Source organism: Leucopleurus acutus, assembly GCF_964270905.1.
Source record: "Leucopleurus acutus genome assembly, chromosome: 1".
In the NCBI taxonomy this organism is placed as follows: Eukaryota; Metazoa; Chordata; class Mammalia; order Artiodactyla; family Delphinidae; genus Leucopleurus; species Leucopleurus acutus.
In genome coordinates this window covers 24675685-24805103 of record NC_139142.1, presented here as the reverse complement: position 1 = coordinate 24805103, position 129419 = coordinate 24675685, and the positions used below count along the sequence as shown (strand labels likewise).

At 48.4% G+C, this 129419-nt stretch overlaps 1 protein-coding gene across 1 annotated transcript; it reads left to right on the top strand.

Moving 5' to 3' along the window:
* Positions 1-18787: 18787 nt before the first annotated feature.
* ADCK1 (aarF domain containing kinase 1) lies at positions 18788-129042 on the top strand (the record flags this gene model as incomplete). The annotated part of the gene is made up of 11 exons (XM_082837747.1): positions 18788-18870; positions 28739-28884; positions 30882-30965; positions 60770-60973; positions 90591-90749; positions 101287-101445; positions 108270-108386; positions 121737-121886; positions 123108-123305; positions 127198-127391; positions 128871-129042. Exons 2-11 carry the CDS (start codon positions 28750-28752, stop codon positions 129040-129042), a joined length of 1572 nt encoding a protein of 523 aa, XP_082693873.1. The 5' UTR covers positions 18788-18870; positions 28739-28749.
* Between the last annotated feature and the right edge of the window lie 377 nt (positions 129043-129419).

Genomic DNA, 129419 nt, shown 5'->3' with positions numbered 1-129419 from the left:
ATTGAGGTAATGGTGAATATGTTTTACTCAAATCTAAAGTACTGTGTAAATATATTAGTTATTTCTGTTAATATTTTGGCTGACAGTGATCTGCTTTAACCTCTGCTCCAGGAATGTATTATTTCTAAAAAGAGAATAAAAAAGGGGCAAATTAGAGAAAGTTCCCAAAGCCAAGATCAAGAAGCTTAGATTTAATTCAGCAGGTGACTTGGAGCTGAAGGAGGACATAAACAAAGGGCCTGGGTCAAAGAAACTGGCAAGGAAGACAATTCTTAAGGCAGAATGGGTTTCTATGGTGATGAGAGACCAAGGAGCCCACAGAGGAAAAGGTTAAAATAATTAACATGGGAGATCAGTAAGATATAGACCAAGATCTGGGATGTAGGATTGAAAGAAAGGGGTGGAGAAGAGCTTTTACAGTCCAGTCTCATTTTTCACAGAGGCATATCCATGTGAAGCATTTCTACCATTTGTGGTCCCTTGCTGTCCACGGGGTGTATAGAGAATAGCAACTGACTTTAATAGCAATGTTAGCAAAACATAATTATGAAGGCAAATCTACTGAAAAAATAACACGATATTATACCTCAAGGCCAAGTACTTTATTCAGTTTTGTGGGGAGGGGCTTGTGTTCAGCTGTGCTGGATCATCCTTGTAGCATTCTTCCCTTATTATCACAGGTAAGTAGCAGCTGCCTGTTCATAATAGACTGCCCAGTGTAGGCTAGAATTGGTGATGCTCCAGATTACGAGGAACAATCAGCTGACTCCACTCTGGGTATTCCAGATAGAGGGAGGAATTCATTCTCAGAGGGCCTAATTTGATTCCTAACTAGCTGTGGCCCCATAGCCACAGTGACATAACTTGTGAGGTAGAAGCGTGGAGCTCTTAAACACACAGATTCTAGAGTCAGCTTTCCTGGGTTCCTGTCCCAGCTCCCTAATTTACTAGGGAATTAGGGCAAGTCACTTAACTTCTGCCTAAATTTCTTGCTGGCCAAAAAAATGGGGAAAGTAATTATAATCTATTCTCATAAAGCTGTTGGGATAAATAAATGAACTCATTAATTAATTTAATCACATAAAGTGCTGGAATAATGTCCAGGATAGAGTAAGTACTCAAAAAATTATTAGTATTTTCTGGACTTAATTTAATTGGCCTTAACAACATTTATTAACCTTCTTGAGCTTCAGGTTTTGCATTTGTAAAGTGAGGCAGTTAAACTCAATTTTATTTCTAGGGTACCTTTGAACTAACATTCTATTCTCCTGTATGATGCATGTTTTTATTTATTGCAATTCCAGTATTTTATGCTCTGATGCCATTATGCTTTAGTTATTGCTGCTTTCTTTATTTATATTCATTCCCTGGTGAAAAGTAGCACTGTCCTACCTTTTTAGAAGTCTTTCATATGCCTTCACAATCTTAAAAAAAATTTTTTTAAATCAAAGTACTGATTTGTACTGAAGCACAGTTTAAAAGGCTAGACTCACAGATTACTTATTAACTGCAAAAGAAAAAATGTACCTTTATAGTGGAGAAATCTGGATCAAGGGACAATTTGATATTAGGTGCTTCTGACAGGATGTTCCTAAATTACCTGATCAAGCTAGACCTAACTTTGACCTCACAAGAAATTCAGGAGATAGAGGAATTGGTTAAATAGCATGAGGAAACAATCAGAAAAATCCAGAATATGAGACATTTTACAGGACAACTGGCCTGGAATCTTCAAAATGTCAATGTCATAAAGTGGCACACATTTCATTCCCAAACCCTTCAGCATGCATCTCCTAATAATAAGGGCATTCTCTTTGTAACCACATTGTCATTAATACTCCTAAGAAAATTAGTAAAAATTCTATCATGTAGTCTACTATCAGCCGATAAACCTGAACAACAAAAGAAAACAATAGACAAATTGGGCTTCATGAAAATTAAAAACTTTTATGCTTCAAAGGACACCATCATGAAAGTAAAAAGACAACCTACAGAATGGGAGAAAATATTTGCAAATCATATATCTGATAAGGAACTTGTAGTCAGAGGAACTCTTACAAGTCAACAACAAAAAGACAAATAACCCAATTAAAAGAATGGGCAAAGGATTTAAGTAGACATTTCTTCAAAGAAAATATGTGAATGGCCAATAATCACATTCTATTTATGAATAGAATCAATTTTTTGACTGTAGATGCCAAAGTTAAGGTCAACTTGTATGTGGTGAGATGGGCTCCTATGTCTTCTTCCTGGGCATGAGCAGTTCTTTGGGTTGAGATGGAGGAAAGCAGCTTTGCTGGCAGCTACTTCCCTCCTCCAGCTCTGAGACTTCCTGATTGAAAGCACTGCGAGACCTGCTGACCCCATTTCTTTCCAGATTTAATTATTCTTTTTGAAAGTTGGCTCTAACCTCAAGGGGATTTGAAACACAAGGCTCCAGTGGGGATGAAGCTTTAGACCCAAGATAACTATTCCTTTTGCTATTGAACAGCCTGGCAGGGGAACAATTTGCCCCTTGCCCTGAGCACTGTCATTTATTTTGATCGTTTTCATTCCTATCAAGTGTGCTTCTGGCTCAGAAGGCAGCCATCTGATACCTGAAGTGACTCCTTACATTACTTCCTTGTCTTTTCTCTTGTCTTGTAACAAGATATCCCACTAAAATGTGCCTGTTTGTGTACTAAGGAGCTGATGTGGGCGTGGACGGCTATGATTTAGTAACCCTAAGGGGGAAAATACAGGGGCAATAAGAATAGTTATTGTGTGTTGATGAGCTCCTCTGTGTCTATTTATTTCATTTAACTCTTACAACAACCCTATGAGTAGTTAACTCTTATTTATCCCCATTTTACAGATTGGGAAATGGAGGCTTAGAGATGTTATGTAAGTTGCCCAAGACAACAAATGTAAAGTGACAAGTCTGCAAAGTGACTTAAACCCCCCAAATATGGTCTTAACCACTGTTCCATACTGGCACCCAAGTGGAAGAGGGTACCTTTCTAAAAATTTGGAGTCAGACAGACCTGAGTTCGAGTCCTGCCTCCCTTGCTTCCTAGTTCTATAACCTTTAGCAAGTCTACCTACCTCATAAAGCTTTGAGGATGCTATGAGATAATACAGTGCGTAAGTGCTTGGTCCAGTGAGCACTAAATGAATATCAGGTGTTTTCCTTCAAAAACCTATCAAGTGCTTTCTCTGTACCAGACCCTGTGCTAATCTGGGGGGACTTGGAGTTAAATACTGCACAGTCTGAGTCCTAAAGACCAGGGGGTTAGTAGATCTGGGGCTTGTGGACTGAATCTGGCCTTCAGAAGTGTTCTGTTGGTCCACACATGCTTCAAAACTTTTGAATTAGTTGCAGACATTTAAAAATTGGGAGATTTTAATAAACATCTGTATTTCCAGCTTTGGAAACCTAGTAGAGATGGCAATACTGGGCCTATATTCTCACATGGCAGCAATCATCTAGGAGGCAGTTTGCCAATGTGGGAATGTGGGCCACAGTCCCCGCCACTCCCTATTGTATCTGAGGGGGTCAGTGGCCATTCACGGTTGCAGTTGTGCACTGTTTTCTTTTCTTTTTTTTTGGCCACGCCGTGTGCATGCAGGATCTTAGTTCGTGTGGCAGGTAGAATTTATATCCCCTTACAAAATAACCACCCTAAATGCTGTTCCTGACAAAAGCAAGTTAAATTCCTCCCAGGGCAGTAAAGAGAAGCCTCCAGAGGTGAGGTGAGAGTATTTCTGGGAGAATCCAGAAAAGTGGAGAGAGGAGGAATCTAGCTCCTTTCAACATGAGAATGGAAACCTGTCTGAATGGTCAGGGACAGGGTCAGGCTCAGCCTCAGCCCATAGGAAAAATACTGTTATTCATAGCGGGTAGACTGAGATTTTTTTTTTTTTTTTTTTGAGGGCATTGGGAGCCCATTCTTAGGAGGGGTCTGAGAGACTTGGCAAAGGCTGGGTGAAAGCTGAGGATGGAAGAGAATATTCAAGGTGAAGTTCAACCTATAGTCAAGAAATTTGCTCCAGGGAGTTCCCTGGTGGCCTAGTGGTTAGGATTGGGGGCTTTCACCACCGTGGCCTGGGTTCAGTCCCTGGTCAGGGAACTGAGAACTGAGACCCTGTAAGCCATGCAGTGTGGTCAAAAAAAAAAGATAAATTTGCTCCAAACCACGATAAGATACCACTCCACACCCACGAGGATGGCTATAATCAAAAAAGGCAGACAACAAGTACCAGAGAGGATGTAGAGAAATTGAAACTCTCATACATTGTTGGTGGGAATGTAAAATGATGCAGTCGCTTTGGAATACAGTCCGGCAGTTCCTCAAAATGCTAAACACAGAGTTACCATATGACCCAGAAATTTCACTCCTAGGTGTATACCCAAGAGAAATGAAAATATATGTTCACATTGAAACTTGTACACAGTGTTCATAGCAACATTATTCATAATAGCCAAAATGTGGAAACAACCCAAATGTCCATCAACTGATGAGTGGGTAAACAAAATGTGTTACATATATTCATACAATAGAATATTCTTCGGCAATAAGAAGGAATGAAGTACCCATAGGTGATACATCATACATGACTCTTGAAAACATTATGCTAAATGAAAGAAGCCAGCCACAAAAGACTGGATATTATATGATTCTACGTATATGAAATGTCCAGAATAGGCCTATCCGTATAGAATGTAGATTAGCGGTTGCCGGGGGCTTAGGGCCAGGGTGGGAGGGGGAGACTGGGAAGGAGAAGTGACTGCTACTGGTACAGGTTTCTTTTTGGAGTCTTAAAAAAGTCCTAACATTAGATAGTGGTGATGGTTGTGCAACTCTGTTAATATAATAAAGACCACTGAATTGTACACTTCTTTTTAAATAGCTATATTAGTCTTACTTTATTTTGCTGGCAGATTTTTTTATTTTTATTTTTTGGCTGCGTCAGGTCTTAGTTGTGGCATGCGGGATGTTTTTTTTATTGTTGCGGCATGTGGGTTCTTTGTTGTGGCGAGGGCTTCTCTGTAGTTTTGGCACGTGGGGTCCAGAGCACCTGGGCTCTGTAGTTTGTGGCAGGTGGGCTCAGTTGCCCCACGCCATGTGGGATCTTAGTTGCCTGACCAAGGATCGAACCTGCGTCCCCTGCATTGGAAGGCAGATTCTTTACCACTGGACCACCAGGGAAGTCACTGAATTGTACACTTTGAGAAGGTGAATTTTATGGCATGTGGAATTATATCTCAGTAAAGCTGATACTAAAACAAATCTCTGCTCCAGGTTTCTTCACACTCCCTCTGAGATAAATAGAAGCCACAAGGGACTTTTGTGTCTCTCCCCTTATCTTGGAAAAAGATTCCTTAGCCTCTCTTTACGCATTAACTCCTTATCTGCTGGCTTTTCTTAAGGTTCTGCTTTAGACCCTTTTCTAGTTATGCTCCATGAAGCAGACTCCCAACTTTACCACTAACGGTTGTGTGATCTTGAGCAAATTAGTTAACTTCTTGACCTCAATTTCGTCACTTGAAAAATGAGGATAATAATTGCATTGTTACTGAATCAGGTCCAGCTGCTCGCCGCTGGAAAAAATCAATACTCGAGAGAGAGAGACAAATGTTGGTAGAAAGGAAAGGTGCTTTTAATCAGAATGCCAGCAATCTGCGGAAATGGTGGACTCAGTGTCCCACGTTAAAACCACCTCCGAAGATTCTGCTCGGCCATGAAAGTTTTTAAAGGGAAAAGGGGAAGTAATCTCAGTTAATCACTGAGATAGGGGACTGGACTCATAGCCATCTCCCACTGTGTGCAGGCTTGTGTGCAGCTTGTCGACTCCTGGTAATCTTTCTTTAGATGCTATCTTGTTCACACAGTGTATTCATTAGATTACTGAAGGGGAAGCTGGGGAAGAGATCTGGTCATCTGTTAATTACTTATTCTTTATTTCTACTTCCTTGATCTACGGAAAGAACCGACAATTTAGGCAAGGTATTGTGTGATTAGAAGATTTGAAAGGTGTGCTAGCGCCAGAGATGAGTAGAGCATGGGGGCGCCTGACTTAAGGTTAGTGACAAGACAAAAGGGTGCCTCCTGCAGAGATCTCTTTCCTGCAGAGAGCTTTTTCCTGCCAATAGCCGCTTACAGGGACTCCTTCATAGGTTAAGTGTGAAGATAAAATAACTAAATATATGAAACCTATTTAGAACAGTACCTGGCACATAGTAAATTCTGTATTAGTATTTTGAATGATTATTTATATATTAAAACCCTAGAACAATATTTAGCACATGGTAAGTGCCCAATGAGATTAGCTGTTATTCAACCATACCTCATAAAAAGATTAGCTATTATTAATTAATTAATTTTTATTAGAGAGGGTAATGGCAAACTTGTCCAAGACTTTGCTCTCCTGTTGATGAACATTTGAGCTGTTTCCAATTTGGTGTAATTAATGAATAGTGCAACTTCGGGTATTTGCCCATCAGTTTCTTTGGGTACACACTTAGGAGTAGATTGCTGAGTCACAGGGTATGTGGATCTTCCTATTTCCAGATAATGCCAAACTCTTTTCCAAAGTTGCTGATTCAGTTTACATTCCCACCTCCAGCACTTGATATACTCATCATGTAAAATTTTACATCTGGTATGTAACGATGGCATTGATTTTAATTTGCATTTCCATGCTTACTGATGAGGGGAGTGTCTTTGATTTACTCTTTTATGAAGAGCCTGCTCAAGTTTCTTGTCCATTTCTAGCTGGTTGATAAGTTTTTTTCTCATCGATTTGTGAGAATTCTTCACGTGGTTTGGAAACTAGTGCTTTGTCTATTGCAAGTATTTTTTAAAAATTTATTTTATTGAAGTATAGTTGATTTACAATGTTGTGTTAATTTTTGCTGTACAGCAAAATGATTCAGTTATACATATATTTACATTCTTTTACATATTCTTTTCCATTATGGTATATAACAGGATACTGAATCTAGTTCCCAGTGCTATACAGTAGGACCTTGCTGTTTGTCCATTCTCTATATAATAGTTTGCATCTGCTGACCCCAAACTCTCAATCCCCTCACCCCTGCCACCTCCTTGGCAACAATAAGTCTGTGCTCTATGTCTGTGATTCTGTTTTGTAGTATTGCAAGTATTTTCTATTACTCTGCTTGTCTTTTTGCTCTAACAATGGTATCTTTTGATGAACAGAAAATTTTAATTCTTAAGTAAGCAAATATATGAATCTTTTCTATAATGGTAGTGCTTTTCGTGTCTTGTTTAAGAAATTCTTCCCTGTCTCAAGGTCTGGTTGTTTTTTTTTTTTGTTTTGTTTTGTTTTTTGCAATACGCGGGCCTCTCACTGTTGTGGCCTCTCCGTTGCAGAGCACAGGCTCTGGACGCGCAGGCTCAGCGGCCGTGGCTCACGGGGCCTAGCCGCTACGCGGCATGTGGGATCCTCCCAGACCGGGGCACGAACCCATGTCCCCTGCATCGGTAGGCGGACTCTCAACCACTGCGCCACCAGGGAAGCCCTCAAGGTCTTTAATATGCTTTCCTGTACTATCTTGTAAAAGCTTTATAGTTTTCCCTTTTACACTTAGGTCAGTTCCACCTGGAATTGCCTATTGTGTATGAGGTGAGATACAAGTGCAATTTCAATATTTTTCTACATGGATACTCAATTTTAACAGCACCATTTATTAAAAAATCTCTTCTTTTCTCACTGCTCTGCAGGCCGCCTCTGTCACGTAGCAAGTAACCATATGTGTAGGTCTGCTTGGGGGCTCCTTATTCTGTTCCTGTTTCAGCAAGTCCTCTCAGCTTGTTCTCCTTATTCAATAGTGCGTTACATCTTGGCCCTCTACCTTGAGAATCTGCTTATCAAGTTACACACACACACACACACACACACACACACACACACAAACTGAAAACTAAATAAAACAAAAACAGTTTTCTCAATCAGTATACATCTCAAGATCTAACTGGAGGGTAGGGGGCAGGGTTTTTTTCTTTTTCCAGCTGGAAGGGAACAAAGAAGCATGTAGATAAAGTTGTGTCTCTTTTATTTGACAGCTGCCTTGTTCTAGCGACATCAGTATGGGGTTGAAAACAACAGTCAGAGATGGGCAGAACCAAGGGAATCATTGAGGACAGTCAGACCACATCTTCTGAATCCTTCGTACCTCTGGGTGCTGCAGCTCTATTGGCTTAACTTGGGCTTTTTTTTTGGATGCAACCAAAGGCATCCTAACTCATCCATAAGCTACCTTAAATACAGACTTGAATGCAGGAACAAGTAAAAAGGCCTCTTCATGAAAAGGAAAACAGCTGTTACAAAAATATGAATTTTATTCTATAGGAAGGTAGTATGTAATAACAATAATAATGATAATGATGATAGTTATAGCTAACATCTGCCAAGCCAGGCATGGTGGCTAGGAATTTACAGATAATATACCATTACATTTATGACCTTATTTAATGGGTATGACCTCCCAGTGCTGTTCTTTTCCCAGGACCACAGATGTTAAGTAACTCTCCCCATGTCACACAGTTAATAGGATTCAAAGGTCTGGCTCCAATACACTTACCAATTGCTCTTTTGACTTAGAATTTTTTATTAAATAGGGAAAATTAAATTCTTCCAGAAGAGTAAGATTTGGGGCAAAGGGGAATTCTACCTCACTATTTGTAGGACATTAAGTGGATAACCTTCCTAGAGAGTAGTTTGGTAGTATGTATTAAATACCTGAAAATGTTTATTGTCTTTTAAACACAAATTCTACTTTTTAAAAATAAGTGCTGCCCCCAAAGAAAGATTTTCAAGGATGTTTATAGCAGAGTAATTTTTAGCAGTAAAAATAGAGCTTTCATTAAATAAATGTTAGGAACTAAAACACTATTGCAGCTATTAAGAATAAGGTTTTAGAGTTTTTAATGGCAAGAAAAAATGCTATCTTAAGTGAAAGAAGCAGATCACAAAACAATATTCACAGCAGGATTTCTATTTTATATATTATTTAAAAGTCAAGAAGAATATACTGTAAAATGATAGTAGTGATTATCTCTGCAGGGGGAGATTATGGATAATATAAGTTTTCTTCTTTTACTTTTCTGAAAGTTTCAAGTTTCAGCTGTGAACTTCCAGAATATATTATTGATGAAAATTTCAAAGATATTAAAAAATAGCACAGAAAAATGAAACTGATGAATACACCACCGACTTTAACAATTTTCAACACAGGGCCAATCTTGCCTATCATACCCTTTCCTATTCCCTCTCCCGGATTATTTGGATGCAAATCTCAAACATTATATTTCATTTGTAAAACTTTCATTATGTTTCTCTAAAAGATAGACCCCTGTTTAAAAACCACAACCACAGTACCATTGTCATGCCTAAATTAAAAAAAATAATTCCTTGATATCATCAAATATCCAGTGTTTGAATTTCCCTGATTGTCTTAAAATTAGGCTTTACATGTTTTTTTTAATGTGTTCTTGGTTTTGCTTTACACACACACACACACACACACACACACACACACACACACACACACAGTTTTGCTTACCTGAATTGAGATCCAAGTAAGTTTTATCCCTTGTGATTGGTTGATATATCTCATGGAACTGAGCAGAATCCTGCAGGGCCGCTCCAAGTACAAAGGCCCCTCCATGTCCCCTGCCTCTTCTTTGTAGAAAAACTGAAGTCTCCCAGGCCTCCCTGTGCCACAAAAGAGCAGGCTCAAGCAGTTAATGATCAGGACAATAGAGTCACAGAATCTTTCAGCATCTGAGTTGTTTTTCAGATACTATAACTGCCACCAGAGGGATGACCAGACTGCAGCCGTGACTTAAGCGGCTCCACCTTGAGCAGTACTGAATCTATGGCTATAGCACAATTCCAAGAACTGGCCTTAAAAGAATGGGATTAACACTGTTGCTCATAATAATCTGTATCTTTGTGGGCATCAAAATCATTGTAGCTTGTTCTGCCCATATATGTAAGTAAGCAGGCAACTAAAATTGTCAGCCAAGAGAGGCTACAGACCACATGTCAACATCTTCCACTCTGAGAATATGGCGCCCTATGTTAGCATGAAGAAGAAAAAGAAGACAGACCTTCACCCATAATCCCATAGAAATGGAATGATGTTCTGACAAGTGGGGATTTACAAGCAGCTTTCGGCAGGAAAGAGCTCTCTGCAGGAGGCCCCTATTGTTTTGTCACTTTAGCAAAGCTATATTGTAACCTTAAACCAGGCACCATCATTCTCTACTCATCTCCAGCCCAAGCACACCTTTCCAATCTTTTGATCACAAAATACCTTCCCTAACCTAACAACTAGGTCTCCATGGCCTCTCACAGACTGGAATTGCAGGTGTCCTAGATTTTCCTAGACTGACCTGGTTTTCTGCCAAAGAAACGGTTTGTCGCACCCCATCATTCAAGAAACAGGATATCTTCTTGAAAACATGATGTAGGAATGTGTGAGGATGTAACCTTCCAGACATTTCATGGTGAGGCAGCTCCCTTCAGCCCATCAATTTTCTGGAGATTGAGGCAGCTGTGAGCTGTTAGCAGCCAACATTCACAGCAGCTGAGTGATGGGCACACTGGCCTGCTCAAGGGGACCTGGGCAGAACACTAACTGTGTGTACCACATCACCTAAAATTATCTACCACCAGGGGCACTTGTACCATAGTTTAGAAAGTCTGGGTATACAGAATGGCACTGTGAATGCAGTGTCTTAGGTGGTGTTTCGTGGAAAGTCTTTGATGGGGAGGAGTCTGGAGGAAGGGGTACTGGACGGAAGTCTGTGGAAGTCTAGTCATGGAATGTGCGGGGAGCTTGACAATGTTTGTGGTGATAGGAATGGGGAGGAAGAGAAAGATGGGAAGGGTTATAGAAGGAAGTGTCAAGAGGCTGAGTTCGTGAAGAGGGGTTGAGAAGAATGAAGGAAAAAGGATGACTTGGGTTAGAACCTGGGGGCTTGGGAGAATAGCAGTGCCTGGGAAGGCATAGAGATTCAGGCTGAGGAAGCCAGCTTGGTCCTTCTGTCAAGACCAAGAGATCAATTCTCTAGCACGAATGTTTGTGGAATATCCTCTCCTTTGCTTTTGTCTGGAATATCCATTGTTAAAAAAGTAAGGATTTGGACTTCCCTGGTAGCGCTGTGGTTAAGAATCCGCCTGCCAATGCTGGGGACATGGGTTTGAGCCCTGGTTTGGAAAGATCCCACATGCTGCGGAGCAACTAAGCCTGTGAACCACAACTACTGAGACTGTGTGCCACAGCTACTGAAGCCCACATGCCTAGAGCCCGTGCTCTGCAGCAAGAGAAGCCACTGCAATGAGAAGCCCCCGCACCGCAACGAAGAGTAGCCCCTGCTCGCTGCAACTAGAGAAAGCCCGTGCGAAGCAACGAAAACCCAACGTAACCAAAAATAAATTAATTAAATAAATAAATAAAAAAGAAGAATTGCGCACCCCGGGACTTCCCTGGTAGTCCAGTGGTTAAGACTCCAAGTCCCCAATGCAGGGGGCCCAGGTTCGATCCCTGGTCAGGGAACTAGATACTGCATGTCACAACTAAGACCTGGCATGGCCAAATAAATAAATATTTTAAAAAAATAGTAAGGACTTGCTGCCCCCCAGATTTTAGCAAAAGGAGCAGGCTAGGTGGATGTCAAAACCCATCTGTCTCCTCTTCCTACAGAAATTCCAACCCACCCACCTGCCCCATGAGCAGGGTAGGGCCAGGGTGTCAGGAACTCCCAGGCAAAGCTGTAAGATCATCTCCTCTTTCAGGATTGAATTAGTCCTAGACATGAGTCATATTTCCAATTGCCTTTCTTTCTGATGAGAGGGTCCTCGCTGGCTCTGCTGTCCTCCTTTCTTGGCAACAGAAGGGTGGTGTGAGATTAAATTTCTCAAGAAAACTAAAAAAACCACAAAGACCCCCCGTCTCCATGTCATGTGAGCCAATATATTCTTTGGGTGAAGAGGGTCAGTGCAGACAAAGGCACTCTGATCACTTGCAATGCTTTCTCTCTCTAATTATAGAAAGTATTTAGCTATTGTTCCCTAATTGCTTGCTGCAGTTGGTTTTTTTTGACAAAAGCCTGGTTTCTGATGAGTTGTTCCTTTTTTTTTTTCTCCTTCCCCTGCCTTGGTCCATTGCCATATCAGGCCCTGGCTATCCCACTGGAGAACTGAAGGAGTTGGTATGGTATTTCTCAAGAAGCCACTTTAACCCATCTAATTGTTTTCATGGCTTCTCGTCTCTTCCTCCTAGTTACCTCATAGAGAAAGGGAGTTAACATTTACTGAGCATCTATTTAGAATGTGCCAGGCATTGTACAAAACCTTTGCATAGATTATCATATTCAATCCTTGCAGCAAGGCTGAGAGGCAAATGTTATTTTCCTCAATTTACAGATGAGGATTCTAAGGCACAGGAAGTTCTCACAGCCTGTAAGTAGCTGAGCCAGGGTTCAAACCCAGTGAGTCTGAGCCCGGATTCCAACGCAGGTCTGTCTGACTCCATGTCACCTCTCTCAAAAGAGCCCAAGAGTTTTTTATAGACTTTGGCGAATAGAACATTGGTACTGATGCTCCCACCACCATAGGAGAATTGGGGAATCCTGACCCCTCACCCTGAAAGTGCCTATTTCTAGGCCCTCTGACTTGGTGAGGATGCCTGTAGGACTCTGAAAGGAGGTCTGGGATTCCTGTGTTGATTTATGACACATGGAGAGATGGTGGCAATGACAGGGAAGAAAGCCACCCCACTCCCAGGGGCTGCAGCAGTCAGGGTTCTACGGGAAAGAGATGGCACATTCAAGGGTTTAAATCCAGAGCACTGAACGGATGGACTGCTTAGAGGAGGTGTGGGACGTTAAGGGGAAGCAGCTGGGCACCAGCAGAGCAGGAAGTTATTGTCATCCCTAAGTCTAAAGGGGTGTGGTGTGGGAGTGGTGCTCCTATAGCCCAGTGGGAGCTGGGGCTAGGGCAGAGGTGCTCCAACAGGAGCTGTGGCAGGAAAGGAACCCAGCCACTGCCAGAACACAGACAGGAAGGCTGGGAGCACATGCGGAAGGGGGCTCTGTGTGTGTGCAGACATCGGGGTCTCTCTCTTCTTTGGCCTTCCTGCCTCCTACTCACGCTTACCACTGGCCAAGCTCAACTAGAAGACAGAGGGCAGGGGAGTCTCAGGGATGCAGCCTGTACTGGTCAGCCTCCTGGGCATGGAGCAGGGCCGAGAAGGGTGGAGAGTTGACCTTGGGGAGGATACACAGGATATTCAGCAACAGGGCTTACTCAAGCCTGCCCTCCGTGTCAGTCTCTAGGGGTAGGACAGTGCTTACAGACCCAAAGAATCGTGGAATGTGAACGATGGAAGAGTCCTTAGAGTTCTGCCCATAGAATTCCTTTACTTTACAAAAGGGGATCCTGAATCCCAGGGATGTAAAATGACAGGTCCAAGGTCAGCTGCTAATTAGTAGCATAGGCAGAACTGGAACCCAGCTCCCTAGCTCCCAGTCCATCATGCCTCTCAATTTGAGAACTGTGGTCAATTAATCGTTGGTAATAAAGGATTACTGCTGAGCCAGCTTGCCTATTTCCTGTTAAAACTGCTCAAAGACCTCAGGGTGTATTTTACTTTGGCCCCAGACGTTTGCCTCAAATGATTCCCTCTCTAAATACATCTGTGATCATAGTGGGCTGCCCATTCCAGAGTGTGGGCTCTGGAGTTAGACTCATGGGTTGGAAGCCCAGCTCTGCCCTTCGGCATGACCTTGGACAAGTTGCTTAACTCTCTGTTCCTCAGTTTGTTCAACTATAAAATGGGGATAATAGTGATATGTATCTCATATAGCATGAGGATTATATGAGAAAACGTACATACTTCAAGCACTTAGACTAGCATCTGGCAATGAGTGCTTGATAAGTGATAGCATATATATGTATATATAATATTTATTCAGATATATAAATATATATGGGAAATATATATGTATATATATTCCAATAAATAGATTTGCAATTCTGGTTAAGAATTTTTATGGTTTTTTTACTGAGATATATCAGCTATTTTTCACAAGGAATTTTTCTTTTCCCTTATGACAGATAAGAAAATTGAAGGGTATGTCAATTAGATTTCAATAAATTTGGAAAACAAAAAAAGCCTGAAGGGCCTGGGTGATGTGCCTTTTGTGGGATTTCTCAGTCAGTCAGAGGCAGATAAGAAATCCTTGTTCTCAATACCACTCCAGCCCCCAGGTTGGAAATTAATTCCAGATTACTCATCTTGATTTACTTCCTCCCAGATACTAAAAAAAATCCCTTTAGGCTTCCATCAAGTCCAGGCCCGTCTGACCACCTCATGGGGCAGGCCAAGCAGGTTTCTGCCCTTCCACTCTACTACACAGATGTACATGGATTGGCACATGGATTGGGCCGCCAATCCTCTGGCAAACGCTAAACTGCCCTCTGGGGTAGCTGGATCCTGACCTTCTGGCCCTGGGTCTGAGTTGACTTCCTTTGTCCTACTGGAACATTCTGTCCTGGGCAGGTGCTAACACCAGCTTCGGGCCTCTAGCCCATGCTTCCTTCTGCTGCTGCTTCTGTGGATGGACACCTGTGGGGCATTGCTCCCCTTTGGGATGCTGCTGGGAGCCAATGCAGCTTTCCTGCTTCCTTTACCACAGGCCCTAAGCCTTCTCCCCCTGCCTAGAACACAGTTCCCTTATTACTTCCTCTGCCGTGCTTTTTTCTTGTTGCCTTAAGGAAGAATTTTGTACTTTGGTTTCTCTTGCTTTTCCTCTGGTTGGCTGTGTGATGCTTTCTCTCAGATGGCCCACCTCTGGGGTAAGCCACACAGCACCCTGAATGAAAACCTCTCTTGGACAGCATTCTAAATACTCAATGTACCAAACCCAGGCCTTGCTGTCCCAGAAATGTAACCGGGACCCTGGCAGGTTCTGGAATGAGTTAGTTGCTTTCCTTAATGGCTTTGGTTGCTCAGTGCATTTTCTGTTTAGCTTCACTGGTCATGTCCCCTCTCAATTTAAAACCCTTCAGTGGCTTCCTAGTGCACTTGGACTAAAATCCAAACTGATGAGCTCTCCAAAGGCCCCTGCCTGCTTCTCCGACTTCCTCCTACACTATCCTCTCTGCTCAGTCACACTGGGTTCCTTCCTGTTCCTCAAACCTACCGAGCTCTTTCCTACCCCTGGGCTTGCTGTTCCCCCTGCTTGGAACATGCTTCCTCATCTTCCCCGTGGCTGACGTCCTCATCCATTCGGGTGCACCTTCCTCAAACAGGCCTTGTGTGACTACTCTCTCCAAAGACGCAATCAATGGCCTCTGTCCAGTTACTCTTTACCATACCCCCCTGCTTCCTTCCTTCACAGAGTTTATTACATCGTGCAACTATCCTGTTATTTCTTTGCATGTCTATTGTCTGTCTCCTTTTTCTCCACCTCAGGCAAATGACACTCTGTGAGGGCAAGGACCTTGCCCGTTTTATTCACCATTATATCCTTAGCACCTACTGTGTGGCAGGCACTGTTCTAGGCACCATGGATCTAAATCCATGCTCTCGTGGAGCTTATATTCTAGTGGGGGAGACAGATAAAAGCCATCTTAGACAAATGAATGATATAATTTTTAGTATTGATGAGTACTTTAATAAATAAAGCAGTGTAAGGGGATAGAATGTGTCTCAGGGAATGTGGAGGGGGGGTGGTGGTTAGATGAGGGTGATCAGGGATGGCCTCTCTGGAGGGGTGATGATGAAAGAGAACAGATTGCTGTGACAGAGCAGACCTTTGGGGGAACAGCAGGTGTAAGGGCCTCAAGGGAGCAGGCAGATTGGCAGGTTGAGGAACAAAAAGGAAGCTGGTGTGACTAGAGTGGTGTGAGCTGGGGGAGATGGGTGGGAAACAAAGGCTGGAGACAGAGGGAGTGGTAACAGCCATGGGCAGAAGGGAGGGTTGGGTAAAGAGTTTGTATTTTCTTCTAAGTGTGATGGGACACATCTGTACAGCACTATTCAGTTTCCAAAGCACAAACACCATCTCACTTGATCCTCACAAGAACCTCTGAGGTAAGTAGGACAGATGATAGTTCATATCTTTTATCAAGAAGGAAACCACCATTTTATTAAGATGAAAATGAAAGCTCTGCTAAGTGAGAAAACTTGCTTTAAGTCACACAGTTCAAACAAGATTCTGTGAATCAGTGGTGTTTAACCTTGGCTGTGCATGGAAATCCTCTGGGGAGCTCTGCAAAATCCTTCTATCTGGGTTCAGTCCCTGGAAAATGGATTCAAGAGCTCCAGGGTGTGTCCCAGGAGGATTGTTAAAGCTTTCCAGGTGATTCTGCGGGGGCTAGAACTCTGCTCTCAATCTACCCACTTTTCACTATATGAACTGCCTTCTTGACAGAGCCTTTCCACTAAACTGCCCATTAAAATCACCAAGGCAACTTTCTAAGAATTACAGAGGCCCAGACTCCAAAATCAGAATTTCTGGGGCTGGGGCTCAGGCACTAGCTTGTTTAAAAGCGCCTCACTCGCCTATCTGCTTTGGAGTTTCCCACATATATTTTAAAATTTTTTCTATCTGCTGTTGTCTCCTTTCTTTTCCTTTTGGGGTTTATGCCTTTTTTATTCCTTTCCTGTCATTTTCATGGGATTTTAGGCAGGCATGGATTTAAATGGGTATACTAAACATAGCATGTTGAACTGGAAACCTGCTAAATTAAAAATTAAAAAAAATTTAAACAATTAAATTTTAATTATAAAAGTTATACATACATTCACTGTAAAAAATTCAAATATTACAAAAGGGTACAGTATAAACTGAAAGTACTCCAGACCCACCTCCCCCATTCCCATTCTTCAGGGTTAGCTGCTAGCCTGCTGGTAACAATTTCATAGTTAAAGTTAATGTCCAATTAGAGTAACCGTATTAAGTTTTTAATATATTTTCTCTCTCTGTGGTTTAAAATTTTCCATTTTAATTTAAATGTCTTATGTCTTTTACTGTATTCTTCATCTTTATGCTTTTTTATATGAACTTTCCTATGCCTGGTCTGCTCCCCAACACCCTTCTCCCAGGGAGCCCCTGTTCAACCTTTGATTCTCAGCCTATAAGTCATGTCTGAGTTTACAAAGCATTTCAAAATCTCCTGGGCAAAATTAATGCTCCCTTCTTTATGTTCCTATACCACTTTGTTCATACCTCTATTCTAACACTATTCACACCATTTGGAAATTATTCCTTTTTAAAAAAATATTAATTTAATTAATTAATTTATTTTTGGCTGCATTGGGTCTTCATTGCTGTGCACAGGCTTTCTCTAGTTGTGGCGAGCGGGGGCTACTCTTCCCTGCGGTGCTCGGGCTTCTCATTGCAGTGGCTTCTCTTGTTGTGGAGCATGGGCTCTAGGTGCATGGGCTTCAGTAGTTGTGGCACGTGGTCTCAGTAGTTGTGGTGCATGGGCTTTTAGTTGCTCCATGGCACGTGGGATCTTCCTGGAGCAGGGCTCAAACCTGTGTCCCCTGCATTGGCAGCTGGATTCTTAACCGCTGCACCACCAGGGAAGCCCAGAAATTATTCCTTTGTTTTTATCTTAACACTTATACATTGCAAACTCGAGGTGGTGGCAGCTGTATTATGCAACTCTATAATACTGCTAGCTCTGTACTGTAGCCCTGTACTGCAAGTGTCTTCTTCCAGTTAGTGGCTTGTATTTTTCTTCATGCCTTTTGATGAGGAAGTTCTTAACTTTAACGTAATCCAAATTTATCAAAGTTTTCCATACCGTTTTTCTGATGTCATTTAATAAACCCTTCCCGGAGATAGTAGGAAATATTCCTTCAAAAGTTCTGATTTTACTTTTTCCTTTAAAATTCTTTAATCTATTTGGAATTAATTTTTTGTGTTAGGGGCCCAACAGAGAACCAGTTGGTTCAGCTCATATGCCAGCTCTGTCATATATCAAGATTCCACATGTGCCTGGACTGTTTTTGGGCTCTCTAGGCTGTTTTATTTTCCCTCTCTGCCTATCCCTATACTAATATCCCATAGTCTTAATTTTTATAGCTTCATAATAAATGTTGATATATGTAAGGGTAAGTCCTTGAAACATGTTACTCTTCTTCAAGAGTGTTTAGGCTATGCTTTGTCCTTTGTTTTTCCATGTAAATTTTAGCTTAGCTTGTAAACGTCCAGAGAAAATCCTGTTGGAAAATTTATTAGAATTGCATTGAATTGATAGATCAATCTTCCACCCCATCTCTGTTCCCCCACGAAGTAGCTCAAGAGATGTTTGTAGAAGGAATGAAGGTCTGATGATTGTCTCCAAAGTACATCTTATAAACAAACATTCAGTAAATAGAGGTCAATGAATGAATGGGGGATAAAATGACTAAGATCGATCAGCACTTTCTTACTATTCAGCAACTGTCAGTAAAATACTTCTTTGCCTGTTGTAATGCACAAACCCACGACTCCATCCTCCTACTGAACATAAATCTATGACCAATTTGGATAGCTTCTTGAAAATAAGTTTTCAGGAAGGATCCTGGCCGCAGCGCAGGCAAAGAAACAGGCTATCTGACAGGTCAAGTGTCTGTGACCCCTCTGCCTCCCTAGGTGGAGCGGTCCAGGGCGACCGCGGCTGTTCTTTGGCCCTTGTCCCCGCGGCTTAGGGAACCAAGAACTACAACTCCCGGCAGGCCGCGCGGCGCCCCGGCTTCACTAAGAGCAATCCGGAGGTGGCGGCAAGCAAAGTTCCCCGCGAATTCCCGCCACCAGGCTGCCGCTGGAAGCCGGGCGCCGCGTCTCTGTTTCCCACGGGGTGAGTAGGGGCAGCTCCTCGGAGGCCCGCGCAAAGCCCGGGCTGCCAGGGCCGCGGGGCGCGGGTAAGCCAGTATGGACGCGCCCGGCGCCCGCCTCTGCTGGGGCCTCCAGCCGGGAGGGACCCCTGGGCCGGTGACCTTATCATCCGGGACCCGGCGCGCGCGGCCACGTGACTCGGGTGACTGGCAGTGCCCCATCTCCTCTGCCGCGACTCTCCAGCCTGGCTCACCATTGGGCGGAAGCCTGGCGCAGTCCTGCGTGTAGGTAGAGCTGGAGCTGGAGGGAGGCAGCAGGTGGCTCACCCAGACCTCCTCAGCCTTGGTGGTCTGTGGGCTCCTAGGCGCAGGTGTCCGGGGCTGGAAAGCAGGCTGGATCAGAGCAGGAGCGCGCAGGTATCCTTGCCCTCCGCAGGGGCCTGCGCGACCCCGGAGCGCGCCGTATCTATAGCGCTTGGTGGGGCCCTGAGCTTCCGGATCGCACAGTAAACGTGTGCTGATGACAGCGCTGTATGGAGAGCAGCCTATAGAAGACGCCTAGTACAGCTCTCTCCCCAGGTTAAGTGGCATTTCCTTTCTACTAACTATGAAGTCATTCGATTCAACAAGTACTTATTGATCACCTCCATGATCCTTAGCACTTAGTGGCTGCTCAGGAAATATTTGCGGAGTTGAAAGTGAATTAGACTTTATCTGTGCCTTCACACGTTTTCTTTAAGCAGTAGTTCTCAAACTTTAGCGTGCATCAGAATCACCTGGAGGGCTTGTTGCAACACAGAAACCTGGACCCCATCCCCCAAGTTTCTGATTCAGTAGGTCTGGGGTGGGGAGCGAGCATTTGCATTTCTAACATGCTCCTAGGATATACGGATGCTGCTGGTCTGGGAACATACTTTGGAGTATCACTGTTTTGTAGGAAAAATTCCTGTGAACTTAAAGCACCAACTCGTCACTCCTGGTCCTGGGCCTTTCTGTTCTGTCTTGCCAGTTTAACTTCGGTAGCGTTAGTAAGCATGTACATATTACTTTGTTCACTGTTTCTTCCCCCACATTATATGCAGATTTTCATGTAGTCTACACTTGTGTCAATTTTCCTGGGTTACATCATATTGTGTCTTTGGCCATTTCTCAGCAGCCCTCAGGATGTGAACTTTGACCTCTGCTGGGAGAGTTTACATTTTTTCCCTTTCTGATATACACTTATTTTCTTGTCACACAAGGGACCTATAAGACAAGAATAGTGCTTGGTTCATGCATCCCCCCCCCCCCCCCCCCCCCCGCCCAACTCACTGAATAAGCCATCTCAGTTTAGCTATCTACATCAGAGGCACTTCAGGGACCCACCTCAGGGCCCAGCAAGCCCTGTTCTCGTCCGCCTTGCGCTCTCTTGGCTGGAGCAGACACACCTGCATTCAAGTTCTGGTTGCATCACTTAGCTTCCCAGCCAAGTTTTTTATGTTTTCTAAAACTCAGCTTCCTGATCTGTAGAATGAAGCTGTAATAGGATGCACCCCAGGATGTAGTTGTGAGAGTTACATGAGATGTTTAAGCACTTGGCACCGTACATTTCTGCTTACAATCTCACTCACTCTTCTCCTCTTACCTGCTACTCACGCTTTGTGCTTGGTTTTCCACTGTTCTCCCTGAGTCCCCCTATCTCTGGATGAAGTAAGTGGAGAATTTTATTCCTTGCCTGGATGAGATTTATTTTTCCTGTCTACTCTGGGACTTCGGCATCAGTTGGGGATTCCTTTAATCAATATTGATTGAATCACCTTCTGGGCATCAAACACTAGGAAAGAGAGTGATTACATTTGGATTACATTCCTAACTACAGGGCAGGGCAGAGCAGGCTATAAACCTGCTCAGGTCAACGAGATGATCCCTCAGCATTGATATGAAACATGATGGTATCATCCAACTTGGTTGCTTTTTATCTACATCAGTAACCAATTTTCCCTGAAAACCAGATCACTGTCTCCAAATGTATTATTGGGTCTTTTCCAGTCTTGGGAGCAGACCAAAAGAAATACTGCTCGTTTGTCTAACGGTCTCTCTAGGAAATGGGAGGAGGAGCTGTGGTCACTTTACGGGATTAATGGGATTGGAGCCCTAAATTCTTTCCTCTGTGGCCATTCTCACCTGTGCAACAAACAGGGAGCGGTGATTCTAGGCTTACTGTCCTGTAATGTGGCATGGGGAGGAGGCAGCAGGTGGATAGTAGCTGAAAAGGCCTAGCCCTGTGAACAGTAAGTGCTTGGTTCCCTATTTAGTTCTGCACAGAGGGTGGAATTTCATTTGACCATCAACTTTTAATCTGTAGAACTTCCCAGACTCTCCTCTTGCCTTGTCTCAATGCTTGCTAGTATGTTTCCTGTGGTCCAGCGAGATGGATTCCATGCTCATCCTTGATTTGACAATAACACAGCTCTGCTAAATGTTTCATAGCCTGGAATTGGTGGTTTCTAGTGAGGTGCTTTGGTTGATGTGTGACATGCTGTTGACTTCCAGGGTGCCAAGCAGTGTCTTCCCTGTGCCTGGCACTGTTTGGGGGTGGTAGAGGGTCAGAAATCATAGTGACTGATGCAGTTACTTGAGAATGGGGTTAAGAATGTTGGGGATTGGAGGTCTGCGAGTCCCTGTCAGGAAGGTCACGTGCCATAAAGAGAAAGGGCTGAAGGTCTACTCTGCCATTTACCAGCTGAGCCACCTGGGGCAAATCACTCACCCTCTCTGCTCCTTGGTTTCCTCATTTATACCTGGGGATGGTAGTAATATCCGTCTCACCTCACTGGGTTGTGTGGAATAACTAATGAGATAATGAGTGCAAAGGGCTGTGTAAAGATCAGTTATTGCTAATATTATTATCTAATGGTTAGGTTTTAGGGTCCAGTGGCCCCAGGCACCTCCCCCTCCCACCCCCAACCAAAAAAAAAGGATGTGCTGTTATGAGAAACAACTCAGGTGAAAGTCAAAAAACGCAAGTAAACAGAACAGGGCAGGTGATTCATTAGCAAAAGATTTAATAATGAAAGGTGTTTTTCATTGACAGACATATTTCACGGCTGACAGGGTCTTTTAAAATTGCTACCCCGAGGAAAGCAACTCATTTACATGTTAAAGACTCACTGACACCTTATGGGAAACGCCAGCACCAGTCTATTTAGACACAGTTTGACTCCTATATCATCTACTTTATGTTTTTCAATTTCCACCTCTTTTATTACTGAGGACGTTTGCATGAAAACTGGGTCTTGGGAGTTGTGTCTGCTTTGCTGCTGCTTCCCCACTCAGAGGTGGGCTTAAGGCTGGGGTGGCCTCATTACCTAGAGGGACAGGCCTGGAGGATGGTGCAACCTGAGGAGGATGGGGTTCGGGGAGGGAAGTCTGGGAGGGATGTTGGGGGTGACTGGAGGAGGATGGCTGTCGAATTGGCAGCTCCAGTTTGTGATTCTCACCTGGGAATCTGTGTTGTTACTGACTCTGTACAGGTCTCATAGGGTATAGTTTACCCATTCATTAATTCATTCATTCAGTAAATACTTTTGGAGCACCTATTCCATGTGCTAAGCAAGGTTATGGCCAACCATAGCCTGCAGGCCAAATCTGACCACACCCATTACTTTACATAGTGTCTATGGCTGTCTTTTGCTTTGCACTACAATGCTAGAGTTGAGTAGTTCTAACAGAGATGTTATAGCCTGCAAAGCCAAAAATATTTCTATATGGTCCTTTACAGAAAAAGTTCGCTGACCCCTATTCTAGGCAGAGAGAATTGCAAGTGCAAAAGCACTGAGGCTGGAATGTGCCTGGCGTGTTGGAGGAATAGCAGGGAGGCTGGTGCCTTTGGGGTGAAGTGAGCAAGGGGGGACAGTGGAATGGCCTGAAACCCTGGAGGGAACTGGGGAGTCAGATCAAGAAGGCCCTCTCAGGTCACGCCAAGGCCTTGGCTCTTTTGAAACCACATACCTCAGATTGGGACTCGAACCCAATTGCACCTCAGATGGGATTCGAATCCAGCCAAAACTCCTATTGGGACTCGAACCCACTGTCTTTTAATTAAAGTCACTCACCTGGTGTCAGGACTTAACTGAAGCTCAGGTTCTTTATGTCTCAGTGCAGAAGGAATTCAGTGAGAGGCAAAGTGATAGGCAAGAAGTAGATTCATTAATATAGGACACTTGTGAGGAATATAAGCAGGCAGGCAAGGGGGCTCTGGCCTGAGAACTAAGTGGGAAAGCAGGTTTATTTAGTGAGATACACACTCCACAGACAGGTTGTGGGCCGTCTCAGAAGGCGAGAGACCCTGAAATATGGGGTGGTTAGTTTTTATGGGCTGAGTAATTTCATAGGCCAGTAAGTGGGAGGATTATTCCAGTCATTTCGGGGAAGGGGTGGGGATTTCCAGGAATTAGATCATCACCCACTTTTTGGCCGTTTATGATCAGCTTCTGAACTGTCATGGCGCCCTTGGGTGTATCATTTAGCTAATGTATCACAATGAGCATATGATGAGGCTCAAGGTCCACTGGAAGTCGAATCTTCTGCCATCTTGGGCCTAATTGGTTCTAACTAGTTTATGTCATATCCTCAATGGCTGTGTCACTCTTTTTTTTTTTTTTTTTTTTTTTTGCAATACGCGGGCCTGCCTCTGTTGTGGCCTCTCCCGTTGCGGAGCACAGGCTCCGGACGCGCAGCCTCAGCGGCCATGGCTCACGGGCCCAGCCGCTCTGCGGCATGTGGGATCTTCCCAGACCGGGGCACGAACCCGTGTCCCCTGCATCGGCAGGCGGACTCTCAACCACTGTGCCACCAGGGAAGCCCTGTGTCATTCTTTTAAAGGTTGTGCCCTGTCCCCTTCCCTCCTGTCTCACTTTGAGTGAGGTGGGAGCCAGTGGAGAGTTTAGAGCAGAGGAATGCAGAGTTTGACTTGTTTCCATGTTGAGAATAGACTGGGGAAAGTTTCACTCTCTCATTCATTCATTCAGTCTCTCTCTTTTTTTTTTTAGCAGACTTATTTACTCACTTATTATTTATTAGTGAATTCTGCCCTTTGCATTTCGTGGAAGAGGCAGATATAGGGCCAGATTATTAGAGGTAAAATCAGTGTACAATGAGACCAGAGAGGAAGGAGCAAGGAACTCTGAGTGATTGGCTGACAAAACTTCATAGAGGGATAATGCGGGATTGAGTGTGGGGGGATATTTTGGGAGATGAAGCTGGAAAGGTAGGTTGGGATGAGAATGGGGTGGGCCTTGAATGCCTTGCTAGAGAATTTGGACTTTTTGATAGAGAGTGGGTAGGTAAGAGTGTTAAGAATGCACTTGTGGGTTAGGATGATGATGACTTGTGTGGCAGAGTGAAGGTTGGCTGGGATGTGGGGAAGTGTTTGGAATGGGGAATGGTTGAATGGTTCAGGCAAGATGTGATGGGTTTCTCCCACCTCCTTTATTAATTGTACAAGGTTGCGCTGAATTCTGGTCCCTGAGTGCTAGGAGTTCTTCTATATAAGCTCTTCAGCTTTTCAGAGAAGAAGAAATGAAGTTTAAAATAACAATAAGGAGAAGAAGTCTCATTTACTGAGCATGGTAGGCATTCTGTTAAAGCAGCATCTCATTTAATTCCCACAATGACCCTATGAGGTAGGTACTATCAAGAGCCTCTTTTGTAAATGGAGGCTCTAAGAGGTTGTGGTTTGCTCACGGTCACACAGCTGGTGAGCAGTAGAGCCGAGGCTCTTCCCGGCTCCAGAGGCTGAGTTCCTGACCACCGGTTGCTCTGTACTGCCTTCTTAGTGTGGGCTTTTCTGCAGGCCCCACAAGGAAGGTCCCTGGATCACCCCTCATGGACCTTTTCGAACTGATGATCTTGAAGGAGGAAGGTGTGTGAGGAGTTGAGGGCACTCAGCCTAATTTAAGGCCTGCGTCCGGGTCCAACTGGCAACCTGTGTCTTGGCAGAAACAAGGTGGAGGGGACATTGAGCGTGCTGCCCCTTTCGATAGAAAATACTACAGGCTGAGGGTGTAGAGAGCAAGATGAAAAGGTAGGGCTAGGTGGGGGACTGCCAAGATGCTAGAAGTGGGGCGTGCAGAAGTTGATAGGGGAGTAATAAGATCCTTTACTAAGCCTGGCATTGGGTGAAGACAGAATAACAACAACCACAATGGCGGTGGTGGTAATACTGTTACTGGAGGGGGACCCCTTCTAGGGTCCGGGCGTGGGCTCTTGTCTAACTCGGAAATAAATTGTCCAAGGAGACTGACAAAACAAAGGGCTTTATTGAGAAGGGACACTCCAACGGAGAGCAGCAGGGAAAGGGAACCCAGGAGGACTGCTCTGCCACGTGGCTCGCGGTCTCAGGTTTTATGGCGCGGGGTGGGGGGGGGTGGGGGGGTGGGGGTGGGGGGGTGGGGGTGGGTTTTAGCCTTACGGATAGTCTCTGGCCAATCATCTTCTTTGTGCTCATATTTGGTCTGACTCAGAGTCCTTCCTGGTGGCACGTGCATCTCTCAGCCAAGATGGTTTCCCGCGTGAGGGTTTCTGGGAGGTTGGCAGGACATATTATGGGCGGGGGTCTCCTCCCTTCTCTTGGCCCCTCCCCAATTCTTCTTTGGTGGCAGCTTGTCAGTATGCTGCTCCTTATTGGGACCTCCTGTTGTGAGACAACTCATGCAAGTGGTTATTACCGTGCCTGGCCAGGGTGGGCGGTTTTGGTCCAAGGCTCCCTAACAATAGTAATTGCTACTGTGTTCTTAACTGTGTAGGTGACACCTTGCTAAACATTTTGCATGATTTCCTCATTCCTCACCAACTCATCAAGTAGGCACTGCTATGATCATCCCCATGTTACAGACAAGGTCATGGGATTGAGAGAGAGTTAGCAGTCTGCCCCTGCTTACCCAATGTGTAAGTGATGGTGTCGGGACTCAAACTCAGGCCCACTGGATTCTGGAGTGCTCATTCTCAACCACTGTGCTCTCTCTCATCTGAAAGGAATGAGGGATGGGGTAAGGAAGTTTTCATAAAACAAAGAAGATGTAAAGAAAGGGGACACTGCAAAGCAAGGTTTAATTTATTCTTTTTGTTTATAAACCCCTTTCTTGCAGAGTTAGGAACTGCTCCCAGGAGTTGGGCCAGAGCATTTGCTTTTAGTGAAAGAAATGAGTTTCTTAAATTATCCCCTTAAAAATAATTGCTTGCTGGGCTTCCCTGATGGCGCAGTGGTTGAGAATCCACCTGCCGATGCAGAGGACATGGGTTCGTGCCCCGGTCCGGGAAGATCCCACATGCCGCGGAGCGGCTGGGCCCGTGAGCCATGGCCGCTGAGCCTGTGCGTCCAGAGCCTGTGCTCCGCAACAGGAGAGGCCACAACAGTGAGAGGCCCGCGTACCATAAAAAAAAAAAAAAAAAAAAAAAAAAATTGCTTGCATGGGACTTTCTTGGTGGCGCAGTGGTTAAGAATCCATCTGCTGATGCAGGGGACACGGGTTCAAGCCCTGGTCCAGGAAGATCTCACATGTTGCAGAGCAGCTAAACCCATGCACCACAACTACTGAGCCTGAGATCTAGAGCCCGCGAGCCACAACTGCTGAGCCCACATGCCACAACTACTGAAACCCATGTGCCTGGAGCCCATGCTCTGCAACAAGAGAATCCACCACCACAATGAGAAGCCCCTGCTCACTGCAACTAGAGAAAGCCCGCGTGCAGCAACGAAGATCCAATGCAACCAAAAAACAAACAAACAAAAAATTGCTTGCAGTCATCCTTGTGGGGTGAATGCAGTCATCTGGGGTTGCGAGTGGGTAGGATAAACTTGGAAGGGGGCATGGTTTCACTGATGAATTTGAACATATGAAGCCTCTCTTTATTAAAAATGAAATATTTAGAAGAGTGGTTCTCAAACTTTGCATAAAAATAACCCATTATATTTCCTATTAAAATGAAGATTCCTGAGTCCTACCCCCAGCTTTGATGATTCAGTGGGCCAAGGGGTGGACTTCAGAAATCTGCATTTTTTTTTTTTTTTACTTTGCTACATCATTATCATTATTATTATTTTTTTGGAGTATAGTTGATTTACAGTGTTTCAGGTATATAGCAAAGTGATTCAGTTATACATATATATTGTTTTTCAGACTCTTTTCCATTATAGGTTATTATAAGATATTGAATATAGTTCCCTATGCTTTACAGTAGGTCCTTGTTGTTTATCTATTTTATATATAGTAGCGTGTATCTGTTAATCTCACATTCCCAATTTATCCCTTCCCCCACTTTCCCCTTTGGTAATCATAAGCTTGCTTTCTATGTCCGTGAGTCTAGCAGAAATCTACATTTTTGAAATGGCACCCAGATAGATATTTATTTTTTTTAAGAGTTCCTCTGACCACACTTTAGAAATGCTGGCTAGGAAAAGCACACTGCAAAGGGAAAAACAATGGGATTATAAAAAGAACTGGGTCCAGAAAAGTGAAGAAAGGAGAGAAAAAGAAACAGAACGGGTAGGAATATAGAAAGCACAGAAGATGGTAAAATTAAATCCAAATACATAAGTGATTCTGTTAAATGCAAACAAAATCAACAACATGCTATTTAGAGAAACAGTATAAAGTGTTAGTTGAAAGTAAAAGAATGGAAAAATATGTCCCTGTGGATACTTAAAAAAAATCTGTGACTATATTATGAGGCATGAGTCAAGATAGACTTTAAAGAAAATGCAGACAAGGCTGTTTGGAGCAATTGTTTCCATACAAAGGGGAAACAGAGGCACAGAGCAGGGAAGGGATGGTCACAGACTGAGTCCAGGGCAGAAGCAAACAGGGTGATGACCTAAATTTTCCTGCTGCATTTGTGCTGGGTTTGCAGCTGCAGGTGGCTTGATGGTGGCCCTTCTGGGTGGGACTTCTCCACTGGCAGCTGCAGCTGTGGTCAAGGACTTTATTCTGATATAGAATTCCTAGGAATTGAAGGGGAATCTGCCCACTGGCTACAGTGGCCCCAAAGACTGTCTGTGCAGCCACCTGGCACGCTGAGCAGTACAAGTAGGGTGGGGAAAGGGAGCCGGGAGCCCACTTGGTCCCACTGAATGGGAGTGTGAGTTTGGTGAAACGGAGCAAATCAGCAGGTGGACCTTGAGCCCCTAACCAGAAAGCAGCCTGGAGGGCTGTGAGTGGACAAGTAGTAACAGCCATGGTGTTTGCCCTCAAGGAGCTTACAGTCTAGAAAAGGGGCTGTCTATTCTAATTAAAATAAATATTTTGAAAATCAGTCAGATGTGGAGGGCTTACCTGGCTGCTCTGACCAGCTGCCATCTTGGCTGTTGTTACTTCTGACCTGGGCATAGGGGGCTAATGACGCCTTTGTGTGCTTAGTGGTCCAGTCATAGTTTCCGTAAGAGTCGTTAACACGCACTCGCTTCTCTTATCTGAAACAGCATCCTTCATCACATATTCGTCATCCTTCCTCTTACCCACTTTGATTTTCTTCTCAGCACTGAATACCTGCTGCTATTCTAATACATGTCTGTTTGCTTGTGATCTGTCATCCCCTCTAGACTGTAAGAACGTTGTCTGTTTTCTTGGCTCTCTCCCTAGTGCCTAGAACAGTGCCTGGTACTGTTGAAGGAAGAATGACTTTGACAGCTGACTTATGCTGGGTACTGTGCTAAGCATTTCACATACACCATCTCATCTTATCCCAACAGCTTTTGAGGTAGGTATCCTCCTGTTTTACAAATGAGGAAACACAGGTGCAGTGAGATTGAGGAAATGACTGAAGATCATGCAGTCTAAGTGGCAGAGCCTGGATTTGAATTTGACCACCTGGGAAACTCTTAACTGCTCCTCTTCCTCTGCTTTTCTTCTTCAGGGTCTGGGGACATGGCCCGGAGGGCTCTCAAGCTTGCTTCGTGGACCAGCATGGCTCTTGCCGCCTCTGGCGTCTACCTCTACAGCAACAAGTACTTGGACCTCAACGACTTTGGCGCTGTCAGGGTGGGCAGAGCAGTTGCCACGGTAGGTTCTTCACCTTTTGGGAGGGGCAGAGGAACTGCAGTATTACTTGCAGGTGTTCATACATGTAGCAGATGTACCTGCCAGTCACACATATGTGGAGATTCACATGTACCCTTACACGTGTGAAGCTCCCACTACACAGTTGCACAGGCATGGGTGTGCACCCCTGTGTGCCTGTATCCCTGTTCACACAGCCTCTGGCATCCTGAAGTTAAACAGAGTGGTATTGCATGGGGTCTCTGTTCTGAAGCCTTTACCTTTACAGAACCTCCTTACCTTATTTTAGTGACAGACTCAGGAGGCGGTCTTCTCAGGAAACACATGGAAAGAGAGGTTTGCAGCTTTGATTAAATTCTACCAGAAAACTTGGGCTGCCTCCAGTGAGCTCGTGAATGGTTCGTGATGCAGGGCTCATGCTCTGAGTATCTATGCCTCGAAGAACTTTGCCGGTCCCCTCCAAGCTCCAAACTAACAGAATCTGAATTGAATATTTGACTGTTAGAGGCTTTCTCCAGTGGTTCAGGAACATCGTTCTGGTGTGATCGCATCCTCTTTAACTCTGCTGAAAGTGGCTGTTCCAGGCACCCCAACATAATTGCTCCATTGGTGGGTAGAGTGCCACATGCGTCCTGCTTTCTTTCCTCCTTTGTCTGCTGCAGGATGAGCCCATGCTTTCTTCCCCTCGGTGTAGAGACACTCTGATGCACAGTCTGTCTGGGCTGTTGTCCAATCATTTCCTTAATACTCAGTGTTGTCCCGTCTTCTTCCCAGCCTGGCTCAGATGTACTGCCTGCTCCTTAACGTAAACTGGGTCATAGACTCAAGATTAGCAAATAGATAAACAGGTCATGGCATATGTAGTGATTCCTAAGTGTTTGCTGAATGCCTTTTTTGGGCCCAGCATTATCTTATATGTCTTAGGGGTAGAAACGAACTGTCCCATGCAGGTGCAGCTTTTTTTTTAATGTATATATTTTTAAATTTTATTTATTTATTTATTTATTTTTGCTGTATTGGGTCTTCGTTTCTGTGCAAGGGCTTTCTCCAGTTGTGGCGAGAGGGGGCCACTCTTCATCGCAGTGCGCGGGCCTCTCACTATCGTGGCCTCTCTTGTTGTGGAGCACAGGCTGCAGATGCGCAGGCTCAGTAGTTGTGGCTCACGGGGCTAGTTGCTCCGCGGCATGTGGTATCTTCCCAGACCAGGGCTCGAACCCATGTCCCCTGTATTAGCTGGCAGATTCCCAATCACTGAGCCACCAGGGAAGCTCCTACAGGTGCAGCTTTGAAGGACCTTCTGGTTGAGGAGTGTTCACATGAATGGGTCAAAAAAACAATCTAGGGCTTCCCTGGTGGCACAGTGGTTAAGAATCCGCCTACCAATGCAGGGGGACATGGGTTCAAGCCCTGGTCTGGGAAGATCCCACATGCCGTGAAGCAGCTAAGCCTGTGCGCCACGACTACTGAGCCTGCGCTCTAGAGCCTGCAAGCCACAACTACCAAGCCCGCGTGCCACAACTACTGAAGCCCATACGCCTAGAGCCCGTGCTCCACAACAAGAGAAGCCACCACGAGAAGCCCGTGCACCGCAATGAAGAGTAGCCTGGCACTGTGAAAGGTGCAGGGGATACGATGATGAACAGGAAGGACATGCCCCTGAGCTTATAGAGCTTAATTTCTAGTGAAGTGGAAACCATCCATATACAAGGAAACAAATGAGCAAGGTAATTTTGGATGGTAGTTTGCTATAATAAATAATTGGGAGTTCCTGGTGGATGGGGGTAACTTTAGATTGAGGGTCTCTGCAGGGGCAGCATTTGTACAGAGCCTTGAATGACAGGAAGAAGTCAGCCAGATCGGAATCTGGGAGCAGGGCCTCTTAGAGGTTGGACTGCTTCTCTAGACATACCACCTGTGTCAGGGGGCTGCAGCTGCAGGCCTTGGACAGAGGAGTAATATTTAATGTCTGGTGCTAAGCCTTCCTCTTCCTTGGTTCACAGACAGCTGCCATCAGTTACGACTATCTTACCTCCTTGAGGAGTGTCCCCTATGGTTCAGAGGAATACTTGCAGCTTCGATCCAAGGTAAGGGACCTGTGGGACCCATCTGAGCTAGGCCAGGCCCGGATAAGTCCTGAAGTGACTGCAAAGCCAGCAAGCTTCCTGAGTGCAGCTGGAGGTGGGCGGGGGCAGTGTAGGGATTGAGGCTGGGGGCTTGGGAGGAAGGAGGGGGCGTGTTTTAGTGCCCATGGGCTGGGCTGCCAAGCTGCCATCAAGCTGGACCCCCCAGTACTGAGGTTATAAATCTATAAGGTGCTGCTGGGGAGGCTGGTGTGTGTGTCTGGGGAGGGCACGCGTCTGGGATGACTCAGGAGGAATGAAGGCTCTGTCCCTGAGATAACTCAGCTGGCTTCTAAACTGCCTTGTCAGGCAAAACCCAGTTGAGAGAGGTTAATTGCCTTCCTGTCCTCTGAAGGCTACACCGGGGCCTATTGTAGGTCTCTGAGTGGAGCTGTCGACCACACACTCTGTTCTCATTCGGAACAGGATAGTTGATTTTGGTGCTATGTCTACATGTCCCGGAGAGTTGGGGGATTAAGCAAGAGGGCACTTGTGTGGGATGTAAGTTGAGTTTGAGGTCAAGTGTATATAACTTTGGTTCTCCCAGAGAGAGGTTTGTGATAGATCTGTGTATCTTTACTCAGCCTGGAAGGCCCTTTGCCCCTTAGAAAATTCCTAGTCATCCTTCAGGACTCAGCTCAAATACCTTTCCTCTGTGACACTTTCCTCCTCAGTCAACCTAGGTGGCTGGAATAATTAATTTTTAAATTTTTATTTAAACTTTTCATTATGGAAATTTCAACCATCCATAAGGGTAGAGTAGTATGAGCCCCTATGGAACTGTCATCCAGCTTCAGAAATGATCAACCTTTTGCCAATCTTGTTTCATCTACTCTTCCCTTTATTTATTCATTCCTTCATTTACTTCTTTATTCATTTATTTATTTATTATTATTTTTTGCTGAAATATTTAAAAACAAATCTCTGGCATCATATTATTTCATTTGTAAATACTTCAGAATGTATCTCTAGCAGATAAGGACCTTAAAAAAACCTTAACTACAGTACCATGATCATACCTAACAAAATTGATAATAATTCCTTAATAACCTCTAGTAGCTAGTCCATATTCAAATCTTCCTTTTTGGGACTTCCCTGGTGGCGCAGTGGTTAGGAATCCGCCTGCCAATGCAGGGGATGGGGGTTCGAGCCCTGGTGCAGGAAGATCCCACATGCCGCGGAGCAACTAAGCCCGTGTGCCACAATTACTGAGCCTGTGCTGTAGAGCCCATAAGCCACAACTACTGAGCCTGTGCGCTAGAGCCTGTGAGCCACAACTACTGAGCCTGTGCTCTAGAACCTGTGAGCCACAACTACTGAGCCTGTGCTCTAGAGCCCGTGTGCCACAACTACTGAGCCCGCATGCCACAACTGCTGAAGCCCGTGTGCCTAGAGCTCGTGCTCCGCAACAAGAGAAGCCACCGCAATGAGAAGCCCGTGCACTGCAAGGAAGAGTAGCCCCCGCTCGCCACAACTAGAGAAAGCCCGCGGGCAGCAACAAAGACCCAACACAGCCAAAAATAAATAAATAAATCAATTAATTTATTTTTAAAAAAACCTTCCACGTTGTCCCCAAAATTTCTTTTTTAAGTTGATTCAAATCTGGATCCAAACAAGGTTCATATATTATGTTTGGCTGATGTTTCCTAAATCTTTTTAAGTCTATAATATTTCCCCTCCCTGCTTTTTGGGGGAGCTATTTGCTTGTTGAAGAAACCAGATCATTTATCCTGTGGAATTTCCTACATTCAGCATTTGGCTGATTGCATCCTCACAGTGTCATTTAATGAGAAGTAAATTCAATGGTACACAATTCAAAATATATAATATTTGAACATAAAAAATGACCCTCCTATCCCTGTTTCTCAGGTACCCAGTTTTTCTGCCTGGAGGTGATCATTATTTCTTGTATATCTTTCCAGAGAGATCTTCCTATTTGGATTTAACCACTCTATGTTCTTCATTCCTGTCATAGATGATAGTTGGTTATGTGTCTTTCTCTCTCTTTAGACCATAACTTCTTTTAGATCAGGGATGGGTCTTTCTTTTTTACATCTCCTATCTCTAGCAGTGATGCCTGGGACTGAGTTGAGTTAATGTCTGTCTCAATGCCAGGCTGTACCCTGCTAGCTCCCTGCCTTGGGAGAGGCCCCAGAAAGAGAGTAAGGTTTGTAGTCAGAAGGCCTGAGTTTGTGCCTTGGCTTTGACAAGGTCATTCCAACTTTTGAGGTCTGTGGACTACAGATAGTTATACCACTTACTGAGGTATGGATAGTATCTGAGACAGTGTGTTGTGAATGTAAATGTAAATAAAGCAGGTATCAAAACTAAGTCAGATGTCTACTAGAAGGTATGCTCCATGAGGAAAGAGACTTGGTCTATGTTGTGTATCTTCACTTCTGCAGCACCTACTACAGTACCCAGGACACAGTAGCTCCTAAATAAAGGTTTGTTGAATGAATGAAATGTTAGTTTGTATTGGAAGATCTCAAAGTCCTTGTCTCTGAGACCTAATGCCCCCTGCTTTTCCCTACCCCCTTTTCTCCATCTAACCAATGCTATGGGCCTTGGAACCCACCAGAGCCACATTTTGCAGAGAGGTCCAGTCCAGGGCACAGGGGCAAGCCCTCTGCCTTGGGGAATCTGCAGAGCAGACAGGGGGATGGATGTCGTGAAGACAGTTGCCCTTCATGTGTAAGTCATCTGGAAAGCAGTGGTGCTGCAGGTCCTGGAGAAGCTTGGGGGAATGCAGTTAGGAAGGTACAGTCTGGCAGTTGACAAGAGAGCAGCAGCGCGTGGTGACTGGCACCAGATAACAGGGTGCAGGCTGGTCCCTGGGAGTTGTGCCTGGGAAGGGAGAGCCGGCCAGCACTAAAGAGCACAAGTAAATACCGCAGAAGTGTTTTCTTGCATCGGAGCACTTATCTGTTCTGGTCTGTGAGACTGATAAAGAAGTGAGTGACGGGTAAAACATAATTATCTCACCTGTTAAGCCAGTGTCCCCAGGTCCCGGAGTGCGCCAGAGCCAGGAGCTTGGCAGGCAGTGACTTCGAGAAGCACTTTCAAGGTTAGTGCTCAGCTGGCTGGGATCGCAGTGACTCAGCTCTGCTTCGAGAGGGGGTGGGAGCCAGCGTGAAGGTGTGTTTTCTAGGGGCACAGTGGCACTTTGCTAGGCAGTGAGGGCATGGGACGGGACCCAGGTGCTTTGGAGAATGAGACTCCTGGTGCCCAGAAAGGACGGGTGTGAACTTGCCTGTGCCTGAAGCAGAAAGAAGTCACTGCTGGTACAGATGTCCAGACGATGGGCTGGAGGAGGCAGGACTGAGTTGATTCTGACCAAGGAGTCGAGGTGTAGTGGACATGTGTTAATTTTGCAGCACAGGAGCCATTCTTGTTTTAGGGAGCAGCACCTAAACTTTCCTTTGGGGAACCACTCCTATCTCATATACATGCCTTGAAGTTTGAGTGTAGCTCCCCCCACCCTCAGGGTGGGCATGTGACTTTGGCTATCAGTGTAGTCCATTCCTCTGGCCCTAGTGATTGATTCAAGGATGAGTATCTAAGCCAGTGCTGGTCAGTGAACTTAAATCAGCTCCAGGACTTTTGGGGGTGTCCCCCCTGTGACACTGTCTTTTCTGCTGGATTAGCTGAGAGTATCAGATGTTGGCTTAGAGCTGCTGGCAGCCATTTTGCCACCACGAGGGGAGAGCCCATCTGTGAATGGAGCCAGTATTGTGGAGAGATATATTTGAGTCCTAAGCTAGACTCCCACTGGACTTTTCAGTTATTTATGCCAGGAAATTCTCTTTTTGTTTAAGATGTTTTGAGTTCAGTTTTCTGTTCCTTGCAGCCAAATGAGTTCTGATAAACTCTTGGGGAAGCGTAATTAGTGTTTTGATAGGTCACAGAAGGACCAGTAACTCAAGGAAAGAAATGAAATTCAGAAATTCCAAGGCCCATGGAGGATGAGGAGATAGAATGATGGTGCTGGGTAGAATGTGAGCCATTTTGGACCTAAAGCTCCTGGTCTGTCACCAAACACCTCTACTTCCCTAACTGTAAAGTGGGTCTTTGCCCCAGCTAAGTTTGTAAGAACAGAGATGAGAAGCTTTACTTAATTAAATACTGTGGGTTATTTAACCAGCCAGAGAGGAGATCTAGAAGCACAGTTTGCCTTGATGGCTCCTTACCATTTTAATGAACAAGTTAATTATTTTCTATTTTTCTTATTTTTACATGTATTAATTGGAATTATCCTACAAGAAATAGCTGTCCCTTCTCAATCAGTTATTTGTTTATTTTTATCAGTATCAACTCATGGATATTTATTTTATTCTATGGGTTAGAGTCCAAAATAATCATTATTTCTTTTTATCACTCAAATTGTTCTGACTTTGGCCATTGGGAGCTTCTTCAGGTTGTCTCCTGTGTTCTTTTGATTTGCCCCATCATTTTTTCAGCACTGTCTTAACTTTCTGGTACCACAAGTTGCCCCAGGCTCATCTCGTATTTTCATTACCCAATCCCTGGAATCAGTCACTTCTCCAAGGAGCCCTGATTCCTTTTATTGGAGAATGGTATTCAGAAACCAAGATGTGTATGCATGTTGCTACTGGGGTGCTGTTGTTTCTAGGCTCTTCCAGGAGACATAGCTAGGAAATATATGGACGTATACTTAACTCATACATAAACACATCTGTCTATTAAAAAAACATGAGTTCATGCTGATACCTCTAATTTCAATCTAAACTCACAGAGTTCATTATAGCCTTCTCCCTTTCCTTATATGTAACTTATTTCTCCAACAGTGAGAACGCCTATTATCTACAATATATTCACTTATTTGTTAAACCCTAGTATAGCCCAAATTAGTTAACACCCCTAAGGCATACAAGAGCAGAGAGAGTGGCTCAAGATGAATTAAGGGGGTATTTGAGCTGGGTTTGGATAGATGCATAAGATAGAAACATGTAGCATTGGGGACAAGGTGATCTGGGCTGAGGTTGATGGGTAAAATTTTGGCGATTGTCTATAAGAAGCAGAGAGTAGTTCAGTGTTACTGGAGACTAGGTTATGAGTAAGTGAAGGGTTATACTGGCAAACAGAATTAGAGGTAGGTTGCAGAGGGACTAAAGGCCAAGTTTTATACCATGGACAGTAGGGAGCCCTGGAAAGTTCTGAGTAAAGTTTTGTTAAGCCGTTAATGAATGAGAATGCTTCAAGTCATCAGTCACTGAATATTTTCTGAGCTTCTGCTTTGAGTTAGACAATGAATAAAAAAGTGGTATGTGTGTGTGTGTGTGTGTGTGTGTGTGTGTGTGTGTGGAGAGGATAAAGTGAGAGAGTGAGAGAAATCGCATGTGCCTTTTCCTTTCTTTTTTTTTTTTTTTTTTTTTTTTTGCGGTACGCGGGCCTCTCACTGTTGTGGCCTCTCCCGTTGTGGAGCACAGGCTCTGGACGCGCAAGCTCAGCGGCCGGGCCCAGCCGCTCTGCGGCATGTGGGATCTTCCCGGACGAGGGCACGAACCCATGTCCCCTGCATCTGCAGGCAGATTCTCAACCACTGCGCCACCAGGGAAGCCCACCTTTTCCTTTCTTAATCGGAGTCCTAATATAGGGAGGGGACCTTGATGGTTGCTGTGACTGGGAATCTTTAGCTGAATTCAGTTTCTTGTTTATGGAGCAGGTCACTGGGCTCCTGTGGTATGCTTCCTGGGATGCTTCAGGTGTGCAGTATGTGTGCGTCATATTAGTTACTACGGTACTTAATAAATATTTGGGCTTAGGAGGTAAAGATATAAATACTCTTTTCCTCTTTGCCCAAGAAGCAGAACCAAGGAGATGCAGGACTCTGCCAGGTAGAGATCAAAATGTCAGCTTTATTACTGGTAAATGTTCGGCTGGATCACATGTCTTGGGCTTGTGAACAAGTGGGCTTGTTGAACTTCACCCCTGAATTTGATAGACTTGCCTACCCAGGCACAGACGTGGCAGGACAAGCCTCTCAGATGGGGGCCTGCCTCTTAGGGCAGGGAGGGACTGAATACCAGTGTTCTGCAGGTTTGCAGATCCCAAAAGGGAGGAGAGAGGAAGAGGTGAGCTGTTTCTTCTCCCAAACTCACCAATCTGGTTGAGGATTCCTCCTCCCACAGGGAGGGAGGGAGAGGGAAGAGAGAGGTCAGGAGCCTTACACCTCTGATGGGGCTCCCTCCACGTGCTTGCCTGAAACTTAGTGAAAGGAGGCTTACCTGCAGCACTTACCCTCGGAAGGGGAGGTAGCTTTAAATTTGCTGTAAGAACCTTTTGTGCCCATTAAATCCTGCTAACCTTTACACCTGACCTTGGATAGGGACACAGGCTGCTTCGGGCTTGAATATGGGCTGACAATTTCAGCATTACTGAAATCTGCATTTAGAGGGAGGAGTCATGTGCTATCTACCTTTAGAATTATGGCATGTGGTAGGGTATTTTGGGGGAAAATGGACTCCACTTCTGACCAGTGGGTATTGGTCAGAGGAGCAGAATAAGGAGCTCAGGGAAGGTGATGGCTATTTATAATCATTCCATTGAACTTGGGAAAGACATCTTTGGCATCAGCTAACTCAAACCTCTAATGGTCACATGTGGAACTGGAGGCCCAGAGCAGGGTGTTACTTCTTCAGGCACCCCCCAGCCCCCTGCAGGTCTTGGCAGATCGCAGACTTGGTCTTGGACATCCAGATCTTGCCCAATCTCATGTTCTTTGCACTTTAGACTTGGTTGTCTCCCTTTTTATCCACTTGCAACCTGGGGGAAATCACTAAGTTGGATAGAAAGTGGAACCAAAGATGCCTGTGCAGCTTCTCCCCATGGTCCGCGCCCTCTGGTGCAAGCCCTGAGGCTGTGATGCTGCCTGGGGTGGGCTTGGGAAACAGAGAGGAAGAGAGAGAAGGGCAATAGAGCCTTCTCCCTGGGATTCCTTTACTTATTTAACCCATCAACCAAAGAGTTCTTAATTCAACAAATATTTGAACTTTGCACTCCCCACTGGAGGGGAGTGTAGACCCTCCAAAGGAATCAGTAGATTGCTTTGGGAGTTTCAACTCTTAAGCTATTGAGCAACCGCTGGTTTTGAGGATAACCACACTCGCAGCTTAGTGAGAGTATGATAACTCAGCAAGCATTTTAAAGCTCTTCTTGCTTTGCAAGGGGAACTGTAGCAGCGTCTGACTCTTTAGGAATATTCTCTGAAACCTGGGACTATTCTGGCCAAATCAGGACACGTGTTCACCATTCTTCCATCCACCTGTTATTTTAACCAACGTTAACTGAGCCTGCTGTGTGCCAGGTCCTGCGTCAGGCTCAGGCTCAGAGGATATAAAGGGAAATAAGACTCGATCTCTGCCCTCCAGTTGCTCACAGTCTAGTGGGGGGACCAGACGTGAAATCTCCAGTTGCAGAAGATCAATGTGGTTTCATTCTAGCTCTGGCCCCTGACAGCAGCTAACTCCTAGCCAGGAGGATCGGGGTGGGTGGGGCGTGCGTGGTGGGCAGGAGCCCTGCGTGGGAGGGGCTGCTAACCCCGCCTGGGGGGTGGGGGTACATGCCTAGAAGGCCTGGAGTTGCCTTTTCTAATTGTGTTGCTGTTCCTTTTGCACGTTTGGTGTCTGTCAAGCTGGCGTGGATGCTTTTCAGGGAGTTTTAATGCATTCTGTCCCTCAGATCCCCTTTTACTGCTTTTGTTTGTCATCATGGAATATTTGCCTGAGAGTATTCTGCACAGAGGAGGAGGGAAATTGAATCCTTGCTGTCTTGGTGACTGGCTTTCTCAGAGTTTGTGATAATTTCTGCAGGAGCATGAGCTGCATTTAATGTGCTCTGGTTGGGTCATCTAAGGACCAGGCCTGTGGAGTAGGGAGACCAGAGTCTGCTACTGAATCTAGCACCTCCTTTTCAGTTTTCTGCATACCCAGATCTTTCTGAGTACTGCATTGCAAACCTACACAACTTGCTGCAGTGGCCCTGACCCCAAAGTCTTTCTGATTCAGAGAGAGTTACACAGCAGGAGGCTCTTGGGCCTTGGTGTGGGCTGGGGAAAGCCTTGGTGGGGTCCACTCCCATTAGTGGGGACCCTGGGGGAAAATGTGGTGTGCCTTGAGCTTCCCCAGGAGATTGGGCCCACTGTGCGGTGGCTTCTCTGTAGTTCCCAGGCAGACCACGCAAATGCCAAGCTGTCTTCCTGGTTGCTCTGGACTTCTCAGTGACCTGTGGACCATGGCCCATGACAGTACCCACTTTGCCATGCCTGCATACCTTTTATATTTCTAAAAACATGTGAAATATATAAGACCTAAAAAAAAGTATAAAAAATAATTTAGTGATCACCCTTACACTCCCTGCTAAATTTCAGAAAAGATACCTTACCCATATAATTGTAGACCCCTAGGTATTTCTTCCCTGATTCCAGTCTTCCTCCTGCATAACCAGTTGTCATTCCCATACACTTCTTTTTTTTTTTTTTCGCGGTACGTGGGCCTCTCACCGCTGTGGTCTCTCCCGTTGCGGAGCACAGGCTCTGGACGCGCAGGCTCAGTGGCCATGGCTCACAGGCCCAGCCGCTCCACAGCGTGTGGGATCCTCCCGGACTGGGGCACGAACGCATGTCCCCTGCATCGGCAGGCGGACTCTCAACCACTGCGCCACCAGGGAAGCCCCTCCCATGCACTTCTTTATACCCAACTATTTATGTATTGGTATGATATTTTTCATTTTATTGACTCTTTTTCCTTTACTTGGTTTTGTTCTAAGCAAACATATCTGTGAAATTGCAGGTTTGATAGACTAGCTTGCTTTTTTGGGGTCTAATGCATATGCAAGTAAGACGTGTTCTGGGTACCACCCAAAATTGCTTCTTGTACCACTTTTTTTTTTTTTTTTTTAACACTGGTGCCAGGTCACACTTAGAGAAACACAGACTGCACTATCGGTAGCAGATGCTGGGCCAGACTCCGGCTTGCGCCGTCCATTGCCTCGGTCTTTCCCCTGCTGGGTTTGGCTCCTCTTTTTCGAGTTTTCCTCTTCCCCTAGCTCACCCTGTTTATCTCCTGGGACTGCTTCGGGCTTGAAGCTATGTGATGGGCTGATATTTGTTCCTGCTGCTCAGAAGTAGTGATCCCTTTCCAAAGGCCACAGCTGAAACAAAACAAAATCAGCAAAAACCAAAAAAACCCCCAAAACCCCCCAACAAAATTAGCCCCTGGGTTTCCGGTGATGGGAGGCCATTGCCTGTGCTGGGCGTCTCTCATCCTGATCAGCACTATTATCACCATTAGCCAGTTCCTCATTTGCAGTGTCTGCAGCTCCCTTGCCTACGTGGGCTGCCTTGACACTCAGAGCTGGCTTTCTGCTGCTGCAGATCTGCTCTCCAACTGCCCCTGCCACCTGGTTCTGTGGAGTGGCCAGAGGAAGGCAGAGGGCCCTGCTCCCCAGAGATGGTGCTGTGTTGAGGGTTTAGCCTGCACGTAATGGGGCAGGAGCTGGAGAAACCCCAACTGCAGTCTGTCTTTGCTCATCTCAGATCCCATCCCAGACTAACCATGGCTGGGCTTCTCACTGCTGATTGCTTTTTCCACTGAAAACCTCCCTGCAGTTTCCTTTCTTGTCCTGGACTGGGTGCTTTCACCATGACCAAGGTCTTTCTGCCTCTGCAGGGAAATGGAATGAAGCTGCCTGACGGGGGATTAGGAGTAGGCAAAAGCTAGGACACTCTTACCGCTAAGGTTCTTTAGTACTGGACCGGGTTAGCAAGGACAGATGTGAAATCTGTATGTGGAAGGGCAGCTTTCCAGAAACAGCAGAGACTCTGTTGTGGAGCTCACGGATGGTTTCTAACCTGTCAGATGGGGAGCCTTAAAAGTACAGATTCTTAGACTCTATGCTCTAAAATTTGTTTTCAGTGATTCTGGGGTAAGGCCTGGAGAACCCATTTTTGAAAATGGGCTCCCCAGGTGGGCTTCTTTTTTTTTTCCCCAGGTGGGCTTCTGATGCTAAGAGCAAGTGTTTACATTGACTGAACATCACGGGACAGGCACTGTGCTGAGAGCTCTCTCTGTATTATCTCCTTTAACTTCACAGTGACCTCGAGGTAGATGCTATCATTGTCATCCCTATTTTACAGATGGACAAACTGAAGCACAAACAGATTAAGTGACTCGTCCAAGGGCGTACAGCTAGTAAGCAGGTATATTAGTTTCCTGTGATTGTTGTGACAAATGGCCACAAGTTAGGTGGCCAATGACAACAGAAGTTTATTCTCTTACAGTTCTAGAGGCCAGAACAATGAAAACAGAGTGCGGACAGGGCCACGCTCCTTCTGGAGGTTCTAGGGAAGAATCCTTCCTTGCTGCTGCTGGCCGCTCCAGGCATTCCTTGTGGCTGCATCACTCCAGTATCTGCCTCTGTCTTCTCTTTTCTTCTGAGGACACTTGTCATTGGATTTAGGGCCTATCTGGGCAATCCAGGGTGTTCTTATCTCAAGATTCTTAACTTAATTAAGTCTATGAAGACCCTTTATTCCAATTAAGGTTACAATCATAGGTTCTGGGGGTAATAAGACATGGGCATATCTTTTGGGTGCCACCATTCAACCCACTATAGGGTCTTGGATTTAATCCCAGATAGGTGGCCCCTGAGCCTGTGCCTATAACCACTCAACTTCCTGGCTCTGTCTCCTGGACTGGATGAGCTTCTAGGCTTCCTATAGGCCAGCAGTCGAGGCATGGATTAACTTGCTGTATCAGAGAGTTGACAAACCAGTATTTTCCTCTACCGCTCTCCTATCGCCTCGACCCTCCACCATTTCTCCTGAAACCCTTCGGGCTGTTCATCTCAGATGCAGAAATTCTCGCACCTTGATGTGCTTGGGAGGTGAGGCTGTAGGGGCTATGAGGCCACACTCATACTGGCTTGGGCGAGATGCATTTTTCTTGCCTCAGTGGCCACGTCTCCAAAATGGGAATCGCTGGAATAGCAGGGGTAGATGGAAGGCCATAATACAACTAATAAAGTTGTTGGAAGGAATCTGCAGCTGTAAGGGTGATGGAGGCGGTTGTTAACAACACTAGTAATCTAATAGCCTATTTTGATTTCCTGCTTCTCACTGTCTTGGCCCCAAGCAGCTATTTTCTACCAAATTAAAATCCACTCAGCTCCTTTCCTGTTCCTGAATAAAACTACCCTCAAAGCTCTTCCCTGTTACAGCAAGACTTTTTAATAGACTTTTCCTTGTAGAACCGTGAGACATATGTCCAATTAGCAGAATAACTTCACTTAAATATACAAATAAACTGTTGACAGATAATGGCAGGACATATGTGAAGCTAATTTAAGGCAGCATGGTTTGGGAGCTGGGGCACTGCCCCCTCCCACCCCAGTCTGTCTCCAGGCCGCTCCTTCCCTCCAGTTTCTTGCTTTTGGGATGGCTCTTCATGCCCCACACTCTATAGGATGAAGAGGGATGTCTCCATGCTGTGCCCGGTCACAGCCCAGAGTACCTGGGCCACTTACCATTCATACAGTCAATTGTGCAGCAAATATTTTTGAGCACTTACTATGAGCCAGGTACTGTGTGAGGTGCTGGGTGTACAATGGTCTATTCTTGAGGGGATAGGAGATCATTAGCAATTGATGGCACTCACAAGAGTGTCTGGTCCAGGAGGGCAGAGACTCGACCTGTTTTTCTTGCTGCTGTATCCTTAGCACTTGGAACAGTGCTTGGCACACAACGAGCTCAGTGAATACTTTTTAGTGACTCAATGGGGTAAGTAAACAAGGTAATGTCAGCTCTTGCTGAGTTCCCTAAAAGAGATAAAACGTGGTCACGGGATAGTGACGGAAGCTGGGCTTTGGAAAAGCTCTCTTACATGGGGTTTTTTGGTTGAAACTGAAAAGTGATGAAAAAACCAGCAAGTGAAGAGCTGGGAGAATATTGTTAGAGGAAGAGGCAGGGCAGGCTATGTAATTTACAGGGCCCAGTGCAAAATGACAATGCAGGGCTGTGGCTGGGTGGGAAGTCAATTTCCCCTTCTTGTGGCCCTGCTGCCCCAACCTGCAGTGGATGGGAAGCTCCCAAGGGATTGCAGCCTCTGTGCTGGGATGTGCTCAGGCTCTGGACTGGGCATGAGTGAGAAGTCCTGCTGAGTCACCTGCTGAACTTGTCGTGGTGAGGCTAGACCCCGATCCTTCCTATGCTTGTACCCAGGCCCCCAGTAGGGACGAAGTGCAATGGAAGAATGTAGACATCTCCCACCAACATGACCTGTTTGCCATGCTGGGTGGAGAGCAGCTGTAATTGTGGGGAGGCTGGATGGGGCCAGGGTACTGGGCTTGGGTGAGGAATGGGCAGCTGAGAACCCACCGGGGAGGTGGGACTGTGTGTGTGCTGAGTCCCCCAGTGCATGCTCCATAGTCCCATTCGGCTTCACTTGAAAAACACAAATTCAAAGATAAAATTAAGAATTTCAAGACAGCTACTCTGTATTAGTTTCCTATTGCTGCTGTAACAAACTACTATAAACTTAGTGGCTGGACTTCCCTGGTGGTGCAGTGGTTAAGAATCCACCTGCTAATGCAGGGGACAAGGGTTCGATCCCTGGCCTGGGAAGATCCCACATGCTGCAGAGCAGCCAAGCCTGTGTGCTACAACTACTGAGCCCACGCACCACAACTACTGAAGCCCGTGCGCCCTAGAGCCTGTGCTCCACAACAGGAGAAGCCACCGCAATGAGAAGCCCGCGCACTGCAACAAAGAGTAGCCCCTGCTCGCCACAACTAGGGAAAGCCTGCGCACAGCAATGAGGACCCAACGCAGCCAAAAAAAACAACAACAACAGAACTTAGTGGCTTATAACAATATAAATTTATTCTTTTACAGCTCTGGAGGTCAGAAGTCTAAAATGGTTCTCACTGGACTAAAATGAATGTGTCAGCAGGGCTTTATTCCTTCTGGGGGCTCTAGGGGAGAATTCATTTCCTTGTCTTTTCTAGCTTTTATTGGCCACCTGCATTCCTTGGCTCAAAGCACCTTTTCTCCATCTTCAGAGCCAACAATGTCTGGCCAGGTCTCCTCATGCTGCTACCTCTCTGGTTCTCTTCTTGTCCCCCCCTATTGCACTTAAAAGAACCATTGTGATTACACTGGACCCACCTGGATCACCTGAGCTAATCTGTCTCAAGGTCAGCTCATCAGCAACCTCAATTTCTTCTGCAGCCTTAATTCTCCTTTGCCATGTAAGGTAACATATTCACAGGTTCCAGGGATTAGGGTCGTGGACATCTTTGTTAGGGAGGTATTATTCTGTCTTCCGCATTAAACCACAAGTGTGGAGCCTTTCTGAGTGCAGGGTGCAGTCTGACTGCACTGGTCACATGTCCGTGAAGCTGGCCCTGGGAAGAGGAGGCTACAAGCCTAAAAGTCCCGAGATGGGAACAAGCACAGCTTGTTCAAGGACCCGAAAGGAGGCTGGCGTGATAGACTAGAGTGGATGACAGGGCATGTGGTACAAAATGAATCAAGAGAGGCTGGCATGGGTTGAGCACACAGGGCCTCCTAGGCCACAGTGAAAGATTAGGAACAGCAGGTAGGGATCTGCCTTAAATCTGAAAAAAACAAGCAAACAAACAAAAAACAACCCCCCCTCGAAAAACCCAACTCCATATAAAAAATTTCAAATATAATTAAAAAGTAGAGAGAGTAATAAGGTGAACCCTATACCTGGCACCTAGATCTAAAATATGTTGCCATAATTCTTTCATTTATTTATTTATATTTTTTGCTGAAGAATTTTAAATTATAGAAATCATGGCATTTCAACTGTAATTTCAACATGCATCTCTAACAACTGACATTTTTATAAGTATTGACGTCATCATCACAATGAATGAAATTAACAAGAATTCTTTAACTTCATCAACTTCCCGTGTATATTCAGTTGTCCCTCAAATACCCTGCCTGTTGATCTTCACGTTGTACCTGAGCTTTGCACCTTTTCTTCTTCTGAGCTTAGAATGAGTCTTCCTTCTCTGTATCTTTTAGGATTTTTTTTTTTGTTCCTTCCCACTCCTGTCCCACACCCAGGCCTGTAGCCTGAACAGGGTTGAGGGGAACGGAAGGGAAACAGGCTGGATGGATATGTTATTCTGCTTGTGGCCTAACGTTTCTCTCTCTTTCTCTCTCTCTCTCTTTTTTTTTTTTGCTTGTAATTGCCATTCCAGAAATGCCCTCACTCTTCTAGCCACAGAGCAAACTGTTGAGAACAAATTAATTATGCATCTTCTCAGTGTGTGTGATTAAGGGGCAGATGGAGGGAAGGGTTCTCTTCAGTTTTTCTGGCAACTAGGTTCCCAAATGGATGCTTTCCAGACCAAAGAATGCGTGTCCTGGGCTCCCGTGGGCATCTGGGTTTGTCTCTGTAGTGGCAGCCTTGCTCACTGGCAGGCAGAGTCAGAAGTTGTCAGTAATAATATTATTAATCCCTTAAATTTGCAGCATATTTGCTGTTTGCTGAGGGCTTGTGCACTCACATCAGCTCATTTGATGGGATTTCAGGGATGCTGGAACAACTTTCTTTGCTTAATACCTCCCTAAATCATTGCTGATGCTTGTAATTCCACCATTAGAGATTAATTCTTTTGGCCCCAAACTGTTCCCTATTAAAATGCAAGTAGCCTTGGCAGCTGTGTAGCATGTTTTATTCATGAAGCTTTCTCAGCCACTAGTGGCTGCCCTCCCCGAATGCCCCCTCCCGCAACTTTCTTTTTAGGATGGGCTTCTCTGAAACAGAACCTATGTTTGGAGTCTTTCTCATTCCAAAGAGAGAACTCTGCTCTCAGCTAGCTGCTGAAGCTGGGAAAACAGACAGAAACTTATGCCAAGGTGTCAGTGACTGATAATAATTTCCTGTGTTACCATCTCTAGGGAGTATTTGTATTTTAAGTGGAAATTTCTGGGAGCACAGTGCTTAGTACAAAGGAACCTGTACCCCTTCATCCTATTATGTCAGTGGCTTTGACCTTAGATCTCCCTTTTATTGGGCTCCCTTAGAGAGACAGAGGAGAGAGAGGGCCAGTACATCCAGTTCATGTAACTACGATTAAGCATTGGCTTGGAGCGTCGTCCATTGTGGGTCGGGGAGAAAGTGGAGCTGACCACGTGTAACATAATGTCCATTTTGCAGAAGGAAAATGGAAGCGTAAGGACAAAATCTAGTTGGAGTGGGGCTAGAATTAAAATTTTGTCTTCAGAACCCCAGTAACACAGTTTTAGATTTTTAGAGTCAGAAGTCATCTTAGAAACAATCTAACTCTGGGAAAGCAAGTGCATTTTATTTGTCAATACCAGTTGATACATAGTGGTTGAGGGGAGGGTGGAGAATGAGTGAGTCTTCACCTGGGCTCCGTGTGTTGTGGTTGATTAGTGATGTCTGATGGGTGCCATGGTAATAGAGGGGTGGCATGTATGCCGCACTTGTATTCCTGATTCTCTGCAACCTCTCATTGTACACATGGGCCCGCTGAGGTCCTGAAAGCTGGGATGATTTGTTCAGGATTATATAAGTAGGGGTGACAAATTAGGGGCAGAATTGGCCCAGAATCCAGGTCCCTTGAATCCTGGTTCAAAACCCTTTCTTTTGAAGTATCCAGGTATTCTAAGAAGCATTTCACTGTGGTTGAAGAGCATGTGGTCTTGGAGTCAGACTGCCTGGGTTCAGGTCTTAGTTAGCTGTGTGCCCTGGGCCAAGTTATTTAACTTTTCGGAGTCATTGCTTCTTTATCTGTAAAACAGGGGATAATAATTGTGCCTACCTTATAGGGTGGTTATGGAATTAAATGAGATAATATGTGTATAAAGTGTTTGGATTAGGGCCTATACATAGTGAGTACTTAATAAATATTAGTAACTTAATTACAATTTTTATTGCCTTGTCCTTCTAGATTATTGCTGGATACGGACACAAAAACTCCCCATGGTCACCCCCTCTGCAGTATCTTGCAGAGGTACCCCTCAGACACCTGCTTCTCTTCCTTCCCTATTGAACGCTCTGGGATTTTCTGTGTTTGATGTGTTCCTGGAATTTGTAATTTGGTGATGAAAAGTCCCACAGTACTAACAGCCAAGTGTGCAATGGTGCTGGGCCTGTAAATGCCCACGTTTGGGGTGTCATACTTCACACTCCACAGGAGTTTGTTTTGGTTTGGGACATCGACAAAGCCCTGGAGGCCTGGTGGGGTTCCCTGAGGACCAGCTGCCAAAGAGTCCTCGGTGGCCGTTTTGCCTGGTCTCTCCTCTGATCGGAACATTGCTATAGCATCTCCCCAGACCATCCCTGCTCCCCTGAGCCAGTATGTGCCCCCATCCCCCAGCCTAGTTTGCAGACTGGACATCAGTGCCCAGCTGGTGCCAGCCCCCTCCCCTCACACCTGCCTCTCCAGTGGGCTTAGAAAGCAGGGCCCAGGCAGAGCCTGGACCCATAACTGGGCTGGGGTCCTCTTTACGTCTTAGTCCAGCCACGCAGGCCCTTGTCAGTGGTCCCTTTGGGTGACCTTGAGGGGGACCCAGGGAGGCCTTGAGAGCCGGGAGGAGTCCGTGATGGTCCCGGATGTCTGGCCTGGGGTGATGGGACTTGGGGCTGACTCCTGTAGGACCATGGCCTACCCCTGCATTATTCGACTTCGCCTCTTGGTAGCGTGCTCAGTTCCTCATGGAAGCAGTGCCCGGGGGCTCCCCTTGGAGTGTATGGGGGAGGGAGCTGCAGCGGTGGGGAGGGCTCCCTGGGTGCTGTGATGGGCGTGTGGCTTCCGTTAAGTGAATCATCTGTGATTCCAGTCCTGACTGTGGCTGTGGGGGAAAAGCCTCTGCTCTGGATCCTCAAATAGAGGCCTTCTTAGGGTCTGCCTGTCTGTTCCTGGCAGACAAAGTGGGGAAAGGGGGCTGTGGGAAGGAGGCCATCCCCACTGAAGGACAGTCACGTCATTGTCCCTAACATTTGGAAGCTCTGTTGCTTTGGGCCTTTCATCTTGGATCACAGCCAAGTTTGGTGGCAACCCGGCCATGTCTGCGGTGGCTTCCCTGCTTTTCGTTGTCTGGGCCCAGAGCAGAGCCGATGATTAGAGCCCCAGAGCTGCAGCGTGCTCAGAAGCCTAGCATTTTCTAACGGAGGTTCAGAAAAAGGGAGGATTGAGAGGCACACTGGCGATGGAGCTCTGGCTCTGCTGTTAGTTCTGGGATGGTGGGCAGCAGTCACATCATCTGGGAGAAGGTAGACGGGGAGGAGAGGAGAATGGGCCAGGCTGGGACTAGGGAAAGGTGAGGGGAGTGAGGCCTGGGTCCAGGCTGAAGAGGATTTTGACAGGTGAGAAGGAGAAAGATGGTGAGGTTATGGAACTGCCTGTGCAGAGGCCGGGGGGCAGGGGATGGCGCAGGACTGATCACTGTGGTTGGGGGATAGGGAGTGAGTGGGGAGGGTAAGCGCTGAGTTCAGAGGGCACCTGGGTTGCATCGTGATGGGCCTGGTAGGAGTTTGGATTTCATACCAAGGGCAGTGGGGACTTCTGGAGGGTTATCATGAAAGGCTATTTCCCTTTTCCCACTGTGGCCAGTATCCTGCCCCTTCGTGGCCTGCCTGCCTGGGCTGTACAGTCTTGTGGTCTTATCCTGTGTCTGTAGTGAGACACGTTATGCCTCCCGGGCCTCCCTCTTTTCCTTCTCCCAGTGGCTCCCTGATTGCAGTTTGTTTGTGTGACTGGTGTTTTCCAGGCCCCTCTGTGTGCTCATGAATTTGTCCTAATCTTGGTGTTAGCCGGCTTACTGGAATGGCTCCTGGGAGCCCAGACATGGCCAGGCGCCATGGCGGCCATGTGACCTAGTTGTGGGAAACAGCTGGGGGCGGGAGTGGGGAGGACAACACCGAGGGCCCATGGCCACCTGGACTTTTTCCTTCTAATTTATGAAGAATGTTTAACAGTGTTTTTGGAGGAGCAGTGGAGTCTAGCAGAAAGAGGTGGCTTTTGGAGTCAGAAGACAATGACTCAAACCTTGGATCTCCCATTTACTGGCTGAGTAACCCTAGCAAGGCCCCTAGCTTTTCTGTTAGGGGCCTTGGAGAGAATGGTAATATCCACCCGAGGGGCTCTTACCTGGATCAGGTGAGATAATGTGTGTGAAAGGTATAATGCACTTATAAAGAATTGTGCATTTACTGCTGAGGACCATTATTACAGAGTGTGTGATGAGCAAGATTTTGTTTCCCAGCGGCTTATATCATACGTTGGTATAGTGAATCAACAATTCAAATAGAAGCTAATGATTATGGAGAAGAGTATGTGAAAATTATAAATTAGGGACCTATTTGTACTTGCATTGTGCTGACAAGTCATTTGGCACCATCAAGTTTGATCCTCATTTTAATATGAAATTATTAACTGAACTTGAGTGTTAGTAAAGCCTAAGATAATAGGAAACTCATACATACTGGGCATTCACAACCTTTATCATCTATTAATGAGTACTGATAAATTGAATGAAGACAGTCTTATTTCAAAGGCTCAAGATGGATGTTTATATAAAGTGTGACTAAAATATTATAATGATTTTAAAAAGTAAAACAGTTTTTATGTCCTGGAATTAGATAGTGGTGATAGTTGCACAAGTTAGTGAATATAGTAAAAGCCACTAAATTGTATATTTTAAAATGGTGAATTTTAGGGACTTCCCTGGCGTCTAGTGGTTAAGACTCTGCGCTTCCACTGCAGGAGCTCGGGTTCTATCCCTGGTCAGAGAACTAAGATCCTGCATGCCGTTTGGTGCAGCCAAAAAAAAAAAAAAATGGTGAATTTTATGGTGTGTGAATTATATCTCAATTAAAAAATAGAAAATTTAATTTATTAAAGCAGTAATTATAAAAAACTTAGAGGTTCAAGAAAAAAATCTATAATTTCACCAATTCAAACTTATTATGATTTTGATATGTTCTCTTCTAACCCTTTCCTATTATATCCGTAGTTCTATCAATATAATTATCTGGTTTTCTGATTTACTATGTTATCTTTAGCATTTTCCATTTTGTTACAATAATCTTCATGGTCTTCACCTAAAATGGCTACTTAATACTGCACTGTGTGACTGTTCCGTAATTTACTTAACCCTTTTTCTACTTTTGGGATGCATCTATCTATATGTTTTTCTTTTATAATTAGCACTGTGCTGAACCTCTCTGTACATAGGGTTTTTCCCTATGTCCTGGATTATTTACTTAGGAGGGATTTTTAAAGTGATATATATGAATCAAAACATTGCTGAGAGAAATTAAAGAAGACCTGATAAATGGAGAAATATATCATGTTCATGGGTTGGAAGATTCAATATTGTTAAGGTGTCTATTTTCTCCAAATAAATCTATAGATTCATAACAGTCCCAATCAAAATCCCAGCAGGCTTTTTTGTAGAAATTGACAGTCCGATTCTAAAATTTATGTGACAATGCAGAGGGTTTTAGAGTCAATTCTAGAAGATAACACTGAAAAAGAACAAAGTTGAGGACTAATACTATCTGATTTCAAGACTTACTATAAAACTGTAGTAATAAGATAGTGTGATATTGGTATAAAGATAGACAGACTGATCTATGGAACAGATTAGAGGGTCCAGAAATAGACCCACACATAATATGAACAATGAATTTTATACAGTGGTGAAAAGGCAATTCAGTGTAGAAAGGTTTGTGGTATATTTATGCAGTAGAATACTACTCAGTTAAAAAAAAAGAATAAACTATTGATATATACAACAACATGATGGGTCTCAGAAAAATTATGTTGAATGAAAAAGACTGGATAAAGAGTATGGGCTATATGATTCCACTTATATAAAACTCTAGAAAATTCTAGTCTATACTGATAGAAAGCAGATCAGTGGTTTTCTGGAGGTGGGAGGTATGTGGAGGGATGGGGCTGGAATTACCAAGGGACATCAAAGCTTTTGAGAGATGCTGGATATGTTCACAAGCTTGATTATGGTGATGGATTCATAGGCGTATACATATGTCAAAAAGTATCAGATTTTACATTTTAAATGTGTGCAGTGTACTGTGTCAAAATATCAATACCTCAGTGAGGCTGTTAAAACAAAAAACGATGTTAATGGATTATGATCCTTTGAAAAAATTAGAAATCCATGGGTCCATACTGATATAAATAAACAAATGAATAAATTGAAATTTGGGTAAAGAACTGGCTATTTATAAAGTTTGGAAGGACTTCCCCATAAAACACTTAATTATCAAAAGAAAACAAGTAACTTAAGTGAGGAATTTAGGTGGATAACCATCTTAAGACATTATCAAAATTAACATTGTCTCTAGGGAGACAAATCAAAATTGTGCACCACCAGGTTGTAATGAGAAGAACAGAGCCTGTTTATAAATTGTTGGATTCAATTAGCTAACACTTTTTTAAAAAAAGAATTTTCGCATCTTTGTTCACTATGAATATTGGACTATAGCTTTTTTTGTCCCTTGTATTTTCTGTCTAGTTTTGATATTGGGGTTATGCTCCTCTCATAGAATGAGTTGGGAGGTATTCTGTCTTCAGTTTTCTGGAAGGGTTTATGTGGAATTGGCAATATTTCTTCCTTAAATGTTTGATAGAATTCAACTGTGACACCGTCTCAGGTCAGAGTTTCTTTGTCTGATATACACCATTCCAGCTTTATTTTAATTGGTGTTGGCATGATTTATCCTTTTCCATCCTTTTACATTTAACCTATTTTTGTTTTAATATTTAAAGGGCAATTTCTTATAGGTAGCATGTATTTGCGTCTTTCTTTTTTATCCAATTTGGCAATCTCTGGCTTTTAATTTGGGTGTTTAGACCATTTATATTTAAAGAGATTATTGATATGGTTAGATTTATGTCTTTCATCTTGTTATTTGTTTTCTACTTGTCCAATTTATGCTTTATTCCTTGTTTCCTCTCATGCCTTCTTTTGGATTGAATATTTTTTTCATGGTTCCATCGTGTCTCCTTTGTTGGCTCATGAGCTATAATTCTTTTTGTTATTTTAGTGATTGCATCAGTTCATAGCATAAATCTTTAAGTTGTCACAGTCTACATTCAAGTGACATTATACTACTTCCTTCAGAGTATAAGAATCTTATAATCGTGTACTTTCATTTCTTTCTTTCCAGCCTTTATGCTATTGTAGTACGTTTTGCTTTTCCATATGTTATAAACTCCACATTACATTGTTATTATTTTTGTTTAAGCAGTCACTTATCTTTTAAAGAGATATAGAATATAAAAAAAATTCTTATATGTTTTCCTGAAGTTTCTATTTCTGGTCTCTTTTTCCTTTATGTAGATCCATGTTTCTCTCCAATATCATTTTCCTTCTGCCTGAAAGATGTCCTTTAACATTTCTTATAGTGTAGGGAGATGAATTCTATCAGCTTTTATATGTCTGTAAGAGTTTTTTTTTTTTTTTTTTTACCTTTAGTGTTGAAAGATGGTCTTGCTGGGTATAGAATTCTGGGTTTTCTTTCAGTGCTCTTAGAGATGTTGCTCCACTAACTTCTGCTTGTATTGTTGCCAGTAGAGATCTGCTGTCATTCTTATCTTTGTTCCTTTCTCCATAATGTGTCTTTTTTCTCTGGATACTTTCAGGATTTTCTCTTTATCACTGATTTTGAACAACTTCATTATGTAGTTTTCTTCATGTTTTTTATGCTTGGGGCTTGTTGAGATTCTTGGACCTGTTGGTTTATAGATTTTGAAAATCAAATTTGAAAAAAATTCAGTTATTATTTCTTTAAGTATTTTTTTCTCCACCTCTCCCATTCCATCTCCTTTGGGGATTCCAACTACATGTTTACAAGTCTGCTTGAATTTGTCCCACAGATCGCTGATGCTCTTTTCATTAAAAAAATTTTTTTTTCCTCTGTGTGTTTCATTTTGAATAGTTTCTATTGGTAGGTCTTGAGGTTCACTAATCCTTTCTTCTACAATGTCTAATCTGCCAATTATCCCATCCAGCGAATTTTTCATATCAAACATTAGTGTTCACCTCTAGAAGTTTCATTTGGATCTTGCTCTCTTTTTTTATATTGCCCATGTTGCTGCTTAACTTTTTGAACATATGAAATGCAGTTATAACCGCTGTCCTCCTTTACTAATATAGGTTTCAGTTTTGGGTTGGTTTGATTGATTGATTTTTTTTCCTCATTATGTGTTGTATTTTTCTGTTTATTTGCATGCCTGGTAAATTTTTTATTAGGTGCCAGACATTACAGTTTTATTTTTTTGGGTACTAGATATATTTGTATTCTTATAAATATTCTTGAGCTTTGTTCTGGACACAGTTAAGTTACTTGGAAACAGTGATTTTTTTTTTTTTTTTTTTTTGCGGTACGCGGGCCTCTCACTGCTGCAGCCTCTCCCGTTGTGGAGCACAGGCTCCGGAAGCACAGGCTCAGCAGCCATGGCTCACAGGCCCAGCCGCTCCGCGGCATGTGGGATCCTCCCGGATCGGGGCACGAACCCGTGTCCCCTGCATCGGCAGGCGGACTCTCAACCACTGCGCCACCAGGGAAGCCCTGAAAACAGTGATTTTTTTTCAAGTCTTTCTTTTAATATTTATTAGTTGGGAATGCAACAGTGTTTAGTTTGGGATATTCCCCTTAACTGAGGCAAGCCCCTTCTGGGTATTATAACAAAAGCCTCAAGAATTACGAGATTTTCTGGTCTGGCTGGTGCAAATAGACCTTGTATGAACACTGGGTACTGTTAACTTTTGTGGTTGTTATTTCTCTGGCTCAGGTAGTTTTCTTGTGTGCATGTGCTGACTAGTACTTAGCCGAATATGTGAGATGGACCCTCAGCAGATCTTCAGAGTTCTTTCTTTGTACATCTGTCCACTCTCCAGTACTCTGTCCTGCGAACTCTAGCTACTTTGGTCTTTCTGGCCTCTCAGCTCTGTCTCTTCAGTTCAGAGAATCTCCTGTTCACTGCCTGGGTTCCCCTTCCCTGCACTGTGGCCTGGAAACCCTCAATGCTGTAAATTGGGGCAACCATAGTTTTCACCTTGTTTGCTTCCCATCTCTCAGGAACCACTTTCCTTCCTTTCCTGATGCCCAATGCCTTAGAAAACTTGTTTTTTCTTTTTTTTTGGTAAATCTTGTCCACTTTTTTGTTATTTCAGATGGGAAGGTAATTTTGGTCCTCATTTGGGAAGAGATGTTAAGGGTGACATCAATATTTATGGCTTCGACAACTCCAAGTTTAGAGTTGCAATTTCCTAAGATGGGGAAGACTGAGGGAGGAGTAGGTTTGGTGGTGGTAGAAGTGGTGGGAAAGTCATGCTGAGTTTGAGAAGCTCATTGGACATTGGGTGATGTCAGAGAAGAAGTTGGATATGTGAGTCTGGAGTCAGGGGAGAGGTCTGGGTAGGGGATACGCATTTGTGTATCATCAGTGTGTAGACGGTATTTACCACCATGATTCTGGGTGAGATTCCCCAAGGGAGTATAGCTAGAGTATTGTATTGATCATGTTTTTTATATTCTGATGCTTTGAAACTGGGGGTACTGCTGCTCTCAAAGTTAACTAGTTCCAAGAGATAGTAAGCAACTCACCCGTGAGCATGCCTTTCATAGGCAAACCAACCAACCTGGAGCCCATACCTGCCAACCACCTCTGGTACTGAGCTGTTACACTCTGGGTCACTATCCACCTGCCTTATTCACCCCAGGGCCAGGTACCAAACAACTAGGAACATCCCCTATGCCCCAAAGCCAAATGAAATACTTAAAACTAGCCACTCCTAAGTCTCACCCATTCTTTCCCATCGAATCCACAATAAAAGCTTTGCCCACATTTTCCCTCACGCCCTCTCTCTCCTGGCCAACCCTGGTGCTTTCCAGTGTGGCTCTGTGTGGCATGCCAACTCTCCTACTTGTAAGGAATCGTGAGTAAAAACTTCTTTCTTTATGACAGTCATTTCCATGTCTGTGTGTCTTACCTTAAAACAAATTCTACACCTTAAAACAAATTCTAGGTACCCTTGCAACAAGTACAGAAATGCCAGTTCTGGCTAAGTGGAGTGCATGCATTACCTCACCTCATTTAATCTTCACAGCAGCCCTATGAGGGAGGTACTATTATTGTCTTTCTTTTATAGATGAGCAGTCAGAAGTAAGCAGAGGTTACATAACTTGCCCAAGATCACCAAATTCTGAGTGGTGAAGTTGGGATATAGACTGTGGCAATCTGATGCTGGCCCTGTGCTCTTAACCAGGATCTACCTGACAGGTAGTCAGAGGAGAGACAGAGGACCCTCCCAAGGAGTGGGATTAAATTTGTGGTCAGCCTCCTTCAAAACTTTTATAAACTGCAACTTGTTTTTTTTCCCCCAAGACATGATGAGTTAGTTTTACTTTTTCGCTTAAATGAGAGCTTAAAGCAAAGGGTGACATCCAGAAAAGCATCCTTGGAGGCCGTCCTGGCCTGATTTCTTGGGGATGAAGGAGTTGCAGTTCCATTTTTTTTTTTTTTTTTTGCGGTACGCGGGCCTCTCACTGTTGTGGCCCCTCCCACTGCGGAGCACAGGCTCCGGACGCGCAGGCTCAGCGGCCATGGCTCACGGGCCCAGCCGCTCCGCGGCATGTGGGATCCTCCCGGACCGGGGCATGAACCCACGTCCCCTGCATCGGCAGGCGGACTCTCAACCACTGCGCCACCGGGGAAGCCCTGCAGTTCCATTTTCATGATGAAAAACACACACGTGGATCATAGCACCCTGGAAAATCGGGGAAGAGATGCTGGATTCTGCACCAAGCTGGTCCAGTCTGCATGGGAGAATCTTGTCAGCTGGACTTATCTATTTCCAGAAGATGTTGAAGACGGGATTATTTTTTAAAATTCTCCTCTATTATTGATATAATACATATTAGTTTTAAGAAATTTGAAAAATACACAAAAACCTAAAAAGAAAAGTATTCTTTTAATCTCACTGCCCAGAGGTAACACTGTTTACATGTCAGTGCATTTCCTTTGGGTCTTGAATCTTTGATTAGAAGAATCCGTCAAGGGGCTTGTCTGTTTTGGGGTCTGTCTGTGACCTTGTCTTTCACTGTCTCTTTCTTCCTGTGATGTGTGGGGTATGTATATGCGTCTGTCTCTTTCGTCTCTGTCTCACAGTCACACCCCGAAATCCCATTGGAGACACTGCTCAATTCTGATGGGAAGCCTCTTTGATTCGGTCTGGCTTTGGTGCCTTTCTGCCAAGTTTGGGGCTCGAGATCCCTACTCTTGGGGATTTAGACACGAGTAAAGGATTGCTCTCCTTGGGCCTTTGCTCCATCCCTCCCAATCAATAATTAATCAGTACTGAGTTGATCTTATTAGCTCTTCACTGCCTTCCCCCCAACCCCAACCCAAGCTGGCTGATGACAGTGCTTTTAATTAATATGAGGCAGATTAAAACTCATTACAACAAGGTTATTGGTAATGAGATAATCATAAGGCAAGTGCTGGGAGTGAAAACAAAGTTGGAGGAGGGGCAGAGAGACACTGCCAGCCGTTCCTGCCGTGTTTTGGCAGGAACAGAAGGGGGAGTGTGGGGACTCTGCAGTGAGGACACGCGGCAGTGAAACCAGGTGCTGGGTAAGGGCAGGACTCGGGTCCAGTGAGCAAATGGGTGGGGAGTGTTAGGGCAGTAACATGTGTTGAGAAGCAAGAGCTGGTATATTGAATTAAGAATATGTAGTTTATGACCTGATGAATGAGGAGCGCAAGCCTCCTACATGGGGTTGGCTGGTAGCTCCCTCGGCATCCAAGCTTCCACTGGGGAAGTGAAACGCAGTGGGTTGTTTTGATTGAAGGTACAGTTTAAATACACCCGCACAGAGGAAGTAGAGTTACAAGATTTATTATTACTTACAGATCCCAGAAGCAAGGATGCTCAGTGAGCTGGGGGAAGGGCAGTCCTCCATCCCAGGTACCAGCAAGCAGGAGGTGAATGCTAAAAGAGGGAGTTTGCACTAAGCGAGTAATTTCTTGAAGTTCTGAGTGGCACCTGCCTTCTGATCTCAAAGGATGGTGGAGCTGTAGGAGCTGGAGCTAGAAAGGGATGCCGGAGACCAGAGTGCCTGCTCTGTTATTCAGCATGTGTGTCTTTTGGCTTTAAAAGAACATTTACACTTTTTGGTTAGTGGCAATGTCCCTCACCCCCATGTGACTCTGTGTGTGTGTGTGTGTGTGTGTGTGTGTGTGTGTGTGTGTATTTAATTAGAAGCTGGTTGAAGGTGACTTTGGGGCTTCTTTTGTTGAAATGTGGGTGCCATTTGCAGTAGATGCTGATTCAGCTTCCTGGATGATGGTTTTGTGAGTGTATGACCCAAGGTTGTCATCAGTCTACATTTCTAGCTCATGCATGGCTTGCCCTGGGGTACACAACACATGGTCTCTGTCCCCAATGGCTGATGTGCCCAGTAACCAGTGAGTCAGCAGTAGACCAGCCTTCCTGGGCTTGTGTGACCAGAGAGGGCTCTCTGCATTGCCCAGACAGTGTCCTGAAGGTGACCATCACTTTGTGCCAAGAGACGCCCTACCCAGGACTGGCTCAGGCCACAGGTGAGGGGCAACAGAGCCCTGCCTCTGCTCCTTGGTAGGAGGGCTTGTTAGGGTGAGGCTAATGCTTTCTGAGGGCTGCCAGCAGCAGAGATAAATGCAGATGTGAATCCAGTCTAAAGAAAATGGTGGAGCAGGTCTTCAGCAGCATCTCACACACACACACACACACACACACACACACACACACACACACACGCATGCTTGTTGTTCTCTCGATCTGAAATGCCCTCCTTTTTTATTCTAATCTTTTCAGGTTCAATTTCAGGGGCTAATCCTATGTATCAGCCAGGGACTAGTCATACCTGTAATTTAAATATAAAGACTTATTCACTAGGAAAAGGTAGTTAACTCCTAAAAGGAGTAAAAGAAGATTCTAAAGGTGCAGAAGTAGTAAATGCGTAAAGCACCTGCTCCCTCTAGGGCTGAGGGGGTGGTGAACAAGAACAGAGCTAAAGACTCAGCTGGGGGCCTCCCACCTGCAAGGCTGGGATGCTGGGCTGCCCTGGTGATGAGACGTGATGGCAGGCATGGTCCATGGGAACAGCCTGCCAGGTGGCAGAGAAATTTGTAGGAGGGTGCGACCTGGAGCTAGTGTGTAGGAGCCACCTGCTGGGTGGTCAGAACACTTGCTGGAAGATATGGGGCCTGAGTTGGTCCACAGGAGGGGCCCATCATGTAGTGGAGAAATTTACAGAGGGTGGGCTGGTCCGTGAGGGCCACCAAAGTGGTCACCCCCAAGCCACTACCCACTGGCTGATGAGCTGAAAACAGTGCACGGGGACAATAAGGGAGCCTCCTTGTGCTGTGGCCTTGCAGTGTTCCCCAGAGCCCCCTGTTGACAAAGCCTAATAGTGACCCATCTGACAAAGGAGAAATGACACAGGGTCTAGTACCAGTATCACAGCGCACGGCAAAGAAGCGTGGATTTGCAGCTGAGAGGCCCTGTGTTCCTGGGCTGCACGCACCCCGCTTCTCCCGAGGAGCCAAGCCTTTCTAATTCCAACCCTCTTGTTTCTCCCATCTGTGAGCTCCGTGGTCCTCAGTGTGATCCTACTGCCACGTGTCATTCTCTGTGTGTGAGTGGCTCTGTCACATCTCCCCACGAGGTGGAGGGCGTGGGACTCAGCCCCCAGTGAATACACAGTGGTTGATGTCTTTCCTGGGAGGGGCAGAGACCATGGGGTGTGTCCTCACTCCGCCTTCTAGTCCTCTGCCTTGACCCTGCAGTGGCTTTGGCGTGAGGGCTGAGCATGCCTCCTCGGGGCAGTGGGCAGCTGGGTGCCAGGGCAGCCTCACCGGGAGCCTCTGGTGGGACCTGGCTTCTGGTCACACTGTGCCTTAGGACAAATGGATCGTGGATGACTTGCTGGCTGCCTCTTATTTGGCAGGGTGGGAATTGGCGTTGATTATTTGAGCTGTAAAGAGTCATTTGTTCATAACAGCCTGGACTCATGGAGGGTGGGGAAACGCCCAGTTCCATATTTGACCACGTTTGCCTTCTTTCTCACTTCCTCAGAACGTGAGTGTGGCCTTGGACAGTAGTGACCTTCTACCATCTGACACCGGCCAGCTCAATTCCCAGTCCACCCCCACTGCTGCCCCCATGGGCCATTTACTCATCTAGGGAAATGTGTTCTCTCCCCACACCCGCCCCGCCTTAATTCTTAGAGTCAATTCCCTTCTCTCTGCACCCTCCTCTCAGGGAAAAAAGACTCTTCTTGGCCTAGTTTGGACCAGGCGCCCGCACTCTGTTCAGGGGCATAGAGTCATGTGGACATAGGCTTCCCCAGTAGTGGGTTGGGGTGGGATGCAGAGGTGTCCAGCAGAGCCCTTGAGGGCCTAAGGACAGCTTGCGAGTGCCTGGAGTGTGGGGCATCCCTCTGCTCTAGAGGGAGTGGATAGATGGCTCCCTGGCTGCTGGGACCAGGGTGTTCAGGGCTGCAGTGTCCTCTTCTTAATTCCTAAGGTAACGGTTTTCTGTATGGTTCACTCAGCAACTAATTATGTAGGATCTTTGAACGTTTCTTCCGTGTTTGTTGCCAATGGTTATTTATCTCTTCATGTGGTTTATTGCCTCCGATACACACTTAATTGTGTCAGCATCCTTCATAGCAGTTAAGAGAGTGTAAGTCCATCCTAGATATTCACTCTCCCGGTTGACTTACAGGTGGAAGAGGGTACCAGCTTCCCACAGGTCACTGGGCTCCCTTGTCTTTTGTGTGTGCCCATGGCTTCATCCTGCCTCAGGAACTGTAGCTCCAAGAAGGCAGGACCCTCAAAATGCCAAGACCCTCAGCTGAGCTGGGGTGATGACTGGGGATGTGTAGCCTGGGGGCGGATGGAGGCCACCTCCCACTCTGGAAGGACAGGTGGGCATCAGGCTACAGGTTAAGGCCGGCTTGTCCTGCACAGCCTGCCCTGCTGCCTACCCCGTGTGCCTGATGCTCCCTGTAAGGTTCTCCTTCAGTTGACAGGAGACCCTGCTAAAGTTGGCTGTGTTAAAGCGCTGTAGGTTTGAAGCGTTTTCTAGACCTTCCTTTGACATTAGTTAGCTATTTCTTGATAAGCAAAACGTCTGAGTTTCTTATCCTTAAAGATACCAGCACTTGTCTCCCTAAATTGTTGTAAGGATTAAAAAAATAATGAATATGACCATGTTTAAAAATTGTAGACCTCCAAACAAACAGATGGTATTATTAGTATGACTTAGGGGTGGGTGACAAATGCGTGAACTCAATGTATCCTTGAATGAATCATAAGTGTAGATTAGAATTGGTTGAAAGCCTTGGACAAACGCTAGTTTCTGAGGGAGTGGGACTTGGACCAGGTAAGTTTTGAAGGAAAGGCGATCAGAAGCATCGGGTCATGTCAGGAGGCTGGTTCCAGTTTGAGATTGGAATTGACTGCTCTGGGTACCAGGAGACTGAAGGTGAATGACGGTGTGTGAGTGTGTGTGTGTGTGTGTGTGTGTGTGTGTGTGTGTGTGCGCGTGTACGTACACTGGGGGGGGGGTGGTGAATCAGGGTTTCTAAGCAGAGGGGGCCGAAGAGAAGAGCATGCAGCGGACAGTGAGCATTCACATCTCTCTGGCCCCGCCTGTCTTCCTGCAGGTGCACCTTCGCTCTGCCAGGCGCCTTTGCGAGCTCTGCTGTGCCAACCGGGGCACGTTCATCAAGGTGGGCCAGCACCTGGGGGCTCTGGACTACCTGCTGCCGGAGGAGTACACCAGCACGCTGAAGGTGCTACACAGCCAGGCCCCACAGAGCAGCATGCAGGAGGTCCGCCAGGTCATCCGAGAGGACCTGGGCAAAGAGGTACCCACCTCTGCCAGGGGGGATGGGCTTCCGAAAAGGCCCCCGCAGAGTTCTCGCTGCTTGGCCCCAGGCCCTGGGGCTCCACCAGTGGCGTGGAACTACGCTTCGCAGAAACTTTCAGTGTGAAAGCAGAGAGGTTAGAAGGAACCTGAGTGGCCCTCAGTATAAAATATTAGTTGGGCCATACGAAATCGTTGATATTTGATTGTTTTTGACCTGTAACTTAATATGATTCATATGGTTGAATTTAATAATACCTATCAGGCTTCGCTGGTGGTGTAGTGGTTGAGAGTCCGCCTGCCGATGCAGGGGACACGGGTTCGTGCCCCGGTCCGGGAAGATCCCACATGCCGCGGAGCGGCTGCGTCCGTGAGCCATGGCCACTGAGCCTGCGCGTCCGGAGCCTGTGCTCCGCAACGGGAGAGTCCATAGCAGTGAGAGGCCCGCGTACCGCAAAAAAAATAAAAAATAAATAATACCTATCAATTATTGAGGGTTTACTGCGCACTCACACCTGCGCTGTTTCCCACATGTTATCTCACTTAGTCCTCAGGGCAGACCTATGAGGTAGGTGCCATCATTAACCCCTTTTTGCAGATGAGGGATGGAGACTTAGAGTGATCAGGTAGAGCGTCCAAGGGGACTGTTAGGAAGTGATTCCAGTGCACTGCTCTGCCAGTGAGCTGTCCTAATCATTCAGTGCTATGACTTTCCCAGAACGTTTGTGGGCCACTGCTTGATTACCTCCAGTGATAGGAAGCTTATTCTCTTACCTGCTGCCTAAGGTGGTCCGTTCTATTATCACTCATCTCTAATTGTTATACATGCTTCCTCCTAAGGGCTAGGCCTGCCTCCTCAAACTTTCCTGATCTTCATCCACCCCATGGAGCAAAAGAGAAAGGGGCTGAGGGCCCTTCCATACACAGCCCTGGTCACACTCCTCTGGACTCATGCCAGTGACCTGCAGGATGTGTGGAACCCAGATCGCCACAGTGGTGTGGATCCTTGCTGACCTGTTCCGCTCATCTTGATTCTGGGGACGGGGAGGGATTGGAGCAGCCGTCTGCAGGGTGCCGACTGGCCGATCAGGTCCAGCCTTACAAATTATGTGCTATAATTTCATGGTACCCCAGAGAACGCTAATAAAAAAAAACTTATTTTCTTCCTTCACCTATTATTATATTTGAAATTCTCCTCTTAGAGGGAGAGCCCTTTGGATCTAGAACCTTTCTGAGCAAAATAATCTTAAAGTCAAGCCTAGATCAGCTGATGCCTTTCCTGAGATTATTTTATCACCTTTGGTGCCTCCCAATTTCCCCAAATCAAATCTTTAGCAGGACTTTCAAGGTCTACCCCATCCACTTTCAAGTTGCCATGGTCTCTGTCTGCCTGGAATCTCTTTACCCCATTCTCTCCCTGTCAAGTGATTCCTTGTGTTTCTAGGCCATTCGTCCATCTGTCTACCAAATGCTGGGCACTGTGCAAGGTGCTGTGTGTCCTGGCCAAATCCCAGCTCTCCTGTGAAATCTTCTCTGACCCTCTGCACACCTTTGCTCCTTCTGCTTGTGCCTCTTGTAGTTTGGTTAGTTGTGTCTAGTTGGTTTCACAGTAAGTTGTAAAGTCTGGGGATGAAGACCATGATGGTCCTTTTAATCCTATCTGCAGTTCCAGAGTAGGATGTGGTATGTCGTGGGCACCAGTGTTTGTTTAATGAACCAATGGCTGATAAGTGACAGTTTCCTTAGTCTACTGCGGACTAGGTGGAGAGTAGGGGCAGAGATTCATAAAGACCATGTTCCATGTTCTCTGGTCTGCGTGGAGCTGGCCCTGGCTGTCGGTGCCTTTCTGTAGAGCTGGCATCTTGTGCCCGGCATCCAGCCAAAGGGGAACCACTCCTCAGTGATAGCCTGGCCTGGGCTGGCCTCATTAACTGACTCTGGGGGGCCTGGGTCACGCAGGAGGTGAGCATAGAAACCTCTGTGGATTCCCTTCCTACTGAGGAGGAACATCTCCAACGGGACAGGGGGAAGATTGAGTGAAGATTTAGGGCTGGTGTCAGGAGCAGACCACAGGCTGGGAAGAGTGGGGTTAGGATGCAGGGGCCGCAGGCAGAGGGGACGGGATTGGCCTGGCACAGCCGTGTGCGCCCTTGCTTCTTGCCAAGACCGTTGGCCCCCTGCTTCCTACAGCATGAGGTGCACCCCCAAATTAAAACTAAATAAATCACTAAAACTAAATATAAAACTAAAATAATAGCAGTGTGAAGTGCATCATTGCTAGCATGTGGCAGCTCAGTGGGGGGCGGAGGCAAGGGAGGGAAGGCAGCAGATTAACCCTTGGAGGCCGACTTGTCTCTGGAGAGCTGGAGGGGGAGGCAAGAGCAGGGCAGTGGCTTCCTCCGAGCCAGGGTGGAGCGAGATGGGAAGCTGGGGGTGTCAGCAGTCATGGTGTGCCCGCCCAGCTGGCATGTCTGGGGTTAGAGGATGCTGCCTGCATTTTCAGGGTCTCTTCTCTAAGCCCCCCGGCCAAGTCCTCCTGAGCGTGGTGGCCTGTGGCTTCTGACCCACAGCTTGACTCGAGTCCTCTGAGAAAAGGAGGCTAATGTCAAGGTCATGGCTCAGAGGGGGCGTCCCTTACAGCTGGGAAGCTCAGAGACCTCTGGTTTCTTACCCGGCACTACAGGTGCACAGTCAAAGTCTTCCCTCACCCCTTTTGTTCCCAGTGACACACTTTCTCAGCCTGTGGGTGGAGGGAGGGGAAAGGAGACAGGTGGGAAGCAGGGTAGGTGGGTGTGGGGCTGTGAGGGCGGGGAAAGTCACTCACTCTGCACTTCCCTCCTCCTCCAGTGAAGTGTCCTGCGACACTTCTCGGGGAGCAGCCCTCCCCCCAGGAAGATGTTTCAGCCAGCCCCACTGATCCTGGGCTCCACGCCTGCCCTGGGGCCCTCCGTTCCATCCCTGGTTCCGGGAGTGTGGTGAAAGGAAGCCGAGTCTGCCATGCATCACTGTCTTGTTTCTAGGTGTGAGTCCTTGTGTGGGCTCTGAGGTTACCTCGAGCTCAGAGACTGCATAGCTGCCCCTAGGTCTCAGACTGAAGAGTGAGGAGAGGTGGCCAGAGGAGCTCGAGGCCGGTGCGTCCCAGCTTGCACTGACTGGTTCCCTCTATGCTCTTAGGGGCCCCTCCCATCAGCAGAGGCCTTGGGGGGCGGGTCACTAATATCCTCAGACCGATCCCTGTCCCAGGCAGATAGGGCTGGCCCTGAGGGGTGTCCCCAGCACGGGGGATGAGGGTTAGATGGCGGCTCTTCTGGATCCCATGATTTGCACTTGGTTCTGGATCAGTCCAAATCCCTGGACAGCAGCCAGTGCTGTCAGTGCAGAGGTGAGGGCAAGTGAAGGGGTACCATCCTGGCATAGGGCTTGGCCTGGGTAGGGAGTCTGGGGGACCGGGTAGCTAAGGGAGTGGCATGTGAGGGATGGGACAAGATGTCAGATCTCCTGATCTTCTGGCCAGTGCTTTATCTCTTATTAACAGAGCTTCTGTTTGGCAGAAATCCTCTGTAAATCACTTTTCTATGTGTCCGTGTATCTGTGCCTTGGAAGTTTCTACTATTATTACCACAAAGAAACTTACTTTTTTCTTTTTCTTTTGAATGTTAGGCTTAAGTCCCGAAGGACAGGTCCTGGGAATCAGTCAGGAGTCAGAACTCTAGAATGTGGGGTCATTTCTGCTGCTTCCAAAGTGACTTGGATCTGGAGTGGGTTGGAGATGGTCTCAACCTTGGTCTCCTGACTGCCCTTAGGGCTGTGGGTCCAGGTGCAGTGCTGATCTCGACCAGCAGATGGCGCCTGAGCTCGAGAGTCAGGGAGGGGTGTTGAAGACACGGCCCTTCCTTACAGAGGGGAGCCCCAGTAGCTGGCTGAGATTCAGATGATTTGTACTCCTGGGCATGGTCCATGCTGTGGAGGGAGCCTGGGCTGACACCTCTGACCCTGAATGGGGCAGACACAAGCCTCAGGTACGAGACTGTTGACCATCCTGGTCCCAAGGAGCTCTCGGCTGTGTGTTGGAGGACCTGGCAGGGTTCTTTACACTGACCACCAGCCTATCCTTACGGCTTCCTCGTTTGGAGTAGGAGTCCTCTAAGGGCCCCTGCAGGCTCTAAGAGCATGCAGTTCTATGGTTCAACACGTTTTCCTTCATTTTTCCATTTCTTCTTTCTCTTTGTTGTCTAAGCAGCTTGAATTTAGTGAGAGAGGCACAGAGCTGGAAGCTGTGGCTGCAGCCAAAATGGGTGAGACCTCATTCTGGCCCCTGTAGTCTGGGGTCATCAAGAGGTACACTCATCACTGTAATACCTGGCCATGTAAGTGCCTGCGAGAGAGAGAGACGGAGAGAGAGAGAGGGAGAGAGAGAGAGAGAGAGAGAGAGAGAGAGACAGAGATGGAGAGAGAGAGAGAGAGGCAGAGAGGCAGAGAGAGAGATGGAGAGAGGGAGAGAGAGTGGCAGAGAGAGAGACAGAGAGAGAGAGATGGAGAGAGAGAGAGAGATGGAGAGAGAGGGAGAGAGGCAGAGAGAGAGATGGAGAGAGAGAGAGGCAGAGAGAGAGAGAGAGAGAGAGGGAGAGAGAGAGAGGCAGAGAGAGAGGGAGAGAGACGGAGAGAGAGAGAGAGAGAGAGAGAGAGAGAGGCAGAGAGAGAGATGGAGAGAGGGAGATAGATAGATAGATATTATATTTGGGTGGATAGAAGCTTTCTGAAGCAGGTGGCATCTGACCCAGGATCTCAAAGATGGGTGGGGTTGGAGGAGGTGGAGGTTGGAGGAGGGGATTACTGATTAATGAGATGTGCCCCTGCACGTCTTATGCAAGCAGTGGAAAGCATAAAGTACAGAGAGTGCAGGGTGAATAGTCTTGTTGACTAGTATATGGGGTTCAAGCTGGTGGCCAGTGGAGCCGAGGTTGCAAAGTTGGGGCTGAGGTTACATTGAGAGGGGCCTTTGAATGTTCTTTTCATAATGGGAGCCTGGAGGAGAGGGGCCTGAGCAAAGAAGGACAGAGTGGAGCCGAATTTTCTTAGTAACATGGGAGATGAGGTCATCTTTTACAGGTGGGGAAGGTGGAGGCAGGAGGTTTGAGGTGGGCGGAGAGCTTGGGGGTAGGAGTTACAGTGGGACTTTGGAAGAGATGATGGAACCCTCAGCTGCAATGGGACAGTTATCTTTGGTCATAAACACACACACATATCTCTCCCACCTCCCCAGCACATACAGACAAGTCCAATCTCCTTACAATATATTTCAGTGAATGATCCAGTTTTGTTCATTGTCCCGGAACAGAGTCGTATCAGATAACATTCTTTCGAACCCTTAAATTCTATGAAAAACCAAAGGAAATGAAGTTAGGGGCTGGAGCAGAGCACAGAAATACCTTTGTTAGGGGCAATGCTTCTGCTGCTTCTGTGCTCTGAAAGATGTTTTATCTGTCTTTTACCCCTGAGCTCCCACAGGGTGGGGATCTAGATTTCACCTTGTTTTGTAACTCCCCATAGCTCCCAGGGACAAGGGCTCAGTGTTTTGATGGGCCATCTGACCAGAGTGGCTGTGAGAATGCAGAAGAGAACCACTGTGATTCAGATGGGAAAACGCACCCGTCATTGTTTCACACAAACCTACAGGTACGGGTGGAGGGCGATGTTTCAGTTGTAAGCAAAAGTTCAGAAAAAGAGATAAAGAAGCTCTGCTCCCAGGAACATCACTCATCTCTCAAGCTTGGTGGTGGTGGCAGAGAGAAGGCACTGTTGACGTGAGGACCAGCGGAGGCAAAAGCAGAAGGCGGGCAGGTGAGGCAGGAACTCCTGGCCTGTGCAAGGGGTTCCTGGTGTGGGACCACTGGGTGGGGGCCGTGCAGAGACTGGAACAGGGGCTTGGGTGGAGGCCTCAGGGCTGGGGGAGGGGACCGTAGGCTTGGAGAGTGAATGACCGGCTCTGGGCTGAACCATATCATTTCTGCATGCCTGCACACAGGACTTCTGCTGGCACGCAGAGAACTTTGTGAGAACTAGGAAAAGGTGCCTGAGCTGGGCATCCCTTCCCCCAGGTGGTGACCGCTCTACCAGGGCTGGATTTTTATTCTTCTGTTAGTCAGGATTGGCCAGAGAAACAGAGCCAGTAGGGTACATGTATGTTCTTTTATCTGATAAATAAATAGTGATTGATTGATTGATTTTAAAGAGTTGGCTTATGCAGTTATGGAGGCTGGCAAGTCAGAAGTCTTCAGGGTGGGCCATTGGGCTGGAGACCCAAGAAGAGCTGATGTGCATCTGCTGGCAGAATTTTCTTTTGCTTGGGGAGGTCAGTCTTGTTCGATTCAGGCCTTCAACTGATTGGATGAGGCCCACCAATATTAAGGAGGGCAGTCTGCTTTACTCAGAGTCTACTAATTTAAATATATATCTCATCCCCAAACACCCTTACAGAAACATCAGAATAATGTTTGACCAGATTTCTGGGCTCTGTGGCCCAGCCAAATTAACACGTAAAATTAACCCTCATGGTTCCCCACGCGGCCCTTCGCTTGGCTTGCACATTTGTACCCTGGGTCCTGCTTTCACACGGCCCTTGAGCTTCTTTTTGAGCCTTTGAGGTAGGCAGGAGCCAGACTGCCTGTTGGTTTACTGTCTTTGTGACCTTGGACATGTTACGTATCTTCTCTGTCCCTCAGTTTCCTCATCAGTAAAATGGGGATGATGACAGCACCTGCTTCACAGGCTTGCTGCAGGGATTAAATGAATGAATGAATGTGGAGCACTTAGAGCATGCCTGGCACAGAGCAGATGACCAGCAAAGGTTAGCTGTTGTTTCTGTGTTGCGCTGGATGCTTCATATGTGCGAGGAACCAAGGTTCTGGGAGACTTTAAATGGTGGAGTTGGGTCTTCAGCCAGGTTTTCTGATACAAGGTATGGTCCCAGATACTATTTTACTAGAAGAATCGGCCTTTCTCTTCCCCTTCCTGATTGGTACCCAGCATTCCATCTAGTGGCCAGCCCCTTCCCTCCCACTGTTGGAAACCTCGCACAGGCTGCCTTGGAGCCTGTCTCCTGGGCTTCTTGAGCACCACCCTCCCAACAGACCCCCACGTTGGGGGCTGCTGGCAGCTCAGCGGGCAGTTTCCTGAGGCCCGTCAGCAGCACCTCCCATGTACTGTTGGTCTGATTCCGTGGAGGAGGTGGAGCCACGGGTGCCCAGGGCCATGAGTCGGCGGCTGTGCTGTGTCCAGGACCCACCGTGCCTTCCTCACTTGCAGGAAGGCAGCTGGACTCAACTTCCCTTGTCCTGGAGGAGGTGGGTATGGGATGTGCGCAGGGCTGAACATGCCCTGGGTTGGACTAGGGCTAGAGAAGAGCTTAGGACAGAGGTAAGAGGAGCCCCTCCTGCCCCCGGGGCTGATTCCACCTGGGGGCCCGCAGCTGGCAGAACACTTTCCTCCCTGATGACACAAGCCTCCGTGCTGTCGTGTTCCTTGCTGCCTTCTTTCCAATGCTGACCCAACTCCTCCCTGCCCGTCTCGTATTTGTTCACACATATTTATGGAGCGCTCCTCTGTGCCAGGTACCACGCCAGCCCCTGGGGGTCCGTGCCCTCTGGGGCTCCTGCCCTGTTCTCGCACACACTGGCAGGGGCCGGGCCGAGGTCGGCTCACCCTTTACCACCCCTGGGCTGCTCTGCTGGCCTGCAGCTGAGGCCCACCCTGAGGGCTTCAGCTGTCTGTAGAATTGCTTCTTTCGGTCTTCTTCTGGCGTCTGATTTCTTTGTCTCCCCAGACAGCACCCCTCCTCCCCAAGGCTACCGTGTGAGCGTTCTGGGAACGGAACAGAAGGAGCTGGAATGCGGGGTGGGGAGGGAGAGGGGGAGGGGACGGGGGGAGCTGACCACCCTCCCTCCTGACCTGGGCTCATCCAGCCTTCCCAGCAGCTCTCAATAAAAAATACATTTATATTAAAAACATAATGAAGAATAGAAAAACATTTTGCCCCCAATAATGCTGAACATCAAAAGGAGATTTTTATCAATTATGAGAGAGATTTTGGCCATAAAATGGTAATTTAACGAGTGGGAGATGGATGGCGGGAAGCATTCCTGTCAGCCGGGACAGATGGCGTGCCATTAGTCACTGGGTGAGAGACTGAGGCATCCACACTGGCCCTTCCTCCCCAGGCCTCCTGGCCCGGCTCCACCTCAGGCCCACACCCCTCTGCAGGCCTCCTCCTCTGGGGTGGGCGGGCGCCCATGCTGGTCTCTGGGGCGCCTACCGTCTGATTCTTCTGTAGCTCCTGGGTGAACCTTACCCAGCCTGGGCCACGTCCCTCTCACGCCTGTGGAATGGAGGCCCCCGGAGAGCAACTCAAGTGCTGTCCCCCGCCCCCTGCTTTCTTTCTAGCCCCGTTGGCCTCTCCACTCTTCACACAGCTGCACCCTGGCTGCACAGGGTTTTCCCATCAACCTGCATTTGTACCTCAGGCCTGTCCTCTCATGGCCCTCCTTTATTTCTCAGGCTCTTTATCATCCTTTGATAAAGGATGATGAACAACACCGTGCGCGCGCGCGCGCGCACACACACACACACACACACACACACACACACACACACACGTGAATGCCGGCCAGGTATCAGGCATTGCTTTAAAGCTTTCACATGGATCAACTCACTTCTCACTAGAACCCTCTGAGATGGATACCATTATTCCTTATTTTACAGGTAGGAAACTGAGGTACAGTGTCTGGTGAAGTGGGCCCCCGGGCCTCCTCATGTACTCCCAGCCAGGAGTACTTTGCGCTTCCCCCGTTGCAGTTCTTTGTTGTGTTAGGATCGGTTGCTTTTCCATCTTGAGTCCCCTTCGAGGCCTCGTGTGGGCTCTGCGCAGAGTAGGTGTTAGTAATGTGGTTGGGTTGACTTGTAGAACTACTTCAGATGCCCCTGTCCCCTTGAACTGGGCGGTCCTCTCACTTCAGCCTGGTCGTCTGGTCATCTCAGAGCTTGGTTTATGTTCTCAGGATGGCAGGTCTCTTCCCACTCATCTAGGGGTTTCCTCAGAGCTCTGTCCAGTGCTTGGCACACAAAAGGTGCTTAATAATGGATTATAACACGCGCTGAGACACTCCATCCAGCGTAGGACATCGTGGTGTGGGGTTGTAGGGCCTGGGGTCCTTGGGGTAGCCAGCTCTGCGCCTGGCTCGGTACTGGCCCCCTTCTTCCCTGGGACGTTCCCCTATGAGCCTGTGGAGGGCTGGGCGAGGGTGCGTCTGGGGCTATCTAAACTACGGGCTGAGAGCCTTCCCTGGCGGTCCAGTGATTAAGACTTCGCCTTCCAATGCAGGGGGTGCAGGTTCCATCGCTGGTCAGAGAGCTAAGATCCCACATGCCTGTGGGCCAAAAAACCAAAACATATAACAGAAGCAATATTGTAACAAGCTCAATAAAGACTTTAAAAATGGTCCACATCAAAACCGCTCTGGACCTCCGAGGGAGCTAGACCTCACATTTCCTTTATCGGTCAGGCGCAGAGAGGCATACATCCTGAGTGAGTCTCAGCTGGGCTCAGAGAGGAGCGGGACTGGTATTTTCACCGTGGGCAGCAACACAGTGGAAGCCCCCACGTGCCTATCGCTAGGAGCCATGATGTAATGCTGGGGCAGCTACACGCTGGAATGACGCTTGTTGAGAGTGAGGCACGTCCCTGTCACGTGTCCAAGACACACAGCCACAGGGAAGGAACCTGGTCCCCCAGCACGAAGTGGAACTGGCTGAGAGGGAGGGCGCAGGGCCACACCCTCCAGTGGAGCTCCTCCCCCGCAGGCCTCCTCCTGCTGCCGCTGCTACTCACAGGGCAGAAGATCATGGCTTGAGCAATGGTGATGGCCCCGTAGATATTACACAAGGCCTGGAACTTCTCATCTCTGCTATTGCACAGGACATAATACTGCTTGATGGTGTCCAGTGTCTCCTCCTCGTGCTTCAGTTTGATGATGTTTGGGTCTGGGACCACTTTCTGGGCACATTTCCAGACAGAGTCTTCGAAGGTGGCAGAGAAAAGCAGCATCTGGCAGTTCCTGGGAAGCATCCTGTGAGGGAAGGCCCAGGTGTTCGACATGACCCCGACCCAGTGTTTCACTGCAAGGAACAGAAGCACAGCCTCCCCAGGCTTGGATGACCTGCGTCCCCAGGAAGGTGGCAAAGCAGGGAGGAGCACTGCAGGGAGGAGGGAGGAGCAGACGTGGGGCAGGGACGGGTGGTGGTAGAGTCCCTAAGTCTCCTTCCTCAACCCAGGCTGGGGGTATGGTCAGTGCGACATGGAAATGGCCCACCAAACAGATGCCTCTGAAAGCTGCAGCGTAGAGAACCTGGCAGGGCCGAGAAGAGGAGGGTGAAGTAGAAGGAGATGATGCTGTGGATCAGGAGGCCGAGAAGCTCCTCCTGGCTCAGGAGCTCCTACCTCTGGATGCGGATGCTCTGATCTTGGTGGCCCTGAGTAGCTTCATCACGTCAGCCTCATCCAGAACAAACACCTTGATCTTCTTGGGGTCAATGAACTTGAGCTTGGAGCACCAGTCCAGAACGGTCCCGGGGGTGCCAATGACAATGTGCTCACTGATCTTCTGACCTCTTTCCACTGTGGAGACAAGATGTGTTCTGTGGGTACTTCCGTGGCTAAACCCGCTTTCAAAACGAAAGCCTCCTTGCCCATCCTTCCAGGGCTAGAACAAGTTAATTCCAGATTTCCAACCACAGGGGTGTTACCCAAAAGTTTTGTGTTCTTCTACTATAAAATGGGCATGACACCTATCTCACTGCACTGTAGTCAGGATGAAATCCTACACAGTCAACCCTCCATGAGTGTTAGTTTCCCTTTTTCTACTTCCTCCTGTAATTCCCCATCACCCAATTCTTTCTCGTTAGCATAACACTTATTCTTTTTATACCATCCCTTCACTCATGGTTCATTGATTTCCTTATAAATTGGTAGTTTTGAGTCCTAGCATCCTGGCCCAGTGATTTTTTGCTTTGTTAGATATTCTAATTGTGTAGACAGTTTTCCTAAGTACAAATTCTCTTTGATTGAAAAAAACACATTACTCTCAAACTATAGCTGGTGGGAGTTGAAACTGATATAACCATCTATCAAAATTACTAATGCATGTAGCCTTTGACCAGTGCTTCCACTATTACGAATCCATCCTGTATGTACATGAATATGTGTGAAATAACATATATGCAAGGATATGCATTCATTAAAACATAACTAAGCAAAATATGATGCACCGAATGGATGACACCAACAAAAGTATAAAACTGTTTAGGAACTGATGTGGAACAATCTCCAAAATACATTATTAAATGTGAAGAAGAGGTTGCGGAGCAATCTGTATACCAATAGGGGCAAAAAAGAATACATGTAATATATGTAAAAAAAAATGGTCCACATCAAAAAAAGTCTTAAAAAAAATAAACTACAGGCCGAGGCTCAGTCAGGGTCTGGCTTCTAGAAGGAGCAAAAGGATCATTTCTGAGGCAGCGTGGCATGAAGGTTAATAAAATAGGCTCTGAATTCAGAGGGCCTTGCACACATCCCAAATGCTACCCTATTCTAATTGTATCATTAGTTCTTTCTGAGCCCCAGTTTCCTCATCTGTAAACAAGAGTGGTAATAAAACCTTTGTATTAATAGGGCTGTGATGAGGATTGAAAGATTAGCCCATGTAAAATGCAGTGCGCAGCGTGCGGTGAATCCCAGTGGCTGTTAGCTGTGGTTGTCATGTATGAGGTTGTGAGGAAGAACTGAAGCAATAAGACGGGACCCTCAGATTATATCCAGCACCTCACCTGGTACTTGGATCCTCCTGGGGTTTGACGAACACTGGATCTTCTCGTTCAGCCCTCATCTTCCAGCGGCAGCTGCTTTAGACACAGGTTATCCAAGAGCGTCACTAACTCATGCGTTGTAGGGTTTAGAAATCATCTTGTTCAACCCCAGTTTTTCACAGATGAGCAAACTGAGGCTCAGAGAGGAGAAGTAACTTGCCCAGGGTGGTACAGCTGCTTAGTGGTAGAAGCAGGCCTAGAACCTGGGTCTCATGACTCCTGATCCAGGGCTAGTGCTCTTGGACTGTTCTGTTCAGGGCTGGAAGCTTAGTGCCCAGAAGGAGAGGCCCCGCACAGGAAACGAGGCCGGTCTTGTTCTCAGCGAAACCCAGAGGGCCTCAGGTAGCTTCCATCCTACTTGGGACCTTGTAGTTTCCTGTGGACTTTCAGGAAGCTGTATTTTCCTAAGTTCATCCCTCAAAGGGATGGATTCTCTTCTTCGTATCCTTCTATCAGTCCTTTTCTGTGCTTTGGGGAGATTATACCCTTGCGCTTACCAGTTCACCTTTGGCCCACAGGCCATGCCTGGGGTGCTCCCCTTCTCTGGGATCTGTCCTGCAGGGTGGTGCCCAAACCCTCTGCTTAGCTGCTGTGTCTGGGCTGTTCCGTGGAGAAAGAAAGGGCCTCAGCTCATGGTGGTCCCACTCACTGACTCAGGAAGTTTGGGGCGACCACTTGCTGCTTTGCTCACTCAGAAAATACAGGTTTGTTGAGCAGCTGATAGGTTCTTACCTCTGTGCCAGTGCTGTGGTGGATACAGAAAATGTCAAAGCCACGTCACTCCCTCCCGCCCGCCCCCCCGCGCCCCCTCTCCCCCGCCAAAGCCAGGCAGACAGAACAATACACAGAGGGAGTAATCAGAGAACAATCAAGGCCTCACCTGTGGGGCTGATGAAGGAAGAGTTTGGGGGAAGTTCAGAAGGGGATTCTTGGAGGAGGTGGGCCTTGAGCTGGGCCTTAGAGGATGAGTAAGATTTAAGGAGGGAAAGTACGGCAGCACATGAGGCCGGGCAGTGTGGTGGCGAGGGCTGACCACAGCTTGTTTTGTGCCAAGAGCAGACCAGTGGGGTTGGAATGACAGGGAACTTCGTTGGGGTGTATTAGTTTGCTAGGGCTGTTGTAACAAAGTACCACAAACTGGATGACTTATACAAGAGAACTCTATTGTCTTGTAGTTCTGATGACTGGAAGTCCAAGGTCCAGGTGTCGGCAGGGGTGGTTCACCTGAGGGCTGTCGGGGAGAATCTGTTCCCTGCCTCTCCCCTCGCTTCTGGTGTTGGGAAGCCAATCTTTGGGGTTCCTTGGCTTGTAGAAGCCTCACCCTGATCTCTGCCTTCGCTCTCACCTGGCGTTCTCCCTGTGTGTGTGTGCACGTGTGTGTGTGCGCGCGCGTGTGTGTGTGTGTCTGTCTCTGTGTCTGAATTGCCCCTTTTCATAAATGCGGTCATGTTGGATTAGGGGTCCCACCCTATGCCAGCATGACCTCATCTTAACTAATTACACCTGCAAGGACACTGTTTCCAAATAAGTTCATGTTCTAACCCCCTAACTGGGGCTTAGGACTTTAACACCTGCGTATTCAGAGGACACAAACCAACCCATAACAGGTGGGTGCGTTGGGTCTTTTGTGGTTGTGAGGATCAGAACCCCAACTTGATCGAGCTGAAGCAAAAAGGCAGGTGTCCTGGCTAATGTAACCACATCTTAGGAAGGCTTGGGGTGGAGTTGAGCCTGTGAGCCTTTGGGGAGCTCTTCCCAGACTCTTCTCTCTGTCTCTCCACTTCTTCCTGCAGGTCAGCTTCATTCATGTTCCCTCCATGACCACCTGGCACTGGAAGCTCTCAGCCTCACCTCTTTCCATCTGTGGCCCCAGGAGGAATGCCCCCCACCACTCTAGTTTCATTTTATAAAATAAAGTGTCCTCCTTCTTCCCCCCAATTCATGTCTATCTGGAACCTGAGACTGGAATAAGGTTTTTGCAGATGTAATTAGGCAACTTAAGATGAGTTTACACTGGATTAGCGTGGTCCCCAATGACTGGTGTCCTTATTAGAACACCACGTGACAATGGAAGCAGAGATCTGAGTGATGTAACTATAAACCGAGGAACTCTGAAGATTGCTGGCAGACAGCAGAAACTAAGAAGATGCAAGGGAGCATTCTCCCTTAGAACCTTCAGAGGGAACGCAGGCCTGCCAACACCTTGACTGCAGACGAGCTGAGCTTTTAGAACTGTGAGACAATATTTCCGTTGTTTTAAGCCCCCCCCAGTTAGAGGTAATTTGGTGTGGTAGCCCTAATTAGCAAATACAGTTGTCTGTTCCATACGGACCAATCACTGTGGTTGGAGGAGGTGGGGTCTGTAAGATAATTACCCGCCTCATTTAAACCCCAAGGTTTAGAATTGGGGTAGGGTGGGAAGCAGCAAGGCAGAAGAAGGCATAAAGATGCGTAAGGCCAGCAGAACCGGAGATGTTCATGTCAGCGGATGATAATGTTAGTTTCTTTTTATTTGGTACTTGCTGTGTAGTACACATTGGCAGGATGTTTTACAGATATTGCTTCTAACCCTTAACAATAATTCTGCAAGTGTGATAGACTTTGCCGTTCCAATTTTCCATATGAGGAAGCAGAGACCCTGAGAGGTTAAGTAACAGCCACAGTCACGTAGCTAAAGGGAGCGGAGCCAGGCTTGGAACTCTGTTGCCTAAGGCCTTGCCCCTCCTGCATTCCAGCTGCCAGCCCTGAGGAGGGACTGGTTCTCGGAGGGCGTTAGAGTGGACATAAGTGTTGGGCCTTCATGTGTAGGCTTTAGGGGGTGGCCACAGGCCCCAGGAAGTAATGTTAAGTCAAATCAGCTAATAGCGTGTGTGTGTGCGTGCGTGCGTACGTGTGTGCAAGCTCCCGTGACTGATGGAAAAAGACATTTCGGGCAGAGTTAGCCAACATTGCAGGATGGATGGAGGGGCCCAAGGCAGGAGCTGTGGGAAGGGGCTCTTTCCATCATCCGCATATGGCAGAGGTGAACTCTCCCTACAGAGCCTTTTTTTAGCTGTCTCCTGGGGCTTGGGCAGGGCCAGTTTCTTCTCTCGCCATCCCCCTGGAGCTCCGAGCAAGTGTCCCGAGCTGGGCAGCGAGTCAGGAGGCTACAAGCCAGAGGATGAATGCCACGGTCACTGCTCTTGAAGGAGCTGGCCGGACAGCTGACCCCATGCCCTCTGGGACCACTGGAGGGACTGCAGGGTCCTCATCTTCTCCTTGAATGAAATTGTGGCCTTTCCTCCCCTTCCCAGGGAGAAGGGGTGGGTCTCCACTTGCATCCCTCAGGGCTGGGGTTGGTGGTGTGGGCCGGCTGGATGTGCTCGCAGTGGTTTCTGTCTCCATGTGAGCCAAGCATTTGTCTTTACTGGTGATGGCTGGTGGAGAAGCGATCTGGAGGAGTCCCAGGTTCTGCCCCATCCTACAGTGAACATAATTGCCAACCTTGGCCCAGTGCTCATGGCGTGAGAGGTGCTCATCCTAGTTGGGGGTTCCCAGAGTATGACTCCAAGAAAAGGGTTCCAGTGCAAGTGGTTTTGTGGGAAGCTCAGGGTCTTCCAGTAGGAAGTGGGAACGTGGTCCAGGGAAGAGAAGTCAGCCGGTGGCTGTGTGCTCTTAAACCAGCTGCGCCAGTGGGTGAATGAAGGTGAATGCTGTGGGGAGACTGGGAAACGGTGCTAAACAGTCACCTTAGAATCATCCCACTCAAAAGCCAAAGGAGAAGGTGGGGTGTTTATACACCAGCTTTCTAACTTCCTGAGTGATGGCTGCTCCAGAGGGCTGTTAATTCCTGCGGCTTTGGAGGAGGAGTCCTCAGGCACAGATGCAAATACAGAGAATTGCAAATCAGGCCAGAGAAGGAGGAAAGATCTGAGGGAATGGGGGGACACTGGCAAACTTTGCAGGCATCATCTCCTGTAATCCTCACAGCTGCCCTATGAGGGGAAGTACTGTTATTATTCCCGTTTTAAGAGGAGCAAACCAAGACCAGAGAGGTTGAGTCACATGCTTGAGGTCACACAGAGAGTACCAGGCAGAGTCAGGAGCAGAAGCCAGGGCTGACTGCAGAACCCAAGCTCCTAACCACTGCGTTCCCCTGTTCTCTGTAAGGACCCCTGTGCTTTTCACAAGGTTTCATGCTTCTGGCATTTGATGGATTCTCCCAGCATTCCTGAGTGGGAGGCGGGACAGGCAGATGGGGAACCTGGCAGGTCAAGGAACTGAATGTTTATTAAGTGTTTTCTCCTTCCCTAGCATGTGTTAGGTGTTTTCAAACACAAGGTCTCACTTAGTCCTCACAATAGCTCAGCGAGGTAGGTATCCCTTTCCCCATTTTTTCCAGATGTAGAAACTGAGACTCAGAGACGCTAAGTAACTTACTCAGTATCACACAGCAGGACAGTGGCTCAACTGGGAACTGAACCTTAGTGTTGTCTGACTCCAGAGACGCATACACTTCATGGAGGCGAGGGGCTGGTTCAAGGCTGTGCTGATGGGCCTGTGGGACCCAGTCTGCCTCTGAGGGCCATGCTCTTGCCTCTGACATCACCCCAGTCTTCCCCCTTGCCTTCAGCCCTGGGCTGGCCCTGGGCCTATGTTGCCTCGAGAGCCAATCAGATGGTAGCTGAGGAGGTGCGCTAAGGAGCCTGCTGGGAGGTCATCAGGCTCTCCTCTTCATCTCACCTCTGGACAAGGTGCTACCCCTATGTGTGTGCAGGCAGGGACTGGTGTTGGGGGAGTGGGCTGCTCCCCCATGGACTTCTCCAGCTAGGAGCCCCCCTCTCCTCCCACTGCCCCCGTTCGCTGTCTACCTGATGCTGCTCCTTGGCAGCAGAGGGAGGCAAGCCCTCCACATCCGCCTGATTTATGTTCATCGTTGAAACAATAATGTTTAATCTGGAAAGGGCTAATCAATTTTTTATGCTGATTATGAATAGGCCAGCTGTGCCTGCTTCTTTATTCATGGAGCTTTAGGAACAAGCCCATGTCCCGGGCCAGGCTCCCCTGGTGAGTTCTGCTGTAGGGGCCCAGCTTCAAGGAGTGGTGCCTTGGCTGCCTGGCCTGTGCCACTTTGGAGGTGACTCCGTGTGTGTGCGTGTGTGTGTGTGTGTGTGTGTGTGTGTGTGTGTGTGACCAGAGAGGAGAAGCTGACTCCAGGTGGAGAACTGGATGTAGTGTGCATGGGTGCATGTCTGCCTGTGTAGAGGGTGGGATGGGCTGGGGAACAATTAGGGGAGCATTGGATGGAAGGTCAGTGTCACAGGGTCATAGAAGTGGGAGGGCGATCAAAGATCAAGTACCCTGACACCTCCTTTTACAAGTGAGGAATTAAGACCCAGAAAAGGTGAAGCAACTTCCCTAAGGTCACGCTGCTGGTTGGTGGCAGAGGTGGGGTTAGACCTCCCTACTCGGAGGACAGAACACTTTCCACAGCAGTACAAGCAGGGCAGAGTCAGAGAAAGGTACTGTGTGGGCTGCTCTCCTTGAGTTATTGACATCATACAACTCTGACATCTCGGAGGAGCTTGTATTTTAGGTACAGAATGAGCTGTAGATGTAACTTAATGAGAGGTTAAGACAGGCTGAGAGAAAGTTCTCTGAAGTTTGGGCTACAGTTTTCAGGTGTTCTTGGAATCAGGGAATAGGGTCTTAGGGAGGGGTGAGTTAGGACGCTCTCTGAAAGAGGAGAAACCTGAGTGGGGCTTCAGTGCTGTAAAAGGAGAACGAGCAGAAAGGCCTGGAGAGGGCCTTTGGGCGGGTGGAGAGGCGTGAGCTGACGGGCAGAGGCAGGGCTGAGGATCTCAGGGAGGCGTCTGGATCTGAGCCAGACCAGGGAGCCTGTACCTCTGGGCCTGGGTGGTGTGGCTGCCCCACAGGCTGGGGTCCCGTGTGTGGACCCTCCGGCTCCCTTCCAGGACGTCACCAATCTTTTGCTGATTCGTTTATTGGCTCAGCAGATGTTTACTGAGCTCTGCTGTGCGGGAGCCGGGGGTTACGTGCATGAACAAGCTGCCGTCGTGGTGCTCGTGATCCAGTTGTGGGGACGGCAGATGCTAAACAAGCGACCAGGAAAGTGAAAATCTAAAGACACTTGTGATAAATGCCGCGACAGAGGAGGAGTGCTCTGAGTGTGGGGCTGGGTGGCCTTTCTGAGGACGTGAGGATTAAGCTGAGGCCAGAGGGTAATTAGGGGAAGGGGAGGCAGCACAGAGAACAGAGAATGCAGAGGCCTCAGGGTGGGGAAGACAGTGGACCTGCCTGGGGGCAGATAAGGGGTGGTAGTGGCTGGACAGAGAGACACCCTGGAAGATGAGGCTGGAGAGGTTGGCACTGACCGGCTCCCTGCAGAGGACGGCGCAGTCCAGCCTGCAGGCTTGCAGGGGATCAGGGTGGATCTGGGCGACCAGTTACAAGGCTCCTGTGGTTGTCCAGGCAAGAGGTGATGGTGACTTGGACGAGGCGTGGACAGACATGCTTTGGAGGCTGAATCAACAGGACTCAAGGATGAATCACGTCGTGGGGGGCCAGGGAGAGGGAGGTGCCACAGTGGACTCCTGGGGTTCTGACCACAGCACTGGAGGGGACGGTGAGGAGAGTGTGTTAGCAGGTCAGCCTGCAAGCAGTTTGGGGAAGGGTCTTTCTACAGGGCTGGGGTTTGCACAGTGGCTCCCTCTCTCCTTAGTGGTCAGAGAAGGCCAGAGAGTCCACATGGGTTTGAGTAATTTGGGGTTCAGCATTGAGAGGCTGGGATCCAGCATTGCGTTCCTGGTTTCCAGATATTAAAAACGTACCCTGATCTGACGTGAACTGTAGGACCGTGTGTGTGTGTGTGTGTGTGTGTGTGTGAGTGTGTGTGAGTGTGTGTGTGTGTGTAACGGATTTTGTAGAAAGAGAAGCTGTTACTTCAACAGCTGGAAAAGCTTCTGCAAATTAACTATGTCATCAGCATTGTGATGAGGGGTCTCTCATGGGCCCCCACTGCTCCTCCCATCTTTGGTGTGTGAGCCGATGACAGGTAGTTGTGCGTGAGGACTGAAGCTCCTTGGGAAGAGGGGAAGATGCTGTTTCAGCCAAGCAGGTTTTAGGGTTTGGCCTGGGGGCTGGGAAGGAATGACATGTAGGAGGCAGCTGGGGGAGCAGAGGACGCCTTGCCCTGGGAAGAGGGTGAGGACAGGACTGTGCCACCTGGCACAGCAGAACTGGAAGCAGTTATGTGCCCTTCCTGTTTCCACATCTCAGGGTTTGCACTTGACCTGTGTTCCCCCCACTGCCAGTGCAACCTCTTGTCACATTCCCCAGCTTTCTAGCCCTTTCTCTGTCCTGAGAAATGCAGCAAAACAATAAAACCCGACTTGTACTGAGTGTTACACTAATGCTCTATTTCAGGGCCTGTTTTAGGTTCCTATTGCTGCTGTAACGAATTACCACCGATTTAGTGGCTTAAAACGATACACGTTCATTATCTTGTTGTCCTGTGGGTCAGAAGCCCTGAAATTCAGGTGCTGGCTGCTGCGTTCCTTCTGGAGGCTCTGTGGGAGAATCTCTTTGCCTTTGCCAGCTTCTAGAGGCTGCCGGCATTCCTTTGCTTGTGGCCCCTTCGTCCATCTTCAAAGCCATCAGCATAGCTTCTTAAAATTGTTCTCTCTCTCTTGTCCTTTCACCTCTGTTTCTGTTGTCATATCTCTGCTCTGACGCTGACCCTCCTGCGTCCCTTTTATAAGGACCCTTGTGGTTCCATTGGGCCTACATGGGAATTCAGGATACTCTCCACATCTCAAGAGTCTTACCTTCATCACACCTTTGGGGATTGGGATATGGACATCTTTAGGGGGCCATTTTTCTGCCTACCACAGGGCCAGATGGTAAATATTTTAGGTTTTGCAGGCCACACACTCTCTGTTGCAACTACTTAATTCTGCCGTTGCAGGATGAGAGTGGCCATAGACAATAAGTAATGAATGGGCATGCTGTGTCCCAATAAAACTTTATTCATGGTCATGGAAATTGAATTGCACGTAATTTTCACATGTCACAAAATATTATTATTTTGATTTTTCTCTCTTAAAAATGTAAAAAAGTATTCTTTGCTTGTGGGCTACAGAAAAGCAGGCGGTGGCCTGGATTGGCCCATGGGCTATAGTTTCCTGGCCCCCTGCTCTAGATGCATAATATCCTTTAACCTTTAGAACTCCCCTACCAATGGGCATTATTATCACTCCCATTTGCAGAACGTTAGTGCAGCTAAGCAGTTTGCCCAAGGCCACTTGGCTATATGTTGGCAGATAGGGTTAGCCAGGCGTGTGCGTGGTTTCCCCCAAATGTGAGCTTTATCTTCCCCGTAGATCCAGCAAGTCTGGGTTTACCTCCCTCTAAAATTCCTGGACACTGCTTCTGTCACATGCAAAGTAAATCTGGGAAACTTCTTATTGGATGGAACACGCTCAGGTGTTATAGAAAGACCGCAAGGGCTTTGGTACGTGAACCCTCTTGTTTGGGGCTCTGAGGCATAGGAACACAGCTTGGGCTCATTTGCTGTGTGTTATTTCGCCACCTCCCAAAGGCTAAGGAAGTCTGTCCTGACAGCAAATGGTGCCGCTATAAGCAAAGAATGCTTAGGCTTTAGTTGTTTTTTTTTTTTTGCACTACGCGGGCCTCTCACTGTTGTGGCCTCTCCCGTTGCGGAGCACAGGCTCCGGACGCACAGGCCCAGCGTCCATGGCTCACGGGCCCAGCCGCTCCGCGGCATGCGGGATCCTCCCGGACCGGGGCACGAACCCGGACTCTCAACCACTGTGCCACCAGGGAAGCCCTTTAGTTTTTCCCTTCCTATATTTTTGGGTGTAGGAACACCTGAAGGGAGAAGGCCTTTGGGGTTTCGTGAGGGTGAGCCCATCTGGTTTTAGAAGTATGAATGCGAGTCACTATGGCCTGGCTTTCTCCTCCATGGGCATGAGCTGTGGATGAGGACCTCCTCAACCAGGGGGAGACCCGGGGAGCCCAAGTGGGCCTGGATTCCAGGTTGGGAGTTGGTGGTCATCTTCTCTCTGGCTCTCTGCTGTCTCCATACCTTATTCCCCTTATTCATGGTTCACACAGGCTGTCCCCTCTGCCTGGAAGGCTCCTCTTTCCTTTCTTCAGCTAGTTAACTAGTGAACTGGCTCCTCATCCTTCGGAGCTCAGTTCTTTGTCTCCTCCTCCAAGAAGTTCTCCCAGCCTGGGTTTAATCCTCTGGACACAGGCTCTTATGGTACCAGCTACCTCTCTCTTCATGCACTTATCAGAGCTGGCCGTTTATCTTTCTTTGTGATCTCGTGATTAATTCCTGTCTCCCTATTGGACTTCATGTTCCTGTAGTAACTCCGGAGGCTGGTGGCCGTACCCAATTTGGACTCACTCCCCATTGAGTCCCCACTGACCAGCACAGGGCCCTGCACATAGTAGTCACTCAATAAGCATTTGTTGGATGAATAAATGAATGACCTTTAGGGAATATATTCTACTCTGTACAATGGGGGTGATTGTATCTCCTCTACCTTAACCTTAAGAGAGGGTTGAGAATTACATAAGAGCAAGATATTATGCAAATACAAGGAATTACCCATGGTTGAGCATTCAGTGCCTGCAGAGCAAAGATATCCTGACATCCCTTATTCCAACCAAGCTCAAGTTCAACGAAGAGTCCTCACATGGGCAGGCATGCGGTAGAGGGTGTAGAGCTCAACCTGCCCGATTCTTGGGTCTGAGCTCCTGGCACCACCCGTCTCTGGACCCTGGGATGGGGTGTGAGCACTTGACTCACGGGCGCTCTGCAGCTGCACGGACAGCTCATCACCTCTGTACTCTGATCACCCAGGGGATGCCTGCCCTGGTGGGGCCCTGGCTGTGGGAGTCCTCAACTTCATACAGCACTGCCTAGGATCTCTGGTATCTTTACCCCAGAGATCTCTGTCACAGGCAGAGACATAGACCTGTCACCCTGTGCAGCTGGACAAGTTATTAAGATGGGAAATGTTGAAAGATTAGATTTATGACAGCCAATGGTGGGTTATGAACAATAATTTATCAAATGTCAGTGCCTGCAGCCTACGATTTACAGAAGGTTTGCTTAAACTGAGAAGATCTGATTGGACTGTGCCCTCCCCCACCTCTAATGAATGACAGATCTAATGGATGGCTTTCCGGGCTGGCTGGCCACACTGGGTGTTTATCTGCTTTTTATTAATCATTATTATCACAACATTTCCATAGAGTCCCTCTACCCACAGCTCTCGAAGTGCCCAGCCACCTTGAGGGAACTGTAGGCACTTCCGGGAGGTGTTTTAGCTATCCTGGATCAGCTGGAAGGCCTGGAGTCCCCTCACCAGGAAGAGGATGGGGAAATCAGACCTCACATCCATTCATTCACTAGGAAATACATACTGGGCACCAGTTGTGTGCCAGGTGCCTTGGATGCAATGCTGAGCAAAACAGAAGTCTATCATCTAGAAGGAAAGAGGGAGATGAAGCAAATATAAATTGAGGCAAAAGTGCAGTTGTGTAATTGCTCTGGAGGAAGGCAATGAACTCTGAGAATGCACACAGGGAGGCTTCCCTGAGGAGGTGACAGTTGAGCTGTGACTTGAAGCATGGGTAGGAATTCCCTCGATGAAGAATTCCTATTCATTCCTTCTAGGCAGAGCGGATGGCACGTGCAAAGGCCCTGGGCAGTGAGGGAGTATGCTGGTGGTCAAAAGAGGCCATCTCTTCAGGGCAGATGGAGCTTGGGGAGGGCAGAGGGAGGAGAAGGGGCAGGACATGTAGGCAGGGTCAGACCCTGTGGGTCGTGCTAAAGATTTTGGCCCTGGGAAGTTGGTGAAGTAGTTGAAGCAAGAAGTGACATGATCAGTTTATGTTTGGAAAACTCACCTTAGCTGTATGGGGAAGAGGGCTTGGCACAGAAAGGAACATGAGTGGGCAGACCAGTTAGGAGTCTTTGGGTGAAAGAGGATGGTGGCTTTTACTCACTGACAGAACAGACCTGAGAGCCTCCTTGTCCAGTGCTCTTTTCATTAGACCACTGTGTCCTCTTCATGGAGGCATCAGATGGGGCACCCACTACTCCTGCTACAATTATTGGGGGTCTTCTGTAGGCTCTATTCTAGACCCTTTATGTATGTTGTTTCATACAACTCTATGAGGTAGGTACCCAAATTCCCATTTTACAGATGAGGAAGCTGAGGTACAGAGGGATTATGTCACTGCCGAAGCTGATGCACCTTGGAGGCAGAACTTGAGTACGGGCGGTTTGACCCAGAGCTTGCATTGGAATCACTATGCCTTGCTGTGTCTCAGATCCGACTGTCCTGACCAGCAGGTGGGCATTCCCAGGGAGCGTGCCCATGGCCATCCTAGGGTGGGCTGCTCCTGGCTTCTTGCTTCTCCTTCTGTCAGCTACTTGTTACCATCCCGCAGGAGGAAAGAAGCTTGGTCTGACCTGTGACGCCCTCGGCAGAGCCAGGTAGATGATTATCCTGTACCTGGAGGCTCTTCAGCAGATTGGTAAGAGTTTAGCATCGTGCCAGCCTCCTTGCAAGAACTTAGACAGGAATGCTGTTTTGTAATTTCTGGGGAGGACCCTTGTTGAGAAGGGCCTCGGGTTCTGCTGTTGGCCTAGCTTGGCAGTAGCAATAGCTAATGGCTCTGCAGAACCAACACTTTGATCTTTTAGAACCCCAGAAATAACACAGATTCCATGGAAAACAGGTTCTAGGTGTCCTTGAGCTATTATTGTCATTACGATTTTTATTATAATAAATTGTTCTGAGTGGGAAGCTGGAGATGGGGCTGCACCCACCTTGAGGCAGGGCAGCTACTGAGTGGGGAGACGGAGAGACACCTGGGTGCCTTGTCCCCTCCCCTGACCCCCCAGGGTCTACATGGTGATATTGGGGGTCCCCTCTTCTTACCTTGCCTGAAGGTCCTTTCAGGGTTGGGTTAAGCAGTACTGGGCAGGGGGCACTGTCTCCAGCAGGTACTGCTAAAATGCAGGTGTGTTTTTCAGAGGCTGTTGCCTTTTTCTAGTAGGACATTCGGCTGCACCAAGGTCTCCTCATGGCTAGGGACTGCCTGTTTTGTTGGCCCATGTTCCTAGCATGGTGTTTGTCATTTGATGGGCCTGCAGTACATATTCATTGGCTTAGGCTAAGAAATGGCAAATTGGTTTCATTTCATATGTTAACTTTTGTCAGTTGGTAGTGGCTGCGTGGAACACTGGGTTGAGAGAGATTTTGAGGCATCATCTGGGCCCAGCAGGAATGAAGGCTGTGATGGATTCGTGATGTCTGGCAGGGTGTGCTTGGGGTACATTAATCAGCTATTGCTGCATAACACATTACCCCAAAACTTAGTGCCTTAAAACAACAGACATTTGATATCTTACAGTTTCTGCGGGTCAGGAATTTGGGAGTGGCTTTACTGGATAGCTTTGGCTCAGTCTCTTCGTGAGGTTCCAGTCAGAATGTTAGCTGGGGTAGAGTCATCTGAAGGCCTGAGTGGGGAGGGAGGAGCTGCTTCCAAGATGGCCCACTGTCGGCAGGAGGCCTGGCTTCCTTACCACGTGGACCTCTCCACAGGTTGCTTGAGTGTCCTCGTGACATGGCAGCTTGCTTCCTCCTGAGCAAGCATTCCAAGAGAGAAAGCAAGGAGGACATCTTGGTGACAGTCTTGGGAATTGGACACCGTCACTTCCTCCATGTGCTGTTTGCTAGGAGTGGGTCATTAAGTCCAGCCCCTACTTGAGGGGCAGGAATTGCAGCAAAATGGGGTGTCAGCTGATAGGGTGACTGTGAGGTGTCGGGGTTCCTGGTGCTGAGAGGAGGGATGGATTTTCTGCCCAAGGCAGACATCAGACATCGGTGTTTTGGCAGAGTCCTAGCGAGCTAGAGCTCTATTGTCTGCCTCAGGCTGGGGTGGGTATGGTTCACTCCAGCCACTTCATTAGCACGGGGACTTGTCCTTCCCCCCATCAGGCAGCAGTGGATGGCTGCTGGCACCCAGCCAGGCGTGGGCTGGGCCATCTCAAGACCTTGAGAGCCAGATGTTGTTTGCTGCTGATGCCATGGTAACCTGCTTAGGTGCCCTGGGCAGTCTTCCTGGCTCCTAAGTGGGAACTGCCTGGCCTTGGCATCAAGGCCTGGATTTGCTTCTGTCTACATCCGGAGCTGGCCAGTTCAGGGTGTGCTGGATTTCTTAGCATTATCTTTTGGTGATGTCGTTTCTGAATCCAGAATATGTCTGATGTGAATGAGTATGGGGACAACAGGATAGAGTATTTGAAATTGGACCATCTTGGAAAATCTGGGACATCCCCCATCTTGTGACTGATGGGCCAGTCCCCATGAGGCTGGGGCTGCCTGGGCTGCAGGCTCTGGTGGGGCTGGCTAAGAGACCCAAGTGAAACTCCCCCCAGGGGTCATGTTGAGGCTTCTCTAGAAGGTCCTGACTTCCGGCCTCCTTGTTTTGGGCTGAATGAGGACCTGGCCAGTGCTTGGCTGCTTAACGTGGCGTTTTGGAAACATTGCCCGGTAACCTGGCTTTATGGGAATCCTCCTGGTTGATCTTCTGGAGGGTCTCTCACTTTGCCCAGTACCAGGGCATCACGTCACGTGGTCTCTTGATTCTTGGACCCCAGCTGAAGGCAGTCTGCTGACATTTTTTTTCTTCCTGTTTTATTGAGATATAATTGACACCCATCACTGTATTAGTTTAAGGTGTACAGCGTGATGGTTTGACTTACATATACTGTGAAATGATTACTGCAATAAATTTAGTTAACATCCATCATGTCATATAGACATGCTGAAGTCTTAACCTGAGCCCCTGGTGAGCTAAGCCCCTAGGAGGTGACAAATTTCTTCTTGCCCTTCTCCCCCCCCCCCCCACACACACACACGCGCGCGCGCACACACACACACACACCCCAGACCATACAAAGCTAGAGAAACTTTTTCCCCTGATTATTTTTCCTTTTCCAGACAGGGACATGGATATATTTGAATCATGGGCTGACAGTAATTAAAAAGCACATAACGTCATTTTAAAATGTAGTTGTTTTAGTTAATTGATATTGCCGCCAGACCCAGAGGGAGAAAAAAAAGAACGGGAAAGAAAGCCTTAGAAGGGGAGAGAGGTTTCTGCGAGTGACTGGAGGCAGCTGAGGGCCCTGCTTGAATCTAATTGCTGCAAATGCTGCAGGTTGTTTCTGCTAATGGTTTTCTGCTAAAGGTCTGGGGGATGAGGCCTGATTGGAGGGGGGTGACGTTTGTTTCAGCTGCACGAGGGGTAAAATTCTGCTTTCGGGACAGGGTCTATTTTTCCTTACTCTCTATCAGCATAAAGTACTTCCAGCGAACACTTTGAATCAAGGTTCCATTTAGAGATACTTTATTCATATTTAATTACAGCCTGTAGCCCCAATCTTTAATTACGGTTTTTTATAAGCCGGCTAGGAACATTCACTAGCAATCAATAATTGTGTGTGTGTGTTGTGTGTGAGTGTGTGTGGGCACAGGAGGGTGTGGGTGTCTGACGTGCTTCCTGATAAAGGGGAAGAGGATGGCTGCAGGGGCCCCCCGGAGGTGATGGGAATGCATGGATGGGGTGGGGTGGGCGGGGTATCTGCCCAGCAGGTTCCCTGCGCCGAGTGGGTAGTGCATCCTCACTTGCCATGCCTCTTTGCTTCCACTGGTCAAATTGAGGATTTGGGCAAGTCCTCACAGCTGGGCCTCGTTCAGGGTGCTGAATGGGCACCTGGGCTTTGGTGGTATCTTGGGACCCCCCCGACCCCTGGTGGGAGCAGGAAACTGTGGGAGGCCCCCCTCCCCATTCCCTGGGGATATGGGGGACCAGTCTTCCTCTTACCCTGAAGATTGGGACATGCTTGCCTTGACGCGTTCCTCCCCCCGCCTCCCCACCCCCTGCAGCGCTCCTGGCAGCTGTTCCTGCCACACAGCCCCAGTGATGCCACGTCACTCTTCAGTTGCAGTGACTCTGCAGCGTCCCTGCAATGACTCTGATTTGAAGACTGGTTGTCCTTCTCAGAGGACGAGCAAGTGTTCCCAGGGAGCCAGGCGGAGGCTTGGGGTGGGAGTGGGGTCAGATGACCCCCAGGTCACCTTGCCCATCCTAGCTGCCGGAGCTGAGGGTCTGAGTTCACAGCTTTTCTCTAGCAAACATTCTCCTTGGTGCTCCTTCAGGAATTACCAGAGGCTTTCCAAGGAAGTGGTGTTGATCTCATTATGTTACGGACAGGAATGTTGCTGAAGTTCCATCTCCCTTCGGTTCCTGGATCCCAGTCCCAGCAAGAGGGTGGGGAGGAAATGGAACTCTCATGTACTGGCCTCTTGGGGGTACCGGGCACCATGCCCAGGTTTCTTTCATCTATCCCTGCTGGGGCCTGAGAACACACTGTGTCAGTCAGAGCCCCTTCAGTTGTGTGTGACAGAAAACAACTCAAACTACCTTCAGCAAAAAAAAGATATTCTAGGGTGGGCATCCAGGCATGGCTAGACCAGGGGCTCAGCCATTGTGACCAGGATTCACTCTCCCTCTTGACTCTGCTTTCCTCTTTGTTGCTACTGTGTGACCCCTGGTAGCTCCAGGCTTCAAGTTCAATTTTCAGCTTCAAGTTGAGCAGAAAGAAGGAGAAGCACTTCTACAGTTTAAGCAAAAGCAAAACAATTGAGTCTGATTGGACCACTTGGGTCAATCTCTGATGTCATCAGTGTGGCCTGAGGTACCTGGGGTTCTGAATGATCAGGCCAGGGTCTCACCCCACTCTGGAGTAACAGGTGGAGTCCACCTAGGTAAATCCCATTCGTGACATGTGCTTTTATGTGTGAGGCCTTTGGAATAGTAGCAGTGTGGGAGTAGGATGGTCCAGCCATTTCAAAAGGAGGAAAGAGTTGATACAATCCCCCTCCGATAGAAAGAATAGTGGGTTCAGTCCTTCAACAATATTTGTTTAGCACTGACTAGTTCCAGTCCTGTTCTAACTGTAGGGAAGTCAGCAGCAAACAAAACAGAAAAAAATTGCTGCCTATTTGGAGCTGATGTTCTAACGTGCTACAGGGCTGACGGCCCTTTCGTTCTTAGTCTAAGCCCAGGTCCAGGATAAAGCGATCTTGTGTGGAGAGACCCAGGGTGATTCAGGCGGATGGTGTGGGAAGAATCTGGCCCTTAGGGAGCCCAGAACTCACGAGGGAGGGAAAAAGGCAAGTTGGGGAAGGGGGCAATAGGAGGGGTACAAATAAATACCCAATAAGGAAGAAGGGGGATGGGAGGCCAATCTGTACCCATCTCCCGTGACGGAAAAGGGTAGGCCCCTCCCGTGTTGCCTGGACCTTTGGCCCCCGCAGGATGTTGATAAATGGCATGGAGTTAGTGAAAGCTACCAAAATGATGACAGGACTGGAGGGAGTGATTTATGAGATGAGATTAGCAAAGTGATGGTGCAGCCTAGCAAACAAAGGGATGGGGTGGTGGCCGTGGGTCGTGTGACCTCTGAAGTCCAAGGAGAGGAGAGGGGCTGAGGGGTAGGATGGGGTGGCTGCTGCCGAAGGGGGACGAAGAGAGGCAGCAGGGGCACGGACTGAGTGGACCTCAGCATGAGAGCCTGGGTGGTGTGAGAAGGAGCGGAGGCATGTGGCATACATATGCACATTTGCGTGCGTGCGTGCGTGCGTGCGTGTGTGTGTGTGTGTGTGTGTGTGTGTGTGTGAGTGAATGTCTGGCCTTGCCAGAATTGTGAGGCTATCCAGGGAATTCAAGAAATGGAGGGGATGAGAATTTCAGACCTGGACCATTTTGCAAAAGGCTTTTGGGGCCCTTCTTCCCATCTGGTAGAATATTCATATCTGGACCATCTATCTGACCACTCAAGTCAGACAGACCTTTCCTTCAGGAGAAATGGCATTTCTAAGAGGGAAGGAGGGGAGGAAGAAGGGAAGAGAAGATGGAAGAGTAAGGGGTATATGTTCCATTTCACAGAGAAAGTGAGGCGCAGAAGGGGCAGGGATCTGCCCAAGGTACTTGGGGTGGCATCACACCTGAAGACCAAAAGCAGGGCTCTGGTGTGCAGAGACCTCTGCCAGGTGGCTGGGTCAGGAGTGGACTTGGGGACCCATGTTGAGGCTCAGGCAGCAACAAGTGGTAGCTGTTGGGTTTGGAGCCTCTAGCCTGGGCTTCCTTGAGCTTTCCGGATTGGCGGGGTTGGAACATCTTCCATCTGACCCCGGGCTTGGGCTGCCCTGGGCCCAGGTTCTGTTAACTTTTGATCATATCCATATGTGAGAGCCTCGGAGACACAATGGTGAGTAATTAAATAGGTGGATGACGCACGGTTCTGAACACTCGAGATGGCACTCTTTTGGCTTTAAATGGAGGTGCTCAGGGTACCCCTGCACAGGTATGAGACCCACCCTCCACGTGTGTTCTCTGTCTCACTCCCTGCACTGGTGGCTGGTGTGAATTTACATGGCACTAAAGGGCCCAGGCAAAGCAATTGACAGAGGAGAAAATCTGTCTTGGGGGCACTGGGCAGTGCTGGCCCTGGCCCATCCTCCTGGCCCCTCTCACTGAATTGCGTCATCTTAATTGCTCTGTCCTCTCTCCACTCTTGACAGATTCATGATTTGTTCATGAGCTTTGATGACACCCCTCTGGGAGCTGCCTCCCTGGCCCAGGTCCACAAGGCGGTGCTGCATGATGGGCGGACGGTGGCCGTGAAGGTCCAGCACCCAAAGGTGCAGGCTCAGAGCTCAAAGGACATTCTTCTGATGGAGGTGAGAGCCTTCCACCTTCCCCTTCCTTCATACTCGTTCTACATTTCCCTGGGATCCAGGCAGTCCCAGTGAAACTGGTTCAAGGCCTATAGTTTGGAGTGTGGCCCTTTGAGCAGCAGAGTGAAAGAGGAGAGCTTGAGACCACAAAGGAGGTGTCATGACAGCGCTGTGACCAGGGGACCCATGGCAGGGTCGCTTGATTTTTGATTCATTCCTGGGAACTGTCTGTGGGTGGTCTCAGAACACGGTGGGCAGCTGCTGGGGCCAAGGAGACCTCAGGGGGATATTGTAGAAATGAGACGACCCACAGCTGACTTCCTTGGGGGTAGAAAAAGTTACTTCCTAATTTGTTAAATTATAACAAAAGGGAGCATGTGGTCAGTCAAGGGATATGGAAATGACAGGCAGATCACATAGAAATATTTATGCAGATTACACATTTGCTTCCCTGATACTTTGCTTTGAATGAACAAAACGTGTCTGCCCTAAAATGGCCCTGGGACAGCTGTAGTGGGGACTGTGCCTCTGGACTTTTCTAGCTCCATGCCTGGAGCAAGGAAAAAGGGTGAGCGACCAGGGTTGGGGCGGTAGCCAGCACCCCCAATGGAGGTCAGCAGTCTGCCTACCCTGCCAGCTTGTCCCTCTCCTTCCTTTTCTCTTTCCCTTTCCTTGGTTCCCTTTCCTCACTTTGGACACTTAGTTTATTCTTCCAGCTCACTTTGACTAAACTTAACACGTACATAGGACACAAGAGTGAGTGACCTGCATCTTCATCTTCAGGGGAGCTCCCCATTTAGTGGGGCAGACAGGCTTGTACACAAAACAGCCCTTGACTACGAGCTCCGTCAAAGGGGTGTTTGCAGAGTGCCGTGGAGCCCTGTGCCTGGAATGTTGGGGGCATCAGGGGGACTTCACCAAGGCACCCACGAGACAGCCGGGCAGGGGAAGGATGACCCAGCCTGTGCGAAGGCCCTGAGTCTTAGGGGAGCAGGGTGTGCTTGGAGAGCTTCAGCTGGTTCAGATGGAACGAGCTGGGCGTGGGTGCAGATGAGGCTGGGAAGGTAGGCAGGACAGAACATGAAGGGCCTCGTATTCCAGGCTCAGGCGCAGAATGGTATACATAGTAAGTACGTATTTACTGTGGAACCGAGCAGATCTGATTTTCTTCTGTAGTCAGTGGGGAACCATTTAAGGATTTTAATCAGGGGAATGTCGTGATCAGATGTGCCTTAGAAATAAAAGTCTGTTGACAGTCTGGAGGATGTATTGGAAGGCAGAAAGACTGTAGCCAGGGAGACTAATTGAGGGGCTGCAGCCTTGGTCTGAGAGAGAAAAGATGATGTGAACCCAGGCAGTGTAATGGGGGTGGAGGAGAGGCATGGATTCACAGGGTGGAATCATCACGACTTTGTGACCAGCTTTACATGGGATGGGGGGAAATACTGGTATGAATGAAAATGAAAACAAATTGTAAGTTTCTGGCTTAAATGATTAAATTTAGGTGCCTTTAACGATGTGTATCAGTCGGGATTCAGTTGGGGGAAAAAAGAACTTGCTCTAGGTATTTCAGAGGGAATTTAAAACAGAACATGGGGTTCACAGGGGATGGAATTGCTGAGAAGCCAAGTGGAATGGTGAGATAGTCACCATTAGCAGGAAGCCATTGCCACCCTCCAGGTGGAGGGACAAGGAGAAGAGGTGGTTCCCTGGAGCCCAGGTGCTGGGGCCACCTGAGGGGAGTGGATCACAGACCTCGGGCCTGTCACCTGGGGTTGGAGCCACAGATGCTGTTTGAGGCAGTGGGTGTTTCACCTCTTCCTGTTCCCCCCGCCCACTCCCCTGTATTCCACCAAACCTAGCTGGAAGCCGGTTGGCAAGGGAGCCTGGGGAATGTAGTTTCTTATGAGATTAAGGGGGTGGGATGGATGTCAGAGCAAGTGGAGTGGGTGACGGAGCAACTATGTTCTGTAAGACATTGCCGTCAGCAGTTTTAGATCAGGATCTCTGTCGGTCTGCACTTCAGGCTGGAAACACAGATTCTGGATTTATCAGCAAGGAGACTCATGGGAGCTGAATCTGGGGCAGTAGCTGAGATGACTTAGAAAAGCTGTATAGAGTAAAAATAAAAGGAGGGGGCAAAGAAAGAGCTGTGAGGAGCATCATGCCCAGGAGGATGAGTTCCAGAGGGAACTAAGAAGGCATGGTCAGAGGGATTAGAGGAGAGCCAGGACGGAGCAGCTACGTCCAATGAGAACAATGTAGAGAAGAGAGCACTGGCAGTTATCTAGCATCCCAACTGATACAACCACTAGTCTGTGTGATGAACCACCTGAAAACGCAGTGGCTTAAAACACCAGTCGTGTATTTTGCTCATGACTCTGCAACCTGGGCAGGGTGTGGCAGGGAGACTCATCTCTGTTTTATTTGGCGCCAGCTGGGGTGGCTTAACTGCAACAGGAGGACCCACTCACACGGCTGGCAAGTTGGTTCTAGCTGTTGGCTGGGAGCTCAGCCGGGGCTGTGGGTCAGGGCCTTAGACCCTCACCAAGGCCTCTCCAAGGCTGGTTGGGCTTCCTCACAGCATGGTGGCTGGGTTCTAAGAGGGAGTGTCCCAAGAGAATAAGGCTGAAAGCACATCATAGTTTTATGACCTAGCCGTGGCAGTCACGCAGCTTACTTCCTCCTTGCTTCATTGGTAAGAGCAAGAGTCACAAAGTCCCCCTTGGTTTAAGAGGCAGGGAAATAGACTCTACCTCCTGATGGGCGAGTGGCACGCACGGTTCCAGAAGAGCATTAGAGGGGGAGGTATTGTTGCAGCCATTTTGGAAAATATAATCTGTCAGAATTACTGCATGTTGTCAAATGCAATATAAATTTGTGAAGCTCTGGAAAGAGTATTTTGGGTTTGGCGACTTAGAGTTCTTGGGAAGAGCAGGGAGAGTGGGGTGAGTGGGGTGGAAGAGAATTGAGGCCTCAGGGAGCAGAGACGGTTAATGTAGACGACTCTTTTCATGTTTAGCCATGGATGGTGGGGGAGGGTGAGCATAGTGGTTAGAGCAGAGCACAGGATTAGCGGCGGGGACCTGGGGCAGGCTGTAGCTGATGGGGAAGGGGCAGCGGAGCCGGAGACTTGGAGATTTAGGAGAGAGAAGTAACTGATCTGGTTTAGGAGGGGCCTGGAGGGATTGGACTCCAAGGACACAGGTGGAAACGTTAGGCTTTGGCAGCCTTTGCTTGAGGCTAGAGGAAGGTAGTAAGGCTGGGTACAGATGCGTGAGTGGGGCAGAGGGGGAAGGTGGGGAAAGTGGGCCGCTGAGTCGTACCAGCCTGATAGCCTCTATTTTTTCTCTGAAGTAGGAGGTAAGACCATCTGCTGAGAAAGAGGGGGTAGGAGGTGGCATGGAGGCTCGAGCGGGGAAACGAAGGTTTGGAATATTGCTGGGTGCAGTGGAAAAGGGAGCTGCCCGGGACTCGGGAGCGGGGTTGCCGAGTGGCATTGGGCAGCCACCTGGAAACCTTAGTTTTCTGAAGCATCAGTCGGTAGCTATGGAACAGCCATAGATGCAAGTGCACTGTGAGTCTCGGAGGATCCCTGGGTGTCCTGGGACCCAGCAGCCATGCCTGCATTAGCTGGGAACCTGTCTCTGCCCGGTTGTGCCAGCAGACCCACTGGGGCTGGGAGGACAGCTGACATCTTTTCTTTGCTCAGAGCCTCACTGCTCCCTAAGTAATGGTGGCCGTAAGGTCGATATCAATAATAGTAGTAATAAAAATTTGGCATCTTCCGGCCTGAGATAAGCATCAGATGCTTTTCTTGGAAATTACCGGCCCTGTGACTATGTGCAGAGCACAGAGTGGCTCCTTCGCAGTGGCTGGGGCTGGGATCGCGAGGCAGATCGGAGACCCGCACTCACAGCCTTCAGGAGAGAAGCTGGAAATGAGGCCTGAGGTCACCACCTCCATGGACCGTCAGCATTAGCAGCAGCACAGAGTGATACTGCCTTGTCGCTGGGCTTGGCCTCTGGTGGAAAAAAGGCCTATCTGGTCACCCTTTCTGCTTTACAACTAAGAGGCGCCAACTGGAAAGCTCATTTGGTTTTATATTTGGAATGAGTATTACTATTTTCTTCTAAGTCCAGACCTAAATGGCGCCTTGATTTTAGGAATGACACATACTCCAGCGTGCTTGGTAGGAAAAAAATGACTTCTAGGAGGCATTAGGGCTATCGTACCCACCAGAAACTTAGAGACAGAGGGGACGCAAAGCCCGTGAAGAGCCTTCTGGTGTTTCTTTTCATGCCAATTCCAGGTATTGTGTGTCCTCATGCTTCTGTCCCACTGCCCGCTATTGTCTCTCTCTCATCTCCAACCCTGTGATTGACCACAGCCTGGTCTTGAGAGGAAGAAAACCTGATTAAAGTGGTTCATACTCAGGAGAGAGTGGCTAATAGGCTTAACCTCTGGATATTTGCAGTTTAAGAAGTGGACTTGTGAATCCAAACACATATCTGCTGCAAGGATAGAGGTTTGCAGAAATGAGACTGTTGAGAATAAGGAGGTGGGGGCTACTAGCCATATCAGTGAGTATGGTTTCAACTGCATGTATCAGGACATCCAACTAAAAGTGGTATAAATAATAGTAGCCTATATATATATATATATATATATATATTTTTTTTTTTTTTTTTTCCCCCTGCGGTACACGGGCCTCTCACCACTGTGGCCTCTCCCGCCACGGAGCACGGGCCCTGGACGCGCAGGCCCAGCGGCCACGGCCCACGGGCCCAGCCGCTCAGCGGCACATGGGATCCTCCCGGACCGGGGCACGAACCCGCGTCCCCCGCATCGGCAGGCAGACCCTCAACCACTGCGCCACCAGGGAAGCCCCAATAGTAACCTATATTATCTTATATTACAAGACATCTGGAAGTAGGGTCAGCTGTTTCAAGGTTGACTAATCCATCACTTCTTTCTGGTTTTTAAGGACCCAGGTTCTTTATGTCTTCCACTCTGCCAGCTCAGCTTCCTGGCTTGTCCTTCTAAGGTAGTGCCCCTCAGAGCTGCAAAACAGCTGCAGGGTTCCTGCTGTTACAAGTAGATGACATCCAGATGCCAGAGAGGGCCTGTTTCTTCCCTCGTATTAAAAAGTAGCCCCTTAATAGAATTCATTTCAGTTTTCATTGGCCAGAAGCAGGCCCACCTCCCCAAGACTGAATCAGTCTTGGCAGGAGGATTGGGACCACTTTGATTGGCTTAGACCAATCATGGTTTGCCTTCTCAGGCTAAGGCCTGCCTTCCTTGAAGGACAAGAAAGATGCAGAAAATTGAGGTTCTTTTAGCCAGGAAGTTGGCACCCAATAGCATGTGGCACCCTGGTGTTTTGTGTCTCCTCCTCTTGGGGACGGGGATGGTCTCGGCGATAGCTGTTGACCAGTGCTAGAGAAACAGAGACTGACTCTCAGTAAATGGTGATGAACTTGATGGTGTCGGTGACTTTGCACAAAAGAGAAAGGCACAGCCAAGGGTGTTTTCAGCTTTGTCATTATCACCTGATATTGTCCCTTTAATAGTTGGGGCAACTCTACTTCTAGATGCACGGCCAGTGACTCTTATTGATTTGAGTGGCTGTCCAGAGCCAGACTAATTGGGCCCAGAGATTGGAACAGTGATTCAGCAGCAAGGGGAGAACTGACAAGGCAGAGTCTGTCTGCTGGCGGGCTGGCTTTGCAGCAGTTCTTGCCTGCCCACGATAGCAGGGAGCTTAGCAGGCCGGGTCTCACTGCCACGCTCACCATTTGAGAACAGGGTAGGACTCAGTTGACCCATGAGGCAGTAGTAAGACCATCATTCCCAGGTCCCAATAGCACTATCCTGTATCACCCCCTGTTATCCCTTAAGCTTCTGAAATTGATGATGAACACCCCTGTGCTCTATCACCCCCTAAAGAATCTAACTCATGGCCAGGCTCCCTGCCCTTCATGTACCACCTGTCCCCAAGGTGCTCTGCAGCATTAGGGTAGAACTCTCTGATCTGAGCACCAGAATCCCATCCACCCACCATTTGATGTCATCCAGCCCATACCAAGGGACTCTAAAAGTAAAGACCTGGGACAGTTATGTTTTTGATTTTTTCTGAACAACATTTTCAGTGCATGCTGTCTGTCATCTTGTTTCTTTTCTGAATGTGTTGATTGAACAGTGGGTGGCTAGGTAATGTTTGTGTTGGCACAGAATCCAACAGCTGATTTTATTTTTTTTAAGTACATTTTTAAAAGCCCCAGAGATGTAGACCATCCCATGGAAACTTCTCTTCACCCTGTAATTCTGCTTTCTAAAAAGTATGCACTTTAATAACTTTTCAGAACAAAGATAAACCCCATGAATGGTAAGCTATTTGCAGCACTCTGAACTGATTTTCGATCCTTGTCGAACATCCATTTTTACCAGTTCACATCCGTGTAGGCGTTCTATTTAGTGTCCTGTTTTTCCATAGAACATTATTTCTTTTATAATATATAATAACTTGATAGCAGTAACTCGAATTTCAGTTGCATTTTACAGTTTACAAAGCTCTTTTTATGCCTTATCTCAAGCTTCCTATTGTATTGTCCTGTACTGTATTGCCTGAGACAGGGCTGCATAAAGAAAGAAGTGAAAAAAAAAAAAAAAAAAACCAACACGTGGGTCCAAGTCCCGCATTTGAAATTAAAAGCTATGTGACCTTGAGAAATGCTTTAACCTCTTGGATCTGATTCCCTTCTCTGTGAAATGGACAAGAAGAGGAAGAAATGAGAGCATGTATATAAAGTGCCTCATAGCGCAGTGCCTATGCCTGGATAATGATAATTCCCCCTTTTTTTTTTTTTTTGCTATTATAAATAGCAGTCACTAGTTTTCAAACTTTTATGTGACTCTCAATTTTTCTATTACATTTCTGTGTGGCTCATAATTTATTTTTCCTACTGTGAGGCAATAGCCCTATAGGAGAATGATTTCATTATTCTACCTTGAAGGAAGTATTAATTGTTGAATATACCTTGATTGATTAACAAGACTCCAAATCAAGTAGAATATTCTCAGGCATCTTAAAACTGTGGTTCCCCAAAGTTCAGAGGTAGTCCTTTCTCCACCAAAATCTTAGAGGTGTAAAAACTTGATGCATTTGGGTAATGCACATGTGAACATATAATTATTTCTGGGGAGAGGGCAAACCTTTTGGAATGTTCATTTATTCATTCACTCATTCATTCATGTGAATATTCAGTAAACATCTGCTGGTTATTGAGTACGTGCTAGGCACTGGTGGAAAATCGGCTGCTGGAAGAATTTTATGGAGAAGATAAATTTGGGAGAAAAATCAAAAAGTCAAATTGATAACAACACCTGTTTTATTTTCGTTGATTGCATCTGTTGTCAAAAAAGAAAAACTTGAAACTACTTAGGGCAGGCTGTTAAGAACGGAATTGAATAAAAACAGAAGGTGAGACTGAGGAGTTTTATTTTATTTTCCCAAGCCAAGAACAGTCTAAAGTGACAGCAGCCCAAACCATTTTAGACTTGGACCAGACAAATTTTAACCTGACCCCTCTCCCCACCCACTGTGAAGTTCAAGGGGTTGATAACCCCCCTGAATTATGTACAAAATTATGGGAGTATTTACATTTTCTGGGCTTCATAGCTGGCATCAAAATTTCAAATCGGTGACTTCCTGTAAAGGGGATGGTGTCCTATAAAGCTAAGAGCCCCTGACTTCCATTCAAACAGACCCTCTCATTTTAAAGGAACCAAGGAAGTGACATGCCAACCATCACAGAATGCTTTTGAGACCAGTTTTATGAGTAGTGCAAAGTTTTTTGGGTTATGAATTAGTTTACTAATTAGTTATTAGCAGTTAATATCAATCAGTAAAATCTTTGGCTGCTTTTATGATTCATGACATTAAGTATTAATAATAATCAATAGTACTAGTAATGACTAGTCACATAATTGATTAGTAACAGAAGAGTCTTTAAAGTGCCTTTCAGTGCTGTTTGGATATTAATGATAATTAATGATAATTAAAAATTTCACAGATAGCAGTGACCATACAAATGATGAGGAGTTATTGTGTGGCCAGAAGCCTCATCTCCTGGTATAGACTCCACCGGGCTACATGTGGGTCTCTGTGTATACCTTGGTCCAAAGTCATCACCAAGAAGGTAATCAGTACATTTTGATTGAACAAATGAGTGAGACTCATTGTGGCTCCTTCCTTGTCCCTCCTGGGTGAGAAACTCTGGAATCGAGGCTGGAGCAAAACACCCAAGAGGGTTCTTGCTTGAACTCAGAGCCCAGAGATTGGAATTCAGGTGCCTCGGATGACAGATGTGCCCTTAGCCTGGGCTGGGCAGGTGCTTCTGTTTCCTGTGCACCAGCTCTGCCTCCCCTTTGGTGACAGCTGAGGGCCATCTGAGGGCACGATGATGAGACAGGATGTCCGGCTCTGACACATGCGGCCTGGGCCTCACTGTTGCCACCTCTTCCTTCTTGTTTCGTGTGACGGAAACAGAAACAAAACATAAACTAAATCGATTATCATAAGGTCACAGGTCTAGCCCCTGAAAGACTAGACAAGACTTAAAGGAAATTAGACTGCAGCCGAATGTAATTAAAAAGGGTTTGAGAGAAATTGAGTATAATAACCCTGTGTGATGATTCTTTTAGAATGGCGTCTGGTACATTGCCTCGGACATAGGATTTAAAAACAAAGCTGTAGAATGCCTTGTAGTTAATGGCCCTACTTTAGATTTATTTCTTTGTGCTGCATGTGCCTAATACAGTGTTGGGCATCATATCATAGACCAGGGCAAACAGAAGCATGAGACAAGGCTCATAGCTGGGGCTCAGTAAGGCCTTCTGGATAGACTGGGTGGTGTCTTGGTCAGCTCAGGCTGCCATAACAAAATACCATAGACTGGGAGGCTTAAATGACAGACACTTATTTCTCACAGTTCTAGAGGCTGGGAAGTCTAAGATCAAGGTGCCAGCTGATTCGGTTCCTGGTAGGAGCCTCTTCCTGGCTTGTAGACAGATGGTTGCCTTCTCCCTGTGTCCTCACCTGGCGAAGAAGCGGAGAGCCCTGGTCTCTCTTTCTCTTCTTATAAGGACACTAATCTTGTCACAGGGGCCCTACTTTCATGAGCTCATCTAGACCCAATTACTTCCCAAAGGCCCCACCTCCAAACACCATCACCCTGAGGTTAGGGCTTAACATATGAATTTGGGGACTACATAAGCATTAAGTCCATAACAGATGGGGAAGGTCTCTTGGTACCAATAGGCCCATGGTTCTTTAGTTCTCGTTCCTTGTCTTTCTGCTCTAGCCAGGGCTAGAGATGGGGATTCTCAGAGGACTATACCAAGAATTACTGGGAGGATCTATCAGTGGTTCTCCCCAGGCCCGACTTTGAACACCAACAGGAGGGCTTATAGAAGAACAGGAGAGGTGCATTCTGTGTCCCTCCCTCTCTCCACCCCCCACCCCCGGCCCCCCAATGCTGGAACATCCCCCATGTCCCTGGCATCACCCTTGCTTACCCACTACAGTTCTATAGTCTGTGAAATTGTGAGACCATCTCAAATCCAGAGCTCCAGTGGTGGGGTAGCCTCAGAACTGAGTCCCTGCCCACGGAGGGGCCGTGGTGTGCTCTGCAGATGTCCCTGGGCTCTTGTTCTCTGCCAGTGATGTTTGTTTCACATAATTAAACTGACAACTGAAATGCCAGATAAGTCTTCTGAAACTCACTCTTTCATCATGTCCTGACTCAAGAGTCCACCGTGGGCCCAGATCTCCAAAAATCCAAGCTTTTTACCCGAGTGGTCAAATCCCTTATCTCTTACTCCTCTTGTCTTAGCCAACCTTGGTTTCTTATTCCAATTTGATTTTTTATCATGAAATATTTTAGATGTATTCAATACAAAAAGCATAGAAAATAATATAAATGCTCAGGTACCAACCGCTCAGCCTAAGAAATAAACAAAATGTAGCTGCTGCCCCCTCCCAGCCCTTTATAAACAGGACCACGAAGCACAAATCTGGGAGAAGCAAAGGCAGCAATTCAGCAACGTGCTTAAGAACAAGGGTTTTGGGGCCGGGTAGACCCAAGGGGAATTCTGGCTCTGCTTCCTTGCTGGGCAAATTCAGGAAAATCACATAACCTCTCAGAGCCTCAACTTTCTTAATCTGTAAAATGCAGATGATAAGACACTGTGAAGAAGAAATGGAGGAATAAGGCAGGTAATAGCGCTTACCCAGTGCTGGGCGAGTGGGGCGCGCTCAGTAAATGGTGGTGGCGGTTTCTGCTCGCGGCTGTTGGGCTTTCATAATCTTGGATTTGGACTACAGAGATGGGCCCCAGGGGAGCCGTTTGCCCACCCACCCTTACTCCAGGGGCGGCCTGGGGACTTGTCAACGCCCAGACCCAGGCAGGAGGACAGAGAATGTACCTCCCTCGGTGGGGGCCGTGGACAGACTGATGGGGTGCTTGATGGGTTTTAGGTGCTCGTCCTGGCCGTGAAGCAGCTATTTCCGGAGTTTGAGTTCATGTGGTTGGTGGATGAAGCCAAGAAGAACCTGCCTTTGGAGCTGGATTTCCTCAACGAGGGGAGGAACGCCGAGAAAGTGGCCCAAATGCTCAAGCACTTTGACTTCCTAAAGGTAGGAGGTCAGAGCCATGGGGCCCTGCTGGTCGGGCGGAAGAGGGCAGGGGAAAACTGGTCCCAGCCCTGAGCATCCCCCCCTTGCAAGACATGAGCGGGGACATCTCCTTCCTGAGTCTTCCTTCTGAGGGTGACTGATTTGTCCCTGGTGATGCACATTAAAGCCCTTGAAGGCAAAGTTATCGATACAAATTATCAAAGGGGATTGCTGACTTTTTGAACAAATATTTTTTTATTGAATGACCTGCAGTTGCAAGACCTTGAGCACTCCTGAGGGCCTGTAAGCCATGGTTTCCACCTCCATGAACCATGGGATGATAACATTGATGATGGTGATGGTGATAGCTAACGCTAGTATACTCTGGCACTGTTCCTAAAGCTTTACCTATATTACATCAGCTCATTGAGTACGCAGGTCTGTATCACACAACACACGTGTCCTAGAAATCTCCACAGTATGCAAAATCGCACAACAGAAGCCACAAGGTTTATGGGCAAAATAGGGTTAGGCTTACCACGTTCAAAAATGTCACCAGTGACCCAGAAGATAAAAGCGGATAGGAACCTAATGAGATGGTAGCATAGTTTTACACATGGTAAGTGGCTAAGAAATACATTAAGACCACAGTACCCACGCCACTTTACTTGACGCGGACTTGCGGAAGTGGGCATCGGAAGAGTGGCTGCTTAGGAGTTACTGTGAAGAGGTGGAGGGAGGGTCCTCTGAAATTGGACAGCTGTTGTGACGCCAGTTACGGGTGAGTGTAACCCATAACGCACGTGGCGATGTTTGAGGTGTGTCTGCTTTGTGTATTCCTGTGTGGGTCAGCTGGATACGGTTTTCTGCGTTTCCAAGTATTTCTCGCAGATGATACTGCACATAAGTGAATGTAAAATTTGTGTTATGATCAAATTGTTCCCTAATTTATCAGTCACATTGGAACAGATTTGTGTTTTCAAGTATTGACTAGAACTGCTGGTGTGATAGGAGACACTTACTGTGGGAAACAACATCAAATGACACAGAGTCCCAGCTCAGTGAGAGGTCCTGCTCTAAGGATTCAGAAGGGACTCCTGTGGGGAGCAGGGCAGGGAAGGCTCCAGTGAGGAGTTGGCCTTGGAGCTGGTCTTTGAGGACTGTCCTGATGTTCCCCACAGGGCCCGTGGAGGTCAGAGTGAGAGAGATGCATGCCCACACCACTGCTCTTCCAACACATTTTGTCCATGGTGGGGCTTGGATTCATTTTCCGGGGGTACGGCTTCATCACAGCAGTGCAGGGGTTGGGTCTCTCTGGCAGTCTACATGGAGAGATTGACTTTCAACTCTTGGAAGAGATCAACCCTTTGCTCTTAACTGGGGAGGCCTGGAGAATGTGGGAGGGTGAGGCACAGGGCTCCAGGTACTAGTTCTGGAGCAAACAGTCAAGTGGGGCTCTTCCTGGGCAGGGTGTCTCAGCATGTGGACTGGAAGGTCTCTTGCTCTGGACTAAAGTATCCACGTGGCTTCTGAAGACATCCTGAGAAACAGAGATCGTGTTTATACTGTACTTCTGCTATCCGGGTTGATGAATAGAGATGGGGAGACTGAGGGTGCATCCACCCTAGCTGCCTGAGAGCCCTAGAGCTTGGTTCACGGGAGGAAGACCTACAACTGTGATGAGCAGTGTGACGTCTTGATACGCTGGTTTGGTGGAAGGTGTAGCCACTGGCAAAGTTCAGCTTTTTGAGTGAGTCGGGGGTCAGGTCTGTCCAGATGCCCCCAGTGTGCTTGACTGGCTTTGCCTTAAACAGCCCTACGAGGCAAATGCCATTATTCGTACAGACCCTCTTGCTTGGGCAAATCCAGATGATCTGGTAACATTGCCCCAGCCTTGAGCTTCAAACCACCAATTCAATGAAAACTTGGCTTTCTAATGCAAGTAATAATATTAACTAATTAGAATAATGCTGTGGGGTCTGAATTATGCTTCCACTTACGTATTCCTTTTCTTTCAGTCCATTATTCCACATTTATGGAGCATTTCCTGAGCCTCTTGCTGTGCTAGGATCTGGAGGTACCTAGATGAGTAAGAGATGGTTGGCTCCTGCCTGGGAAGACGTCCCATCTAGTGGGGGACAAACACACAGCATGTTGTTATAGTACAGGTTGGTTAGCACTGTGCCAGAGACTCTTCTATGTTTCTGTGGATGCCCAAGAGGAAGTACTTAATTCCGCCTAGGTAAGGAGCTCAGAGGGGGCTTCCAAGACGTGTTGATTATACAAAGGGATAGGCAATGTTTACTGAATGTTTCTTCTGCGGCACTGAACACTATGACGATACTAGGACACTGAATCCTTCCAACAACCGTCATCCCATTTTACAGATGGTAGTCTTAGAGGAGAGGAGTTAGGGTACAAACGGGATTTTCTGACTTCAACTCTGAGGCTCGTCTAAGGACATTCTGTTGCCTCTTAGCCGGCAGGGGTGGTCCTCCGTGCCAAACAGAACCGTCTCCTCCACTGTTCCCATGGAAACAGCAAAATCGTCCCCTGGCTGGGGCCAGCTAGCATCTGTCAGACCAAGACATGTAATAATAATAATAATAACACAAATTTTTGAAACGAGGATGCCAAATGGGTAAATAATTAGTGTAATGATTTGACCTGCTGCTTCTAAAACCCGCACACCATTCCTAAGACAATGGTAGAATTAAGGCTCCTGAGTAATTAATTTTCTCTAAACACATAACAAGTGGGAAGCAAATTTTGCGTTGCGAACCCCGTTCAGCTCTTAAAACAGGAGATAGATTGCTTTTGCACACTGGCACCCCGTCACAACATCTGTGCGTAATTAAGCCTCAGCAAAGAGTTTACCTCTCAGTGTGTGAGGCCTCTTCCAGTGGGGTTTAATAACCTCAGCCCTATGCTATAAATCTCCGAGCCTCCGACAAGCACTGAATGCAAATGTGGTGTCGGGGAGACGGGGAGAAGGTGATGGGGCAGCCAGGCCGAACGGTCAGACCAGGGCATTTGTAGATCTGGCATCAGAGTGTGTGTATGCTGTGGGGAGGGGACAGGACAAGCAGTGAGGTTTGTGACTGACCTTGGGGACAACTGGGACAAGATAGAGGGAGAAGCCTTATAACCACAGGGTTTGGGACTGGAAGGGATGAGAGTGTGTCTCTGTATGTGGAGGTGGGGCTTGGTGGGGGGTTGTCTCTTGAGCAGGGCCCACTCCAGGGTTCTTTAGTGCTAGATAAGGGGCCTGGGACTCTCCAGAAACTGTGGGCAAACCCTGAGGAGATGAGCATGCTTTTGGTGAAACATCATAACTTCCTAAGACTCTCAAAGATCAGGAAGCACTGATGTGTAATAATTAGTTAATATTTTTTACATGCCTATGCTGTGTTAGACACTTTTAAAGTGCTTTATGTATATTTACTCTTCAATCGTTATACAACCCCACAAGGGAAATGCCATTATTAGCTCTATGTCAGCAGCAGGGAAGCTGAGGCCCAGAGAGATGAAGCCACTTGCCCAGGTTTACACAGTTTCCTGGTAAGGGACAGAGGCAGCCTGGCCCCAAGCCTGCGTGTTAAACCTTGAGCTCTTCTCCCTCTGTAATAACTATGGGCAGATCTGAGTTATGCTGAACTGTCTGTTGCATTAGCTCTCAGCCCTGGTTGTGTTTCAGAACCAGTGAAATTCTACGTGGCTGTCATATAGCAGCTGCCGTGTTGAGCACCAGGACCTCACACATGCTAGTAGGAAGTAAGGAGCGTCGCTTTCCTTGTAACTGTTGTCACCCTTTTACAGTGAGGGAACTGGCACTCAGAGAGGTTATAAAACTTACCCAAGTCACACAGCTCAGAGGTGGCAGAGCAGGGGCTCCAGCCTGACAGTCTGACTTCAGGTCTATGCTCTGCTCCACTGGGCTCGGCTAATGGGACGACTGTGGCCCTGGATGACGGGGGGCTGGCCCGGACAAGCCAGGTGTGCTGACCAAGCACAGGAACAAAGAGGAAGCACAGGGTCAAGGCCAGTTAATGAGGCTGAGGCCAGGGTTTGGGGCTGGAACTTTCCATAATCTGTGCCCTCCTTCCGGGGGTCAGGATTGGCTCTGGTATGGGGGCAGGCAGAGCCTACAGGAGTGGGGCCTCTGCTCTGTGGTTAGAAGTTTAGATGCCAGACCCAGAGGTCCTGATGGCCTATGAGGGGTGAGCAGGCACCCTGGCCAGGAGCCTCTTGGGGTTTATTTCTGTTTGGGCAGGGGACAGGGTGGTTCTTATTGCCTCTTTAAAAATTTTCTGTTTTGGGCTTCCCTGGTGGCGCAGTGGTTGAGAGTACACCTGCCGATGCAGGGGACGTGGGTTTCGTGCCCCGGTCCGGGAAGATCCCACATGCCGCGGAGCGGCTGGGCCCGTGAGCCATGGCCGCTGAGCCTGCACGTCCGGAGCCTGTGCTCCGCAACGGGAGAGGCCACAACAGTGAGAGGCCCGCGTACCGCAAAAAAAAAAAAATCTTCTCTTTCATTTTCCATTCCTTGATGGAAGAAGCTGAGGAAGGAATGGTGGTGAAACATTGCTGTTGGGGTGAAGTAAATTTCACCTTATAGCTCCGGAGCCTCCTGCTCACGTGATGATTTAGGGACGAGTCACTTGACCTTGTGTCCCCTGTCAAGCCGAGTTTCTCCTAATTGAGCAGGAGGCACGTTTGCATCTTGCAGGCATTTCCATGTTACATCCATCGAGGGGCAACTGCCGCGCTCCCTGAGCTCCCAGGACAAACCCTTCTGCCTCCCATTTTTTTGCCGTCTCTGCTGTTTCAGAGCTAAGCCGCTGAGGCAGGCGCACATTCCACTGGGAGACTGGGTTGGTTGCATTTGGAGGGAGACTGGGGGGAAAGGTGGAAGCGAGGGAACCCAGTACACCGGTGACCCTGACTGACGGGCCCAGGGAGTCTCCAGCTTTTGGGTTTTCTCTCTGGTCTGTGGCTCTTTCTTGGCTGTTTTGCCTGTTGCCCCAGGCGGGCACGGAGGGGAGGGGCCTGGCCTCCAGTTTCCAGAGCCCCAGGCACCCACGGCCAAGCTTGGGTCCCATACAATGCAGGGGAAGGACTTAACCCCCAAATATGTCCCTTTCCTTTGGAAGCCACCACCCACAGCAGCAAACTTGCCACTCATATTCTTAAAGAGATTTTTTTGAAGAATGCCAAGCGAGACTGAATTTTAAGTTCAAAGTAATGTAGGGTCACAGATTTCTCTAATGGCCTAGATGTCAAGAATTGCAGGAAAGGAGCAAACCAAAATGACACCTGATTTCAGTAGGAACTTTTGTTCCAGGGAGCCCAGGGTGTTCACTTGTACGTACGGCACTTTTTGTCCCCAGAGCTCCTTATTGAGATGGAGAAGGAACAATCTCCTTTTTAATGAGGGAAACTGAGGCATGGAGGAGTTAAGTGTCTGGACTCAGACACAACAGTTGTTAGCAGAACCAGGAACAAGAAAGGTTTCTTGGCTTGAGGGCTGCTATCTTACTGCTAGGTGAGCTTTGAGGGTTGGGACGAGGGAAGTCCTTATTCCCCAAAACACTTGAATTAGGTGCCCTTGCTTCGTCATTTGTAAGTGGAATAAACCCATTAAGTTGTTGGGGAATCACGGCATGCTGAAATCCTGGTCATGCCTCCCTCCTGGCCATGGTGGGACTCACAGGTGTCACTCACATGGCGGCCCAGCAGTCCTTGGTGCAGCCCAATCTCTTGGCTACTCCTGGGGAAATCTTCTCTTTTGGGCTGTTGGGTGTCCTTAGAGTCAGAGTGGGTCGGAGAGCATATCAGTTAGGAATGCATTTGTCTGTAGGTAACTGACAGCCCCATTCAGAGTGTCTTAAACAAAAAGGATGTATTTTCCTCACATAGCAAGAAGGCTTGTAGCAGTTGCCTGTTGATATTGTCTCAGTGGTTTGACAGTATCAGAGCTGGCATCTCTGTGATTTTCTTAGACTTTTCCTCATGGTTATAAGGTAGCTGCTGCAGCTCCAGGTATCACATTCACTCTCAAGGTAAGAAGAGAAGGGTAAGAAGAGTTGCAATATTTACAAACATCCCTTTTTATTAAGAAAATAAAAACCTTCCTACACCCCCTAACAGACCTCCACTTATGTCTCGTAAGCCAGAACTGTGTCACATGGCCATAATGATTGCAGGGCAGGCAGGGAAAGTATTTCGTTTCCCCTGTCTCGGGGAAAGAGGAGGATTGGGAATAGGTGTTGGGTTAGGCTTCAGCACTGCCTGCCACAGGAGGCTTTAGGAAACGGGCATGAGAAAACTCATGACTTCGTGACTGAAAAATTTATCACTTAGCAAAAATTCTTTCATTCAATCATCCATACATATAACACCCATTGCACAGGTGAAGAAACTGAGGCAGAGGGTTTATATTCACATGAGGAGCCTGAAATAAGCCTGGTGTGAGAGAGAAATTGCTTCTAACACCAACTCTGGCTCAGATATGAGAGGTTCCATGCATTTTCCCCTAAGTCCCAGTTTTAGTGTGGGCTCTTCATTGTGTCTGGAAGGCACTGAGGAGGCTGGGAAGCCCTTCTCTGGTCCCCAAGCAGGAGGGGTCACTAAAGGAGGACTTGCGCCTCGCTGGTGGAGGCGGAACAGCCTACCCTTCTCTCTTGGCCTGCCTCCCGCTTTCCCCACCAATCCCTGCTGGGGGGCCTTCCCTTCTGTTCCTGGGAGGAGCGTGTGCTGATGTCTGGCTCACGTGCCTGTCTGCAGCCCCCTTGCCCGCAGCTTCCAGCCTCCTGCCTCCTTCTGACCTGCCTTTCCTATTCCAGGTCCCCCAGATCTACTGGGAGCTGTCCACCAAGCGGGTCCTTCTGATGGAGTTTGTGGACGGCGGGCAGGTCAACGACAGAGACTACATGGAGAGGAACAAGATTGACGTCAATGAGGTAAGGTCAAGGGCGCTTGGCTGCTGGCGCGGGACGGGGCGGGGCTGCCTAGCAAGGGCAGGTGTGTCTGGGTGAGGTCTCAGGGTCTTGAAGTGGGGCCTGTTGTCTGAAGAATTATAACATCTCTGAGCACAAAGCAGCCTTACAGGTCCTCTATGGCAGCTCTCTGCCCATCTCCTAGAACTGGGGTTGGCAGCAGGCAGTGGGTGGGGCACGTGCTGAGCCCCACCTGCCCCCCCCCCCCCACAGCAGCTCCTGCCTGGACAGGGGATTACCATCTGTCTTCTTGTGCCATCTGATCCCCACAGTGCAGAGAAACTGAAGAACAATGGTGCAAATCCATGGGACTTAATCCTCTGCCCTTTGGGCCCTGGACGCACCTCCTCCCTCTTCCTGCCCTCCCCAGATCTCCAGGTATCAGGCCAAAAGGGCGCGGCAGTAGCCAGCTAGTGGCTTGGAGCGAAAAAAAGAGGGGCTTTTGTCTCCTGCCTGCCACCTGATTGGCCTCAGGGAAAGCTGACCGGTGGGCTGGGGCCTGTACCCCACTTTCTTCTTCTTGGTCACCATGGGGTCCCACAGGTAGGGATGAGGTTGTCTTTTTGCCACCAGCATTCATCATTTTTTAGTCCCTACTGTGTGCTAGGTGTGAGGGTTCAGAGAGGACCTAGACACAATTCCCTTTGTCAGGGAGTTCCCAGCCTAGCACTGGAGTCAGGCACACAACTCTATCCTTGTAGCCATCTCTCAGGCAACGCAGCGAGGGGTGAGCCAGTCCCCAGGGAGCCACAAAGAAGAAGTGCTCACCTCTGCCCCAGGCCGGCTTCCCCAGCAGGATGAGCGGGAATTTGCCAGGGGTGTGTGTGTGTGTGTGTGTGTGTGTGTGTGTGTGTGTGTGTGTGTGTCGGGGTGGAGGAGTTGGGGGCGCAGAGGTGGTACTGCAAGGAAGTGTTAAGGAGTGGTGAGGTTTTGCAGGGCTGCAGGCAGATGGTGAAGGCCTTGGTCATGACCCCGAGGTACTGGGGAGTCACTGAAGGGTGAGTAGTGCAGTGACATGACCCCTCTGGCTGGTGGGAGGAAGGAAGGAAAGGGACGAGACCCAGTAGAAGTGAATGCTCTTGGCTACTCCCTCTCAGGCAGCACACGACGATGAGCCTGTGGTCCCAGTGGTGGCCCAGAGGAAAAAGCCACACTTTGGCTCAGCAGACGAGCCAGTGGGAACTGCAGGAGTGTGCAGATTGTGAGCCCAGGCCTTGGGTGCCTGTGTGGCCTCTGTAATGTGGACGATGATAGCCTTACTTCTAAAAACGTTGGGAGGACCTCAAGAGTTAGTGCACAACAGTGCTTAGAACAGTGCCTGGTGTATGCTGAGCACTCCAAAATGGCAGCAGGACTGTTGTTTCCACTCTTTCCTTTGGGCTCTGGCCCTTCCTTCCTCCTCCTTTATCTCCTTTCACAGTGAATGTTTGCTGAATGCCTGACTCCCTGTGCCAGGCCGTTTTCTCCATGATAAACTCAGGAGGGAGGTCTTATTGTGTCCATTTTGCAGATGAGGAATCAGAGATTCAGAGAAGGAAGGTAACTTGCCCAAGGTCACACAGCTAGTAGAGCTAGGATTGAAACCCAAGTCTCTCTGACTCCAGTACTCCTCTTAGTTCATAAAAGGAGGGCCTGCATCGGAGGGTATGGAGCTGCTGCCAGGAGCCTGTTTAGCCACAGCTGGCCTTGGGTCCTGGGGACAGCTGTTGTCCCCTGACGTAGGGAACAGTGCTCCCAGAACCCTTCAGGGGCCTCTGGATGGGTGGGGAGGCTGGATGGGCCTCTCTACTCCCTACCCTGCTTCACCCAGGGCAGCTCTGCCATCACCTGAGTTGCCTATTGGGCTTTTTTGGAAGAGATCTGCTGCTTGGGGGCTGGGGGCAGGGGCAGGATGAGAAAACTACTGTTCCAATTCAGGGGAAGCTCAGAGAGATAGCAAATGTCTTTCCCGAGGTCACCTGGCAGTAGCACAACTTGGGGCTTCTGACTCTGCTTCCCTCACTGTTGGCTAGAGGGTGTCTGGGCAGAGCTTCCTGCGGAGAAGGGAGTGGTAAGACCTGCTTGCCCATCTCTTCCTCTGTTGGTTGGGGTGGGGGTATGTCCCCACATCTAACCAGGGATCCTTTGTCCTTTGTCCACCAGGACTCTTGAGTACAGAGTCTTTGGTGCCAGTGAGGAGGGGAAGGGAAGGGAGGGGAGGTCACTTCTTGTTTATCCCGAGCAGTCTTAAAGGGGAGCAGGGTCTCTCTGCCTGCTGATCAGGAAAGACTCCAGGGGCCTCAGGTTACTGGCGTTTAGTTACTGCCAGCTGCGGTGGGCTTTTCATGCCAGCAGCACCCCTAAATTCATTAATCTCTTCTGATCCAGTGAACCCAGGGCTGTAACGGCGTTTAACCAGGCAGCTTTGATTTTCAAAGACAAATGCAGACAGAGATGTGCTCTGGTGTAGTTGCTTGCTCTTGGCGAAGTGAGGTACCTGGGAGGAGGTTGGAGGTGGCTGGTGGGAGCTGGGGCTGGGTGATGCCCTCTGAGGGCCTGGGCTCATCTGCTTCTGCTTCCAACCCTCTTGAATCAGCTTTGCAGGTAAGGCCAGTGTTCTGTGCAGAGCAGACCCTTGGTGGACGTCCTATGAATTAGTGAACAAACCAAGCCAGTCTCATGCCCTGGATTGGCCTCTATGAGGCAGGGCTGGGGTAGAGTGTTGGTTTTTGTTTCTGTGGACATACAGAGTCGGGCAGGCTGATATCAGAGTAGTTTGGGAAAAACAATAGCAAAAATTATTATAAGCAACTTATATGTACCAAGCATGTGACAAATATAATCTCTACTCCTTACAGATGTCCTCCAAGGATATATTGTTAACCCCAATTATAGGTGAGAAAGGCGAAGCTCAGAGAGGTTAAACAATTTGCCCAACATCACACCGCTAGCAGGGGCAGAGTCAGGAGTCAAACCCAGGTCTGCATGACTTCAAAGTCCTTGCACCTCCACCTTCTCTGTCTCCCTCCCAGGAATATGCCTGGGGCTGCAGTGGATCCTGGGGCCACCTGGTTGACAGCCACACCAGTAACTCCTCGAAGAAGGAGTTGGAATACTGACAGAAGTTTTGCCCAGCTCCCAGGGCACCATCTAAATGCAGCCCTTCACTCTCTAGCTTACATCAAGTTCATGTTACAGACGTTCCATTTTCTAGAGATGCTGTGAGGGCTAGATGTGTCCTCCTAGCACAGCTCCTGGCATGTGGCTAGAACCCTGAACTGGTAGCTAGTTGATGGTTGTTGCTGTTTTCATTATTATTATCATCACTGGGCCCTGCCCTTTCCTCCGTTACCTCCTTTGACCATTAACGTTTACTGACTACCAGACTCTGGGTGCCAGGCCCGATCTGCATTACAAACTTAGGAGGGAGGTCTTGTCTCCATTTTGCAGATGAAAAATCAGAGACTCAGAGAGGGAAGGTAGCTTACTTGAGGTCCCAGATCTTCATGGTACACCTCAGTGAGTTTTCATATGGCTATACCGTGTACTCACCAGCCAGATAAAGGGACAAGCCGTTTCTAGCCCCCTGGCAGGCCCCCTCCTGCCCCCTCCCGGTTGATACCCTCACCCCCACCAGAGCTCCCACTATTCTGACTTCTTTCGCCATAGATCACCTTCTCCCTTACTGAATTTCATGTCAATGGCATCATACCATATAGTAATCTAGGCCTGGCATCTTTGTCCTCAATTGGCTGTGGGTCTTTTCTGGAAGCTCTGTTCTCTTCCATTGGTCTGTTGGTCTGTCCTTGCAATAATAACCATACTGTCTTAATTCCTTATTTCCTTAATCCCCTGCCCCTGGCTTCTAGGGTTTGCATGACCTGGGAGCCTCCTTGGTAGTGTTCTGAGATGATGTCATTAAATACTTCCACAGGAACCTCAGGCTGGGCAGTGGGTGCTGGGACACGTGCTCTACCGTGCCGTTGCTGACCATTGGTGATGTTGGGAGACTAGGGACAGGCCCTACTGTGCAGAAATTAACCTATTATGGCTCTTACCAACCAACCTCAAAGCCACAGGCCTCATGGAAGACTAGTGGTGTGTGTGTGTGTGTGTGTGTGTGTGTGTGTGTAGCATGAAAGACTCCATGTGACTGAAAGTTTCTAAAAAAATTCTGAGATTCTAAAACCTGTCTAGGACTGTGGGACTGAGTGGGCCTGTCCCTGGAGTGATTCTCCCTCCTGAGGACAGCCTGGCTGTGAGTGTTGCTTGGGGAGGGAAATACAGGGGACAGATAGGAGTGACAAGGGGCAAAGATCTCACCCCAGATCCTGGGGGAAAGGATAGTTAGTGGCATCTTGCCTGCTACAAGTTGTTGACTCAGCTGGAAGATGGGGCTCAGCAGGAAGTGGCTCTAGAAGGAATTGTTCTCAAGGGTGGGGAGGGCTCTAGACCCCTCCAAACACTTGTTAGTCATCCCCACACCACTCTGAAGAGGCCTCCTCACCCTGCAGTGTCCCAGCCCAGTTGGGCTAGTATGTGAGGACCTGAAGACCAGTCCAAGTGGCCAGTTCCCCAGAGACTCAGGTAGGGAAAGACCAGTTTAGGAGACAAGAGACCTGGGTTCGAGCTCCATCTCTGCCAGTGGCCTGCTGTGTGACCTTGGACACATCACTCCCCTCCTCTGGGCCTCAGTTTTCTTACTGAAGGCGTTGGGTTAGCAGGACTCTAAGGGTCTGTCCTGCTTGGATACTTTACAGAACAGCGACTCTTGGCCTGCTTGGAGATAAGACTTGAATGCAGATTCCTGGGCCCCACCCCAAACTTACTTATCAGAATCTGGGGTGGGAAGGCTTGCAAGAATCTGCATTTTAACAAACTCTCCAGGTGGTTCAGGCACTCACTGGAGTTCAGGAACCACCTGCCACAAGACCAGGGGGTCCCTGGCTGCCCCAGGTGAGCCCGCAAGCCTCACCTCCACTGTTTTGCACGTCCAGGCCCTGCCTAGGTGTGTTGTCTGGCCAGGGAGCGTGGAGCCTGGGGAGCCAGCAGCCTGCAGGGGCCCTCGTTTGTCTGTGCTCTGAGCCCAGAAGCAGCATATTATTGAGGGCCTGACCCGGTGATCATATTTGCCAGTCACTTTAAGAGCTGGTGACAGTGACTGTCATTGATTTCATTAAGAATAAAGGTTGTGCAGGAGCGCGCTTTCCTGGGCTGAACGGAGGCTCCTTAAGCCACAGGACGACTATTGATTGCAGGACCTTTATCGAAGGTTAATTGGATTTCAGTGAGCGTGTGTTTAAGACCCCACATGGGCTGAGGCCCAATTGAATTTGTGTGAAATTAGCTGGGAGAAAGGTGACAAAGTCAGGAGCTGGGGTTGGGTGAGACAGGGACTGGAGGCCTGGTGGGCAACGTCCGCAGTCTGTGAAGGACGGGTTGGGTGCAGGGATGGTGGGCTCGCGAGAGACGCCAGCCTGTCTATCCCGGGGGCCCGGGAGTCTGCTGGGGGAAGAAGGCCGGGTGCTCCGCAGTGGTCATTATGTGGACTTTGACCGGGTCCTCTGTCCCCATGATGGCCCTCTGGTCTGTGGTGTGGCTTGTAGAGCCTGTCTTCTTACCACTCCAGAGAGTAAATCTTGTCTTCCATCAGGATCTGAAGGGGATCTGGAGGTTTAGTTCTTCATTTGGACTCCCATCCCATGTATCAGAGGTGCCAGGGCCCGAGTTGTTGGCCTCTCTAGGCTCCGAGACAGCAGACTTCAAGTTCCCCCACTGTCAGCTTAGGGTGCCCTGTCGTCTAGCCTGCTGAGCCATTTGTCAGTAGCTGTCTGCTCCCCTCTGGCAAACACAGCCTGGCTAATCTCTTTGTGTGCTGTTTTTGGCCATTCTACTCTCTGTTGCAGTGGGGTCTCGGCCTTATCTGTTGCTTTTAGAGTCATTTTAGCGGGGCTGGTGAGGGAATGCAAGTCAGTGCCTGGGTTCCATCTGCTATGTGTAGCCAGCCGCCCTTGCCATGTTTCTTCTTTCCAGTCGTTTTTCTATTCTGTGTCACTGGAGAAGCAGTGAAAGCAGCTCAAACGTGTCTTTCAGCAGATGTTTCTTGAGCACCTACTAGGTGCAGGCCCCTCATGTCAGTGCCATAGGAGAGGTGTGGACAGAGTGTGGGACAAGCGGGCTGCGTGTATGATGGGAGGGGCAGAGGGTTCAAAGTCGGGCCACCTGGGGTTGTGTGTCGCTCTGCCATTTATTGGCCAGGTACCCTTGGGTAAGTTACTTAAACTCCGAGTCTGAGTTTCCTCATCTGTACAGTTGGAGTGATAACAATACTTCCTTCGCAGGGTCGTTGTGTGGCTTTGCAGGCTGTGAAGTTCTGTTAAAAGCAAAAAGTCATCTATAACTCATGAGGTTATTAGTCACAGAGGCGTGTCTTGCTCCACGGAATCTCCAAGAATCTTCTTGCTCCTCTCCTGTCCACCTCCCTCTGTTGTCCATGAGTGTGTAGACTCAGGGGTGATCAGTGGTCATGGACTGAGCAGATGGGGACCCCTTTCCTGTCTCTAAAAGCCGTGCTGCCCACGTGTTTCCTCTTGTCTCCCGACACCAGCCTGGATTGTGCAGGACATTTGCTTTGCGCTCAGATCATCCCCCACTTGGCGGGTCACTCTGGTTCGGTGGTGGGAGGTGCTCAGAAGACTAGGGAAGAGAAGTCAGAGAGGCACAGAGACCCCCGGTTACTGAAAACACTAGAATGAAAACACCTCCTCCCATCGTCCACCCTCTGTAACTTCTCACACCAGATCTTGAGAAGCTTGGGGATGTTGGAGGGGTCCAGGTGCACAGATGGGTTCCTGGAGACTGATTTCCCCAACAGCAGGTGTGTCAGGAGTGGGGAACAGCGTCACTTTGGAGTTGGCCTTCCTGGCTTCTGCTGCTGCTCTGCTGCTTGCGAGCTGGGCCGCCTTGGTGGAGCTCATCACCCTTGGGAAGGCCCAGGTTCCTGCTGTAAAGTGGATACAAGAGAGTATCAGGGACTTCCCTGGCGGTCCAGTGGTTAAGATTCCACGCTTCCACTGCAGGGGGCACGGGTTGGATCCCTGGTTGGGAAACTAAGATCCCGCATGCTGTGTGGTGTGGCCAAAAAAAAAAAAAAAGTATTGGATTGTTTGATGATTGAAACATGAAGCAGCTGGTGCAGTGCCCACAGGCCATGCTCTCAACACAGGCTGTTTTGCTGCAATACTAAGCCCCAACTCCCTCCGTGGTGCTGTCAGTAAAATATTGGCCAGAAGAAGGGGGAAATGTAGGGAAGAAACCCTTTGCTCATTTCCTTTATCCTGACCCAGGTAAGGTGGGCAGATGTGGACATATTTCTTTGGAGCGAGTTGCTGCCCGAGGCAGGGATGTCAGAGGTCATCATGTGTGTCTCCCAGTAGTCGTGGCCCCTGGGATCCACTCCCTGCCACTCTGGTAGCCGTGACCCTTTGAGCCTCACTGGCCAGGACACCTGAGGAGCCCTCATTGGCCTGTGGATACCCCAGGCCCTGGCTCTCAGGTGCTGTCCCGCTTCAAGCTGAGTCTAGAGAAGCTTTCAACAAGCTCCTAGAGGCCCCGAGATTAGAGAAACTCCCCCAGGTTCCTGTAATTAACCCGGCTCCTCTTCTTTCGTCCTCATTACTGCTCCCAACACCACGTGTGGCTGAAGAGGTTCCCACTGCCTTCACACTCAGGGACTTCATCTCAGTGCGCGCTGGTCCAAGATTGACCCGCTCTGTGAATGGGCAGCAGCGAGGGACCTGAGGCTATACATCCCAGGGGTGGTTCCTGGGGGTGGGGTGGGCTGGAGAGTAAAACGCTCTAGGCAGTGGTCTGGTCTGGTCCTTGGGGCTGTGGTTCTGCCTCTAGAAGCCTGGGTGCACACCAGGGGAGGGGCAAAGAGAGCTTGAATTATTAACCTCCTTATACTTAATATCGGGCTACTTGTGTGATTATTAATATCCTGCAACACCATCCTCCTGTTTCTTTCAGAGATCTTGACCTTGCTTCCTTGACACCCCCCAAGAACATAAATAGAGTTTCCCTTGGGGGTGGGAATAAATCCATCCATGCAATTATAGAATAATTAAAGTACTTTCAGCCAATTCAAGTTTTGAGAAAAATCCAAAAATAACTCTTTGGTTTAAACATTATTTACTAAATTAATTCATTACTCAGACTTTTGATAGATTCCTGGGTTTCCCCTGCCATTGCGTGATTATGGAAATCACTTACGTGAGCGGCACATTCATTTTACATGGGACAATTAAAGACTTGTCACTGATTTTTTTTTTTTTTTCTGAAAAGAGCTGTAGTATGGCTTTAGTTAACAGTGTATTTTTGGTTAGACAAACAGCTCTGGATTTCCCACTGCGACTCTTTTCTCCAAACAGAATGCTTTCTTGGTTGCCGTGGGGACCTGCAGAGGTTTTTGGTGCAGCTCCTGCCACCAGGAAGGAGCTTCCCAGTGAGTGGAGAGGCAGGAGGGGCTGGTGATTGAGAGCTTGTTCCCTGGAGCCAGGCCACCTGGATTTGGATCCCGGTTTCACTAACTGCTGGCCAGGTGACCAAGCTTCCTCCTCTTTTTGTATCTCGCTTCCCTCACCTATCTACTGCAGAGGTGGTTGTGAGTCCATGTACCGTACCTGGAATGGTGCATGGCACAGAGCGTTAGCTGTTACCATTCTGAAAAGGTGGGATTCCTTTCTTTATGCAGATGCTGCCGTTAACAGGGCAAGGGGCAGCCTTAGAGGAACTGAACCGACATTTCTCCAAAGAAGGTATACAGATGTCCAAGGGGCACATGAAAAGGTGCTCAACATCACTAATTGTCAGGGAAATACAAATAAAAACCACAATGAGAGATCACCTCACACCTGTTAGAATGGCTGTCATCAAGAGGACAAGAGATAACAGTGTTGGTGAGGGTGTGGAGAAAAGGAAGCCCCCGTGCACTGTTGGTGGGAATATAAATTGATACAGCCACCACGGAGAACAGTGTGGAGGTTCCTTAAAACACTGAAAATAGGGCTTCCCTGGTGGCGCGGTGGTTGAGAGTCCGCCTGCCGATGCAGGGGACATGGGTTCGTGCCCCAGTCCGGGAAGATCCCATGTGCCGCGGAGCGGCTGGGCCCGTGAGCCATGGCCACTGAGCCTGCGTGTCCGGAGCCTGTGCTCCGCAACGGGAGAGGCCACAACAGTGAGAGGCCCACGTACCGCCAAAAAAAAAAAGACAAAAAAACCCACTGAAAATAGACCTACCATATGATCCAGCATTTCCACTTCTGGGTATATGTCTGAAGGAAACGAAATCAATATTAAGAGGATACCTGAACTCCCATATTCATTGCAGCCTTATTTACAATTGTCTGTTCTTGAGGAGGAGCCATAGCTAAGTATATGGAAGGGGTGGAGAGAGGGCTTTGTGCCCAGTGATGGCCTTAGGTTTCTCCTGGGACTCTCAGGGCCTCTGTGAGTAGGAGGGGGCTGGCTGCCATTCTCTGGGCATATTGGTTCTCAGAGACTATGTACTGCAACTCTGATAGATGTTAAGAAAAATTACCTAAAATTCAGAAAAAGGAGTGTGCGGTTTGTCCTTTCAAAGTCACTCTTGGGCATTGTTCAAGCAGCCTACCTGAGGATTTTTTCATATCTAAGGGAATGTACTTTTGTTTGACTTTGCTATTGACAATTAATTAAGGGCTCAGACTGAAGTCGTATGTCAACCTGTGGATCTTATCCAGCAGAGATGCAAATAATTTCTCCCTACTAGAAAAGATAACCCGGAAGCTTATGATTTCCTTATTGCCCAGTAGGCCAATAACCAGTTTTGTATCTAATCCCGGAATCTTAGTCTCTTATTCCTGTTTAAATACCCATAAATACCCAGTCCCTCAAAATTCTCTTTGAACCAGACCTACTTTCTTATTTGCTCCTTTACTGATGAGTTACACAATGTTTGACACGTGTTCATTCTATATTTGTGTGAAAGTCAAGTTTTTAACTTTTCGAAAATTACTCTTTGATGGTGACAGTGGGTATATTTTTTTTCCAGGTTTAAAGTAAGCTGCCACATGACAGAAAACAAACAAGCACGTCTGTGTCATAGAGTGTAGCGGATAACGTGCCTTCCCACAAGCAGTCACATTTGACCTTGAATCTCGAGCACGTCTGTGTCGTAGAGTGTAGCGGATAACGTGCCTTCCCACAAGCAGTCACATTTGACCTTGAATCTCGAGGTAGCTCTGGGAGGAAATAGAGCAGATGGGGCTAGGCTCACCCAACAGCTCAGGGAACTTAGACTCAGATTGAGAAGGGAGGTGATTTGTCCCCCAGGTGACCCATGCCCACAGCGGCAGTGCCAACAGGGCCCCAGAGTGAAGCCAGTGACATAGGCTGGTCCTCCCTCCTGTTTCTGCCTTCCACACCTGCCTATCCCGGTGAGATCTGGTTAAAATGAACATCAGGAACAGCTCGTAAAAGGAAAGACACCCAGGTGGGGGCCGCTGGAAGGGGAGGACTGTTCTGGCGGCTTTGCCTGTGTGTATATGGGCCGCACTTGGCAGCCTCTTCTCCTCCTCCTATAGCAGCCACTCGCTCCTCATGGGCCAAGGCTCCCGCAGCCTGAGTCCCCAGAGCCCTAGGGGCCACCTTTCAGTGTAGTAACAGGGGGCCCGCAGCGACTAGCAATATTTCAGGAAGCTTAAGGGAGGTCATACATCTCCCCATGACAGGTCTGCCCAGACTAAATGAAATGTCATGTCTCTGCTTTTGGCTGGAATTCTGTCAGCTCTGTCTGGCTGCCCTGCTTAACTTGGGCTGATCAGGAGCCCTGATCAGACCTTACAGGCATCCTTGACAAATAAAAATGAATTATTACTTAATAAATGCAATTGGTTTGGCAAATATGGCCTTTTAGAGCTCGTCTCCGTAGAGCTCCAAAGAGCCTAACAGAAGGGGTTCTCAGTGGTCCCGAGGTGGGGACCTGCTGGCTCATCCGGGACCCCCTCTCCCAGGAAACAGAAAATGGTGACCCTGGGGCACCCAACATCTCAGCCTGAGTCTGGGAACTTGACATGGGGTAAAGTTCTGTTCCTGATGCCCACAGACACTGAGTACTGGGCATTGCTTTCCTCCAAGAAAAATGTCAGGAGCGTGTGGTAGCAGGGCACAGGGCGACAGTCTAAGTGTCAAGACTTTAGATGGCCTCTTTAACCCTGATTTCATCATTTCTTAGAAAGGTACAATGAAACCTAGTCTGCCGCCCTCCCAGGAGTGTTAGGAGGAATCAGGGGCACCTAGGAGAGGTTCCTAGGTCCCGAGCACCATGATACCCTCATTGACCTGACAGTAGCCCGTGAGAGGGGCACTATTATTATTTCCATTTTGCTGAAGTTGAGAGTATGACTAACTTCTTTAAGGTCACAAAGTTCAACTGAGAAGTGCAGAAGTCGGCGTGAGCCAGTATAGAATAGTGGTTACTGGAAGGCTGTGGGTCACACCTGGTTTGAATTCTGTCTCCACCTCTTTCCAGCCAGATAGCTCTGGGTACATTAAACCTCGACGAGTCTCAGTTCCTAATCTGCAAAATGGGGATCATGATTGTACTTACTTTTAGGGCTTTTAATAAGGATGACAACTACTGTTACTAAAGTAGACTTATTCTTGATGATTTAATTGGAGGCCAATTATCATTGATTGGGATTCAGAGGAGACTAATGGGGTTCGGGTAAGCATCAGAGGCCGGAACCTCAGCATCCCAGAAAAACATGGAGAGTCAAGGGTCTCATTCATGTTGAAGGCAGAGTCCTATACTCACATGTTTGGCCTGTTACAGGCAAGGGGATGAATAATAGAACCAGTCTATGATATGTAACTTAGACCTCAGTGAAGCTGTTTAACAAAATAGAGCCAGTTCTGCCATCATACAGGAGCTTATGATAGCGGGCTAGATGGTTGTTAATCAAATAATAATACAAAGAGTGTGCTAGCGGTAGAAGAGTGTGAGGGTGTATGGCAGGAGAACATCATTTAGTCTAGGAGGTCAGGGAAGGCTTCCCCAGGGAGGTGATGCTCAGTGGGGTGGGAAGGAAGAGAGGAGTGAAACAGCTGAAGGGGAGATGAAGCAATGTTCCTGGAATATCATGTGCAAAGGCCCTGAGGTAGGAAGGCACAGAGATTATTAGAGAAGAGGAAGAGAGCAAATATGGCTGGAATGTCAGTGTGGTACAAGATGAGACCAGGGAGGGAGGCTGGGCCTGGTTGTACAGGACTTTGTAAACCAAGGAAAGGAGTCTTTATCTTAAGACCCTAATCCTATGTTCCCCATCCCACAGGCCCCAGCTCCTCTCCTCTAGCTGGGATATGTTTGTTAGTGACCATGGGGTCCAGCCGAGGCTGAGGGATGCCAAGGGCAGTGTGTGTCCTAGGGCGTCAGCTTCCTGGGTTAAGCATCTCTTTGTCCTGTGGAAACCCATCAGCAGACCATCTGTGGGTCCGGGTCTGGCTCTGTTCAGCAGCTGTTCCCTAGCTGGGAAGAGGCTTTTAGCTTTAATGAAAAGGCAGTAGAGATAAGGAGGCTGCCTCGGCAGGGAGAGCAGCAGTGACAGGATGATTTAAATGGCCTCTCCAGTGTCATTTCTTCTGTGCAGACATCATAAATCAGATTAGCATTGGGCTGTGGCAGGGAGGGGAGTAGGGAAAGGGGGCTGAAGGGAGAGGGGAGAAGGGCTTGTGATTCTGGGTACTCCTGGGACTGGCCTGGAGCTGCTGAGGCAGCCCCAGAGGGTGATGGGGGTCATCTATCCCTGGTCCTCAGCCCCCTGACCTTGTTCTTTGGAGAAGGGGCAGGTGGAGTGATCCCCAGCCCCACCCAGCTTTCCAACCCATATTCAGCTTTGGGGGAAACAAGGAAGAGGGACTGAGAGAAGAGAAAAACCAGGGAAGGTTGGAGGGGCAGGTGTGGGAGGTGGGTGTTACAGTCTTCAGAAGACCTAGAAGCAGTGGTTCTCCTACCTTGCCATCCATTAAAATCACCTTGGGCACTTAAAGATAATACTGATGGCTGGGTACCACCCCTAACATTTCTGAGTTGCAGCTGAATCTCATGTGCAGCTGAAGTTAGGAAAAGCTGGATGAGCGTTGAGCTTCTATCAAGAGCGGTGCAATCTCAAGCCATCCCTTCCACCGTGACTGCTCAGGCCTTCCTCTTGAGAGTGGCCAGATTGAGGGGCCAGAGGAGAAATCTCTGAGGCACGTGATAATGAGGTGCAACTCCCACCCACCTCCCTTCTCTTTCAGATCTCGCGCCACCTGGGCAAGATGTACAGTGAGATGATCTTTGTCAACGGCTTCGTGCACTGTGACCCTCACCCAGGCAATGTGCTGGTGCGGAAGTGCCCGGGCACAGGAAAGGTGGAGATCGTCCTCTTGGACCATGGGCTTTACCAGGTAGGAGCGCCCTTTCCCCCCCAGGGTCTGGTCCTGCTTGGGCTCAGAGCCCGCTGAACTCCCCTACTGGCCACAGAAATGGGAAGCAGATAGCAAGGTAGCTGAAGAGGGCCCAGCCCTACCCCGAGAGCTGTTATCTTGTGGAAGTCAAGGTCATAGGAGCTCTCCAAGCTCTCCGAGCCTCAGCTTTCTCCTAATAGAGTGAGAGTGATAACACCCCCTTTAGAGGCAGCTGTGAGGGGTAGATGAGATTGTGCCTGGATGTGTGAATGGGCTTTCTCAGCTGCAAAAAAACCCTTTTTCCCAGGGAAGCCAGCCAGACCCTGGGAGGTGAGCTGCCCTTACATGAGCTGGACTTCAGGGGGAAGGGTAACTCAGCCCCAGTGAGGAGGTCATATGTCATGGGAAAGGGCGCAGGGAACTGATAGGGGTTGGATGGTCCTGACTGTCCTCTGGAACTTGGGACACAGAGCTGGTTCCAGTGAGCCACGTGTTCCTGCCTAGAAGCTGACAAGTTCAGTGTCAATCCCAGGACCCAGGTCCTGGCTTGATTCCATGAGGCAGGTGGTCCTGGGGAGGTTTCCCTGGTGGTCTCCTGCTTCTCGCCTCAGAGCCCTGATCCCACATCCCCAAATCTGGGCTTCCTTTGAAAGGCTCAGGGGTGTTGGGCATGTTAGTTTAAGTTAGACACAGCCCCCAAGTGAATGATGGCCCAGACACAACAGATGTCTAATTGCCTGCTCACACACGAGTCTGGGGTGCGTGGAGGAGCCTGCAAGCAGGGGCTGACCGAGGCTGTTGCTCCCAGGTCTCCTTGGGGGTCTCGCCGCCCACCAGCAGCAGGAGTGCTCAGAGGAGCATGCATGGGGAAGTTTTCATGGACCAGGCCTGCAAGTGGAGCTTCTGCCACATTCCATTGGTCAGAGCTCAGGCAGAGGGCTACATCTAACTAGGAGGAAGGCGGGGATCTTAGACTTGGGAAGAAGAGGGGAATACAGATTTTGGTGGGCTGTTGGTAGCCTCTGCCACTCAGGACCAAGGCTGGCCAAATAGTGGCTTTGTACCTGGACCTTCAAGGATGGCTGACTGTGGGAGAGGAGCAGACGTTGTGCAGGAACCATGGTTTCCCTCCACTCCCCTTTGCAGTGGTCACACCAGCCAGGGACTAGGTCTTTCATGGGGAGAGGGGGCCCAGGTCCTGCCATGCTGCCCCCGCTGTAGGTGCTCACGGAAGAGTTCCGCCTGGATTACTGCCACCTCTGGCAGTCGCTGATCTGGACTGACATGAAGAGTGTGAAGAAGTACAGCCAGCGCCTGGGAGCCGGGGACCTCTACCCCTTGTTCACCTGCATGCTGACAGCCCGGTCGTGGGACTCAGTCAACAGGGGCATTGGCCAAACTCCAGTCACCGCCACTGAGGTGGGTGCCCCCCCGTGCCCCGGTCCTGCCCTGTCCCGGATGCAAGGGGCAGGGCCAGGCGTGGCCTTTGGAGCCCTGCCAACCCAGGGTCTGGGGTTCTATACTGGTGGGCTGTGGGGATGGAGTAGAGGGCAGAATTAGAGAGGTACTGGTTGAGGAGGAGGGAGGGAGGGAGAAAGAGTGTGCCTGGATGGACGGAGGGAAAGGGGACGCTGTCCCACTGTGTCCCTCCTGGCCTTATCAACCTGGAATATAAGTAGGTCACGTTAACTGTATAATCCAGGCTCTGTGACTTTCACTACAACCTGCTGTCATAAGATTTCAGGCTTCCACCAAGTTCTCCCCCAGGACTTCTGGGAATCCCCAGGGACTGTCTGGTGAATAAGTCTGGCGCCACCCGCTGTCTCCTGCTGGGCACCATCTCCCATCGTGGGGTTGCTCTAGGACACCCTCCTGGGCAGGAGGCTTCACTCCTCATGCGGTACTCAAGGGCTGCTTGTCCCTTCATTCCTATGGAGTTTTTAGTGAAACAGCTCTTTCGGTCTTTTTGTTTGTAGCTCATTCCTCCATTGGATTGGGAGTCTGGGCTGAGACCGATCCTAGGAACACCTTCTCCCTGTACTTGTACTCACCTCTGCCCCCCCAGTAGGGGCTTAGCGGGTAGCTCGTTCTTCCTGGCTCAGGGTGAGCTCCCTCCCGGGCTCCTTAATCCCTCAAGGAATTGCCTTCTGTCTTCCCGGTCTGTCAGTTTGCAGACCTTTGCAGACTTGCCGGTGTCCATGTGGGGAGGGGCTTACGCTCGCCACAAGGGACAGGGTCCTGCTTGTGCAGTAGAAAGAACTGGGCTCTGGTTCCAGCACCTGCTTCTGGTGGCATGACCTTGGATGGTTCTGGTCACCTCTCTGAGCCTCAGAGTCCTCCCTTGCGAGCTGCCTTGTGATGGGGGCTTTAGGAATGGCTGGGTCCAAAGTCTGCAGCAATGTCAGCAAACCACCAACCGCCTCTTGCCATCTCTTGGCTCTGCTTTCCTCCAAGTTGACATCGTTCCCCAGCAAACTTGGTGGCAAAGGTGACCACCAGTTACCCCAGGCTTACACAGCTTTCAGCTCATCATCTCAGAAGAAGAAAAACAATCTCCTTCGTTTGTTGGATAGGGATGATAGTTTCTGCTTTATTGATAATGCATGTAAAATGCCTCCTCATAGTTTCTGAAATTTGTTCACTGAATAAACATTTGTTTTTGCTGGACCCTGGACTGGGTGCCTGTGGATCCAGTGACGAACAGACAGACAGGACTTCCATGTAATTTGCACTTGTAGAGGAAGACAGACAGTAAACAAGTGAATAAACAGGTAAATGGAATAAGTGCAGGTTAGAGGTGCTGGGGGGAGGGGCGGGCGGGCAATAAGCAGGGTGCCGTGATGATGGGTGATGGGGGGATGCTGTAGAGGAGATCTCGCTGGGGAGTTGACATGTAAGCTGAGGCCCGAAGGACAAGAAAGGCACCAGCCACGGGAAGAGCTTGGAGAAAGCGCTCCAGGCAGAGGGCACGCGATGCATTAAGGGGGCAGGGTCGGGTGGTCTGGAGTGTGTGAGGAGGATGGTGGACTGAGAAGCGTCTGGAGGCCTGAGCTGGGAGAGCATCGCACAGGGAGAATTTCAGATTCATTCTCAGGACAAAGCAGAGGCTTTGACAGGTTTTGAGCAGGAGAAGCATGTGCTCAGACTCGCTATGTTAAGTATTTCTCTGGAGCGGGGCAAGATGAACAGGTGGAAAGATGACGGGGCTCAGACTCCGCTAATGGAGGTGGAGAGAAGCAGGTGGGGCCAAGGTGTATTCTGGACATAAGAGTGAGAGGCCTTTCTGTCGGCTTGGACGTGAGGGGAGGAAAAGGGGAGAGTCAGAGTTGCATCGTAGCTTTTTGAGGTGAGTTATGGGGTGGAGGGGCACCACTTCCTGACCTAGGAAGACTTGGGGAAGGACATGTTTGGGGTGGGAGGGTCAGTAGTTCTCCTGAGCGTCCAGGTAGCGGTGTCGTGGGCAGTTCAGCCTGGTGCTCAGAGCTCCAGCCTCGAGACATATAAGTTTGGGCGTCTTCAGCGTATAGATGGTATCAAAGCCACAGGGACGGACAAGATTGCGTGGCACACAGTAGGTTCTCAGTGAATGATATCTGGTTTTATTAACTAAGTTAGAGTTTTGTTTTTGCAAGCGGGTAGACATCCAGCAGGTTCCAAGCTTGACGGCTGTGCTGCTCTGAGAAAGAGCCCCTCGGGGTAGCCTGGGTGGACACAGGGGCTTCCGTTTGGGCTGAGAGGGGGTCTGGTGAGCGGGGCCTTCTGCCCTTAGCCCCCGCAAGCAGGGCGACCTGCAGCTGTGCGGGGAGGTGGCGGGGAGGCAGACAGCCTCTTGGTGTCTGGCTCGTGTTGAGATGTTCCAGTCTGATAGCTCCTGCCTGGGGGACATTTCAGGTTTCACAGCGGCTCAGTTGTCAGCAGCGCACGCGTGCTGCTGAAAGAGCGGAGAGCTCTGCTCCTGCTGCAGAAAGCGGCTGGGCAGGGTGAAGCGCTTGGCAGCATTGCTGGGCCCCTTGGGGTGACCTTGACGAGCCCCACGCGCCTCCCCGTACCTTATCCCTGATGACCCTCTGGGTTCTGCTGGGAGGTGGGCACAGACGGTGTTAACATGCCCAGTTTTTTGGGGAGGACATTGGGTCACACAGTCCTCTGTGAGATGACAGGCAGTGTAGTGGTGAGGGTGTGGGCTTGGGAGCTGCACGGCCTGGGTTTGACTTCTGACTCATCTCTTACTAGCTGCGGACCTTGGGGAGGTTACTTAACTTCTCAGTGCCTCAGTTTCCTCCTCTCACATGGGGGTATACGCTTGCCTACTAGGGTTGCCGTGCGATTAGGTGAGTTAACACATGCAAGCATTGTCAGAGCGCCCGGCTTACTTAGTGATGCGCCGTACGAGTGGACTATTGGCATCGTTGTCACCATCACTGTTTCTCTTGAGACTGAGAAGGGATCAGAGCCTCACTCTATACTCAGGACTCTGGCTAGAGGCAGTTATCTGCCCAGAACCATGCAGAGCTCAGGGACGGGGAAGGCTGGGAAGCCAGACCCCGAACTTACCCACCAGGATGGGGCAAGGGCAGCCCTGAATACTGCTCTGGGGACAGGAGGACCTCGGGCAGTGGGCGGGCTGACGCTGGCTCCAGCGTGGAGGACAGTGATAAGCGGTGGCCAGGTGGGCAGGTCTGGTGGGGTGCGGGGCCAGGCAGGGTATGGGGCAGGACTTTGGGTTTGGGTTTGGGGTCAGCAGCTCAGACCTCTCAACTGCACCAGCCTGGGCTTGGCTGGAGAGATGGGGGACATGACTCAGAAGCACCGGCTTCCAAGGCTCCTTCCAGGCCTGGCCTGAAATTGGTGGCCAGCGAAGAAGCCTTAGAAAAGAACACAAGGGTGGACCCCGGGCTGAGAGGCTGGACTCATCAAATGGTTGGTGGGGAGGTAGACTTCCTGCCCCGTTCAGTATGGGCTTGGGGGCTTGGGGGCTGGGTATGGGTGACCTTGGCTGCCGGGAGCTAGGATGGCAGAGGCAGCAGAAATGCGGCCTGGTTCCTGCTGATGGGCTTCTGCTCCTGTACCGCGTTCGGTGCTTGGCTAGAAGTTGGGTGAGATGTCCCATCCAGGTTTGTCCGGATACAAAGCCCCTTGGGCTAGGCTTCCTTCTGGGGAGGATTCCCAGTGCTGCTGAGGCAGCTGTGCTAGACGCCCCCTCCCGGAGCTTCCTTGCAGCCCCTCAGGTCACAGGCTGCCCAGACAGCCCGCCACCCGGGGCCCCACTTCCCATGCCAGCCGTCTGTTTGTCCTCCTGTCTCTGCTTCAGGACTCAGAGATCCGCAACAATGCGGCCAACTACCTCCCCCAGATCAGCCACCTTCTCAACCTCGTGCCGCGTCAGATGCTGCTCATCTTCAAGACCAACGACCTGCTGCGGGGCATCGAGGCCGCCCTGGGCACCCGCGCCAGCGCCACCTCCTTCCTCAACATGTCACGTTGCTGCGTCAAGGCGCTGGCCGCGTGAGTGTGGGCTCCGGCCGCTCCTCCCCTCTAGCTCCCCGCCAGCCCCAGGGGTCTGCACACCTCCAGTTTTCCCACCAGTCCCCAGGGCCGTGCCCGAGCTCCCCAGTCTCCAGCTCTCCCTGCAGGAAGTTAGGGGCACAGCACAGCTCCAGTGACCTGGCTGATGCCTTGGGGCTATGTTTTGAGGTGGTCCAGAGAGCCACCTCTACTTGTTAAAATTGTGGATTCTAGGACCTCACCCTCCCGGGCAAGCTTTGCAGGTGATTCTTACCCTTAGTAAAGTTTACAGTGTCTTCGGAAAAATCTCAGTCCCATCCAAGCGTCCCCCGGACTTGGGATCGGGATGCCCCGGTTCGCATCCCATCTCCAGCTGGTCCCGGGACTGCGTCCCCAGCGTTGGCCAGGCAGTGAGGCCAGTGTTCCTTTCCCTGCAGGTGTGGCTGTGACTCAAGAGAGTGTCACCAGCAGGCCATCTCGAATCTCAGGTCTTTTTAGATGTCTCAGCACCCTTGAGGTGTTGATGAGGAAGGGAAGGGTGCTTCCTCAGGGGGGTCGTGACAGAGGAAAGAGGGTTCTAGGCTCTCCTAGCTGACAGTAGCAAATACACAGGAAGGCCTATGCTCTGACTGAATGTTCTCACCTGAGAGGGCAGGCCTGGACTGTGGTCAGCTCCGAGCCCATCCATTCTAGGCAGTGAATGGGTCATTCTGGTAAATGGGTGAAGGGAGTGTTGACCACATACATCATGTACCCACTATCAAATACTGAGTTAGATTACAGGAAAATAGACTGTATACAGAAAGGGCCGAACATGATTTATTCTTTCTCTGAGGTTCAGGAAACAAAGTCTCGGGAGTTCCCGGAGCAGTCCAGTGGCTAGGACTGGGTGCTTTCACTGCCAGGGCCCAGGTTCAATCCCTTGTCAGGGAACTAAGATCCCTCAAGCCACACGGCACAGCCAAAAAAAACAGGACCCAAGTCTGGAATAGGTGGTCATCATAAACACCAATTTTCATCATGTCCTTTCGTTGGTGCAGAAGAGATTGAGCTGGGCTGAATCCACAGTGGCCCCAGCCTCCCAGGACTACCTTGATTAGGTCTCCAAGTGATTCTTACCCTCAGAAAGTTTGGGAAAGCTTTTACCTTTGGGTTTGGGGGATTCTGATTTGATAAATATTAACTATACTTTTGGAAAAAGGGAAACATTGGAACGTGCTACCCACTGGGTTCACTAAACCTTTGATACGCTGTGAAACAACTGCTTTTGCTGACCCCACTTACCTGGAAGATGCCTTTGGAATAGCTGAGTTCCTCAGGTCCCTGACTGGGCGGTGGTCTGATCGTAACCGGGAGTTGTCCACTGGGGCAGGGGGCTGGTGAGTTGGCAGAGCCACCATCTTCCATTGTTCTAATGATACTGAGTACTTCTTACCTCTTTATCTCCTGTTCTCTCCTTCCTTCCTGCCCCTCCTGCAGGCACAAGAAGAAGAATACCCGTTCATTCTTCAGAAGGACCCAGATCTCTTTCAGTGAGGCCTTCAACTTATGGCAGATCAACCTTCATGAACTCGTTCTGCGTGTGAAGGGGCTGAGGCTGGCCAGCTGGGTGTTGGCCCTGCTCTGCTGGCTGTTGCCTGCTCCACACTGAGTGGACTTACTGTTCCCTTCCCGGTGTGACCTTGTGGTGGCCAAGGGGTCTTTTCACTCCTCACTCTTCCATCATGTCTCTGCGCGCTTGCCCTGTTTCTGCCAGCTGGTGGCCTGGAGCCCCACGGTCTCTGTCCACGGCACCGTTGTGCTCCACCTCTGAAATTCCTCTCCTTTGGAGCCCTTGTCTTGGGACCCCCAAGCTGTGCCGTGTGATAGGTTCCTTTCTCTCTGTATCCAGGGAGAAGGCAGGGCAGTCTGCTTTCCCGCTCCCCATGTGGACCATTGGGTTGGATGCCCCCCCGCTTCCGTTAACCCTTCCTGTTATCAGGATGGACCATGAATCCCACTGAGGGCACATTTAACTTGCAGGAAGTT